Below are 144,179 nucleotides of genomic sequence, written 5' to 3'. Positions count from 1 at the left end.
CTCCCAACTTCACCTACTTTTACCCCCTTACCATGAATGGGGTACTCAGGCAAAAAACTTTGTCCTTCAAATCAAAAGAAAGTCATATAAATTTGTACATTACTTCTATTTAAAGATCTCCAGTCTTCCACTACTTATCAGCTGCTGTATGTCCTGCAGGAAGTGGTGTATTCTCTCCAGTCTGACACAGTGCTCTCTGCTGCCACCTCTGTCCATGTCAGGAACTGTCCAGAGCAGGAGAGGTTTTCTATGGGGATTTGCTGCTGCTCTGCACAGTTCCTGACATGGACAGAGGTGGCAGCAGAGAGCACTGTGTCAGACTGGGAAGAATACACCACTTCCTGCAGGGCATACAGCAGCTGAGTATGGGAAGACTGGAGACTTTTAAATAGAAGTCATTTACAAATCTATATAACGGCATGAAACCAGTTGGTTTGAAAGAAACAGAGTAACCCCTTTAAGGAAATAATAAGAAAAGCGTCTCTGCCCCTATGAAGGAGTCTATGTATGATTGTCAGATGATGGATAGAGGACAGATGGATAGGTCACAGTGCCATCTCTAATGGTTGTTTCTCAGCTTTATAAAGAACAGAAGGAATTAAGAACCAGCTGAACCAGGGTCCTGTTACACGGACGATTATCAGCCAGCAATGTCACTAGAAACCCTCCTGCATCCGATGAGTGGCCTGTGTTAGGGTGCGTTTACACAGAAAGATTTATCTGTCAGATTTTGGAAGCAAAGGCCAGGAATGGATTTAAAAAGAGCTTAGATCCCAGACCTGTTCTCTGTTTATAGTCTGCTCCGGGTTTTGGCTTCAAAGATCTGTCAGAAAAATCGTTCATTTTGATCTTTTAACATGTTCATAAATCGTCGTTCGCCAATCGCAAAAAATTCGCAGATCGTTGAGTGTAAACAGTCGTTGTGCGATAGTCCGGCCACCCGCAGCCCCGCCCGCTGCCCAGCCACCTGCGCCGGCTCGATCGCCACCCCGGCCGCCGCCACCGCTCTGATCAACACCCCCGCGGCCCCGATCACCTCCCCCGCCCCGCTCCGATCGCCACCCCCGCTGCCACTCCGACCGCCACCCCCGCTGCTTCAATCACCACCCCCACCTGCCGCCACTCCGATCTCCACCCCCACCTGCCGCCGCTCCGATCGCCCCCACCGCCGCGGCCAAGAACATACGTTACCTGCTCCGCGAAGCAGGTCTTCGGACATCCCCGGCTCCCCTCTTCAGCGCACTGATTGGCTGAAGAGATGAGCCGGGAATTTCAAACGGCTCCTCTTCAGCCAATCAGTGCTCCTCTTCAGCACTGGTAAATGAGCTGCACTACCTGGATGAGCTGCACTACCTGAGCCACCTGTGTGGGGTGTAGAGTCAGTCTCATGCTACCACGAGTGTGAAAGCATCAGCAACATTCAAAAGTGACCAAAACATCAGCCAGAAAGCCTAGGGACTGAGAAATGGTGTGCGGTCCCCACCTGCAGAAGCCTCCGTTATTGAGGGGGTCTTGCTAGTTGCAGGTGACAGTGATTGTCAGTCAGTGCTGCTTCCTGAGTGGATTTCACAGAAGTTTGATTAACTTGGAGTTGTATTGTGTTCTATAGGTGTTCCCTTAATTTTTTTGAACAGTGTGTATGTGCTGTAAGTTTCCACAGTCTATACTTACCATCCACGACTTGGTACTTGCGTCGGCTGTATCTTCAGGCCTCGCCTCTGTCTGCTGTCAATCATTCCGGAGGCAGCGTCCCGAAGTCCGCAGCACTCTTTATGGTAAATGAATAGCGGGTGCCAGCTGTCCCACCTGGGTCCACCGGTGTAATGTAGATAATCCACAAAAAGGATATGACTGCAGCACTCCAAAAATAATGAAAAACTGTGATTTATTGGCTCATGGATACACACAGCAACGTTTCAGATCCATCCATTGGATCCTTTCTCAAGCAAGTGAGACTTTGTTCTGTACAGAGCTAAATGTGCTGACACCAACATCCCATACACATCATCACTGGGAATCCCATGTATTACCCAATGGCGGCCTGGAGGTGGCGTCACACACAGAATTACAGTGGCAACCCCCTCCAGGCTGATCCAACTTTGCTGTAATGTTTATACACATATATATTATATATGTAATGTGTGTATGACACATCATCAGGAGCATGCCCGGGCCTTGTAGAGAGGTCATACAGACACCTCATCAGGAGCATGCCCGGGCCTTGTAGAGAGGTCATACAGACACCTCATCAGGAGCATGCCCGGGCCTTGTAGGGAGGTCATACAGACACCTCATCAGGAGCATGCTCGGGCCTTATAGAGAGATCATACACCTCATCAGGAGCATGCCCGGGCCTTGTAGGGAGGTCATACAGACACCTCATCAGGAGCATGCCCGGGCCTTGTAGAGAGGTCATACAGACACCTCATCAGGAGCATGCCCGGGCCTTGTAGGGAGGTCATACAGACACCTCATCAGGAGCATGCCCGGGCCTTGTAGGGAGGTCATACAGACACCTCATCAGGAGCCTGCCCGGGCCTTGTAGGGAGGTCATACAGACACCTCATCAGGAGCCTGCCCGGGCCTTGTAGGGAGGTCATACAGCCACCTCATCAGGAGCATGCCCAGGCGGTGTAGGGAGGTCATACAGACACCTCATCAGGAGCATGCCCGGGCCTTGTAGGGAGGTCATACAGACACCTCATCAGGAGCATGCCCAGGCGGTGTAGGGAGGTCATACAGCCACCTCATCAGGAGCATGCCCGGGCCTTGTAGGGAGGTCATACAGCCACCTCATCAGGAGCATGCCCGGGCCTTGTAGGGAGGTTATACAGACACCTCATCAGGAGCATGCCCGGCCTTGTAGGGAGGTCATACAGCCACCTCATCAGGAGCATGCCCAGGCGGTGTAGGGAGGTCATACAGCCACCTCATCAGGAGCATGCCTGGGCCTTGTAGGGAGGTCATACAGACACCTCATCAGGAGAATGCCCAGGCGGTGTAGGGAGGTCATACAGCCACCTCATCAGGAGCATGCCCGGGCCTTGTAGGGAGGTCATACAGCCACCTCATCAGGAGCATGCCCGGGCCTTGTAGGGAGGTCATACAGACACCTCATCAGGAGCATGTCCGGGCCTTGTAGGGAGGTCATATAGACACCTCATCAGGAGCATGCCCGGGCCTTGTAGGGAGGTCATACAGACACCTCATCAGGAGCATGCTCGGGCCTTCTAGGGAGGTCATACAGACACCTCATCAGGAGCATGCCCGGGGCTTGTAGGGAGGTCATACAGACACCTCATCAGGAGCATGCTCGGGCCTTCTAGGGAGGTCATACAGCCACCTAATCAGGAGCATGCCCGGGCCTTGTAGGGAGGTCATACACCTCATCAGGAGCATGCCCGGGCCTAGTAGGGAGGTCATACAGACACCTCCTCAGGAGCATGCCCGGGCCTTGTAGGGAGGTCATACAGACACCTCATCAGGAGCATGCTCGGGCCTTCTAGGGAGGTCATACAGACACCTCATCAGGAGCATGCTCGGGCCTTCTAGGGAGGTCATACAGACACCTCATCAGGAGCATGCCCGGGGCTTGTAGGGAGGTCATACAGACACCTCATCAGGAGCATGCTCGGGCCTTCTAGGGAGGTCATACAGCCACCTAATCAGGAGCATGCCCGGGCCTTGTAGGGAGGTCATACACCTCATCAGGAGCATGCCCGGGCCTAGTAGGGAGGTCATACAGACACCTCCTCAGGAGCATGCCCGGGCCTTGTAGGGAGGTCATACACCTCATCAGGAGCATGCCCGGGCCTTGTAGGGAGGTCATACAGCCACCTCATCAGGAGCATGCCCGGGCCTTGTAGGGAGGTTATACAGACACCTCATCAGGAGCATGCCCGGGCCTTGTAGGGAGGTCATACAGCCACCTCATCAGGAGCATGCCTGGGCCTTGTAGGGAGGTCATACAGCCATATGGAGGCCACACACATTAAATATATAATATATATATATGTGTATAAACATTACAGCAAAGTTGGATCAGCCTGGAGGGGGTTGCCACTGTAATTCTGTGTGTATCACTTGCTTAAGAAAGGATCCAATGGATGGATCTGAAACGTTGCTGTGTGTATCCATGAGCCAATAAATCACAGTTTTTCTGTATTTTTGGAGTGCTGCAGTCATATCCTTTTTGTGGATTATCTACATTACATCGGTGGACCCAGGTGGGACAGCTGGCACCCGCTATTCATTTACCATAAAGAGTGCTGCGGACTATATATATATATATATATATATATATATATATATATATATATATATATATATATATATAAAATGTGTGCTGTTAGTTTCCAGCGTTGCATGAGTAACACATGGATCGTTCGTGCAGCCCATCAGCACTTGTTTGTGGCCCCCAAGGCTGAGAAATCTGTGTATCTAAAAGGACCCCAAAGTGCCCATCCCTGGGGTCCATCATTAAGGGTCTCCTGATCTCCTGAGGACATATTCTCTATATACAGTATAGGTATACACCATGAACACAGGCGACTACAGAGCTAACTGTGCTTGCTGTTCTGCACATGTCCTGAAGGTGGCAGCACATCCTCAGCGTACAATCACCTCTGCACTGAGCCCGGGATCTGCTGCAGAAGAATCACCAGAGTCAGATCCTGAGAGCAAACACAAAGAGGTAAACTAGCCAAAGTAACATCAAAACTGAAGCCTTGATACCAATATACTAGAAGGGACCCAAATACCGATCACCCGAGGGGACCCAAATACCGATCACCAGAGGGGACCCCAAATACCGATCACCAGAGGGGACCCCAAATACCGATCACCCGAGGGGACCCAAATACCGATCACCAGAGGGGACCCAAATACTGATCACCAAAGGGGACCCAAATATTGATCACCAGAGGAGACCCAAATACTGATCACCAGAGGGGACCCAAATACCGATCACCAGAGGGGACCCCAAATACTGATCACCAGAGGGGACCCAAATACCGATCACCAGAGGGGACCCCAAATACTGATCACCAGAGGGGACCCAAATACTGATCACCAGAGGGGACCCAAATACTGATCACCAGAGGGGACCCAAATACTGATCACCAGAGGGGACCCAAATATTGATCACCAGAGGAGACCCAAATACTGATCACCAGAGGGGACCCAAATACCGATCACCAGAGGGGACCCCAAATACTGATCACCAGAGGGGACCCAAATACCGATCACCAGAGGGGACCCCAAATACTGATCACCAGAGGGGACCCAAATACTGATCACCAGAGGGGACCCAAATACTGATCACCAGAGGGGACCCAAATACTGATCACCAGAGGGGACCCAAATACCGATCACCAGAGGGGACCCAAATACCGATCACCAGAGGGGACCCCAAATACCGATCACCAGAGGGGACCCAAATACTGATTACCAGAGGGGACCCAAATACCGATCAACAGAGGGGACCCAAATACCGATCACCAGAGGGGACCCCAAATACCGATCACCAGAGGAGACCCCAATACCGATCACCAGAGGGGACCCAAATACTGATCACCAGAGGGGACCCAAATACTGATCACCAGAGGGGACCCAAATACTGATCACCAGAGGGGACCCAAATACTGATCACAAGAAAGGAACTAAAATACTGATCACCAGAGGGGACCCAAATACTGATCACTGGAGAGGACCCAAATACCGATCACCAGAGGGGACCCAAATACCGATCACCAGAGGGGACCCAAATACTGATCACCAGAGGGGACCCAAATACTGATCACCAGAGGGGACCCAAAAAACCGATCACCAGAGGGGACCCAAATACTGATCACCGGAGGGGACCCAAATACTGATCACCGGAGGGGACCCAAACACTGATAACTGGAGAGGACCCAAACACTGATAACTGGAGAGGACCCAAACACTGATAACTGGAGAGGACCCGAATACCGATCACTGGAGAGGACCCGAATACCGATCACTAGGGGAGACCCGAATACCGATCACTAGGGGAAACCATTAGAGGTGACTCTAACCTTACAGCGTTGGTTATAGTCCGGAAGCTGATTGGTTGTCTCCACAGTAACGTTCTGCTCTCTTCCAGTTTTATCCATAACTAGGAAAGCCGAGTACTGACCAGTTTGTCTCCCATGTCTGCTTCACCAGTGGTTGTTACTTAGCTTTCCCGAACCCCTGAATGGTATTCTGCCTATTTACCCCCACCATCCTCTACTATATATTATTAGACAGATCTGCCTCCTTAGTAGTCAGGTGTGTAGTGTGTGCTATAAAGAGCTGTAATGGCGGCCATGCTTGTAGCCAGCTCTCTGATATCGGACACCTTCACAGAGGACGCCCCCGGGTTCTGTATACTGGAGGAAGAGACTAGCGGCCATTGTATGAGAGCCCTGTTATGGGGGATGTTCACTCCGCAACCTCCGTGCAGTGATTGGGGTCAGGTGTGTACAGATTGATCTCCGCAAACAAACAATCCAGATAAAGGTCTGAGGTCACGGGGTCAAGGCCGGCGAGAGCCCATTGTGTCCTGTACAAACAGACAGGACAAGTGGAGGCCGCAGAGGCCAAGGGGCCCATGTGTCCATCCTATTGTGTATCCACAATCACAATGAACGTTCAGCCTGCGAGGCCCTGAGAATATACAACGGCGGTATATATAGTCACATCACTGTATATACACAATGAAGGTTACAGTATATAGTCTCATCACTGTATATACACAATGGCGGATACATTATATAGTCACAGCACTGTATATACACAATGGAGGATACATTATATAGTCACATCACTGTATATACACAATGGCGGATACAGTATATAGTCACATCACTGTATATACACAATGGCGGATACATTATATAGTCACATCACTGTATATACACAATGGCGGATACATTATATAGTCACATCACTGTATATACACAATGGCCGATACAGTATATAGGCTCATCACTGTATATACACAATGGAGGATACAGTATATAGTCACATCACTGTATATACACAATGAAGGTTACAGTATATAGTCACATCACTGTATATACACAATGAAGGATACAGTATATAGTCTCATCACTGTATATACACAATGGCGGATACATTATATAGTCACAGCACTGTATATACACAATGGAGGATACATTATATAGTCACATCACTGTATATACACAATGGCGGATACAGTATATAGTCACATCACTGTATATACACAATGGCGGATACATTATATAGTCACATCACTGTATATACACAATGGCGGATACATTATATAGTCACATCACTGTATATACACAATGGAGGATACAGTATATAGTCACATCACTGTATATACACAATGGAGGATACAGTATATAGTCACATCACTGTATATACACAATGGAGGATATAGTATATAGTAACATCACTGTATATACACAATGGAGGATACAGTAGTCACATTACTGTATATACACAATGGAGGATACAGTATATAGTCACATCACTGTATATACACAATGGAGGATACATTATATAATCTCATCACTATATATGCACAATGGAGGATACAGTATATAGTCACATCACTGTATATACACAATGGAGGATACAGTATATAGTCACATCACTGTATATACACAATGGAGGATACATTATATAGTCTCATCACTGTATATGCACAATGGAGGATACAGTATATAGTCACATCACTGTATATACACAATGGAGGATACAGTATATAGTCACATCACTGTATATACACAATAGAGGATACAGTATATAGTCTCATCACTGTATATACACAATGGCCAATACAGTATATAGTCACATCACTGTATATACACAATGGAGGATACATTATACAAACACATCACTGTATATACACAATAGAGGATACATTATATAGTCACATCACTGTATATACACAATGGAGGATACAGTATATAGTCTCATCACTGTATATACACAATGGAGGATACAGTATATATTGTCACATCACTGTATATACACAATGGCGGATACAGTATATAGTCTCATCACTGTATATACACAATGGCGGATACAGTATATAGTCTCATCACTGTATATACACAATGGCGGATACATTATATAGTCACATCACTGTATATACACAATGGCGGATACATTATATAGTCACATCACTGTATATACACAATGGCGGATACAGTATATAGTCTCATCACTGTATATACACAATGGAGGATACATTATATAGGCTCATCACTGTATATACACAATGGCCAATACAGTATATAGTCACATCACTGTATATACACAATGGCGGATACAGTATATAGTCTCATCACTGTATATACACAATGGCGGATACAGTATATAGTCTCATCACTGTATATACACAATGGAGGATACAGTATATAGTCATATCACTGTATATACACAATGGAGGATACATTATATAGTTTCATCACTGTATATGCACAATGGAAGATACATTATATACTCATCACTGTATATACACAATGGCGGATACAGTATATAGTCACATCACTGTATATACACAATGGAGGATACATTATATAATCTCATCACTATATATGCACAATGGAGGATACAGTATATAGTCACATCACTGTATATACACAATAGAGGATACAGTATATAGTCTCATCACTGTATATACACAATAGAGGATACAGTATATAGTCACAGCACTGTATATACACAATGGCCAATACAGTATATAGTCACATCACTGTATATACACAATGGCGGATACATTATATAGTCTCATCACTGTATATGCACAATGGCCGATACAGTATATATTGTCACATCACTGTATATACACAATGGAGGATACATTATATAGTCTCATCACTGTATATACACAATGGAGGATACATTATATAGTCACATCACTGTATATACACAATGGCGGATACAGTATATAGTCTCATCACTGTATATACACAATGGCGGATACAGTATATAGTCTCATCACTGTATATACACAATGGAGGATACATTATATAGTCTCATCACTGTATATGCACAATGGCCGATACAGTATATATTGTCACATCACTGTATATACACAATGGAGGATACATTATATAGTCTCATCACTGTATATTCACAATGGAAGATACATTATATAGTCTCATCACTGTATATACACAATGGCGGATACAGTATATAGTCACATCACTGTATATACACAATGGAGGATACATTATATAGTCACATCACTGTATATACACAATGGCCGATACAGTATATAGTCACATCACTGTGTATACACAATGGCGGATACAGTATATAGTCTCATCACTGTATATACACAATGGCGGATACAGTATATAGTCTCATCACTGTATATACACAATAGAGGATACATTATATAGTCTCATCACTGTATATACACAATGGAGGATACATTATATAGTCTCATCACTGTATATACACAATGGAGGATACATTATATAGTCACATCACTGTATATACACAATGGCGGATACAGTATATAGTCTCATCACTGTATATACACAATGGAGGATACATTATATACTCATCACTGTATATACACAATGGCCAATACAGTATATAGTCACATCACTGTATATACACAATGGCGGATACAGTATATAGTCACATCACTGTATATACACAATGGCGGATACAGTATATAGTCACATCACTGTATATACACAATGGAGGATACATTATATAAACACATCACTGTATATGCACAATGGAAGATACATTATATACTCATCACTGTATATACACAATGGCGGATACAGTATATAGTCTCATCACTGTATATACACAATGGTGGATACATTATATAGTCTCATCACTGTATATGCACAATGGCCAATACAGTATATAGTCACATCACTGTATATACACAATGGAAGATACATTATATACTCATCACTGTATATACAAAATGGCGGATACATTATATAATCTCATCACTGTATATACACAATGGCGGATACAGTATATAGTCTCATCACTGTGTATACACAATGGTGGATACAGTATATAGTCTCATCACTGTATATACACAATGGAGGATACATTATATAGTCTCATCACTGTATATACACAATGGAGGATACATTATATAGTCACATCACTGTATATACACAATGGAGGATACAGTATATAGTCACATCACTGTATACACAATGGCGGATACAGTATATAGTCTCATCACTGTATATGCACAATGGCGGATACATTATAAAGTCTCATCACTGTATATGCACAATAGAAGATACATTATATACTCATCACTGTATATACACAATGGAGGATACAGTATATAGTCTCATCACTGTATATGCACAATGGCGGATACATTATAAAGTCTCATCACTGTATATACACAATGGCGGATACAGTATATAGTCTCATCACTGTATATCCAAAATGGCGGATACATTATAAAGTCTCATCACTGTGGTACTCAACCAGTGACGTGCTATGATTTTACTCGTGATGCCTCTCCTGTGGTAGTCGGCTGTGCACTACTTGGCCAGTTTTGGTAACTGTCGTGATGCCAGTGCTTGTCCAGCACACAGGTGTTAGTACCTTCTTTTTAGTGTCGCCGGTCTGTAGTGTTCCCCAAATGGTCGGTGACCTGCTGGGCTGTGATTGGTCCCTTGGGTCTTGTCATGGTAGTCCTGAGTGTCAACTGACCCACCCGGAGTATAGGTACCGCCACCCACAGAAACGGGAAAAATAACCCAAAGTGTGCGGTTAGTGTGTATGGGTGCTGGTGCGTATGACAGAGTCCCAGTGATGTAAAAATATAACAGCTTTACTGTAAAGTCTTTCAGTAGTACAATTTACTTTCACCAATAGATAAATCTTTGCCAAAGACTTTAGTACTGGAACTTGCTTATGCTTAAGGAGGTGCTTAGAGAAATAGAGAAGGAGAGAGAGAGTGAGAGCGGTGCTTGGAGAGTTGAGTAGAGTAGAGAAGAAGAGTTTGTCGAAGGACCCCCAACCCAGCGTAGTACTGTACTCTGCCGGAACCTTGGATAAATACTTTTGAGTGAAAAGTTTATTTACTTGTACCTGTGTTTAGACTATGTCTGTCCACCTTGTGCCCTACAGTGTCAAGCTACCCGTCCTAATAGAGTGATACAAGCCCTAGTCCTGGTTATCTGGGTGTAGCTAAGCTTCCGAGTAGGGATGGTCCGAACCTGCCGAACGCTCGGCATCAGATTCCCGCTGTCTGCACGCTCCGTGGAGCAGGAGGAACGCCTGGAAAACTGGGATACAGCCTATGGCTGTGGCTGTATCCCAGTTTTCCAGGCGGTCCTCTCGCTGGATCCGCCCGCTGCACGGAGCGGGCAGACAGCAGGAATCATTAACGAGGGTTCGTACGAACCCGAACCGAACTCGGTTCGGACCATCCCTACTTCCGAGCCTTCCCAGTTACCTGCATTGTAGACCTCCTTTGGTAGCTTTGTCCTATTAAGGCTAGTTCCTCTGGTTCTTAGGATACTGCCCTGCACTTTTTAGACTGGTTCGCAGCGTGGGTATCTGTGTATATGGTGCTTGTACCTGATATATCTGTGTATATAAAGTCTGTACGTGATATATCTGTGTATATAAAGTCTGTACCTGATATATCTGTGTATATAAAGTCTGTACCTGATATATCTGTGTATATGGAGTCTATACCTCATAAATCAGTGTATATTGAGTCTGTATCCTGTATATCTGGGTATATGGTGTCTATACCTCATATATCTGTGTATATGGAGCCTGTACCTCATATCTGTGTATATAGAGTCTGTATCCTGTATCTCTGTGCATATGGAGTCTGTACCTCATATATCTGTGCATATGGAGTCTGTATCCTGTATATCTGTGTATATGGAGTCTGTACCTCATATATCTGTGTATATGGAGTCTGTTCCCCATATATCTGTGTATATGGCGTCTGTACCTGTATATGGAGTCTGTACCTGATAGATCTGTGTATATGGAGTCTGTACCTCTTATATATGACTATATGGAGTCTGTATCTCTTATATCTGTGTTTATGGAGTCTGTACCTCTTATATATGACTATATGGAGTCTGTATCTCTTATATCTGTGTTTATGGAGTCTGTACCTGATATATCTGGGTATATGGAGTCTGTACCATATATATGTGTGTATATGGAGTCTATAGCTCATAAATAAGTGTATATGGAGTCTGTATCCTGTATGGAGTACGTATCCTGTATATATGGAGTCTGTATGCTGTATATATGGAATCTGTTATATATGGATTCTATACCTCATATATGTGTATATGGAGTCTGTATCCTGTATATAAGGAGTCTGTACTTTAGATATCTGTGTTTAAGGAGTCTGTACCGCATATATCCGTGTATAAGGAGTCTGTATCCTGTATATCTACGTATAAGGAGTCTGTACTTTATATATCTGTGTATATGGAGTCTGTATCCTGTATATCAATGTATAAGGAGTCTGTACTTTATATATCTGTGTGTATGGAGTCTGTGTTTTATATCTATTCCTGTGTGATAGGAGTATACAGATGATTTCCTGGTGTCATGGCTGCCTGTCCCCCCAGTAACGGATCAGGACGAGTTCTTACAGTTCAGTGTGTATAATAATGAGCGCTCATTGAGGCGCACACAGTGTACATCCGTGTCCCGCTCGCTCGGCTTATCCTTCCTATACATCCAGAGGGAGAGCGCTGACCCCCTCCAAAACCTCAGAAAAATGCAGGATAATTCCCTGTGACCTGGGCAGGACGGGCCGGAGATGGAGGCCGGAGAGATCCCAAAGAGCTCAGAACCGGAGAATTCCTATTGAGACAACACCTGGACGGCTGACAAAACATGACCGGCCCAACCCCGTATGTGCGGCCCATTCACCCTGTCACTTCCCGGCTTGTCACAAGTGACACAAGAGCCCTAATTAGGCAAGAACGGCCCTTGTGTAACTGACCTGCCGGGACCTTTGGCAAAGCATTTAACATCATTAGTTAAAACATTTTTCTTTTTCTTTCTAAGTGTGAATAGACGTGAAGAGCCCAGCAATGTGTGTGTGGCCCCTCCTAGCCATGAATGGCGCACTTGTCCCCCCCCCTCCCTAGGAGAACTGAACGCTCTCTCTACAAGACAAGGCTCCTTTATGTGTGCGCTCAAGAACTGCCGAGAAACGTGTGAACAATATGTTGTGTTCAGTGCAAGTAGCCGGCCAGCACACAGCGACCAAAGCCTCCCGCTCGCCTCCACAGCTCGCAGCAATTAAGTGTTCAAGAAGAGAGAGAGATCGGCAACGGCCTGAAGACGTCCAGAAAATTGGAAGAAATCCTGCACAGAACCCCAGTAACAGAAGAGGCAGATATCACCGCGAGGACAGAAAAATCATCTCAAATACAAAGACGCAAAATATAAAAAAAATTCACTCATAATAGTGAAAGTATAAAATAAGAAAATATAAAGAAAATAAAGTCTATCAACGTAAAATGATTAAAAAAAATGCATAAGTATGTAAAATGATAATAAAATCTTTAAACGTAAAATGAATACAAAAATAAAAAATAAAATTGATAAACGTAAAATGATAAAATAAAATGATGCGAAATAATACAAAAAATTGAGAAAAAAAGGAGAAACCAATAATACATAAAATAATTAAAGAAATTAAGAAATAACAAAATGGTATAATAAGAAAAAGAATAAAATATATATGGAGTATGTGATATAACAAAAACACTTTAATGAAAGAAAACTTCTAAAAAACAATAAATAGGGAAAACGAAGCTTAGAATTTATAAAATTATTATATAATACAAATGTATAAAATAAGTAGAAGAATGAACAGAAAAAGTATAAATAAATCCAGTCACAGAATGCCCGCTGGGAGATTTACAGGGAGAAGAAGGAGGAGACGGACATCATGACTGAGACGTCACCGCAACAGTAATGATAAGGAAAGAAGAAAATGTCACGAGAAAAATGAAACTCGTGGAGCGAAAAAAGGCAGCAAGCAGTGACCTGGGGGGTGCAACCGCTTGAATGATCCCCCAAAATGGGAATAAATCCCAGTACAGAATTACAGGGAGGATTCATAACAAAGATAATCATAAAAAATTGGAATATGAGTAAAATAGTAAAAAAACTAACAAAAAAAACCTGGAAAAATAGAAATATTTTTTTTTATTACAAATGAGAATAAATCCTGTGAATGTAACGCTGGTGTGCAACTACAAGGAGAAGCTGGACGTCACAGCAACCACAGAGGAAGATTGTGGATCATAAAACCGTGGTTATATCAATCACAAATACGGCCGGGTTCACACTAACTTTTTGCAATCTGTTTAACGGATCAGGTTTTTAATGGTTACTTTTAATGTAACAAAACCGCAGTCAACCACTTTTTTATGTCCGCTAAAAAAAAATAAGACAATGGTTTTGATCCCTTTTTTTATAATGGAAGTCAATAGAAAAATAGATCCAAATTGATTGCACACAGTTGCATCCATTTTTTTTTTATCTCATAAAGCGTTAATAATACGTTAAACGGACTGTAAAAACGCAGTGTGAACCCGGCCTAATAATAAGGAATCAAAAATACCTCAACTATCAAAACCTGTAAAATAATAAAAAGTTACAAAAACAATAAAAAAATATATAAATAAGAATAGAATTTTTCTAGTAGAATAATAGTTAAAATAAGGAAAAAATTCAAAAATTGGAAATAGAAAAAAAACATAAAACATGAATTGTAAGGGGAATTAAAGACGAGTTATCGGGTGTGAGAATATTGTACATTTGGATGGGAGAAGAAACGTCACTGATAACCAATAATCTGTATCTGATTTATAATAAAGGTTTAGAATGTTTAGATGTGAATGATGGATTTAGGTTTATGCCATGATGTCACTTTTTGTTCCTTTTTTTTTTAACGTATCAGCCGAGATCACGCTCCCGTAGGACAGGCCGGATGTGATCCCTGAGGGACAAGAAGATCAGATTTTTGTTTTTGTTTGTGGTGTTTGGAGTGTGAACAGCACATCGTTCACATCTGACAGGGGACGCCATTGTCTTTTCTAGAACTCAATGCTTTAATTGAAAATCGCTGCTATTATAGATTCTATTATAATCCAAATGCCTTTCCTCACACCATAGACTTCTATGTGCCTCTCCTCACACCATAGACTTCTATGTACCTCTCCTCACACCATAGACTTCTATGTGCCTCTCCTCACACCATAGACTTCTATGTGCCTCTCCTCACACCATAGACTTCTATGTGCCTCTCCTCACACCAGACTTCTGTGTGCTTCTCCTCACACCATAGACTTCTATGTGCCTCTCGTCACACCATAGACTTCTATGTACCTCTCCTCACACCATAGACTTCTATGTGCCTCTCCTCACACTATAGACTTCTATGTGCCTCTCCTCACACTATAGACTTCTATGTGCCTCTCCTCACGCCATAGACTTCTGTGTGCCTCTCCTCACCACAGACTTGTATTTGCCTCTCCTCAACACAGACTTGTATTTGCCTCTCCTCACACCATAGACGTCTATATGTCTCTCTTCACACCATAGACTTCAATGTGCCTCTCCTCACACTATAGACTTCTATGTGCCTCTCCTCACACCATAGACTTCTATGTGCCTCTCCTCACGCCATAGACTTTTTTGTGCCCCTCCTCACACCATAGACTTCTTTGTGTCTTTATGAGCTGCCATTGGGCAGCTCTATTTCACCAGTGGGATTTTCGCACACTCCTCAAGGCAACCTGCCCCAGCTTCAGGTTCAATTTTAGTCTCATCTGACCAGAGCTCCTTCCTTCATATTTCTGGCCACTCTTCTATAAAGCCCAGCTCTATGGAGTATACAAGTTATTGTGGTATATACAGATCCTCCAGTCTATGGAGTATACAGGTTATTGTGGTGGTATATACAGATCCCCCAGTCTATGGAGTATACAGGTTATTGTGGTGGAATATACAGATCCGCCAGTCTATGGAGTGTACGGTTATTGTGGTGGAATATACAGATCCCCCAGTCTATGGAGTATACTGGTTATTGTGGAGGTATATACAGATCCTCCAGTATCTGCTCTATGGAGTATACAGGTTATTGTGGTGGTATATACAGATCCTCCAGTCTACGGAGTGTACAGGTTATTGTGGTGATATATACAGATCCTCCAGCCTATGGATTATACGGTTATTGTGGTATATATAGATCCTCCAGTATCTCCTCTATGGAGTGTACAGGTTATTGTGGTATATACAGATCCTCCAGTCTATGGAGTATACAGGTTATTGTGGTGGTATATACAGATCCTCCAGTCTATGGAGTGTATGGGTATTGTGGTGGTATATATAGATCCTCCAGTCTATGGAGTGTACGGTTATTGTGGTGGTATATACAGATCCTCCAGTCTATGGAGTGTACGGTTATTGTGGTGGTATATACAGATCCTCCAGTCTATGGAGTGTACAGGTTATTGTGGTGGTATCTGCAGATCCTCCCGTCTATGGAGTGTACAGGTTATTGTGGTGGTATATACAGATCCTCCAGTCTATGGAGTATACAGTATACAGGTATACAGTCTCTGCTTTATGGAGTATACAGTTATACCCTCCTTGCCCAGTCTAAGAGTTTTGGTGGCGCCCTCTCTTGGCATGGTTGTTGTAGCACTATAAGTTCTTTCCATTTGATGATAATGGATATAATGGTGCTTCGGGGATCATCTGAGGTTTGGTTATTTTTTTTTTATAACCAACCACTGACTTCTCAACCAATTTGTCCCTGACTTGTTTGGAAGTCTCCTTCGGTTTTCATGGTGTTTGGAGGTCTCCTTCGTCTTCATGGTGTTTGGAGATCTCCTTCGTCTTCATGGTGTTTGGAGATCTCCTTCGTCTTCGTGGTGTTTGGAGATCTCCTTCGTCTTTGTGGTGTTTGGAGATCTCCTTCGTCTTCATGGTGTTTGGAGATCTCCTTCGTCTTCATGGTGTTTGGAGATCTCCTTCGTCTTCATGGTGTTTGGAGATCTCCTTCGTCTTCATGGTGTTTGGAGATCTCCTTCTGTCTTCACTGTGTTTGGAGATCTCCTCGGTCTTCATGGTGTTTAGAGGTCTCCTCGTTTTTCCATGGTGTTTAGAGGTCTCCTCAGTCCTAATGGTGTTTGGAGGTCTCCTCAGACTTCATGGTGTTTGGAGGTCTCCTCGGTCTTTGGTTAGTGGTGCCTCTTGCTTAATGTTTTTGCAGTCTCTGAGGCCTTTCAGAAAAAGTATATAGTATATACTCACAGACCATGATACACATAGGGGGACATCAGATCACTAAGCATGGGACTTATTGTAATGAAATAGGTAAAAAGCCAGAAGGGGGTGAATATTTATGGCTATTGGTTGTAAGTAGTTGACTGTGAATAGAAGTGGATCATCTGCTATCTACAGGATAAGGTGATCGGTGGGGGTCTGACTACTAGGACCACCGTGACCCATCAGAGCAGACGCCTACTTCCATTGCTCCAGTTCCGATGCTCATTGTAGACACTATTGGTGGTGGACGGGTCACATGGGCTCTGACTGCTCTGCGGGCCCCATACACACCATAACTCATACTGTTCCTGAATCCAGATTACTACAATGTAGCACTTGCCAGAAGCTCACCCTTTGAGGGTAAGACCACTAATGTGCCCAATGAGCTAATCACATCGGCACTAATCAGAGCACACCTTCCAATAACCATCAAGGATTCTGGAACTTGGAGGAGTCTGATCTCCTGTGTTCTCCTCACTTCCTGACCACTCTTTCTTCTACAATCTTGCAGGACTATTCCATCATTTCTAGTCGAGTGGCGGCGTATTCCCTATCCGGAAGCGTTCTTTTCCCTTAGACATTAATAACAATATTTGTAAATCGCTGGCGGCTGATGACTGAGGATGTGAGGGAATAAATGGCACCTCCGCAGCCGTCCATATAATTTCTCCATATAATGCGGCAGTAATAGCAGGATGCAGTGCTCACTGTGTTGGTTACAATAATGGCCAAGTGGGATTTGAGTCCGGATCCCGGGGAATCTGTAAATAAAACATCTGGAGCTTTTAAGTTAAATGCCCCTCAGAAAATTAGCCAGAAAGCAGAAGGCCGGGGCGGTAAATGGGCGATAATTCCCCATACAGCGGCTGACCCTGCCTCAATCACATGGCAATTGTAAGCGCAGTGTCATCCCGGCTCTGGGCTCCAGCTGCTAGCCGCTTTGTAAAGCTCTATCTCCCTGCCTGGACCTGGCACTATTCGTGCAGGAGCTCCCACTGTGGCCACAATGGCTACCAGGGAGGTTTGACTTGTCAGCAGCTTCTAAGAGAGAAGCGTCTTTGTCTTAAAGTGGCAGACCATTGTCAGCAGGCACACAGAGCTCCTCAAACATCCCCTAATGAGGAAGAGACTCTCCGAGTTAATGCCCCCCCCCCCCTTCTCCTCCTCCTCACACTCTTCGCAGGTCCATCTTCAGGACATGGCTGCCTCCACCACCTTGCTCCAATGATAAGATAGTAATTGTCTGCCGAGATCTCGCTCTGCAGCTATTTCCCTGCCTGAAAATGTCACAGCAATTCAAAAGCTCTTAATAATTTCTCGGAAAGAGTAAAAAAAACCCCAGAAGGCTGAAAAGCCGCGCGGCCCCTCACTCGTAATCTGTGGTCATTACCGGCCGCACAGGATCCCAGGAACGAGACCCTTCATAAATGTAACTTCTCCTGGTGTCACAACTTCTAGAAGTGCTCTCCACTACTTCAGAAGAGGTAGGGAGATAGAGAGACGGATAAGAGGACTGCGTGACCTCACTGCCCTCATCCTGTGATGTCATCATCCTAACAGACTGACCTGCTAGACTGTGACCTCACTGCCCTCACCCTGTGATGTCATCATCCTAACACAGGCTGACGTGCTACATAAACTGCGTGACCTCACCCTGTGATGTCATCATACTAACAGACTGACCTGCTAGACTGTGACCTCACTCCCCTCCCTGTGATGTCATTATCCTAACACAGGCTAACCTGCTTTTTAGACTGTGACCTCGTTGTCCTCACCCTGTGATGTCATCATCCTAACACAGACTGACCTGATATATAGACTGCATGACCTCACTGTGATGTCATCATCCTGTCACAGGCTGTCATGCTACATAAACTGTGTGACCTCACTGCCCTCCCCCTGTGATGTCATCAGCCTAACAGACTGACCTGCTAGACTGTGACCTCACTCCCCTCCCTGTGATGTAATTATCCTAACACAGGCTAACCTGCTTTTTGGACTGTGACCTCATTTTCCTCACCCTGTGATGTCATCATCCTAACACAAGCTGACCTGCTACATTCACTGTGACCTCTTGAGACGTCACCATCCAATCACGCGCTGTCCATCACCTCACCCTGTGATGTCATCATGCGGTTACAGACTGACTGATCACATACATACTGTGACACTGCCGGCTTTACACCATGACATCAGTTGTGCTCAGTGACCTACCTATTAAACCGTATGACATCACTGCATTCACCTGTGACATTATCATCTGGTTACCGACCGACTGTGATATCACACTGAACATCACTGCCTTCACCTGATGACATCACTTCTAATCAGTGACTAACCTGTTTGACTGTGACATAACTGCATCACTATCCAATCACAGTCTGACCTTTGACATAGACCATGTGACATTATTTCCCTCCCCGTGAGATCAATTGTAATCAGAGGCGGATGAGATTCATTAACTGTGACATCACTAACTACACCTGTGACATCATCATCCATATATCTTATATACTGTGTGACATCATCACCTTCACCCTGTTACATCACTGCAGCTATGGGGGATATTGATCATTGATTGGATTTTTCTGGGAAGTTGTACTGTGCGTGCGGTGAGGCCTCTGCTGGACCTGGATGGACGACAATTACAGCCGGATTCTTACAGATTAATAGTTTTAAAAACATTTCTAATCCCATAAAAAACCAATCGGCAGATCCTGACCGGATCCTCTCGAGCGGCGTCCGTCACTATGAGGAGACACTAGGGGGCAGCAGCAGCCCAGCTGCCTGTGAGGCTCCCGAGACATCTGGACTCCACGTTCTGGGATGTTCAGTCACTTCTCAGAGGTGGGAATATCCAGATGTCTCCTCCGCCATATACACCTCCATTAGAGTGTAAGCTCCTCGGGCCAGGAACCTGTCACCATCTTTTATTGCTTATTGAATGTCTTGAATTGTTCCCTGAAAGGAGGTAATAGTAAGAAGGATGATAGAGGCCGTTATATTAGCGTATATACGGGGGGCAGGTGCGCTAGGAAGGCTTATCCCTCATCCCTCTCATGTCTGGATCCTATGGAGATTTACATTAGAGTGCACTGAGCGGTCAGCGGTAACATGAGGACAGCGGCCACGGCGGGTGCCGCTCTCCAATCCCCGGGTCACACTGACCTGTATGTGGCCTCCGGCAGCTGTAAGTGAGTAAGCGTAGATTATAGGATATCCCCATTACCAGGATAACCATGTTAACAGGATAACGCCGGAAAGAAGATAAAGCTATTTTACCTAGCACGCACACGCCGTGGCCGGCAGCGGAGAGATACCGGCACAAAAGATGGCAGATACCGGGGCAGGAGCCGTCACAACCAAAAGCGATTATTATAATGTTACCGGAACGATGAAATATAAGACATATGGATTAACGGGTTACATGGGAATGGACGATGGTAGATCAGCGACAATGGGGATCAATAGGGAACAAGAATTGCTGAAGGACTACGCAGCAAGAGGAGTATTTACACACAGTGACTGGAGTCAGGTGTATAGCTATATATATAGAGAGAGCACCTGTAGCCGTCCCTAACCCCCTAAAAGAAAGAGACTTGGCCCGGTGACCCCTGAGAGGTCTGACTGTGTAATCCGGGAGTAATCTGCTAAACTTCCTATTGATTCCCGGGATAATGTGTTTGTGGCCCGGCAGCCGCAGGCTGAGCAAATAAGATACCAGATGTTTCATGCATTGGCAGATAAATTAATTAGACACGGCGGATTGTGTGTCGCAGTCTGCTGCCGCTCGCCACACAAATCTCCGGCTTTTCCTTTCAATAGGACAAGATAGGGGCAGATCCTGTTTTCTCCTGACATGAATAGAGGAAATGCTTTTAAGGTCGCTAATTGTGCTTTAGAATAATTATGACAATATTGCTGATTATTATTAACAATTAACACGCTCTATTATGACCTTTCTATTTACCTCTCCAGGATAAATGCCTCCGTCTATCCCCGGGGGGGCTCAGCGGGGGCTCTGCCTTCCTCTATAGCCACATATATAGCACCCCCCTCCACCTTTGTTAAGTGAATATCTTTAAGGCTCTCTCTATGGATTTCCAGCTGGGACGTGTGGGACAACAACCCCCCTACCCCCCATCTTGGGTTTCAAACGTGAAAACAGTTTGCAGACAAATACTTGGTAAGAGCGACAAGTGGGGCGTCCTGTTATCCTGTCACATTATTTATACCCCCCATAATAATCTGCATTGTGAACGGGACGCCGGAAATTACAGCTCTGCAAATATCTGCAATCATACATCTTACCATTGTGCAGACGCAGGTACCACCCAGAATAGCCAATCAGGCCTCATCAGCGCTCATCAGGCAACCGACGCCGCTGCCGCTTATCTGCGCTGCTATTAAACAAGCCGCCATATTAACATATATCAGTAGTGGGGAGGGGGACACTCAAGAAATCAATATGTGCAGAAACTAAAGGTAAAAAAAATAAATATATATATCACACCATACACCAAATACTAAATAGCCATAGAATAAACTTCAAGACTAAATATAAAATAATACGGAAAAGTACAAAATGAGACAATAAATACTGTATGACACAAAATAAAAACTATAAAACAATGAGAAACAAAATAAATCATACGCTTAAAAATAAATCATATTAAATGAAAAAGAAGAATAACACATTAAATAAACGTAGACACCAAAAAATATAAAACAATGCTAAAACATAAAATATACTCAAACACAAAATACAAAGTATAGATATAAAAAATAAAATAAAATAAGACACTTAATATACTAAATAATAAGTATAAAATAATGAAATAAAAAATACAAAATCAATTATGAAACAAAACTCAAAGACACTAAATACTGAATACCAAAATAACCGTGATGAAATATAAAATAATAATAATTATAAAATGTAAAAATTATAGTCATAAAAATATTAAATGAGAAAAAAACAATATAAGATAAACACAGCTGAAATTTACATTTTATAAGTAAAAGGCTACAGAAACCATAGGAAAACCAAAATTATAAATAACTCAAAAAACATTTAAAGAATACTGAGGATTTATGAAATTAATAAAACATATATACTCCTTTGTATATATACTCCTCATACAATTCTTATATATTCCTTTTATATATATATACTCCCTATATACTACTTTATATGTACTCCTCATATACTCCTTTAATAGATACTCTTTGTATATATACTCCTCATATACTTCTTTATTTATACTCCTTATATGCACGCCTTATATACTCCTAAAAATATATACTCCTCATATACTTTTATATATATACTCCTCATATATATATACTCCTTATATGCTCTTTTATATATACTCCTCATATACTCCTTTATATATACTCCTCATATACTCATATATATATATATACTGCTTATATACTCCTTTATATATACTCCTCATATACTCTTATATATATATATATATATACTGCTTATATACTCCTTTATATATACTCCTCATATACTCCTTATATATATACTCCTCATATACTCTTTTATATATACTCCTCATATACTACTTATATATATACTACTCATATACTCTTTTTTTATATACTCATTATATATTTATCTTATATATACTACTCATACACTCATATATAGTCCTCATATACTCCTTATATATATATACTCCTTACATACTCTTTTATATATACTCCTTATATATACTCCTCATATACTCTTTTATATATACTGCTTATATACTCCTTTATATATACTCCTTGTATACACGCCTTTTATACTCCTTTATATATACTCCTCATATACACTTTTTTATATACTCCTTATATATTTATCTTATATATATATACTCCTCATATACTCTTTTATATATATTTCTCAAATACTCTTTTATTTATACTCCTTATATATATACTCCTCATATACTCGTTTATATATACTCCTCATATACTCTTTTATTTATACTCCTCATATACTCTTTTATATATATTGCTTATATTCTCCTTTATATATACTTCTTATATGCACACCTTATATATTCCTTTATATATACTCCTCATATACTATTTTATATATACTAATTTCCCCCCCTTTATATGGCTGTTTTTGCCTGCAGTATTATTTTATGGCTGTTTTTGCCTGCAGTATTATTTTATGGCTGTTTTTGCCTGCAGTATTATTTTATGGCTGTTTTTGCCAGCAGTATTATTTTATGGCTGTTTTTGCCTGCAGTATTATTTTATGGCTGTTTTTGCCTGCAGTATTATTTTATGGCTGTTTTTGCCTGCAGTATTATTTTATGGCTGTTTTTGCCTGCAGTATTATTTTATGGCTGTTTTTGCCTGCAGTATTATTTTAGTATTGGAGACAGTTTTTACTGCATTTATATCTTAAACAGTTAAACAAATAAAAATGAACCTGACTGTGAGTATAATGCAGCGAGACCATCAGAGAGAGAGGAGACACAGCACAGATCTGCTCACTATGAGCTCCCCCTCTAAGAAGCCGCAAGGATTACACAGAAGGAAATCCGCACATGAAGCCGGTGACATATACCCAGGGATTCTTTTCAGAAATAAAAAGGGGGGGGGGGGAATAAAACTAAATGACAATAAATATAAATATCAGCTACATTATCTCACCCTGTGTAATAACGCAGAAAACTAAGAGAGTGACGGAGACCTGGAGATTGCGGTTTATTATTAGTTAACTCTGACCCCGGAATGATTTCCTAGGTTTTGTTTTGTGTTTTAAGCCGCAGCGTTTTTAGGATTGGAGGATACAAAGCTGGAAATAGCCTGAAGAGATCTGCAGCCACTGAGCGTCCCTCCGCCTGAGGCCTCCCCGACAACACAGACAAAATAACAAGATGAAATAATTCTAAAGAAATAATATAAAATGTATAGATGTCACTATTACTATATCATAGTCATATAATACATTCTATCTATATCCTAATATATATATATATATATATATATATATATATATATATATTATGTCTTCTATCACTAACACAGTATCTATTATCTATCACCTATCTATCTATCTATCTCCTATCTATCTCCTATCTATCTCCTACCTATCTATCTATCTATCTCCTATCTATCTCCTACCTATCTATCTATCTATCTCCTATCTATCTATCTCCTATCTATCTATCTCCTATCTATCTATCTCCTATCTATCTCCTATCTATCCATCTCCTATCTATCTATCTATCTATCTCCTATCTATCTCCTATCTATTATCTATCTATCTATCTATCTATCTATCTATCTATCTATCTATCTATCTATCTCCTGTCTATCTATCTATCTATCTATCTATCTACTATCTATCCATCTCCTATCTATCTATCTCCTATCTATCTATCTCCTATCTATCTCCTATCTATCTATCTCCTATCTATCTATCTATCTATCTCCTATCTATCTATCTATCTATCTATCTCCTATCTATCCATCTCCTATCTATCTATCTATCTATCTATCTATCTATCATTGATCTATTATAAATATTATGTTATATACGATTATTATTGTAAGTATAATATAAATTGTTGGATTTTAGAAACAATGGGAAATGGCTCTGACAAGTATATGAGTTTGTATCTTTCTCCTCTCCCGGCTGGTCGGGTCTCGGTGCAGTACCCGGCTCTTCTTCCCTTCTTCCTTCGCTCTCCTGTGTCACTTTGGCGTTGATCAGACATTTACACACTTTCTTCTATCACACGTATGTGAGGAGGCGCCGTGTCTCTCGGGGTCCCCTCCTCCTCGCTGGAAATTTTTTGTTTGCACAATAAGAGATTTAGCTCATGAAAGATTTCTCCGGTCCGGATAGAAAGGTTTTCACAGGAGAGATTTTTAGCGTCCTTGGAGTGCGATCGTCTTGTGTTGTCACACAATGACAGTAAATGAATTATACCGCCTAATCATCAGGCAATTAATCGCCTCCACAAAGCTGAACGAGACGCCAATTAACCGCACATTCACCGCATTCCTCATGCTTTTTGTTGTTTACTTATTTTTCACCATTTTTCAGATCTTGTGAGAATAATTATTGGGGTGGGGGTGGGGTGACCTAAACCTGATGGAGAGAGCAGAGCGACAAACCTGGGGACACAAAGCCAGCGCCCCGGGGGACAACTGCAGAAAACTAGCACTGCTCACTGACCAAACTACACACAGACCAATCACTAACAGTCTATATTATACTAATACTGGAGCAGCCCCCCAGGGTCCCCGGAGCAGACGCAGGAATGTATTACTAATAATAATATAATAATAATATTTATTTGTATAGTGCCCACAGATTCCACTACTTCTAATAATAATAATACTGCCGGGGGGCCCAGAGGCAGTCGAGAAACATGAAGTAGATAAACAAAGGAGATGAATAATGATGAGAATATATAGATATATATCAGGTTTGCTCTGATGCGGCCCTAGTTGATGATCACGATCTGTCGGGCGCAGGTGTAAGTTTTACTGTCAAGGAAATTATTGGAAAAAACATAGGAAACACTTTTACTTTCAGGGATATTTCCGCAGACAATGTGCGTCTAGCTGTAGAGTGCTCTTCACTTCAATCACTGGCTTGTCACTTTCACAGACTGACGGATAAGTCTATCAGTTGCTCCTTTCGAGGCCTCCTCTTCCCATCTGTCCTTGCCATAGATTACAAACAAGCCATTGTCCTTCCTCCGATCTGCGGCGTCTCCAGCCTGTGAAGATCTCGGCTTCTGACAGAAACGCAGAAAAAAAAAATTCTATATAAAAGTTACACATCAGCTGCTAACCCCTTCAGGGTCATCACAGCTTACGAGGAGGGTCTTTCTACTCAGGCTTATTATCATTCCCAGCTGATAACTATCCCACCTGAAACGGCCAGCGATCAGCTAACGGATGGGAAATGACTTGCTGATCTAATCTTTTGTGCAGGCATTTAAATCATTGCTAGTCGGCTGCACATCACCCTGTGCAAACAGGAACGTGCAGCTCTGATGATGTTAATAGGCCGCAGATTGGAGCATGTGGTCAAGCGGCCAACAGTTCTCTCTTCCATCTTCCCCATAGACAACAAGGCCAAACGTTCATGCCTTCTCTGTGGGGAAAGGAAAGGTAAGCCGCCACCACAGTGCTCCGGTACCAGCTTATCTCTCCCTAAACAAAAAGGTCGGGCATTGAAATTCCATCATGCCTGGACCCTATCTGTCATCATCTGTTGGTAGAGATTCAGGTGACCTTCATACACCTTATAATGCTGGCTTACCCTGCCATCAGTGACTTTGGTCTACAAGTCACCTTTATGGTGCGTTCACACCTACAGGATCTGCAGCTGATTTTCTGCAGCAGATTTCATTTAAATAACTGAACACAGCATCAAATCTGCTGCAGATCTGCTGCAGATCCTGTAGGTGTGAACGCACCCTTAGGGTATAAACCCACACACCGTATATGCAGCAGATATGCAACAAATACGCAGCAGATTTGTTGGTACAGATTTGATGCTGTGTTCAGTTATTTAGATCTAATCTGCTGCGATTTTGCTGCGAGTTTGCTGCGAGTTTGCTGCGTATCGCAGCAGTAAATACGCTGCATATACGGTGTGTGGGTTTATACCCTTAGTCTGTTTTTCTTGTCAGTTTGGTGCAATTCTGGCACCAAAATTTAGACACGATTTCTGAGTTTACAGTCCGATTTGCAATTCTAAAAGTATGGCCTACATTGTTTCTCCTTTGGCTGGTCTTCTACAATATCTGATGTCATAGCAAGAAAAAAACCAAAGCCTTCTTCAGGCCATGACCCTCCAAGAAGTAGACTCTACTTTACCTATGAGAAACGAGATGTCAGCCAGGAAGACTCTGGAGTGTGGGGTTATCCAGAAATCTTCTGTCTTCTCTATGGATCTTGCATGGATGGTTACTATGAATATCCAAGCATGCTGTTTGGTTTCTGTATCACTCATGTCAACAACTTTGTACAGGATATCATTAGGGATATTCTATACTTGTACATCTTGGTCTACCTCAATGAAATCTTCATCCACTTCAACATTTGAAAACCCATGGACTGCATTTCTGCTTTTTGTTGCTTTGGTTACATGGAAACTCCTTGTAGCCAAACTAGGCAAGTGCTATCCTTTCTAGGTTTCTTCTGGCCTTCAGGGGGTCCCACTAAAATTTCAGCAGCTCGCATTGGCTATAACCTGTGGTTCTTTAGAAATTCCTTGATTTCTTAATTAATTATAAACAGTTTTAACTTTTCTTGGTGGCCAGGTTAAAAAAAGTGACCTTTAGGTACCTTGAAATTGTATCCAGCCTTGGGTTCTTATTACACTAAGCGATTTTTCGCTTTATGTGATTAACGATTGCAAATGAGCGCTTTTGCAAGTAACCTGAAATCATTCACCATAATACACAGAACAATAGTCCTTAGCTGTGATCGCAATTACAATTGTTTGTACACTTCATTTTATGAACTATTGTAGTTACGAACAATGTGTACTTACACTGAACGATTTGAGAACAATTATTGAATGATTAATAATGACTCTATAGTCAGCTGAAAAGATGCGATCAACGACACATATATGAATTTTTTGCTAGTCGTTTGATCGTTGCCTGCATACACAGAGAAAAATTATCGATTCAATTTTAACAATATAATAATTTTTTGCATCTGGATTGCTATACGGGTTTGTCTCCTGCACTGGCTTTCATCACCATCTGGGCGGTGGTTGGCTGTTCCTTGAAAATGGGCCGGTGTTTGAATGGTTAAGTTACCCTCTGCTCCTCAGCTGGTTCAAAGCTTCTTTAAGGAGATCTTTTGTCACTATTGTTTCTTGATCGCGCTATTTCATATTCGGAAGAGCGGATGTAGTTTGTTTCCAAGTTCTGGAAGGTACTATGTAAAGCCTAAATGTTTGTCTTGTATTATTTCATCTGGCTACTGTCCAGAGTAATGGTAATAAATCAATCAGGTTCTCGAGCAGTACGTATGGAAATGGTTTGAGCTGTTACCTCGGTCAGAGTTTCCAACAACGTCACTGAACCTGCTGCTGTGAGAATATTCAGGGCCACAAGTTCACAAGAATTAGGAGGGCATTGTAACTAAGGCCAAGACAAGTCTAGTTGTTTACCAGGACCACACTTTTAAAGGTCCCATCTTTCAAGTTTGTTCCACTCTTCCAGGTATTCCGGGTGAAGAGGCCACCTTCTCTCCCCTTAAACATAAATAGATATTTCACCAAGATCAAGAATTTGTCTGACGCTGCTTTAGAATCCTAAACTGATCTTAAAAATTGGCACATTCTGTATTTCAAGGCCAAAAAATCCCTTAAACTCTGGTCAATTGGAAAGAATGAAAGGAAAACTGTGAAGGAAAACTCATTTCTGAACGTAAAGGGGATGTTTGAAGTTCCACTTGAGCCTTAAAAAATCCTTCGAGGTATAGGACCTGAAGGCAGGGGGGCACGATTCTTAAGGCCCTATTCCACTGAACTTTTTCGAACGATTATCGTTCATAAAATCGTTCAAACGGCCGCTCGTTAACAATATTCGTTCTGTGGAATAGCTGTAAACGAGCGAACGACAACAGCGAAATCGTCGTTGAGTTGTTCACTATTTTTTTTTCAACATGTCGAAAAAAAATCGTTGGTCTTTCAACAATAATTCGCTAATCTTTTCGTTGAATAAAAAAATCTTTCAGTCGTTCTTGAAATGTCTACCTACATTTCCCCACGTTTTAAACGACCATGTAATGATGTAACGACCACAAAAAAATCGTTACACTACAGATATCGTTCATGTTCCCACACGTATTATGTGTTATCGTTCGCTTAAAAAATTCATTAAGTGCTCGTTAACGAGCGGTCGTTGGAGCGAGTCTATGAACGATAATCGTTCCGTGAAATAGGGCTATTACTCGTCCTGCCCTGCTCTTGGGTAGCCACAGATCTTCCCCGCATACACTTATGATTGCCTCAGGTGCTTATGCTCTTGTTTTGGCTTCCATGCTTATGCTCTTGTTTTGGCTTCCATGCCAGTCCTGCCAGCCCATGCTGTACTGCTCCTGATTGTGCCGCTTTGGAAAATGTGATCGTCCATTAATTTGAAGGGGCCTCTTTATACCATGCTTTGCCTGATTGTTAAAGTACCTTCACTCCCTGGCACATGTTCCTGTGCACTGCTAATCACTACTGCTTGTTTCTGATCCTGACCTAAGCCTTGTTCATGAACTCGCTCCTGCTCTTGTCTTTGCCAGCCTGTTACCTGCCACCTGCCACCACCTGGCTCCTTTGTCTATGTCCCCTCACCATGCTTTCATATTGTTCTGCGCCCTGTTGTGTATTGTCTGTAATCATAGTGAAAACTTTATCCCTCCCAACATAGCACACCCCAAACTGAAATGGTCATAAACATACTAAAGTGTGCGCTCTATCAATATAGCAGGCATGCTTGTGCTATTCTCAGCTCACTTCCTGTAATGTAGAGTGTTTTGTTGTGCACTGGGCATGTCTGGGGTATGTGTGCTCATCATCCGGGACTCACCATAGTGTTCTTGTCTTGTGTTCATTCTCAGCTGGTGCAAGTCACATGACTGTGGAAGGAACTTGTTCAGTGTGTGCTGCCGTCTCAGCGGGGCAGCCTTGTAATTTGCTGGATGCGGTTACTTAGCAGCTACAGACATCACTTTCCTGGGGATGCGACATTTGTTTATTAAACATTGACAAAGCCTCCGAATAGCACGCTGCGCCGGCACGTGAAAAGAACAGCAGGCCAGCGCTTAACCCTTCCCTGATCAACACAGTCACATAATGAGCACATCACAGGCTGCAGAGGAAACCTATGTCTCTGACCTCAGAGTACTGATAAGTGGAAGTCGCAAATTATCTCGGAGCAACCATCAAGACATTAAGACGTTACAGGAAGATCAGCCATATAAAAAATGATTAAGTTCAGTTCATCTTCATATATCAGGCTGGGGAGCACTGGGTACCCAGAACAATCACGCAACGATCTGTCCAGAGAAAAAGGATCAGTCCAGCAAGGGTGAAGGTCCGCTCTGAGGAAGAATGTCATTATGCTCGAAACACGTCAAGAGTCTCACACAATGCAGCTTTTTGATTGACTCACTTTTGGACTAAATAAACAGAATTCTTTTTGCTTGATCTCCATTGTTGCCGCCTGGCGGTCAGGAAGTACAAAGATGATACATTCACCCGACTACAATCATTACACGTATGAGGCTATTTTTGAATGAATGTATTGTCATGGCAAATGCTGGATAATTGACTTGGTAATACTGCTAAAAATGAGATTTATGATCAATGATAAACAATGTTTTGCTTTGTCGCTTATCTACAGGCTAATATAAGGAAGACTGATGATGTTGTCGAAGAATTTCCCATTCGCTATTTTGCCAGCCATCTCCCCAAACTCCTTGCCGTCTGACCCTTGTCTCCCAAATCTCTGCTTTCCTAGCCACCTCTCTAAACCCTTTATTATACAACCTCTTGTCTCACAATTCCCTGCCCTGTAACCACGTCTCCCTGACACCACACCTTTCCATCCACATTTACCAAGCTGCTATCCAAGCCTTCTTTCTGAGCCCCCCTGCTCTCCAAGTCACGTCTCCCAACTCTGCGCTGTTCCACCATCATCTCCGATGTACTCTGCTCTCCTGGCCATATCTACCAAACTTCTGCCTTTCCCAACCCTGTCCTTCCAGCAACATCTCTCCATCCCATGCTTTCATGGCCACATTTACACAACCCCCAGAGCTTTCACCATCCACCACTCCACAGCCTACTCTCTCAAGCCTCTATTCCTTCAGCTATGACTTCCAACACCAAGCCCTCCTAACAGCCATTTCGCTTGCAACTCTGCTTTTCCAATGTCTTAGCTGCCCTCACCACAGATTCCCAGCAAGATGAGTTCCTGGCCTCCACTGCAGCATGGGCAGCACCTGCCGGATGGCGTCACTGAGGGGCGGAAACTATGGCGCCCATGTAGGTGGGAAGACAGGGGGCACAACGGCCTAAGACTCCACCCAGATGACACTGCCCACCAATGATGAAATGCAATTTTGAGCAGAAAAGCATGTTTTATAAAGGTATATATGAAATGTAAACTTTTGATTAGTGCTGAGAACTACATATACCAAAAGGGGGTGACAATATCACTATAACTACTCTTCCATTGAAGTCATTAACACCCCTCTTTGTCCTGACCAATCTTACTCTAGGAGGCCCAGAAATGTATGATGGCGACCATGTCCATAATGAAAAATTCAGCTTTAATTATCTAAGCTGCACTTGAAGAATATACTTAAATGTGTCTGAAGACAGGTCAATATTCACAATACTGCATAGCACCTAAATAACAAGACACATGCAGACCATCATCTCCACCGTAATCAGTGAATACACACATCTGATCACTCTGCAGGGACTATAAAACCTCATCTCTGACATAAAACAACCACAGAATGAAGAATCGACCTTCAAGCGGCAAGAATGCAATTCATTATGACGGAAACATTTGTACTTTTCCATGTTGTTATTGAACATATTGATTCGACATTTTCTGTTTGCTGGAGATGATAGAAGAACACGAAGGATATTCGGCTGCTTCCTGTAATTTCTCTATGTCTTGCACAGATGCCGGCAGCTTTCTTGAGAGTCTGGCAATACCAATGTCCAACTGGGTTTCAGATTTTCATGGAAAAAGGGATCAAATTTACATATGTAATGTTTTTTTAGCACAGGGAGAGACCTTCAGCTCATCCATCTAGGGTCTTTCTGTTACAATCTGCCATATAAATCGCTCTGGATCACTCCATAGATTGGTCTGGATCTTAGTTGCTGGCTATTTGAATGCTGCTGTCAGAATAAACAAGGATGCCTGTCAGTAGTGATTCAGTGGCCGGATTAGCCTTCTGCCATGCGATCTGTTGTAAAGACAGCCCGAGGCCTCTGCTAGCCCTAGGCAGGCTATATCAATCGAGTGCCGGGATAAAGAATACATACAGTGAGGGGAATAAGTATCTGATCCGCTAGAGAGGTGTAATATTTTTGGTCTGTAACTTCACCTTTGAGAGACATATGTATGTATATATGTGTGTGTATATCCCCCCAGTATGCCCGGTATATACAGATCCATCACTGATCCTTTGCATAATGCTCCATAGGCCACTCCAGGCCACTAAGGTTTCCTCCTTAGTTGTCCCAGCTGTGGGTCTCCTCCTTAGTTGTCCCGGCCGGGGATCTCCTCCTTAGTTGTCCCGGCTGGGGGTCTCCTCCTTAGTTGTCCCGGCTGGGGGTCTCCTCCTTAGTTGTCCCGGCTGGGGGTCTCCTCCTTAGTTGTCCCGGCTGTGGGTCTCCTCCTTAGTTGTCCCAGCTGTGGGTCTCCTCCTTAGTTGTCCCAGCTGTGGGTTTCCTCCTTATTTGTCCCGGCTGTGGGTTTCTTCCTTAGTTGTCCCAGCTGTGTGTCTCCTCCTTAGTTGTCCCGGATGTGGTTTTCCTCCTTAGTTGTCCCGGCTGTGTGTTTCCTCCTTAGTTGTCCCGGCTGTGTCTCCTCCTTAGTTGTCCCGGCTGTGGGTCTCCTCCTTAGTTGTCCCGGCTGTAGGTCTCCTCCTTAGTTGTCCCGGCTGTGGGTCTCCTCCTTAGTTGTCCTGTGTGTCTCCTCCTTAGTTGTCCCGGCTGGGGGTTTCCTCCTTAGTTGTCCCGGCTGTGTGTTTCCTCCTTAGTTGTCCCGGCTGTGGGTCTCCTCCTTAGTTGTCCCGGCTGTGTTTCCTCCTTAGTTGTCCCGGCTGTAGGTTTCCTCCTTAGTTGTCCAGGCTGTGGTTCTCCTTCTTAGTTGTCCCGGCTGGGGGTTTCCTTCTTAGTTGTTCCGGCTGTGTGTTTCCTCCTTAGTTGTCCCGGCTGGGGGTTTCCTTCTTAGTTGTTCCGGCTGTGGGTCTCCTCCTTAGTTGTCCAGGCTGTGTGTTTCCTCCTTAGTTGTCCCGGCTGTGGGTTTCCTCCTTTGTTGTCCTGGCTGGGGGTTTCCTCCTTAGTTGTCCCGGCTGTGGGTTTCCTGTGGGTTTCGGCCCGATTCGGCCTATTATCGCTCGGTGGAATAGAGAAAACAATCAGCCGATGATCGAGTCGTTGGCTGACCATTTATTTAGGGACAGACCTAAAATCATCGGTCCCGATGATTTGAGAAACACCATACATTACCTAGCAGGTCTTCTCCTCCGCTCCGTCTTCCTCCCCGGGTCCCGCAGCACAGCATCAGCAGCTCCGGAGAGGCCTGACTGAGCTGTCAGACCACTCAGCCAATCACAGGCCAGGACCGCCAGGGCCAGTGATTGGCTGAGCGGTCTAACAGCTCAGTCAGGCCGCACCGGAGTTGATGCTGCGCCGTGGGACCCGGCGAGGAAGACGGGGCAGAGGAGAAGTCCTGCCGGGTAATGTATGCTGCAAGAGCTGCAAGAACATCGGTATTAATGTCCCTGCAGCCCTCGCTCAAAGATCATTGGGCCGTGGAATACGCCCAGTAAACGAGCGCCAATCTAGCAGATCAGCGCTCGCTTACATCCTTGATCGGGCCCTGCTCGGCCCGTGGAATAGGACCCTTAGTTGTCCTGGCTGTGTGTTTCCTCCTTAGTTGTCCCGGGTGGGGGTTTCCTCCTTAGTAGTTCCGGCTGTGTGTCTCCTCCTTAGTTGTTCCGTCTGGGGGTTTCCTCCTTAGTTGTCCCGGCTGGGGGTTTCCTTCTTAGTTGTCCCGGCTGGGGGTTTCCTCCTTAGTTGTCCCGGCTGGGGGTTTCCTTCTTAGTTGTCCCGGCTGTGGTTTTCCTCCTTAATTGTCCCGGCTCTGGGTTTCCCCCTTAGATGTCCTGTGCGTTTACTCCTGAGTTGTCTCGGCTGTGTCTTTGGGGTCATTTTCAGCTGGAAGACCCAGCCACCACCCATCTTTATTGCACTTACTGAGGGGAGGAGGTTGTTGGCCAAAAACTCATGATACATGGCCCCATCCATCCTCCCTTCTGTATGGTGCAGTCGTTCTGTCCTCTTTGTAGAGAAGCTTACAAAGTATGAGGTTTCCCCTCCATGCTTCATGGTTGGGACTGTGTTCTTTGGGTTGTCCTCATCCTTCTTCTTCCTCCAAACACAGCAAGTGGAGTTGATACCAAAAAGTTCTAGATGGCCATCTGACCACATGACCTTCTCCCATGTCTCCTCTGGATAATCCAGATGGTCATTGGTGACATCACCTGGACCTGGACATGTGCTGGTGTGAGCAGGAGGACCTTGTTTGCCCTGAAGGATTATAATTAGAGATGAGCGAACCTTGAGCATGCTCGAGTCCATCTGAACCCGAACTTTCGGCATTTGATTAGCGGTGGCTGCTGAAGTTAGATAAAGCCCTAAGGCTATGTGGAAAACATGAATAAAGTCATTGGCTGTATCCATGTTTTCTAGACGTTAGAGCTTTATCCAACTTCAGCAGCCTCCGCTAATCAAATGCCGATCGTTCGGGTTCGGATGGACTCGAAACCGAACCAGGTTCGCTCATCTCTAATTATAATCCATGGGGGTGTAGTGTGTTACTAACAGTAATCTATGAGACTGTGGTCGTAGCTCCCTTCAGGCCAGTGAACAGGTCCTCCCGTGTAGTTCTGGGCTGATTCCTGACTTTTTCCAGAATCAACCATACGCCATACAAGTCAGTGACCAAAACCTTCTATCATGTAATAAAATGGTGAATAATGATGTATAAATCCTACAATGTGATTATCTGTCATGTTCTATAGATTCTGTCTTTCACAGGTGAAGTTACCGACCAGAAATATAACACACCTGCATTGATCTCTATGAGCAATCCTATAACTTACAGAAGACCCCTTGAGGAACTATAAAAGTGCACAAAAAATTTAGAGTCTCATTACAAAGTACAACTGGTGGTTCAAAAAATAAAAAAATATGGGTTTGTAGATGTAAAAATAAAGAGCTATGGCATTATATACACAGGGAGGAAAAAACGTAAGTGCAAAAATGAAAATTAGTTGCAGCTTGAAGGGGTTAATCTTGAGTACGGTAAGAAACCAACATAAGATATAAACCAATCTGCCTTTAACTATTTCCTATCATCCTGAGCAAGAATTCTATGCTTTTCTGTTACTTTGTATTTTTCTAAATGTGGTCAGGACACCCAAGGTTGACCCCTTGGTGCACCAGTACATCATGGAACGCAGGTAGTTCCTGCATTATGACATGGAATCTCGCAAGGGCAGGGAAGTCTAACAGGTAAGTATATATTACTGACATGTCCCCTCCATCCCCGGCAGCATGGCTAAATATGAATTTTCTACCGTTATCAGCACCATTAACCCCTTCACGTCAGCAATACGTAGATATACGTTCCTACTGCACATACCCCGTGCAGTAGGAATATATATACGTTCCTGACGTGAGAGGGGTTTGATGTGTGCGGGACTGCTGCAGTGAGAGCGGCCCCGCACACATCAGTGTCACAGCAGCTGCTTGTCATTAACCCCTTAAAAGGGGTCCCGATCACTCAGTGACAGGAGCTCCTTTGATACCTGTGTAAGGTGTAATGGTGGTGGTGGGGTCACCCCGGCTCCGCTGATACCTGCGTAAGGTGTGATCATCCTGGCTTCTCTGATACCTGTGTAAGGTGTAATGGTGGTGGTGTCACCCCTGCTCCTCTGATACCTGTGTAAGGTGTGATCATCCCGGCTCCTCTTATACCAGTGTACGGTGTAATGGTGGTGGGGTCACCCAGACTCCTCTGATACCAGTGTACGGTGTAATGGTGGTGGTGGTGGGGTCACCCTGGCTCCTCTGATACCAGTGTATGGTGTAATGGTGGTGGTGGGGTCACCCTGGCTCCTTTAATACCGGTGTATGGTGTAATGGTGGTGGGGTCACCCTGGCTCCTTTGATAACGGTGTACGGTGTAATGGTGGTGGGGTCACCCTGGCACCCCTGATACCTGTATAAGGTGTAGTGGTGATGGTGTCACCCCAGCTCCTCTGATACCTGTGTAAGGTGTAATGGTGGTGGGGTCACCCCGGCTCCCCTGATATCTGTGTAAGGTGTGTTGGTGGTGGGGTCACCCCGGCTCCCCTGATACCTGTGTAATGATGGTGGTGGGGTCATCCCGGCTCCTCTGATACCTATGCACGATGCTTGGACAGTAGGGATTATCTAAGCATTGTGGTGACTGAGTTCATCCCTCCATGGCGGCTGTTTCCACTATGGAAGGAGACAGTCAGCAGGACATGTCAGTCAGTTCTCTACCTTTCCTGGTCTTCTATGGGATCAGGTAGAGCCGGCAGTTCCCAGCATGTCAGGACCTCCATGTACTGTCATCCTAGAATGCTACGTCACCTATCTGCACCACCATAACTTGCTTCGCTTATATATGATACAATGGGTGGGGACTCAGCAACCAATCAGATTCCAGCTCTCATTTTTCAAAACTGAGTAAAAATGAAAGCAGCAGTCTGATTGGTTGTTGTAGGCAAGTCTTCCATGCCCCGCGTGATGTCACCGTTCCGCACCTTCAGTGTTCGGTATCCTGGTTACACAGCCGGCGCCATTTTCCTGTAGCCCGGCCCCGGGGACAGCCGCTCTCTAGTGTTCGGCAGCGCCGTGTCCATGGTAACCGTGCAGCTGGACGCCGCGTTACCTGACAACCAGCGTAGGGCCTGTTATACACCGGAGCCGCCATGAGCTGCGGGGCCACAGCCGTGTCCCGGGGCCGCATACAGAGGGCCTCCGCCGCCGCCGACTACTACCGATCCCGCCGCGTCCCCGAGAGACTGGAGGAGGCGCTGAACCGCATCTACCACCGGGGGCAGGACGACGTGTACGGGCACCTGGTAATGACGTCACCAGCAGACTGATATCACCTTATACTCCTGGGGACCTCCTGTCATAGTAGTGACTATAATCTACACCCGCTTATTATAGGGCAGGAATGACGTCATCACCAGACTGATGTCACCCTATAAATAGCGTCTGACCTGAGCTTGTGGGCGGGGCTCTGATGTGGGTGGAGCTCTGATACTGTGGGTGGGGCTCTGAGGTTGTGGGCAGGACTATGATTATGTGGGCGGGGCTCTAAGGTTGTGGGCAGGATTATGATTATGTGGGTGGAGCTTTGAGGTTGTGGGCAGGACTATGATTATGTGGGTGGGGCTCTGAGGTTGTGGGCAGAACTCTGAGGTTGTGGGCAGGACTATGATTATGTGGGCAGGACTATGATTATGTGGGCAGGACTATGATTATGTGGGCGGGGCTCTGTGGTTGTAAACAGGACTATGATTATGTGGGTGGGGCTCTAAGGTTGTGGGCAGGATTATGATTATGTGGGCAGGGCTCTGAGGTTGTGGGCAGGACTATGATTATGTGGGTGGGGCTATGAGGTCGTGAACAGCACTATGATAATGTGGGTGGAGCTCTGAGGTTGTGAACAGCACTATGATAATGTGGGTGGAGCTCTGAGGTTGTGAACAGGACTATGATTATGTGGGTGGAGCTCTGAGGTTGTGGGCAGGACTATGATTATGTGGGCAGGACTATGATTATGTGGGCAGGACTATGATTATGTGGGTGGAGCTCTGAGATTGTGAACAGGACTATGATTATGTGGGTGGGGCTCTGAGGTTGTGGGCAGGGCTCTGAGGTTGTGAACAGGACTATGATTATGTGGGTGGGGCACTGAGATTGTGAACAGGACTATGATTATGTGGGTGGGGCTCTGAGATTGTGAACAGGACTATGATTATGTGGGTGGAGCTCTGAGGTTGTGGGCAGGATTATTATGTGGGCGGGGCTCTGAGGTTGTGGGCAGGGCTCTGAGGTTGTGGGTGGGGCACTGAGGTTGTGGGCAGGACTATGATTATGTGGGTGGGGCTCTGAGGTTGTGAACAGGACTATGATTATGTGGACAGGATTATGATTATGTGGGTGGAGCTCTGAGGTCGTGGGCAGGGCTCTGAGGTTGTGGGCAGGACTATGATTATGTGGGTGGGGCTCTGAGGTTGTGGGCAGGGCTCTGAGGTTGTGAATAGGACTATGATTATGTGGGTGGGGCTCTGAGGTTTCGGGCAGGGCTCTGAGGTTGTGGGCAGGACTATGATTATGTGGGTGGGGCACTGAGGTTGTGAACAGGACTATGATTATGTGGGTGGGGCTCTGAGGTTGTGGGCAGGACTATGATTATGTGGGTGGAGCTCTGAGGTTGTGGGCAGGACTATGATTATGTTGGTGGGGCACTGAGGTTGTGGGCGGGACTCTGAGGTTTCGCGCAGCAGTTCCCCCGCATTAATCTTTGTATCTTCCTCCTTCCAGTCCAATTACTTCTCTGAATTCTCGGACCCTCCGGTCATCAGTGACGTCCGTGGAAGGAAAGTTCTGGATGGAGAAGGAAAGGCGACACTGGAAGCTGAAGTCGTGTGTACAGTGCGAACCATTGACAAGGTGCGGCCTCAGCGTAATACAGGAGGGGGCGGAGTCCTGGGCAACCAATCACATCTCAGCCATCAAAAACAAACAATCTGATTGGCTGCTGTGGGTGACTCTGTATTATGATGAGCTCATGTTTCAGTTTTTCACCGTCAGTGTCGGACTGGGTTACATGGGGTGCGGGAACATAATAAAGTATACTTACCCATCCCCGTGCCCCTGTAGTGCTTATCGATATCTGACAGCAGCCAACCTCCTGCAGCTATACTGCTACGGACCAGCCAATCAGGGAGTGGGACACTGCTGCAGTGGGTGATCCATCACCCGGTCTGTGACATTGCACCTGGAGGAGTCAGGGCCGTGATGTACACAGAACCTGGCAGCTGTGGAAGAGACCCAGGAGCGGTGCTATGGGGGCACGGGGACTGGTGAGTATAGTTTCTTTATTATCCGCTAGGTATGGGAGGAGGAGTTACACATGAGTGCACATAACCTGTCCATACATATTACATGCAGATATGCACATTACATACACGCATCTGGTACAGGTCACATGCTGTGAGAGCTGCAGCTTCAGGAGCTGCTCCAAGGCCGCACCGTGCAGCTGCAGCCCCTCTCCCTCCACAACTGCGCTCATTCTGTACACTACATGCTGCTGCCTGTCAGGGAGTGACCAGGTGACAGGCGTGTAAGGCAGTGCTGGAGGATTATATGTCTAAACAGGGAGGCCCACCAAGGGGTAGGGCCCACCGGGGGGATTCCTCTGCTCCCCTGTGGGCCAGTCCAAGCCTGGGCACCATTATAAAGGTGCGTTCCTTCCATGTAAAGTAACGTCTGCCACACGGGGACATCGGTACCTGGGCCCTTTGGGCGTCGTTCAGGTGAATGGAGTCCTGCTGACAGGTTTGGCTCCGGCATCTTGTGAACAGGGTCTTAGGGCCCTATTATACGGGATAATTATCGTGAAAATTATCGTTATATCGTTAGAATTTAAACGATAATCGTTTTGTGTAAATGCAGCAACGATCGAACAACCAATGAAATATTGTTCATCGTTCATTTGGTCCCAACACCAAAATCATCGTTAATCGTTCAGTGATCGTAAACCAATGACTATCTGCAGGTGTGGGCGGGTTAGGCTCCAGCACGGTCTTAGGAAGCGCAGTAGCTGTAGGTGTGGGCAGGTTTGGTTCCGGTACTGTGTGAACAGCGTCTTATTAAGCGCAGTAGCTGTAGGTGTGGGCAGGTTTGGTTCCGGTACCTTGTGAACAGCGTCTTAGGAAGCGCAGTAGCTGTAGGTGTGGGCAGGTTTGATTCCGGCACCTTGTGAACAGCGTCTTAGGAAGCGCAGTAGCTGTAGGTGTGGGCAGGTTTGGTTCCGGTACCTTGTGAACAGCGTCTTAGGAAGCGCAGGTGTAGACGGTTCCTGCAGTGTTACTCCCTGGAGCGCTATAGATGACACTGCAGTCAGGGACATTGTCTGTCTCCCCCGGGAGCAGAGACCTGAGCGCACCTTTCATGACATTACAGTGACATTGAAGCGGTGCCGCCGTCCCCCCCAGTAAACAATCCCCCCCTCGCCTGTCACTCGAAGCGCCACTTCACCACTCAATGGAGATGAAAGCACAAGGTCGTTCTCTGTAATGGTGAATAATAAGCAGACGCCGGCCGCCATTATAGATGGCGCTCACATTGAAGAGCTCCCCGCACCTGGAATCAAGGAGAAAACTAAGGAAGAAAACAAAGCGGAGCAGTGATCCGACCAGAAATAAGAGCGGCAATGACATCAGACCAGTGATCCAACCACAATGACATCAGACCAGCGATCCAACCACAATGACATCAGACCAGCGATCCAACCACAATGACATCAGACCAGTGATCCAACCACAATGACATCAGACCAGCGATCCAACCACAATGACATCAGACCAGCGATCCAACCACAATGACATCAGACCAGCGATCCAACCACAATGACATCAGACCAGCGATCCGACCAGAAGTAAGAGCGGCGATGACATCAGACCAGCGATCCAAACAGAAATAAGAGTGGAGATGACATCAGACCAGCGATCCGACCGGAAGCAAGAGCGGTGATGACATCAGACCATTGATGTAACCGGAAGTAAGAGCAGCAATGACATCAGACCAGCAATCTGTTCGGAAGTAAAAGTGGCGATGACATCACACCAGCGATCTGACCGGAAGTAAGAGTGGAGATGACATCAGACCAGCGATCCGACCGGAAGGAAGAGCGGTGATGACATCAGACCAGCGATCCGACCGGAAGGAAGAGCGGCGATGACATCAGACCAGCGATCTGACCAGAAGTAAGAGCGGCGATGACATCACACCAGCTATCTGACCAGAAGTAAGAGCGTTGATGACATCAGACCAGCGATCTGACCGGAAGTAAGAGCGTTGATGACAGCAGACCAGCGATCTGACCAGAAGTAAGAGCGGCGATGACATCATCAGAGGGAAGAGAGGAATAAAATGATAATCTCGGCCATGCTCTGTAGATGACCTGTGATTGGCCGATCAGGACACAGAAACATGATAAAGTAGATTCCATCATCAGGCGGAGGTTGACGTCTGGAGTCAGCAGTGATCAGTAGTGTGGTCAGCAGTGATCAGTAGTGTGGTCAGCAGTGATCAGTAGTGTGGTCAGCAGTGATCAATAGAGTGGTCAGCAGTGATCAGTAGTGTGGTCAGCAGTGATCAGTAGTGTGGTCAGCAGTGATCAGTAGTGTGGTCAGCAGTGATCAGTAGAGTGGTCAGCAGTGATCAGTAGTGTGGTCAGCAGTGATCAATAGAGTGGTCAGCAGTGATCAGTAGTGTGGTCAGCAGTGATCAGTAGTGTGGTCAGCAGTGATCAATAGAGTGGTCAGCAGTGATCAGTAGTGTGGTCAGCAGTTATCAGTAGTGTGGTCAGCAGTGATCAGTAGAGTGGTCAGCAGTGATCAGTAGTGTGGTCAGCAGTGATCAGTAGTGTGGTCAGCAGTGATCAGTAGAGTGGTCAGCAGTGATCAGTAGAGTGGTCAGCAGTGATCAGTAGTGTGGTCAGCAGTGATCAGTAGTGTGGTCAGCAGTGATCAGTAGAGTGGTCAGCAGTGATCAGTAGAGTGGTCAGCAGTGATCAGTAGTGTGGTCAGCAGTGATCAGTAGTGTGGTCAGCAGTGATCAGTAGTGTGGTCAGCAGTGATCAGTAGTGTGGTCAGCAGTGATCAGTAGTGGCGTCAGCAGTGATCAGTAGAGTGGTCAGCAGTGATCAGTAGTGTGGTCAGCAGTGATCAGTAGTGTGGTCAGCAGTGATCAGTAGTGTGGTCAGCAGTGATCAGTAGTGTGGTCAGCAGTGATCAGTAGTGTGGTCAGCAGTGATCAGTAGTGTGGTCAGCAGTGATCAGTAGTGTGGTCAGCAGTGATCAGTAGTGTGGTCAGCAGTGATCAGTAGAGTGGTCAGCAGTGATCAGTAGTGTGGTCAGCAGTGATCAGTGCTGGTATAGCAGACAGTGATCAGTAATGTGTATTGCGCCATTTCTGGTTACGGCAGTTTTGCTATATGGCTGTGACATCACTGCGGCATTCCGTGTTACCGCGGCTCCTGCTAATGTTTCGCCTTTTTTTGGCCCTCCAGAGAATATGTCAAGCCGCTGTCTCCGTAGACTCCACCCCCGTGGTGACGCCCACCTGCGAGACGGCCGAAGAAGCTGAGAGGCTGGAGGCGGTGCAGGCGGCCATCAGATGGATACAAGACGATATAGGACCATCACTGAGGGGCATGGCGCCCAGCCAGCAGACCACCATCGACCAGCTACTGAGGTGGGGACGGGTATACACAGATAGTAATGGACTGTGTACAGTATATACATAGCGGAGATGCTGGGAGTTGTAGTCCCTCACCACCTTGTCTGCTTCTTCTCTCAGTGATTATTTTAGGGTGAAGAAGCAAAAAGAGAAAGAAAGCCGAGAGGTGGAGAGTGTGAGCGCGGCGTCCCCTACAGAGTCCATCCCCTCCCCCGCACCATCACCCCCATCCAGCAAGAAGAAGTCCAGCGCTAAAGGTGAGAGTCATGTGATTATCCGAGGGGAACCTGCGTAACGTGAGAGTGGACTGTTATCTAGAGCCTCCATCTCCCATGATGCTCAGCGCTGATCACTCTCCTCTAATTCTTTCTATAGGTAAAAAGGCAGCAACATCAGAGAAGCCAATCCCCCCAGCCGAGTCTCAGGAACCCCCCATGGGGGGCGCCCTCGCACTGGCCGCAGTCTCATTGGCTGTAGCTAAGAGCAGTGCGGCCCTCCTGGACATCCCGCTGCACTCCCACATAGCGGCATTAAAGCAGCAGGTACCGTCATTTCCATCTCACAGACTCATTTACATAATCACCCCAATCCCCGCCCCTTCATTTACATAATTACAGCCAATGCCTCATTTCCATAACTTTAATAAACTTTCCTCACCAGGTACGGGGCCTTTGTCTGCCGCTAATAACACCAAACAATAGCGAGCGGCAGAACCATCGACCCCCAGGGGGATACAAAACCCGACTCTGACATTTCTCTTGTGTAATTCTGTGTTTAACGCAGCCGGAGCAGGCGATCCCCGCGCCTCTGATCTCACTGCTGAGCTGCGGAAAATCCTCCCCAGGAAAACTCAACCTAATGAAAGAGATCATGGTGATCCCGAAGCCGGGAACGACGGCCGCTCAGGTGGGACATTACACGGACAGAGACGGGGGTCAGGTGACACGCTGCACACACATTACACAGACAGGGACGGGGGTCAGGTGACACGCTGCACACACATTGCACAGACAGGGATGGGGGTCAGGTGACACACTGCACACACATTACACAGACAGGGACGGGGGTCAGGTGACACACTGCACACACATTACACAGACTGGCGTCAGGTGACACGCTGCACACATTACACAGACAGGGATGGGGGTCAGGTGACACGCTGCACACATTACACAGACAGAAATGGGGGTCAGGTGACACGCTGCACACACATTACACAGACTGGGGTCAGGTGACACACTGCACACACATTACACAGACAGGGACGGGGGTCAGGTGACACACTGCACACACATTACACAGACAGGGACGGGGGTCAGGTGACACACTGCACACACATTACACAGACAGGGACGGGGGTCAGGTGACACGCTGCACACACATTACACAGACAGGGACGGGGGTCAGGTGACACACTGCACACACATTACACAGACAGGGACGGGGGTCAGGTGACACGCTGCATACACATTACACAGACAGGGATGGGGGTCAGGTGACACACTGCACACACATTACACAGACAGGGATGGGGGTCAGGTGACACACTGCACACACATTACACAGACAGGGACGGGGGGTCAGGTGACACGCTGCACACATTACACAGACAGGGGCGGGGGTCAGGAGACACACTGCACACACATTACACAGACAGGGGCGGGGGTCAGGTGACACGCTGTACACACATTACACAGACAGGGGCGGGGGTCAGGTGACACGCTGTACACACATTACACAGACTGGGACGGGGGTTAGGTGACACGCTGCACACACATTACACAGACAGGGACGGGGGTCAGGAGACACACTGCACACACATTACACAGACAGGGATGGGGGTCAGGTGACACACTGCACACACATTACACAGACAGGGACGGGGGTCAGGTGACACGCTGTACACACATTACACAGACAGGGACGGGGGTCAGGTGACACGCTGCACACACATTACACAGACAGGGACGGGGGTCAGGTGACACGCTGCACACACATTACACAGACAGAAACGGGGGTCAGGTGACACACTGCACACACATTACACAGATAGGGACGGGGGGTCAGGTGACACACTGCACACACATTACACAGACTGGGACGGGGGTCAGGTGACACGCTGCACACACATTACACAGACTGGGACGGGGGTCAGGTGACACACTGCACACACATTACACAGATAGGGACGGGGGTCAGGTGACACGCTGCACACACATTACACAGACAGGGGTCAGGTGACACGCTGCACACATTACACAGACAGGGACGGGGGTCAGGTGACACGCTGCACACATTACACAGACAGGGACGGGGGGGTCAGGTGACACGCTGCACACACATTACACAGACAGGGACGGGGGTCAGGTGACACACTGCACACATTACACAGACAGGGACGGGGGGGTCAGGTGACACGCTGCACACACATTACACAGACAGGGGTCAGGTGACACGCTGCACACATTACACAGACAGGGACGGGGGTCAGGTGACACACTGCACACATTACACAGATAGGTGACAGACTGGAGAGTCTCTCTGAAGGAGAAGGTAATATACAGGCGGCCAATTGATTTCAGTAGTAGCTGTAATGCCCTATGCCTCCTGTTGTGGCGCTGCAGGGGATTGCATCAGTGTGCTGGGTTTTCCTACTTGCCCTTCTGTGAATAATCCTAATATGAAGGGACGACCCCCTGTGAAGAATTGTAGAATTCACTAGTAATAAATCTACTGGGGGGCAAGATATGATTATGTGTGTGTGTATATATATATATACTGTATATACAGAAGAGAAGTAAATATATAAATATGTACTGCAGATGTGTGGTTATATATATATGTATCCTGCCCCTGTTTCCCCCCTCCAGAGTCTGGACCTGGCCTCTTCCCTGCAGACACAGATCCTGAAGCTGCTAGAGACACAGAGCAAGAGCGGAGTAAGTGCAACCTGTATACTGACTCTCTCTCTCTGTATATATATCTCCTGTATACTGACTGTATGTATATATATATGTGTGTATATCCCTCCTGTATGCCCGGTATAGACAGATCCATCACTGATTCTTGCAGAACGCTCTCTAGGCCGCTCCAGGACCATGAAATGCTTCTTATGGAGCCACTCCTTAGTTGTCCCGGCTGTGGGTCTCCTCCTTAGTTGTCCCGGCTGTGGGTCTCCTCCTTAGTTGTCCCGGCTGTGGGTTTCCTCCTTAGTTGTCCCGGCTGTGTGTCTCCTCCTTAGTTGTCCCGGCTGTGTGTCTCCTCCTTAGTTGTCCCGGCTGGGGGTCTCCTCCTTAGTTGTCCCGGCTGGGGGTCTCCTCCTTAGTTGTCCCGGCTGTGTGTCTCCTCCTTAGTTGTCCCGGCTGTGTGTCTCCTCCTTAGTTGTCCCGGCTGTGTGTCTCCTCCTTAGTTGTCCCGGCTGTGTGTCTCCTCCTTAGTTGTCCCGGCTGTGTGTCTCCTCCTTAGTTGTCCCGGCTGGGGGTCTCCTCCTTAGTTGTCCCGGCTGTAGGTCTCCTCCTTAGTTGTCCCGGCTGTAGGTCTCCTCCTTAGTTGTCCCGGCTGTGTGTCTCCTCCTTAGTTGTCCCGGCTGTGGGTCTCCTCCTTAGTTGTCCCGGCTGGGGGTCTCCTCCTTAGTTGTCCCGGCTGTGTGTCTCCTCCTTAGTTGTCCCGGCTGTGTGTTTCCTCCTTAGTTGTCCCGGCTGTGTGTTTCCTCCTTAGTTGTCCCGGCTGGGGGTTTCCTCCTTAGTTGTCCCGGCTGTGGGTCTCCTCCTTAGTTGTCCCGGCTATGGGTCTCCTCCTTAGTTGTCTCGGCTGGGGGTCTCCTCCTTAGTTGTCCCGGCTGTGGGTCTCCTCCTTAGTTGTCCCGGCTGTGTGTCTCCTCCTTAGTTGTCCCGGCTGTGTGTCTCCTCCTTAGTTGTCCCGGCTGTGGGTTTCCTCCTTAGTTGTCCCGGCTGGGGGTTTCCTCCTTAGTTGTCCCGGCTGGGGGTCTCCTCCTTAGTTGTCCCGGCTGTGGGTTTCTTCCTTAGTTGTCCCGGCTGGGGGTCTCCTCCTTAGTTGTTCCGGCTGTGTGTTTCCCCCTTAGTTGTCCAGGCTGTGGATCTCCTCCTTAGTTGTCCCGGCTGTGGGTCTCCTCCTTAGTTGTCCCGGCTGTGGGTCTCTCCCTTAGTTGTCCCGGCTGGGGGTTTCCTCCTTAGTTGTCCTGTGTGTCTCCTCCTTAGTTGTCCCGGCTGTGGGTCTCTCCCTTAGTTGTCCCGGCTGGGGGTTTCCTCCTTAGTTGTCCTGTGTGTCTCCTCCTTAGTTGTCCCGGCTGGGGGTCTCCTCCTTAGTTGTCCCGGCTGTGGGTTTCTTCCTTAGTTGTCCCGGCTGGGGGTCTCCTCCTTAGTTGTTCCGGCTGTGTGTTTCCCCCTTAGTTGTCCAGGCTGTGGATCTCCTCCTTAGTTGTCCCGGCTGTGGGTCTCCTCCTTAGTTGTCCCGGCTGGGGGTCTCCTCCTTAGTTGTCCCGGCTGGGGGTTTCCTCCTTAGTTGTCCCGGCTGTGGGTTTCCTCCTTAGTTGTCCCGGCTGGGGGTTTCCTCCTTAGTTGTCCCGGCTGTGGGTCTCCTCCTTAGTTGTCCCGGCTGTGGGTCTCCTCCTTAGTTGTCCCGGCTGTGAGTTTCCTCCTTAATTGTCCCGGCTGGAAGTCTCCTCCTTAGTTGTCCCGGCTGTGGGTTTCCTCCTTAGTTGTCCCGGCTGGGGGTTTCCTCATTAGTTGTCCAGGCTGTGGGTTTCGGTTACCCCCCATCTTCTCTGATCTTACTGAGGGGAGGAGGTTGTTGTATCTGCCCTGTGCCACTATTACATTACACATGTATCACACACAGATCACTATTACATTACACATGCGTCACACACAGATCACTATTACATCACACATGCGTCACACACAGATCACTATTACATCACACATGTATCACACACAGATCACTATTACATCATGTAATAGTGATCTGTAACACATGTGATGTAATAGTGATCTGTGTATGACGTGTGATGTAATAGTGATCTGTGTGTGACACGTATGATGTAATAGTGATCTGTGTGTGATACATGTGTGATGTAATAGTGATCTGTAACACATCACACGTATCACACACAGATCACTATTACATCAAACATGTTACAGATCACTATTACATCACACATGTTACAGATCACTATTACATCACACATGTATTAAACACAGATCACTTTACATCACACACAGATCACTATTACATCACACATGTATCACACACAGATCACTTTACATCACACGTGTCACACACAGATCACTATTACATCACATGTGTCACACACAGATCACTATTACATCACACATGTGTCACACACAGATCACTATTACATCACACATGTATCACACACAGATCACTATTACATCACACATGTGTCACACACAGATCACTATTACATCACACATGTGTCACACACAGATCACTATTACATCACACATGTATCACACACAGATCACTTTACATCACACGTGTCACACACAGATCACTATTACATCACATGTGTCACACACAGATCACTATTACATCACACATGTGTCACACACAGATCACTATTACATCACATGTGTCACACACAGATCACTATTACATCACACATGTGTCACACACAGATCACTATTACATCACATGTGTCACACACAGATCACTATTACATCACATGTATCACACACAGATCACTATTACATCACACGTGTCACACACAGATCACTATTACATCACACATGTGTCACACACAGATCACTATTACATCACACATGTATCACACACAGATCACTATTACATCACACATGTATCACACACAGATCACTATTACATCACACATGTGTCACACACAGATCACTATTACATCACACATGTGTCACACACAGATCACTATTACATCACATGTGTCACACACAGATCACTATTACATCACAGTAAGATAATGACACCACACATGACCATTGCATTATTTATAAATCATCATTACATCACACATAGATCACTGTTACACACATATCACTACACATTACAAACATAAAAACTCACATCCTACAATGTGATTATCTGGAATGTTGTATAGATTCTGTCTCACACGTGAAGTTACCCCCCCCCCCCCCCCCCCCCCCGCTCCATTCTGTGTAGGTGGTCGGCAGCGGATCAGACGCTTATTCTCCCTACTGTACTTCATAGGGCAGTGTGTGTATAGGTAGATCCCAGATGCTACCACAGGAGATAGAATTATCTGGAGGGGATAGGGAATTCTGGAGTGATCTAGAGGGGACAGAGGAGTCTGGAGCTAGGCCACTAATCCCCCCCAATCACCAAGGTGTGACATATATGAGATATGGCGTGGTAAGGCCGCAGCACATTGCACCATTCATCTGTGATGGGTTTTGGTGGCGGCTTGTGATGGCGGTGGCTGCTGTCGCTGTCTGTTATTTTCTCTGCTTCTCTCCCACAGTCGGTAATGAGGAGCGTGTCTTCTCTGGGCTGCCTCGTCCTCGCCTTCGAGCGCCCGGATCAACCTCTGGAGTTAATTCAAGACGCTTGTGAACAGCTCGGCCTAGAACTGGGAACAAATATGTATTTAGCCATAAATTGCGCGGCCCATGAATTAATGGACTATGTAAGTAGCGAATCGCTCAGATTAATTGAAAGTGTTTTTTTTTTTCTTCCTCCAAGTTCAGTTTAATTTGCCGCTTGTGACCTTTGACCTCATTACTTTTCCTGCTAAGTGTCTGCAATAAAACACATCTACCCCCTCCCCTCCCCCGCAGAACAAAGGGAGATATGAAGTCGCCAGTGGAACCTGGAAGAGTCCTGATGAGATGGTGGATCTGTACGTGGATATAATAGGCAGGCACTCCGCCATCATTGCGTTACTGGACCCCTTCAGGAGAGAGGTGATGTCGCTGTTAACCCTTTATAAGTCACTATAAGATGGGTGTAGATATCTGGTGAGTCGTGAGGTCATTGCTCCACACAGGTCATGTGACCTTTGATATCCTGTAATTACAGTAGGCGCCTGGCCTGTCCATACCTGAAGGTTGGGGGGGGGGGAGCTATTGGATCAGTGATCTGCAGAAAGAGGTTCTGCAGCAGCCAAGTGTTATCAGCGCTTTAGTTCTTTAGCTCTGGATTATATAGAAAATAATAATTGTCTGATTGTGATATGAAGGTGAAATATCTGAGCAGTGTCCACACGCCAGGACAGAGGTGGCCATTATGTGACCTCTGACCCCATTTACATTAGGTGCGGCCACTGTGGTTCCTGACCTCACAGGACTCTGCTTATAATAAATTCACAGAACCAGAAGCCGATTTCTCCCCCACAATCCTCAGTGATGACGTCACTCTCGTATTTCTGTGTCCGTACAGGACAGGCAGCAGTGGGAGGCGCTGGGAAAAGCCGTCGGCTCCAGGTGTTACCTGATGGCGGATGTAGCGTCCAGATCAGTGAGCGATCTCCTGTGGGGCAGTAACGCTCCGGTCTGCAGCGGCCCCATCCTCAGACTGACTAATGAGACGACAGTGTCCGACCTGCTGGCGGCCGTGCGGATGATGGAAGGTACAACCTGCACTTTACTGTAGCGAACTGTCTGCCCAACAAACAGGACAGATACTGGGGTCCACCAATCCGAGACTGATGTGATGTTAGGGCCCGAATTACACAGCCACAATCAGCCGAATCTGACTAATTATCGCTCCATGTCATAGAGACTGATCGGCTGATCGTGTCTTTAGGTCTGGTCCTAAAATCATCGTCCGCTGACTAATATCGCTACTAGATGATACAACAGCACGTCTCATCCTTGTCTCACATGACTTGTATTGAGGTCTGTGGAAGTAAAGACGCATGCAACCATATATCCATCCAGGATCCCAATGCAACATCATTCACTAACGTTAGGTGTGGTGTCACTGGGTAACAAGGGGTTAATGCGATGAGCTACCATTACAAAGGGTTAATGTGTACAAAAGTCACACAAGGGGTTAATATGGACTCTAGCTTATGTACGGCTATACCACACAGGGGCATTGGGAGGGTCTGGCGTATTAAGGATTCATCCATTTCCAGGGTGTCTGTAAGGGTACGTTCACACAGTGATGTGGGTAATCCTGGCAGCGGCACAGCATCATACACACCATCAGGATAAGCTCAATACTATTAGCGGTAGCCATGTTCATACAAAAGATACATAGAGACGTCTTCAGATTGCATCTGTACCTTCTCCTTCTTCTTCCAGGAGAGAAGCGGTTGACGGTTTTGGGGTGCTCGCCTGAGGAGTGTATGGAGGACGCCATTGTGGATCTGGTAATGATTGGTCATTACAATATGACTCTAGCTTCCTGCCCTGACCCTGAACACATAGGCTCCTCCTCCTACGTGTTCAAAGTGGAGACTCTGGCCACTCCTCCTAAGCCCCCACCCTGAACACATAGGAGGAGCCAGAGTCCCCACCCTGAACACAGGAGGAGGAGCCAGAGTCCCCACCCTGAACACAGGCAGAGGAGCCAGAGTCCCCACCCTGAACACATAGGAGGAGAAGCCCGACTCCCTGCCCTAAACACAGGGGGAGGAGCCTGAATCCCCACCCTGATGTGTGAGTGAGCTGTAAAACCCCACACCCTGAGGACAAGAGGGGCGCTGTTTCTAGAAGAAAGCATCCATGTTTTTCTCCCCTTTTACCCCCTTAGGCTATGTTCACACCATGTATAACAACAACCGCTATTTTTCATGTTCATCCAGCCAACACTGAATTTTGATTTTAAAATCATAACCTGGCCGCTGTATGGGTGTGCCTGGAAATCAATTAACCATTGATTTCCAGGAACACTACGGCCGACATGACAGCCACACAGTGTGTGAACTGTCAATTATTTACGGCCAGTGTTTCCGAACAACGGCTGCAAATAATTTGACAGTGTCAATTATTTGTGTGGCCGTTGTTCAATAAACTGTGAACAACGATTGCTGTTTGCATTGATTTTAATGCTGTTCATTATTTTATGAGAAGTTGAAAAATTTTGCTTACAAATTACGTAGTGTGAACATAGCCTTAAAGGACACCTGTCACCCCCCGTGCCGGGGTGACAGGCTCCCAACCCCCTGTTAGATCCCCCTATACTTATGTGATCCCGCCGGGTCCCGCTTCCTGAGCCGGCCGGGTCCTGGAGATATCTCTTAGCGCACGCGCCGGGCTTCGGGTCCTGATGAGTCCGATGCCCATAGAGAATGACGGAGCATCGGACTCCCCATTCATTCTCTATGGGCGTCTGACTCTGCTGTCTGCGTGCGCACCGGGCTTCGGGCGCTGATATCTCTGGGACCCCGCCGGCTCAGGAAGCGGGACCCGGCGGGATCACGTAAGTATAGGGGGATCTAACAGGGGGTCGGGAGCCTGTCACCCCGGCACGGGGGGGTGACAGGTCCTCTTTAACGTACAGAAGATTTCCTTTTAAAGGGATTATCAAGTTCTACAAAAACAGGCTACTTTCTTCCACAGACAGCACCACTCTCCAGTTTGGATATGCAGGTTTTGTAACTCCGTTCCTTTGATGTGAATGGAGCTTAATTGCAAACCGCACCTGACCTGGAGACAGTGGTGCTCTCAAAGAAAGTGGCCATGTTTTTGTAGCTCTGGATAACCCCTTTAATTGCAAACTGCACCTGAGCTGGAGACAAGAGTGGTGCTGTCTCTTGAAGAAAGTGGCCATGTTTTTATAGAGCTGGATAATCCCTTTAGGGTACAAACCCACACACCGTATACGCAGCAGATTTGATGCTGTGTTCAGTTATTTAGATCTAATCTGCTGCGTATTTGTTGCGTATTTGCTGCGTATCGCAGCAGTAAATACGCTGCATATTACGGTGTGTGGGTTTATACCCTAAGGGTATAAACCCACACAGCGTATTTACTGCTGCGATACGCAGCAAATACGCAACAAATACGCAGCAGATTAGATCTAAATAACTGAACACAGCATCAAATCTTCACCATCAAACTGCTGCATATATGGTGTGTGGGTTTGTACCCTAAGGGTATATTCACACGGGCGGGCTCGCGAGATTCTCGCTGCGAGCCCGGCAGGTCCTGGCAGTTCCCATACACTACATACTTGCTGCGGTCTAAACGACCACAGCGAGTATGTAATTATACCGCCCTTAACCCCTTCTGCTCCCGCCCGGCTCCCCCGCTGTAAGCATACATTACCTGTCCTTGCTGCACGGGTGCGGCGTCCTGCTCTCCCGCCCGGCCAATCAGTGGCTGCAGCTGGGCAACACACTAATTGGCCGGACCCGTGCAGCAAGGACAGGTAAAGTATGCTTCGTTTAGACCGCAGCAAGTATGTAGTGTATGGGAACTGCCAGGACCTGCCGGGCTCGCAGCGAGAATCTCGCGAGCCCGCCCGTGTGAATATACCCTTAAAGTAAAGCTGAGCCTGTAGTGAGAGCAGAGCAGACGTGTAGGGCAGGGACAGTGTATAGGTTGTGGTATCTTATAAGCCACTGTCTTTATCACCGCTCAGCCCTCCCCTCCTCTGCCACCAAGTGCAGAAACATATAACGTCCACCAGTGAGCACCATAATCCACAGAACAAGTCCACCATGCTTTACTGCAGGGATGGGGAACCTTTGGCCCTCCAGCTGTTGCAACACTAGTTCCCATCGTGCCTGGACAGCCAACGCTTCACTTCACTTTAATGGAGCAGAGTTGGAAAACCTGCACCCAAACTGGTGTTGTCACTGGAAAAAAGTGGCCATGTTTTTTACACTGGGTAACCTCTTTGAATGAGTTATCTGGGGAGGAGGGTTTTTTTCAGAAACTTGCTAAGGCAGGTGGTAACAGTTAAAAATAAATCCTGTACTTACCATCCTCCGGGGACCTCCGCCAGTCCTACCCCATAGCATTTCTGGGAGCAGGGTCAAGAGTTTAGCTACAGGTTTATTTCCTCGTACCACATGTCTAACCAGAATTCATAAAAAATATATTGATAGTTTGCTCCCTATTAACATGTTTATGGGAGGAGCTGTCAGTGTATAATAACTCAGTAAGTTCATGAGCTCCCCCTAGTGGTGGCTGCAGGATGTCAGTGCGCACTAATAACTTACCTCTCTGTCCACTCTACAGGCCGTGGGTCTTGGTGTGAGGTTCATCAAGCTGGGAGGTCTGCTGCGTGGTGAGAGGACGGCCAAATATAACCGGCTGCTGGCAGTAGAGGAGGATCTGACCCGCAGTGGCACCCTGGGTAATAGCTGCTCAAAGGGGTGTGGGGTAATGACATCTGAGCAACACAAACCAGTTCAAAGCAGAAAAGCCAACACCAAGAGTAAAGTTTAAGGCTGCATTCACACTTTCCGTGTTCCACACACGTCATTTAGACTTCAGTGAGAGCTGATAAGACATCTGAAGGACATAATAAGAAACTAGGGCCTGTAATGGCGCATATACATACTGTTCCCCCGCACCCAGCAGCATATCCGAGATGCTCCCCCAGGCAGGGGTCCGTTACAGGCATTCCACATCCGTGTACCGTGCGGAACGTGTGAATGCGGCCTAAATTACGGTGCCCTAGTTTATCAGTATGTCCTTCAGATGTCTCATCAGCTCTCACTGAAGTTTAAATGACCTGAAAAGCTTTAATCACTTGGAGTCTGAGGGTGGTATTACACGGAACGATTATCGTTCGAAAAATCGTTAAATCGTTCGGATTTGAACGATAATCATTTCGTGTAATAGCAGGCAACGATTAAATGACCAACAAGAAATCGTTGATCGTTTAATAGGATCTGGACCTATTTTTATCGTTTGATCGTTCGCATATCGTTCGGTGGAATAAGAATTCACAGCTGAAACGTACGCAATAGCGACGACTAAACGACCGCAATAACGATCATCGTTTCATGTACTTGGGCGAACGATTTCGGGTCGTTTGCTTTAGCGGTCGTTTAAGATCGTTTATCGTTGGAAAGTTGCTTGGTGTAATAGTACCCTGAGTGTTAAGACCCCGTCCAATTAGGAGATGCCACATTTTACCCCTCCAGCTGTTAGCTCCATCCTGTAACTTATAAGTTTATGGGGCTGCAGGATGGAGAAGATTGACAGTGGGGACCACTTCTTCTCCTGAGCGGTGGGGGTCTTTGCATTGACACCATGACCTATCAGAGCTTTCAATGTGACCATAAAGTGACTCAGTACCCACAGACTGACCCTCCCAAACCCCTTGTACGTTCTTATAGCTGCTGTTAATCCAAGATCTGTCCTGGGGTCCGTTCAGCAGATAATGCAGTTATTGTCCTAAAAAACAACTTTTAAACTTGCAGCAACTCAAATTGGCGTGGCCTCAAGTGTCTGTGCCCTAGGCTTGCACCACTCCCTCCATCCTTTCTCACCACCCTCCTCATCATTAGGAATGCCCCTGGGCAGTTTTTTTTTTTTTTTTACTAGTCATTACCTGTCTGAACACTGCACGGGTACCTTAATGATCCAACACATGTGCAGTGTTCACACAGTTGATGAATAGGAGAAAATGTTCTAGGAGAAATCCTAATGATGAGGAGGGCGGGGAGGAGGAGGAGTGCAAGTCTAATCCACAGACACTCTAGGCCATGGCCGTTTGACACAGTGCTGCAAGTTTAGTTGTTTTTTAAGGACAATAACTGCATCACCGGCTGAGTGGACCCCAGGACAGATCTTGGATGAAAAGCAGCTATCCGAAGGTACAAGTGGTTGGGGGGGGGGGGGGGGGCAGATTGCTTTAATATCCAGGGAAGCCACAACATTCACCCCCAGTACACAGAACAGCACCCAGAGGTGTAAACACTTATTTACCTCCTCATCCAGGTCAACAGGAGGAGTTTGTATTTCCCACCTTCTGGAATGACCCGGAAACCTTGAGCAGTCAGGAAGAATCTATCTAAAAATGGAAGATGATTGGGTTCGTGCTTGAGCGGCTGTCATACAATGACTGGTCCTGTATGAAGATGATCAGCGACGTTGTGTCTTACAATGACTGGTCCTGTATGAAGATGATCAGCGACGTTGTGTCTTACAATGACTGGTCCTGTATGAAGATGATCAGCGACGTTGTGTCTTACAATGACTGGTCCTGTATGAAGATGATCAGCGACGTTGTGTCTTACAATGACTGGTCCTGTATGAAGATGATCAGCGACGTTGTGTCTTACAATGACTGGTCCTGTATGAAGATGATCAGTGACATTGTGTCTTACAATGACTGGTCCTGTATGAAGATGATCAGCGACGTTGTGTCTTACAATGACTGGTCCTGTATGAAGATGATCAGCAACGTTGTGTCTTACAATGACTGGTCCTGTATGAAGATGATCAGCGACGTTGTGCCATACAATGACTGGTCCTGTATGAAGATGATCAGCGATGTTGTGCCTTACAATGACTGGTCCTGTATGAGGGTGATCAGCGACGTTGTGCCATACAATGACTGGTCGTGTATCGGGATGATCAGCAATGGTTACTTAACCCTCCACACCTGTCTATGATTATCTGGCCAGGCAGGATAACGCTATTGATGTGGATGGTGACAACTCTGCAGCTGTGTTGTAACTCTTGAAAGGCTTCTTATTTCCTCATGTTATTGGCTGTGAACTGCGTCCACTGAGATCCTTATGGAGTCGGAGGAGAGAAGACAGGAGGCCGGACTCATCGTTCACACTCATTATAATTAAATATTCACACTCATTATAAAGAATCAGACATGTGGTTATGAATCGCCGCTGTTCCCGGGTACCCTGGCACGGTGCCTACGGGGGTGACCTGCAACAAGCCCCCTAACCACCAGTGCAAGATATAGCAAAGCAATGCAAAACTATAGCGACACCCTGAGCTGTAGAGCAGCACAGCCCCATAGTGCAATGTATTATAAAGCTAGGTATAGTGGAGCTGGGCAGTACAGTGCAGCGCGATCATCCAGAGCAAAAGAAGAGAAGCGCAGAACGCAACACATTACAGAGCTAGACACCGCAAACTAAACTATCACAGAGCCACGCTGGAGAACACCATCACCTCACCCATAGTCTCGTGCCTGGCCCCGAAAACAGCAAGAAATGTAGAGAAAACCCACTTGTGTGATTAAAGGCAGAAAAATCCGGGGAGGCTTTTACACAGCTTCCTGTTAGCCCTCAGTCAGCTGACTATAGCCATCACACCAGACTGTGAAGTAAAGTGACCCCTGAGACTCTCAGAGCCCCCCCGGCTACCACAGCTGATGCAGAGGTCGTGTACAGGAGACAACGTAGTCATCCCCATACATATCATCCGTGAGACAGGAACAGGCGTAGTCATCCCCAAACATATCGTGTGAATGGCTGCAGGTACAGGAGACAGTGTAGTCCCAGGGACTGCAGCCATCACCATACATATCTATGAGTAGCGGCACGTCCCAGGGACTGCAGCCATCACCATACATATCTATGAGTAGCAGCATGTCCCAGGGACTGCAGCCATCACCATACATATCTATGAGTAGCAGCATGTCCCAGGGACTGCAGCCATCACCATACATAATCTATGAGTAGCGGCACGTCCCAGGGACTGCGGCCATCACCATACATATCTATGAGTAGCAGCATGTCCCAGGGACGGCAGCCATCACCATACATATCTATGAGTAGCAGCATGTCCCAGGGACTGCGGCCATCACCATACATATCTATGAGTAGCGGCACGTCCCAGGGACTGCAGCCATCACCATACATATCTATGAGTAGCGGCATGTCCCAGGGACTGCAGCCATCACCATACATATCTATGAGTAGCAGCATGTCCCAGGGACTGCAGCCATCACCATACATATCTATGAGTAGCAGCATGTCCCAGGGACTGCAGCCATCACCATACATATCTATGAGTAGCAGCATGTCCCAGGGACTGCAGCCATCACCATACATATCTATGAGTAGCAGCATGTCCCAGGGACTGCAGCCATCACCATACATAATCTATGAGTAGCGGCACGTCCCAGGGACTGCAGCCATCACCATACATATCTATGAGTAGCAGCATGTCCCAGGGACTGCAGCCATCACCATACATATCTATGAGTAGCAGCACGTCCCAGGGACTGCAGCCATCACCATACATATCTATGAGTAGCAGCATGTCCCAGGGACTGCAGCCATCACCATACATATCTATGAGTAGCGCCACGTCCCAGGGACTGCAGCCATCACCATACATATCTATGAGTAGCGCCATGTTCCAGGGACCATCACGATACCTATCATCTTTGGGCAGCCGCCACCTACACCCAGGGGGCACAGAACATGGATGTTACTGGAAATGAGGTGACATCAGCCCTTGGAAAGATCATGGTGAAACATCAGGAGTCTCATTCACAAAACCAGAGCCCATGAATAACATTAGTGAGAACAGACAGAAACCTATCGATAGGAGAAAAATACCATGGTGGCTCAGTGCTAATAGCGGTGCTGTCCATCTGTGCGGAGGTTGTAGGGGGTTTGCATAGGAATCCTCCCACAACATACTGATAGGCTGACTTGGAACTTAAGGTGACATACACCTTCAATAGCTGACGGCCAAACATTATCTCTCCTGCACTCCCCGTACACAGGAAGGTTCAGCACAGCCGAGCGCTCCCGTGTTCTCTATGGGGAGGGAGTAACAGACCACTCTGGTGGCAGCTTATTCCTCCCAGGACAAAGGGGTCAGGCAGTGATTCTCTATCACCTCTGACTCCACCAACCTCATCTGTCAAGAGAGCCGCATACACCAAAAGTATAAAGTGTACTGGACCCAAGCGATGACTGTCTCTGTACAGTGCTTCAGGATATGTTGGCGCCATATAAACAAATTATTACCATCATTTACTTTTCTGAATACTTAAAGAGGATATGGTAATGGCCAAAGATTTAATATGATGAGTCCGCAGGGGCACCAAGCTATCGGCCATTTACAGGGGTTACCTAAGCATTATAACTATCCAGTCTAGGATACAGCTAGGAGACTTCCCCATCATCACTTATTAGGGTTTACATAGAAAAGTATGTAAGAAATGTGACCACAAGCCCCTCTTATTGACTGAACTGATTCTTCACCTTGCTGAAATCTTGTGGCATTCTCACTACAGGACAGTTCCTGATAATACAGCGGCTGATACTGATTCCATGGCGCCTCTGTCCTCTGAGGCTTTGCTCTATATAGTGTTATTAGCCCCCAATTTACTTGTTGTGTCAAACTCAGGGACCTGCAGCTGTTGTAAAACTACAATTCTCATCATACCTGGACAGCCACAGGTTTGACACCTGTGCTTTAAAAGCTGCAGGCCGACAGCTCCAGGTGGCGGTCTGGGCCATTGGATCTCGCAGGGTTTGGGGTATTTGTCAGGTTAATAAAACTCCCCACATTTGGCTCCTGCGGGGAGGATGACTGGGGAGAGTCCCAATCTAAAAATTCCTTTAATATGGGTTCAGCATAAAATATTTGCAATTGATCCTCATTACTGCCGGTTTTGTGAACTTGACGCTGATATGGAGGAGAATGGAAAATCTAAGAACTACACTAACATAAGTGAGAAGTGGCGGCCACACACTCCTAACACACAGCCCCTAGGAATCCCAGCGCCCGTCCACCGGGGACCGGCCGCATACAGTGGGGGTGCAGCATGGGGTGGCCGCACCGTGTATTGTGCTTGTGAGGTCATCACTGGTTGCAGAAAAGGAAGAGGCTCAAGACGGTGACGTCATAGTGGAGGCCACAGGGGCAGAGGCCACGTTTGTTCTTATTAGCAGTGAGAACTATCCGCGTCCTTCCCGCTCTTGTTGGCGCTGTCCACGTTCTTGATAGAGTCGCCTTCTTCTAGAGGCTGAAGATTTAAGGAACTTTGTGTCTCTTCCTTCTTTCCATCTGAATATCCCAGAGTTTCTGCAGAGCTGAGGAGAGAGACCACAAGAGGTGACAAGGGAGTCCCGTGACAAGTATGACATCAGGCATCCAACCTCAGACACAATGGTATATAGTCCTGACCTGTCTGTATGGCATCTTAGCCTGAATCATGGGATATATCCCTCTTACTATAATCCACTACTCCAGCACTGAGATATACACCGGAAAATACAGTACATAAAGCTTCTAAGACAACCCCTGACTTTTAAGAAGATTGTCAGGGGTTCGCCTTATATGCAGGAAAATGTTGCAGCTCAATTAAAAAAAAAAACAAAAAAACAACTCACCTGGGGTCCGTTCCCGGTCTCCGCGCATCTTCTGTCCTGTTCCTGGCGCACGCAGTATCACGTACACTGACCGCGCCAGGATCCCCGAAGCTCTCCCGACCAACCAAAATTCGGGGATCATTGGCACAGTCAGTGTATGTCATACTGCCTGCGCCATGAATGGGACAGAAGATGCACGGAGGCCGGGAACGAGCCCCAGGTTAGTTAACTTTTTTTTTTTTTTTTTTTTTATAGTGGTCGCCCAATACAGTAGGGAAGCGACCATTTTTGAGCCCCCCCACCACTGTATGAGGCGACCATACCTGGTGTATAAGATGACCCCCGACTTCTAAGAAGAATTTTCGGGGTTAAAAAGTCGCCGTATACGCCGGAAAATACGGTACATCTGTAGATAAGGCTCACAGGCATTCCCTTGGGCTTATTATAGCCCAGCGCCGGAGTAACAGATTAAGCGCACTGAGGAATAGGTGAGCAATTGAAGAAAAGTTTTCTGCTTAAAATTTCCTCCTCTTCAGCTCTGGCAGAATTTGGGTGGAAACTTAATGCACCAATGACTTCTACGAGATTTCTTTGGGCGGATTCAGATACAGAATTGACACGTCAGAGATCTGCAGCTAAACATTCCACGCTTAAATTCTGCTGTGTGAACAACAGAGCGGAAATCCCACAGAAAACGATGCCACATTGGTCTGTACATATTTTACAGGCATAAAATTAAGCAGAGTTTCAACCTAAAATTCCTCACCTATTCCTCAGTGTGAACATAGCCTTATATTCTCATGGTAAGGTAAGAAGCCCTGGTGGACACTGCATTTACATCAGTCAGTAAAAAAGCTCCTGCCGGGTCCCCATTACCTCTCATCAGGTTTTATCTGTACGGCTCCAATAGTCACAGACTACAAACCAACCCTAAGCCTAAAACCAACACACAAGCCGATAATCGTTGGCTGATCATTGCTCTATGGAATCCACACAGATAAATTCCGGGGGATTCCGTTGCTCGTACCCGCATGCCTCTCGAAATGCGGAATCCGCCCAGCCATAGAATGGTGTCTATGGCACTGGCATTGACGCGCACGGCCATGAGCAGCTACGAGCGTCAGAATTTATCTATGCAGATTCCGTAGTGTGAACCCAGCCTTACATGGAGCGAGAATTGGCCCAATTCAGCCAATCATCACTCCGTGTAATAGGGCCCTCAGGCCCCTGCTATTATACATATCTCCTATCCCCAAGAAAGGGGATACAAGTCTTAATGGCGAGGCAACATCCCTTTAATGGGGTTATCCAAGATTAGATTAACAAAAGTTGCTTTCTAACAAAAACAGCGCCACCACTGTCTGCAGGCTGAGTGTGGCATTACATTTCAGCTCCATTCACTTCATTAGAAGTGGGTGGTAATACCGCAGACAAACTGACAAGACTTTTCTAGCTGTTTTTCTAATCCTCGATAACCCCTTTAAGGCAGACAAGCAAATGACTAAGGCTGAGGATGGGTGGGAAACAGGCTGGGAACGGGGGGCAGTCACACCTGATTCCAGACAAATCTTAATTCTTACAATGTAGGGAAATGGTGAGAACAAAAGAGACTTTTTTTTCCCTTCTCCTTTTTGGAGGTGACGATCATTGAAACCTCAGCAGCTGGACTCCTTTGCGGCAGCGTCTTGTGAATGTGTCTAATTCTATGGTGGGAGCTCAGCGGGGCGCTGCATTAGTGTGTGGCACGGCTCCAGAAACACGCGCACTGGCAAAACAATTTGAACTCTGTTTCATTTGCAATAAAAATGGACAAAAACTACAAATCGTCGTCACCTCCTTCAAGGAGAAGGTGAAGAAATTTACATCCATCAGCAGAAAGTCTCAGAATGAGGAGCAGGGGGGTATGGCGGGGGAAGTCGGGGGCTTTCATAGTGCGGCTTTGTGTGAGCAGACGCTTCCGGACTTCTCTCCTTCTGCCGCTCTTATCAGTGAGGATTCTGCCCACAACGACGAGATCTATAGACCACAGAGGATGATACTGCCCCATACTCTGCACAAAGCTGGGCTATAGAGGAAATCCTCTGCTTTAGGTCTCGGGAAATCCAGATAAATGTACCGGCCGTGCGCGTGTCGGGAAATCCAGATAAATGTACCGGCCGTGCGCGTGTCGGAAAATCCAGATAAATGTACCGGCCGTGCGCGTGTCGGGAAATCCAGATAAATGTACCGGCCGTGCGCGTGTCGGGAAATCCAGATAAATGTACCGGCCGTGCGCGTGTCGGAAAATCCAGATAAATGTACCGGCCGTGCGCGTGTCGGGAAATCCAGATAAATGTACCGGCCGTGCGCGTGTCGGGAAATCCAGATAAATGTACCGGCCGTGCGCGTGTCGGAAAATCCAGATAAATGTACCGGCCGTGTGTATCAGGAAATTCAGATAAATGTACCGGCCGTGTGCGTGTCGGGAAATCCAGATAAATGTACCGGCCGTGAGCGTGTCGGGAAATCCAGATAAATGTACCGGCCGTGAGCGTGTCGGGAAATCCAGATAAATGTACCGGCCGTGAGCGTGTCGGGAAATCCAGATAAATGTACCGGCCGTGTGTATCAGGAAATCCAGATGAATGTACCGGCCGTGTGTATCAGGAAATCCAGATGAATGTACCAGATAAATGAAAGGTGTAGAGCAGAGGTGGGGAACTTCAGGCCCACCAACTGTTGCAAAACTACTACTCCCATCATGCCTGGAAAGCCTAGGGCTGTCCAAGCATGATAAGAATTGTAGTTTTGCAACAGCTGGAGGGCCAGAGATTCCCTAGCCCTGGTGTAGAGCATGAGGCCAACGTACTGCTAAATTGGTGCAAGTTCTAAGCAGTGATGGACACTCTTCATGAGACTGTGTAATCCCATCCCAGACTTCAGCTCCATTAAAGAGGATGTACCACCCGGTACATCCTCTTTAACCTGAACCCACGGATTGATCGGCGCCGGCACGGGGAAGCCCCCAGTGGGAGGGAATTCCCTCCCCTGTATGACGCGGCTCCATTCTAAGCAAGCCGCGTCATACAGGGGAGGGAATTCCCCCCCACTGGGGGTGGCCCGGCCGACCTCCAGTGATTAAGCACCGGCCAGTACCACTGGTTCGAACGGCGCCGTGCACCGGAACCGGGCCTCAGTCCGAAAAACGGACCGGGCACCGGCTTCCCCGTGCCGGCGCCAATCGATCCATGGGTTCAGGGTAAAGAGGATATATCGGGTGGTACATCCTCTTCAAGGAGGAAGAGAAATTGCCCATCCTGCTGGGGGAGGAGGAGAAATCGCCCATCCTGGTGGTGGAGGGAGATGACACAGAGGGCCTTTGACTTCTAGAAGTCTTCTATACCCCGACCTTTGGATGTATCACCACCCTCCTTTCCATTATTATGAAATACCATGGACTTCTATGCACTTCCCACCCTTCATCATCTTATTTCGCACTGGCACATACAGATAGCTCATGCACAGGGGGGTGGAGGTATTTTCGTCTTTGGTGTCTCTTCTGTGTTTCAGGTTATTTCTGGAGGATTACACAGGAGAAGCCGCTCACCTTCCATCAGGTGTGACTAATTCTGTTAATTCTCTTGTCGGAGGCTCATTGTGCGGCTGCCGAGGACACATGAACCTTCTCTTACTGAGCCGCTTCCTGCCCGGACACCAGACAATGCTCCACCGCTAAGATTACAGCCGCAGGAAGAGACCAAATCCCTTAATTGTACAAGATCATCAGATTAGGCTGTGCCCTCCACGCAGATCGTTGTATCAAAAGACGGCTCGACTGTCCCCTGACAAGTGTTCACACACAGCAGCCCAATATCTGCCAGCGCTGTAGAATCTGCTGTATATACATGAAACTGGAAAGGTACCATATAAACAGCCCACTGGACACCCCATAAACCACAGCTTCCAGCCTCCAGTCCCCAAGGACCACCATAGCCCACAGCCTCCAGTCCCCAGGACCACCATAGCCCACAGCCTCCAGTCCCCAGGACCACCATAGCCCACAGCCTCCAGTCCCCAGGACCACCATAAACCACAGCCTCCAGTCCCCAGGACCACCATAAACCACAGCCTCCAGTCCCCAGGACCACCATAGCCCACAGCCTCCAGTCCCCAGGACCACCATAGCCCACAGCCTCCAGTCCCCAGGACCACCATAAACCACAGCCTCCAGTCCCCAGGACCACCATAAACCACAGCCTCCAGGACCACCATAAACCACAGCCTCCAGTCCCCAGGACCACCATAAACCACAGCCTCCAGTCCCAAGGACCACCATAAACCACAGCCTCCAGTCCCCAGGACCACCATAGCCCACAGCCTCCAGTCCCAAGGACCACCATAAACCACAGCCTCCAGTCCCCAGGTTCACCATAAACCACAGCCTCCAGTCTCCAGGACCACCATAAACCACAGCCTCCAGTCCCCAGGACCACCATAAACCACAGCCTCCAGGACCACCATAAACCACAGCCTCCAGTCCCCAGGACCACCATAAACCACAGCCTCCAGTCCCCAGGACCACCATAAACCACAGCCTCCAGGACCACCATAAACCACAGCCTCCAGTCCCCAGGACCACCATAAACCACAGCCTCCAGGACCACCATAAACCACAGCCTCCAGTCCCCAGGACCACCATAAACCACAGCCTCCAGGACCACCATAAACCACAGCCTCCAGTCCCCAGGACCACCATAGCCCGCAGCCTCCAGTCCCCAGGACCACCATAAACCACAGCCTCCAGTCCCCAGGACCACCATAAACCACAGCCTCCAGTCCCCAGGATCACCATAGTAGGTGGGTGTATGTGGTAATATCTGGAGGGGAGGTAGGTGTATGTGGTAATATCCGGAGGGGAGGTGGGTGTATGGACAGTTGTGTTAAAAAGTTTACATACCCCCGCAGAATGTTGCTTTTTTGTAATTTTTTAAGAGAATATGAATGGTAACACAAAAAATCCCCTGCCCCACCATGGTTAGTGGTCGGGTGAAACCATTTACTGTCAGACTATTGTGTTTTCTCTTTTTAAATCATTATGACAACCAAAAACCTCTAAATTACCCTGATCAAAAGTTCCCATCCCCCAGTTCTTACTACTGTGTACTGCCTCCTCTAACATCAATGACAGCTTGGAGTCTCTTGTGGTAGTTGTGGATGAGGCTTTTTATGTTCTCGGATGGTAAAGCCGCCCATTCTTCTAGCTTCCTGTAAATGTCTGGGTTGTCCTGCATGATCTGCGCACTGGAGATCTCCCCAGAGTGGCTCAATGATACTGAGAACAGGAGACTGAGATGGCCGCTCCAGAACCTTCACTTTGTTCTGCTCTAGCCAATGACAGGTCGACTTGGCCTTGTGTTTTGGATAGTTGTCATGTTGCAACGTCCAAGTACGTCCCATGCGCAGCTTCCCAGCTGAGTGCACATTTGTCTCCAGTATTTGCTGATAACCGGCTGCATTCATTTTTCCTTCAACTCTGACCAAGTTTCCTGCGCCTTTGTAGCTCACACATCCCCAACACATCAGCGCTCCACCCGTGTGCTTTACAGTAGGAATGGTGTTCCTTCCATCATAGGCCTTGGTGACACTTCTCCAAATGTAACGTTTATGGTTGTGGCCAAAAAGTTTGATTTTGGTTTCATCACTCCACACGACCTGGTTCCAGAAGTTTGAGGCTTCCGTCTGTGCTGTTTGGTGTATTATAGATTCTTTGTGGAATTTGCTCAGTAATGGCTTCTTCTGGCCACTAGACCATGGAGCCCATTCTTCTTCAGGTGCCTCCTTATTGTGCATATTCAGACAGCCACTTTGACAGTGCTGGATTTCTGCTGATTTTAGTTGTAGTTTTTCTTTTTGCATCCCAAACTTTTTCCTGGCAGTTGTGGCTGATATTAGTTGTGCCAACTTCTGTGCATGTTATCAGGCCAAAATAACCAGGGTATGTAGGTAGGTCCCTTGGATGTTTTTGGTTGTCTTGCTGTAGCCAATGACAGGTCGATCATGACACAGTGAAGGTTCTGGAGCGGCCATCTCAGTCTCCTGACTTCAGTATCATTGAGCCACTCTGGGGAGATCTCCAGTGCACAGTTCATGCCGGAAAGACCAGGAATATACAAGAACTGAAGGCTTTTTGCCAAGAAGAGCTTTACCATCTGAGAACATAAAGAGCCTCATCCACAACTACCACTGATGTTAGAGGGGACAACACATGGGATTAACTGGGGGATGGGAACTTCTGATTGTGAGTCATTTGGATGTTTTTGGTTATCATTATGATTTAAAAAGAAAAATCACAGTAGATTGCCAATAAATGGCTTCACCCAACCACTGACCATAAGGGGGGGGGGGGGTGTAATCATTCATATTCTCCTAAAAAAGGACAAGAAAGCAAAAATTCTGCTGGGGTATGTAAACTTTTGGGCACAACAGTAGTAGTATCTGGAGGTGAAGTGCAGGAAGAGGGGATGAGGTTAGTGATCATGCTGGAGGTGATGTGCAGGTAGGTAGAGGGGGATAAGGTTAGTGATCATGCTGGATGTGATGTGCAGGTAGGTAGAGGGGATGAGGTTAGTGATCATGCTGGAGGTGATGTGCAGGTAGAGGGGATGAGGTTAGTGATCATGCTGGAGGTGATGTGCAGGTAGGTAGAGGGGATGAGGTTAGTGATCATGCTGGAGGTGATGTGCAGGTAGGTAGAGGGGATGAGGTTAGTGATCATGCTGGAGGTGATGTGCAGGTAGGTAGAGGGGATGAGGTTAGTGATCATGCTGGAGGTGATGTGCAGGTAGAGGGGATGAGGTTAGTGATCATGCTGGAGGTGATGTGCAGGTAGAGGGGATGAGGTTAGTGATCATGCTGGAGGTGATGTGCAGGTAGAGGGGATGAGGTTAGTGATCATGCTGGAGGTGATGTGCAGGTAGAGGGGATGAGGTTAGTGATCATGCTGGAGGTGATGTGCAGGTAGAGGGGATGAGGTTAGTGATCATGCTGGAGGTGATGTGCAGGTAGGTAGAGGGGATGAGGTTAGTGATCATGCTGGAGGTGATGTGCAGGTAGGTAGAGGGGATGAGGTTAGTGATCATGCTGGAGGTGATGTGCAGGTAGAGGGGATGAGGTTAGTGATCATGCTAGAGGTGATGTGCAGGTAGGTAGAGGGGATGAGGTTAGTGATCATGCTGGAGGTGATGTGCAGGTAGAGGGGATGAGGTTACTGATCATGCTGGAGGTGATGTGCAGGTAGGTAGAGGGGATGAGGTTAGTGATCATGCTGGAGGTGATGTGCAGGTAGAGGGGATGAGGTTACTGATCATGCTGGAGGTGATGTGCAGGTAGGTAGAGGGAATGAGGTTAGTGATCATGCTGGAGGTGATGTGCAGGTAGGTAGAGGGGATGAGGTTAGAGATCATGCTGGAGGTGATGTGCAGGTAGGTAGAGGGGATGAGGTTAGTGATCATGCTGGAGGTGATGTGCAGGTAGAGGGGATGAGGTTAGTGATCATGCTGGAGGTGATGTGCAGGTAGGTAGAGGGGATGAGGTTAGTGATCATGCTGGAGGTGATGTGCAGGTAGGTAGAGGGGATGAGGTTAGTGATCATGCTGGAGGTGATGTGCAGGTAGAGGGGATGAGGTTAGTGATCATGCTGGAGGTGATGTGCAGGTAGAGGGGATGAGGTTAGTGATCATGCTGGAGGTGATGTGCAGGTAGAGGGGATGAGGTTAGTGATCATGCTGGAGGTGATGTGTAGGTAGAGGGGATGAGGTTAGTGATCATGCTGGAGGTGAGGCAGATGCAACTAGTAGTATCTGGAAGTGAGGTGGGTTTAGTGGAGGTCAGGTGTGACGTTGAGGCAGAGATGTGTAAAGTGAGGGTCCTTTTACGCCTACAGATAAATCACTTAAATTCTCGTTTAGCAAACAAGCAGCAATGATTTCTTTTCACAACCAATCCTTGCATCTTTTGTGCAGCCATGGAAACTGACAGCACAGATACGTACATAGGCTATGTATATATCTGTGCTGTCAGTTTCCAGATTACAAGCATTGCATTGATACCATCAGCGCTGCTTGTGATCCGGCATCCCCCTATAGTGACAAACCGGTCCTGTCTCTTCAGACCCCGCCTGAACATACAGCAGCATCTGTAGGACAGGAGTGCGGAATGGTGGATCACAAGCAGCGCTGATGGTAAGTATACACTGCTTGTGCTCTGGAAACTGACAGCATGGATATGCATAAACCACACCTGACCTGGAGACAAGAGTGGTAATGTCCCTAGAAGAAAATGACCATGTTTTTGCAGCGCTGAATAACCCCTTTAAGATAAATTCTGCAAAAATACCAACCAAAATGTGCAGGGAAATTCTTGTATAAATAATGTGGCAAACAACTGAGCATAAAAAGAATCAAGCCAACCCTTCCCCATCCCTCCCCTGCCCCCTCGCTGGTCTCATACAGCCTGTGTGTACAGTGACCATGGAGGCATTGGCACCACAGCACCCACACATGCTGCTTTTATTGTAATTTTACTCTGCACTTGTGGGTGTTGCTGTGGAGGGAGCTGCCTGCCGAGTTCCACCACCCTAGTGACGCTCGCATCTGTGCACTTTTCACAATGGGAACTGACATATTACAGATTTTATAGGGTTAGTCTGCCCCACAAGGATTACGTTATTGAGATCCCATCCACATGTACTGTACCCTGCTGCAGGACTATTGGGGTGTGTGTGTGTATATATATATATATATATATATATATATATATATATATATATATATATATATATATATTCCTTTCTTACTGCTTTCCTCCATCATAGTCTCCTATGAGAGGGTGTAATGAAGCATGCTCCCCCTCCTGTGTGTCTCGGCTGCTTCCTTTCCTTTACCTGACATTCCAGGATGAAGCTGTAAGCCGGGATCAGAGTGACAATAGTGATGAGGATTCATGCTGATCCCGGGCGGAGGTGAGTGAAATGTACACTTGCTCGTGCTCTCCCCCCTCCCCTGGTAGAGGAGCCATGGTGAGTGCACACTCGCTCACCCTCCTCCCTGTAACCTGCACTGGTAAAAGACAACAAATCATCTTTAGGAGAAACCGCAAACCATCTACTTACTGAGATGAGACCTTTGTGTGGAGCCGCTTGTCTGAGAGCAGCGGCTGTCCCCCTCCCCCGCTGCCTGCGGCCACACTCTCCGTCCTGGACTCATGAGGCTTCTGGTTGAGAGCTGGACTGGTTGCGGATCCTAGAACAGGCATGGATTTGGATTCTAGGGCACTTAGGGTCCCCGCTGCACCCGGGAAAAGGAGAAGAAGAATCGTTAAACACAATGTAATGGTTGAGAGACAGAGGTGGGTGCAGCCTACAGCTAATCCGTATACAAGACCATCACATACAGGACGACAACATTTCAGTCATATATCCTCTGCCAGCACCCGAACCAGCAGAGCTTACACTCTAATCACTCAGCATCCTGACTTTGTAGGGCCTTTTACATGGGCCAGTTATTTGCAGGGGGTGTGGCTAAAAACGTTCCTATGGCTGACAATCAGCTGTGTAAAGTGACAGCGATCAGCTTAGGACGGGGGAAACGCCTGATCCATCGTCTGTTTAGAAAATGCGTCAAAATTTATCATTGTCATCCGCAGACCTTCCTGTGTAAATAGGGTTATGTAAGGCCGATAACGATAAAAGGTACTGTAAGGGATATGTATATAGGATATACTGTACACATAGGATATACATATATCCAGGCTGTCAGTTTCCAGATCAGACAGCAGTACGTACTTACCTAGCGCGCTGCTGCTGTGATCCAGCATCCTGTTTCTCTGGTTCTCCCATCCAGCTGCTGCATCTTCAGGCCCCACCTTCTCCAGAATGATTGACAGTCGGAGGAGGCGGGGTCTGAAGACATTTGAGAGAGCCTGAGAACAGGATGCCGAATCACAGCAGCAGCGCACTAGGTAAGTATGTTCCACTGTGTGATCTGAAAACAGACAACACAGATATATACATATTCTATATCTACAGTATATCCTATACAGATATCAGTGCTGTCAGTTTCCATGGCTTCATGAATAATACATGGAATGTTCGTGCAGCCTGGCTGCTTGATTTCTGGTGCTGTGTAAAGGAACTGCAATTGAGCGCAGATCTCGCTGATCAGTGCTCTTTTGCAGCGGCCATGGTTGTAAAAGGCCCTTAGACTTACCAGATGCATCTTGCTCAGTTGTCACTTTACGGCGTCGTAAAATTCTTTCCAGTTCACTTTCTGTGGACGCTGCTGTCAAAGCCCCGAGTCTCTTCCTGCTGTGGGTGGAGCCCATAGAATCCTAAGGATGATGGAAGGGATGGTGAGAGGAAAAGACAACGAGCCCCCCAGGATCCCCCTCAAAATGAGGTGACTCACCAGAATCCCCCGCAGCTCCTGGACTGCGCTGTTAGATTTATCCGCCTGTAACACAACCTGGAGGATTAGAGGAAATAGAAGACAATTACTTCATGATAGCATCAGACACGCCGAGATACTACTCTCTGGTATCAGCCATGTCAGGCTGGGGGGGGGGGGGGGGGGGGGGGGGGGGGGGGGGGAGGTGACTGTATATACCTGTCCTACACCTCCCCCCCCTCAGCCTGACATGGCTGATACCAGAGTAATAGATTGTATATACCTGGCCTACAGTCACCTCCCCCCCCCAGCCTGACATGGCTGATACCAGAGAGTAATAGACTGTATATACCTGTCCTACAATCACCTCTCTCTCCCCCCCCCCCAGCCTGACATGGCTGATACCAGAGAGTAATAGTGTATATACCTGTCCTACAATCTATTAGTCTCTGGTATCAGCCATGTCAGGCTAGGGGGGGGGGGTGACTGTAGGACAGGTATATACAATCTATTACTCTCTGGTATCAGCCATGTCAGGCTGGGGGGGGGGGGGGGGGGGTGACTGTAGGACAGGTATATACAATCTATTACTCTCTGGTATCAGCCATGTCAGGCTGGGGGGGGGGGGGTGACTGTAGGACAGGTATATACAATCTATTACTTTCTGGTATCAGCCATGTCAGGCTGGGGGGGGGGGGGGGGGGGTGACTGTAGGACAGGTATATACAATCTATTACTCTCTGGTATCAGCCATGTCAGGCTGGGGGGGGGGGGGTGTAGGACAGGTATATACAATCTTACTTTCTGGTATCAGCCATGTTAGGCTGGGGGGGGGGAGGTGACTGTAGGACAGGTATATACAATCTATTACTCTCTGGTATCAGCCATGTCAGGCTGGGGGGAGGTGACTGTAGGACAGGTATATACAATCTATTACTCTCTGGTATCAGCCATGTCAGGCTGGGGGGGGGGGGGGGGTGACTGTAGGACAGGTATATACAATCTATTACTCTGTGGTATCAGCCATGTCAGGCTGGGGGGGGGGGGGGGGGGGGGTGACTGTAGGACAGGTATATGCAATTTATTACTCTGTGGTATCAGCCATGTCAGGCTGGGGGAGGGGGGGAGAGGTGACTGTAGGACCGGTATATACAATCTATTGCTCTCAGGTATCAGCCATGTTAGGCTGGGGGGGAGGTGACTGTAGGACAGGTATATAAAGTCTATTACTCTCTGGTATCAGCCATGCCAGGCTGGGGGGGGGGAGGTGACTGTAGGACAGGTATATAAAGCCTATTACTCTCTGGTATCAGCTGGTATCAGCTATGTCAGGCCGGGGGGGGGGGGGGGGGGGGAGATGACTGTAGGACAGGTATATAAAGTCTATTACTCTCTGGTATCAGCCATGTCAGGCTGGGGGGGGGGGGGGAGGGGGGAGAGGTGACTGTAGGACAGGTATATAAAGTCTATTACTTTCTGGTATCAGCCATGTCAGGCTGGCGGGGGGGGGGGGGGGGGGGGGGGTGTAGGACAGGTATATACAATCTTACTTTCTGGTATCAGCCATGTCAGGCTGGGGGGAGGTGACTGTAGGACAGGTATATACAATCTTACTCTCTGGTATCAGCCATGGATGTCGCAGTTATCACCAACAATCAATTATCCATGTGGCTGGGGGTCACATTCTGCGGAGAGTTTCGGCCACAGCTGCGGATCGGTAATATTTTGTGGCTGAACCCTGTAATGTGCAGAGCGGAGTACTGGGGGCTCTACAGGTGGAGGAGGGGCTGCGGTAATGGCGGAGAGCAGACATGTATACATCAGCTCAGCAGCATAAAGAGCTTCTCATGAGAGAACCTGGGAAGTCACAAAATGGTTGACACCTTGAGATATAAAGGCGGCCGGCGTGTATTGTGCGCACACAAAGGCGGCACTCCACGGCTGAGAGCCCCTCTACGCCCCCCACCCCCCCCCGGCAAGCGTCTGCCTTCACCTCACCCACTTGAAGCCATTTATAGTAAATTACATCTTTGTTAACGACTCAAGGACGTGTTTTCCCATTCAGCCGACAATCGCGCAAGTGGTCATCGCTCGTCACAAAGCGCGACCGAGCCGGGTAAATTCTCACAACGCCCAATTACTCACCTTGAAAGGAGGGAAAGAGGGGGGGGGTGGGGGGGGGGGCGGGGGGGGTGGAACAGGACCGTGAGGGGCTCACAACGCTACGGGCTAAGGGAACTAATCTGGGGTGTCTGTGACGTCACCAGTAAACTCACTACTCAAAGACGCAAAGAGCAATGGAGCCGCGACCGACAGCAAAAGAAAGAAAACAATATGGACGACACACACAGCATGCAGAACTATGAGAGGACAACGCAGGACAACCTCCGTACCCTCAACGCGTGCAACACCGAGCACAGACACTACACAGGGCATGCTGGGCACAGACACTACACAAGAGATGCCGGGCACAGACACTACACAAGGCATGCCGGGCACAATGCTTACTTTGGCTTCCTCCACATGTGCATGAGCGGGGGGCGCTGGTGCGGGTGCTGGCTGCCCCTGCTCTGGCGGAGTCACCTGGGCGTACAAAGTGGTCTGAGTTTATTAAGCAGAGTATGAGTGACATCACATGCAGAGCTGCGGCTTACACACCGGCACAAGTACAAGAAAAACCCGGTTGGGAATAAAGGATCAGCTGCAAATACTGTATGTCACAGTATATATGGATGTCCCGAGACTCAATAGTGAGTACAGCTCTGGTGTATAAGACATGATGTAACAGCAGAATAGTGAGTGCAGCTCTGGAGGTGACTGGGGTATAAGACATGATGTAAAAGCAGAATAGTGAGTGCAGCTCTGGAGGTGACTGGGGTATAAGACATGATGTAACAGCAGAATAGTGAGTGCAGCTCTGGAGGATATGACATGATGTAACAGCAGAATAGTGAGTGCAGCTCTGGAGGTGACTGGGGTATAAGACATGATGTAAAAGCAGAATAGTGAGTGCAGCTCTGGAGGTGACTGGGGTATAAGACATGATGTAACAGCAGAATAGTGAGTGCAGCTCTGGAGGTGACTGGGGTATAAGACATGATGTAAAAGCAGAATAGTGAGTGCAGCTCTGGAGGTGACTGGGGTATAAGACATGATGTAACAGCAGAATAGTGAGTGCAGCTCTGGAGGTGACCGTGGTGTAAGACATGATGTAACAGCAGAATAGTGAGTGCAGCTCTGGAGGTGACTGTGGTATAAGACATGATGTAACAGCAGAGCTCTGTGTGTGGGGGGATACCATCCACTGTACAGTGCGTATATTACATCAGTGTGTCACCAGTGTAGACTTTGTGTCTCTCACCTGAGGCTTCACCCGGACTGTCTGCTGTACTGGTCGCAGATGGACGCCCTTCTTGATCCTGTCCATCATCTCCTCCACAGCCTGCCTCTTCAGGTCATTCCCTGCGGGAGAGGCCCAAGAGGAGATGGTTGATGCCAGCAATGACTGAGCACAGACCCCTCTGCCACCCATAAACCCCACACAGGAAGCTAAGGATTAGAAGCTCTGGAATCCATCTTGCTGCCTTTCTTTGACCCCCTGTATATCCCCCCAGACACAGAGGCAGCAGTGTTACAGGGGTGACTACAGATCACAGGCTTAGCGATGCTCATCCTGGGACTGCTGCTTCATGAATAATGTCTGAACTACAATGAAGACTGAACACAGACAGATGATGACTGCAGGACACCATACAGTTGTATATAGATACTAGAAGACGCTGGCTGGAGGTGCACCGCACTCAGGAACCCAACAGACATCTATGGAACAAGCACCATGCAGAGCCTGACATGTCTCATCATCTGATCACAGGGGGGGTCCCAACAGCACAGCCCCCCTCCAGTGATACATAATATGTGCAACAGCCGCCCCCCCCCCCCTTCAGTGATATATAATGTGCTGAACCGCCCCCCCCCCCACTGATACATAATATGTGCAACAGCCGCCCCCCCCCCCCCCCTTCAGTGATATATAATGTGCTTGAACCGCCCCCCCCCCCCCCCACTGATACATAATATGTGGCACAATCCCCCCTGGGATATATAATATGTGGCCTCCCCCCCCATTGAAACATAATATGCAGCACAGCACCCCCCCCCCCCCCCCCCGCAGTGATATATAATACGCGGCACAGACCCCCCCCCCCCCCCGCCCAGTGCTATATAATATAACGCGGCACAGACCGCCTCCCCCCCGCCCAGTGATATATAATATGCGGCACAGCCCCCCCCCCAGTGATATATAATATGCAGCACAGCCCCCCCCAGTGATATATAATATGCAGCACAGCCCCCCCCCCTAGTGATATATAATATGCAGCACAGCCCCCCCCCCCCCCGTGATATATAATATGCAGCACAGCCCCCCCCCCCCCAGTGATATATAATATGCAGCACAGCCCCCCCCCCAGTGATATATAATACGCGGCACAGCTCCCCCCCCCCCCCCCAGTGATATATTATACGCGGCACAGAACCCCCCACCCCCCACTGATATATAATATGCGGCACCCTCCCCTCCCGCCCAGTGATATATAATATGCGGCACAGACCCCCTCCCCTCCCGCCCAGTGATATATAATACGCGGCACAGCTTCCCCCCCCCCCAGTGATATATAATATGCAGCACAGCACCCCCAGTGATATATAATATGCGGCACAGACCCCCTCCCCTCCCGCCCAGTGATATATAATATGCGGCACAGACCCCCTCCCCTCCCGCCCAGTGATATATAATATGCGGCACAGACCCCTCCCCTCCCGCCCAGTGAAATATAATATGCGGCACAGACCCCCTCCCGCCCAGTGATATATAATATGCGGCACAGACCCCCTCCCGCCCAGTGATATATAATATGCGGCACAGACCCCCTCCCCTCCCGCCCAGTGATATATAATACGCGGCACAGCTCCCCCCCCACCCCTCAGTGATATATAATATGCGGCACAGCCCCCCCCCCCCCAGTGATATATAATATGCAGCACAGCCCCCCCAGTGATATATAATATGCGGCACAGACCCCCTCCCCTCCCGCCCAGTGATATATAATATGCGGCACAGACCCCCTCCCCTCCCGCCCAGTGATATATAATATGCGGCACAGACCCCCTCCCGCCCAGTGATATATAATATGCGGCACAGACCCCCTCCCCTCCCGCCCAGTGATATATAATATGCGGCACAGACCCCCTCCCGCCCAGTGATATATAATATGCGGCACAGACCCCCTCCCGCCCAGTGATGTATAATACGCGGCACAGCTCCCCCCCCCCCCCCCCCCAGTGATATATTATATGTGGCACAGAACCCCCCACCCCCCAGTGATATATAATATGCGGCACAGCCCCCCCCCAGTGATATATAATATGCAGCACAGCCCCCCCCCCCCCCCAGTGATATATAATACCCGGCAAAGCTTCCCCCCCCCCAGTGATATATTATATGCGGCACAGAACCCCCCCACCCCCCAAGTTATATATAATATGTGGCACAGCTCCTCCCCCAGTGATATTTATAAAATGCGGCACAGCTTCTCCCCCCCCCCCCCCAGTGATATATAATATGCAGCACAGCCCCCCCCCCCCAGTGATATATAATACGCGGCAAAGCTTCCCCCCCCCCCCCCAGTGATATATTATATGCGGCACAGAACCCCCCACCCCCCAAGTTATATATAATATGCGGCACAGCCCCCCCCCCCCCAGTGATATATTATATGCGGCACAGAACCCCCCACCCCCCAAGTTATATATAATATGCGGCACAGACCCCCCCCCCCCACCCAGTGATATATAATATGCGGCACAGCCCCCCCCCCCCCCCCCCCCAGTGATATATAATATGCGGCACAGCCCTTCTTTTGATACATAATACGCAGCCCAGCCCCTTCCCCCATCAGGCAGCATACCATGTACATATTTCCCCGTCTGTGGTCTCCTTTAAGAGCGGCGTTCTCCAGCAGGAAGAAATAAAGGCGCCGTCAGCGCGTTTCATGGTCCATTATCTTATTAATACAATGGGAAATTCAGTTTCAGATTTAATGCTTTTCTATTGTCGGAAGTGAATGACTTAAAAGCCGCCATCGACTTGCAGAACCTGTCAGATCCGCGGCACGCGGCCGGCAGGGGGGCACTTAATTCCCCACTTTACATACTTACATTTTACAGAACCTCACAAGATGTTTGTTATAGTATAAGAAAAAATAGAAGCAAAGATTGGGGAGAAAACACCTATTACTTGTCGTGTTAACACAATCGACCCCTTCACTGCCGCCGCTGCGTCTGGTGGGGTCAGAAAGGCCGGTCAACAATGAGGGAGCGGGCAAATACTAAGAACAACTACCCCCATTATTGCTGGATGTGGAGGGGTCCCGGCTCCCTGCCCGGGGGGGACATGAGCCGATCTCTAGAGCAGTCTCTGATGTTCTTACCATTTTCCTCCTTTGGCGCACTCTCCTGCTTCACTGCGGCGGCCGTCACCGATGGCTTCTTACGGATGATAGACATGAGGGACCTGTAATGAAGCACCGGCCTGGTCACACACTACTCAGTAGCCGTATATCCTATGTCTATATATGTCTCTATATAATGTATATCACTTATATCTAATACACAGGCCTGGTCACACACTACTCAGCAGCCGTATATCCTATGTCTATATATGCCTCTATATAATGTATATCACTTATATCTAATACACAGGCCTGGTCACACACTACTCAGCAGCCGTATATCCTATGTCTATATATGTCTCTATATAATGTATATCACTTATATCTAATACACAGGCCTGGTCACACACTACTCAGCAGCCGTATATCCTATGTCTATATATGCCTCTATATAATGTATATCACTTATATCTAATACACAGGCCTGGTCACACACTACTCAGCAGCCGTATATCCTATGTCTATATATGTCTCTATATAATGTATAGCACTTATATCTAATACACAGGCCTAGTCACACACTGCTCAGCAGCCGTATATCCTATGTCTATATATGTCTCTATATAATGTATATCACTTATATCTAATACACAGGCCTGGTCACACACTACTCAGCAGCGGTACAGCCCATGTCTATGCATACAGTATATATGCCTATCTATATACCTTATATCTAATACAGGACAATGGAGGTACAAGCCTACTCAGCAGCCGTATATCCTACGTCTATATACAGTATATATGGCTCTATATAATTAATATAACTTATAACTAATACACAGGCCTAGTCACACACACCACTCAGAAGCCATATATCCTATATTTATGTATTGTATCTATCGCTCAGTATATGTAAGGTGGGGCAGGGGGGGTGATTGAGGTTGAGAAAGCTGTAGTCTGAACACTTGTTCTTCAGTGTATGGAGCGCTCCGGTGGGTACTCTGGTGACTAAAAATCTTTCTGATCAACTGGTGTCAGAAAGTTATACAGATTTGTAAATTACTTCAGTTTGCAGTACTTATCATCTGCTGTATGTCCTGCAGGAAGTGGTGTATTCTCTCCAGTCTGACACAGTGCTCTCTGCTGCCACCTCTGTCCATGTCAGGAACTGTCCAGAGCAGCAGCAAATCCCCATAGAATGACGGGTTCACACTACGGAATTCTCGCGGACAATGTCCGCGGAATTCCGTCAGCTGTCCGCCCGCACATCTGGGCACCTTTCCGCCGGACCCATAGACTCCATTCTATGGGCCGGCGTATTCTGCTATACGCTGAAAGAAGTGTGCCCGTGCGGGTGGACAGCTGACGGAATTCCGCGGACATTGTCCGCTAGAATTCCGTAGTGTGAACCCGCCCGAAAACCTCTCCTACTCTGGACAGTTCCTGACATGGACAGAGGTGGCAGCAGAGAGCACTGTGTCAGACTGGAAAGAATACAACACTTCCCGCAGGACATACAGCAGCTGATAAGTACTGGAAGACTAGAATTCTTTCTAGTAGTATCTTACAAACCTGTACAACTTCCTGACACCAGTAGATTTGAAATAAAAATATTTTCACCAGAGTACTTCTAACAAAAGCAGCATGTGTGAACAAGACGGTCTGGATGCATCTTAGCCAATAGCTGTAAATAATGGCCTTCCCATATAGTGACACAGCAGAGATCTGTATAAGTGGAAGGAAGAGAGAGTCTATGTAAGGAAGGAAGGCAGAGAGAGTCTATGTAAGGAAGGAAGGCAGAGAGTCTATGTAAGGAAGGAAGGCAGAGAGAGTCTATGTAAGGAAGGAGGGCAGAGAGAGTCTATGTAAGGAAGGAAGGCAGAGAGAGTCTATGTAAGGAAGGAAGAGAGAGTCTATGTAAGGAAGGAAGAGAGAGTCTATGTAAGGAAGGAAGAGAGAGTCTATGTAAGGAAGGAAGAGAGAGTCTATAAGAGAACTGCTGAGCAATGCTGTGATCAGGACTTAGAGGATGAGACGGTATCTTCAGCGGTAACTGCTGTATATACAGTATCTTACCGGATAGGGTTTGGCGGTGGTGGTGGTGGCGGTGGTAGAGGAGGCGGTGGTGGCGGTGGAGGGGGGAGAGCCGCCTTCTCTGCCTTATGTACTCGCTTCTGAAGTTCATCCACTGGAGGAAAAAAAAAAAAAAAAAAAAAAAGATTCAGAGGGGAAATAAGATTCAGGGAAGAGACAGAAACACAAGATAACGCAACAAAGATGGAGACAGCGAAGAGGAAGAGGAGGGAAAGAGGGAGACGCCAAAGAGGAAGAGGAGGGAAAGAGGGAGACGCCAAAGAGGAGGCAAAGAGGGAGACGCTGAAAAGGAGGCAAAGAGGGAGACGCCAAAGAAGAAGAAGAGGCAAAGAGGGAGACGCCAAAAAGAAAGAGGAGGGAAAGAGGGAGATGCCAAAGAAGAAGAAGAGGAGGGAAAGAGGGAGACGCCGAAAAGGAGGCAAAGAGGGAGATGCCAAAGAAGAAGAGGAGGCAAAGAGGGAGACGCCGAAAAGAAAGAGGAGGGAAAGATGGAGATGCCAAAGAGGAAGAAGAGGAGGGAAAGAGGGAGACGCCAAAAAGGAGGCAAAGAGGGAGACACCAAAGAGGGAGAGGAGGCAAAGAGGGAGACGCCAAAGAGGAAGAGGAGGCAAAGAGGGAGACGCCAAAGAGGAAGAGGAGGCAAAGAGGGAGACACCAGAGAAAAAGAGGAGGGAAAGAGGGAGACCCCAAAGAGGAAGAGGAGGCAAAGAGGGAGACACCAGAGAAAAAGAGGAGGGAAAGAGGGAGACGCCAAAGAGGGAGAGGAGGCAAAGAGGGAGACGCCAAAGAGGGAGAGGAGGCAAAGAGGGAGACGCCAAAGAGGAAGAGGAGGCAAAGAGGGAGACACCAGAGAAAAAGAGGAGGGAAAGAGGGAGACCCCAAAGAGGAGGCAAAGAGGGAGACGCCAAAGAGGGAGAGGAGGCAAAGAGGGAGACGCCAAAGAGGAAGAGGAGGCAAAGAGGGAGACACCAGAGAAAAAGAGGAGGGAAAGAGGGAGACCCCAAAGAGGAAGAGGAGGCAAAGAGGGAGACACCAGAGAAAAAGAGGAGGGAAAGAGGGAGACACCAAAGAGGAAGAGGAGGGAAAGAGGGAGACACCAAAGAGGAAGAGGAGGGAAAGAGACAAAAAAAAAAAAGAAGATTCAGATGGGAAATAAGATTTAAGGACGAGACAGAAACAGAATATAACGCAGGAAAGATGGAGCCGGCGAAGAGGAGGGAAAGAGGGAGACGCCAAAGAGGAGGAAGAGGATGAAGAGCGAGACACCATAGAGGAAGAGGGAGACAACAAAGAGGGGGAAGAGAAAGACATGACAAAGAGGGTAAGAGGGAGAAGATGGAGAAAACGAAAAGCGGAGGGAGATTATGAAAAGGAGGGGAAGAGGAAGAAGCCGAAGAGAGACAAAAAAGGAGGAGAGAAATGATAAAAAAGGAGGGGGAAGCGGGAGACGATGAGAAGGAGGAGAGAAGACCGACCATGACAAGGAAGGAGGAGACGATAAAAAGGAGGGGAGGAGAAAGACCATGGAAAGAAGAGAAACAGAGATATTAAAGATGGGGGGGGGGGGGGGGGGGGAAGACATCAGGAAGGGGAGAAAGAGTTTGGAAGGAGTGGGGAAGCAGATCAGATTTATCATTTTCCTGAAAATTGTCTGTTTTGGCCCATAGCAACCAATCCCAGCTCAGCTTACATTTTATCAGAGCCCTTTAAAAGTAATAAAGTGACACTGCCCCACCCCCTTTCTGTAGGAGGACGACTCTACACGGCTGTAAAGCCTAAATTCTGCAATTTTCATTCCTTATTTTATAACAGATTTGTTGGTGCTTGGTCTGGAGAAAAATGCTTTTTATCCTAGGCGGATTGTGCCACCTGGGTGGGGCTTCATGACAGCTGTGCCACTTCGCCCCGCCCCTATCGGCACCGTAGGCTCTGTGCCTCCGTGATGTCATTGTTATCTAGGCCCCACCCAGTGTGGGCATATACACTGTGTTCCAAATTATTATGCAAATAATATTTTCACGTATTTTCCAAACTTACCTATATGGATTGCAGTGATTGTCATTTTCCTGTCATTTTCCAGTCAATAACTATTCAAGTATAATTGAAAGGTTTTTGAACAAACTGCCTATGATAACAGTATATTTAAAAAAAAATAATAATAATTACACTCAAAATGCATGTTCTAAATTATTATGCACAGCAGAGTTTTCAACCTTTTTATTTTTATTAAGAACAAAAAAATGGTCATTTGTGACATTATAAGAATAAGCAGATTATAACAAACTAAAATCAAACAGTTTTCAAGTAAAAAATATATTCTAGGTGATGTTACATTTGCACATACGACCCCTTGTTCAAAAGGAGCTTCTGAACTCTCTCGTCCATTGAATTTGTCAGTTTTTGGATGGTTTCTTCTTCAATTGTTTTGCATGAGGGCAGAGTACCCTCCCAGAGCTGTTGCTTAGATGTCAACTGCCTCCCTCCATCACAGACTGCCTCCCTCCCTCCATCACAGACTGCCTCCCTCCCTCCATCCATCACAGACTGCCTCCCTCCATCCATCACAGACTGCCTCCCTCCATCCATCACAGACTGACTCCCTTCCTCCCTCCATCACAGACTGCCTCCCTCCCTTCCTCCATCACAGACTGCCTCCCTCTCTCCCTCCATCACAGACTGCCTCCCTCTCTCCCTCCATCACAGACTGCCTCCCTCCCTCCATCACAGAATGCCTCCCTCCCTCCCTCCATCACAGACTGCCTCCCTCCATCACAGACTGCCTCCCTCCCTCCCTCCCATCACAGACTGCCTCCCTCCCTCCCATCACAGACTGCCTCCCTCCCTCCCTCTCTCCATCACAGACTGCCTCCCTCCATCACAGACTGCCTCCCTCCCCCCATCACATACTGCCTCCCTCGCTCCCTACATCACAGACTGCCTCCCTCCCTCCATCCATCACAGACTGCCTCCCTCCCTCCATCCATCACAGACTGCCTCCCTCCCTCCATCCATCACAGACTGCCTCCCTCCCTCCATCCATCAGACTGCCTCCCTCCCTCCATCCATCACAGACTGCCTCCCTCCCTCCATCCATCACAGACTGCCTCCCTCCCTCCCTCCATCACAGACTGCCTCCCTCCCATCACAGACTGCCTCCCTCCCTCCCTCTCTCCATCACAGACTGCCTCCCTCCATCACAGACTGCCTCCCTCGCTCCCTACATCACAGACTGCCTCCCTCCCTCCATCCATCACAGACTGCCTCCCTCCCTCCATCCATCACAGACTGCCTCCCTCCCTCCATCCATCACAGACTGCCTCCCTCCCTCCATCCATCACAGACTGCCTCCCTCCCTCCATCCATCACAGACTGCCTCCCTCCCTCCATCCATCACAGACTGCCTCCCTCCCTCCATCACAGACTGCCTCCCTCCCTCCATCCATCACAGACTGCCTCCCTCCCTCCATCCATCACAGACTGCCTCCCTCCCTCCATCCATCACAGACTGCCTCCCTCCCTCCATCCATCACAGACTGCCTCCCTCCCTCCATCCATCACAGACTGCCTCCCTCCCTCCATCCATCACAGACTGCCTCCCTCCATCACAGACTGCCTCCCTCCATCACAGACTGCCTCCCTCCATCACAGACTGCCTCCCTCCATCACAGACTGCCTCCCTCCCTCCATCACAGACTGCCTCCCTCCATCACAGACTGCCTCCCTCCATCACAGACTGCCTCCCTCCCTCCATCACAGACTGCCTCCCTCCCTCCATCACAGACTGCCTGCCTCCCTCCATCACAGACTGCCTGCCTCCCTCCATCCATCACAGACTGCCTGCCTCCCTCCATCACAGACTGCCTGCCTCCCTCCATCACAGACTGCCTCCCTCCATCCATCACAGACTGCCTGCCTCCCTCCATCCATCACAGACTGCCTGCCTCCCTCCCTCCATCACAGACTGCCTCCCTCCCTCCATCACAGACTGCCTCCCTCCCTCCATCACAGACTGCCTCCCTCCCTCCATCACAGACTGCCTGCCTCCCTCCCTCCATCACAGACTGCCTGCCTCCCTCCCTCCATCACAGACTGCCTGCCTCCCTCCCTCCATCACAGACTGCCTGCCTCCCTCCCTCCATCACAGACTGCCTGCCTCCATCCATCACAGACTGCCTGCCTCCCTCCATCCATCACAGACTGCCTGCCTCCCTCCATCACAGACTGCCTCCCTCCATCCATCACAGACTGCCTCCCTCCATCCATCACAGACTGCCTCCCTCCATCCATCACAGACTGCCTCCCTCCATCCATCACAGACTGCCTCCCTCCATCCATCACAGACTGCCTCCCTCCCTCCATCACAGACTGCCTCCCTCCATCCATCACAGACTGCCTCCCTCCATCCATCACAGACTGCCTCCCTCCATCCATCACAGACTGCCTCCCTCCATCCATCACAGACTGCCTCCCTCCATCCATCACAGACTGCCTCCCTCCATCATAGACACTTCTTTTCATGATGCTCCAGAGGTTCTCAATGGGTTTGAGGTCAGGGGAGCATGGGGGCCACACAATAAGTTTATGCCCATAGCAGCCAGAGATGCAGATGTGTTATTTGCAGCATGAGACATTGGTGCATTGTCATGCAGGAAAATGATCTTGCTGCGTAATGCACGGTTCTTCTTCTAGAACCATGGCAGGAAGTGCTGGCAGCATCTTGTTGTTTGGGGGACACTGGAGGCACCAGCAGCTTCAAAAACTTGTCTGCTGCTATTACAAGGAATTTTTTCAGTTGCTCTTTTACCCTGACGTAATTGCCTGTTGGAAAGAGTCCGCCATTGTCCCTTATTAGTGTGCACACGTGTGTGCTGGGAATCAGCTACATACTTCTTCATTGTGCAATGATCACGATGAAGTGTCTTGGCCATGGTGATTGTAGTCATGCCTTGACCTAAACACTCCACAATTTGTTGCTTCTCAGCAGCCGACAGATCCTTTTTCTTTCCCATTTTGGATAAAAATGTAGGCTGCTTAATAATGTGGGACATCCTTTTTAAGTATTTTTGCCTTTAATTGGACACACTTGCCAAACTAATTAGCACAGGTGTCTGCAATTGCTCTCAGTGATATAAAGAGCCCTGACACATCACCATCAATGAGTTTAACTGGAGAACAAAAAAATTCTAAAATCAAACACTATTTGTTTAATAATTTGGAACACAGTGTATGGCGCCAATGAGGGTGGGGCAAAGTAGCATAGCAGTTGTGAAGCCCCACCCAGGTGGCACAATCCATTGATAGAATGGATTTTTCACCGGACCAAACACCAACAAAATTATTATAAAGTAAGGCATGAAAACTGCAGAATTTAGGCTTTACAGCCGTGTAGGGACGTCCACATACAGAAAGGAGGGGAACAGCGTCACTTTAAAGCTAAGTGCGGAGAGACGACAAAAGTGTGTGTGGGGGGGGGGGGGGCGAAGAGAGAACTTCAAAGAGGAAGAAGTGAGGTAAAAAAAAAAATACATAAAAAATAAAAGCGCAAGATATGTAATAGTACAATGCAACAAAGGACATGGCCAGTTACTACAGACAGTGGATTATTTGGGGAGCATTACTGGAACATGCCAATTCCTCTTTTGTTACTGTTACTAGTACTTCTGCATTCTGCAATACTACTATAATACAATGTATGAGGACACTATACTACTACTATATACTGTACGAGGACACTATACTACTACTATATACTGTACGAGGACACTATACTACTACTATATACTGTACGAGGACACTATACTACTACTATATACTGTACGAGGACACTACTATATACTGTACGAGGACACTACTACAATACAATGTATGAGGACACTATACTACTATATACTGTATGTGGACACTATTACTATACATCTGGAGAGGATCAGAGGATACAGAGCTGGTTCACATGTCGGGAGCACAGGCAATAATCCCCCTCATCGGGTTTGTTGTCTCCTCTGTGAATACATTGTATATTTGTATTGAGAGCAGTGCCTCATTATCCATCACCCCCCTCTCCTCAGATGCGGCAGCTAATGAGACGCGTGTTACTGTTAAATGGAACAAGATATTGATTGTCAAAAATCAGAGTGTAAATAAAGAGAGAAGGAAGGCGGAGTCTGCGCTGAGAGCGAACCTTTATGCCCTGCGCATTGTCACGGACAACTGAAGAACATTCTCAGAAACCTTTCATCATAAAGCTTTTATTATAGCATCAAGGCCGTCGCCACGTGCAGCTGTCGCAGCACTCCGGTCGTGACCCGCACACAGGAATGGCTGCCATGGTCACAGGTTATGGGGTTACTACACACCATCAGGGGCATCGTCATGTCTAACAGATGGAAAGACGTCCATAACGTGCAAAAACATAATGTAAGATATGTGGAAGGAAAGTGCATGCTGGGACATAGAGCACAGAGCAGATCCCGCTCACCTGTGTGTCTATAGTGAACCCACTTTCTGCAGCAACAGGTGAGAGAGGCGTCTTATGAAACAAAGAGAAGAAAGTCCGACATCCGTTCATGTCGCAACCTGAACTTTAGGGTCATCAGAAAATAACTTATTGTATAATGTTTTTATTATAAACTGATTTTTTAAAGAATTTTTTGTGAAATTTTTTCTAATTTTCCATTTTTCTATCTATATTATAAAATAATCCTGATATCTTGCAGTTCTCATTCTCACCACTGGGGCTAACACTAAGCTGAGACTTCCTGTTGTGTCTGTGGTGATAAGAGGAGCTGCTGTAAAGTGATCTGTACAGCATTGCAGCGTCCTGTTGACACCAGTACATAGAGGGGACAATAGCAGCTCCCTGTGGAATGACCTCTTCATAGGTCACAGAGCGCGCTCAGTAATGTCTCATTTTCATCTCAAGGGGACAAAGTCTGTCTATTGTCATCTATGTCCATGAGGCTAAACTAAACGCTGTTAAGACAGTCCATGCAAGATGGCCGCCCCCATAATAATGTACATAAAGTGAAATAGAAAAAAAAAGTCAGAATATAGAAACAGATTAGAATAAAACAAGTCAGATAAGTCCCAAATGTGTTATGTGGCCTGGGATTTTATTGCTCAGGTGCTGATGGTATGGATGTTGGACTTTCTTCCCATGCTAGGACACATCATGTTAAATCAGGAGCATTAGGTTGCCAATACACCCCCAATACCCGTCGGCTAAACATTATGTTTCCCGTCCTCCCCATACACAGGAAAGAGAGAAAAGCTGCAGTCAGCGCTGTGGTGGCAGCCTCTCTCTCTAAGAACAAAGGGCGAGTGGGGAGTGAGGGGATGGAGGAGTGGTATGGTACCTGTCTATGTGGGTATGGTACAGGCTGCCTCCATGCAGTGGGTTACAGGTCCCATACCTGTGTGTTTCAAGTCCTTCACCATAGACTCGGAGCTCTGTAACCGGCTCTCTAGATCCTTCTTCTCTTCTTCTAAGATTTCAAGTTGTTTCTTCAGGCTTTGAACCTCTTTCCGAAGCTTGGCCTCTTGTAGCTGATCTTCCAGTTCTTTCACCTGGATGTAAGAAGATCTGACCTGTTAGTAAATCTCCCCAGAGTGTTTCAGGAGTTAACTATCACTGCGCCTCTGGTGTACGGGAGGTGCGACTCTCTCACTGATATGCCAGTCATATCCCTGGCAAGGCGGAGAGGTGGTGTGGCCTCCTCCCGTGCCTGATTTATTAAGGTTTACGCCCGGAAACAGGTAAAAAGCAGGCAAAAATCTACAGGGCTGGCCGGCTGTACTAAGAGGAGTGCGCCTTTTAGTAAATCCAGGCAGGGGGAAAAAAAAGGGAGCGGAGACTGGGAAACACCACTCCTTGCATCATCTGTCAGTGTAGAACCTCTAAGGAGACTGCAGGGGTCCCAGCAGACACGTTATTGGGTGCTGGAATACCCCTTTAACCAAGTGTGTCAGGATACATGGAGATTGCCATGTTCCCCCTATCCACGTCATCACATTTGCATTATACGACGTCCCCGGTGACATCACCTTCAGCTGGTGCTGGATCTCCGCCTCCTCCAATAAGTGCGTTAACCTCGCGTTCTCATCTAAGGCCTTTAACAATTGCTCGTCAGGCGAGATGCTCTGCAGCAGGAGGCAGCTTTGTCTCTTCAGTTTATTCTGCTCGATATACATCTGGGAAGACAGGACAGAGAACGGTGGAGTGTAAAACGTAGAGACGGATCCAACCACCTCTATAGGACATAACGTCAACTAAACCAGGAGGGTGAAAAGCCCAAGGCCTGAGTGTGACACCTGGGAACCAAACCAATCACATCTATGAAAGCTGGAGATGTTTAGCGCCTGGCAGCTTGTTATAGATGGCACTAATGGAGGTGACTGCACTGTACGCACCTCCTGGGCCAGGGACTCCGCTTTCGCCCGCAGATCTTTCTCCATCTCTAGGTCGGTCTGCAGCTCCTCATATTCCTCCACAGCCAGAACAGAGACTGCAAATACAGAATCCAACAATGATCAGCAGGATCCAAACCCGCCTCTACAGACTGGATCCACTCACCTCACGGCCTCACATTCTACAGACTGGATCCACTCACCGCACGGCCTCACAATCTACAGACTGGATCCACTCACCGCACGGCCTCACATTCTACAGACTGGATCCACTCACCGCACGGCCTCACATTCTACAGACTGGATCCACTCACCGCACGACCTCACATTCTACAGACTGGATCCACTCACCGCACGGCCTCACATTCTACAGACTGGATCCACTCACCGCACGGCCTCACATTCTACAGACTGGATCCACTCACCGCACGGCCTCACATTCTACAGACTGGATCCACTCACCGCACGGCCTCACATTCTACAGACTGGATCCACTCACCACACAGCCTCACATTTTACAGACTGGATCCACTCACCGCACGGCCTCACCTTCTACAGACTGAGGCTGTGCGGTGAGTGGATCCAGTCTGTAGATTGTGAGGATCTGCGGTGAGTGGATTCAATCTACAGACTGGATCCACTCACCGCACAGCCTCACATTCTACAGACTGGATCCACTCACTGCACGGCCTCACATTCTACAGACTGGATCCACTCACTGCACAGCCTCACAATCTACAGACTGGATCCACTCACCGCACAGCCTCACATTCTACAGACTTGATCCACTCATCGCAGAGCCTCACATTCTACAGACTGGATCCACTCACCGCACAGCCTCACATTCTACAGACTGGATCCACTCACCGCACAGCCTCACATTCTACAGACTGTACCCACTCACCGCACAGCCTCACATTCTACAGACTGTACCCACTCACCGCACAGCCTCACATTCTACAGACTGGATCCACTCACCGCACAGCCTCACATTCTACAGACTGGATCCACTCACCGCACAGCCTCACATTCTACAGACTGGATCCACTCACCGCACGGCCTCACATTCTACAGACTGGATCCACTCACCGCACGACCTCACATTCTACAGACTGGATCCACTCACCGCACGGCCTCACATTCTACAGACTGGATCCACTCACCGCACGGCCTCACATTCTACAGACTGGATCCACTCACCGCACGGCCTCACATTCTACAGACTGGATCCACTCACCGCACGGCCTCACATTCTACAGACTGGATCCACTCACCACACAGCCTCACATTTTACAGACTGGATCCACTCACCGCACGGCCTCACCTTCTACAGACTGAGGCTGTGCGGTGAGTGGATCCAGTCTGTAGATTGTGAGGATCTGCGGTGAGTGGATTCAATCTACAGACTGGATCCACTCACCGCATAGCCTCACATTCTACAGACTGGATCCACTCACTGCACGGCCTCACATTCTACAGACTGGATCCACTCACTGCACAGCCTCACATTCTACAGACTTGATCCACTCACCGCAGAGCCTCACATTCTACAGACTGTACCGACTCACCGCACAGCCTCACATTCTACAGACTGTACCCACTCACCGCACAGCCTCACATTCTACAGACTGGATCCACTCACCGCACAGCCTCACATTCTACAGACTGGATCCACTCACCGCACGGCCTCACATTCTACAGACTGGATCCACTCACCGCACAGCCTCACATTCTACAGACTGTACCCACTCACCGCACAGCCTCATATTCTACAGACTGGATCCACTCACCGCACGGCCTCACATTCTACAGACTGGATCCATATCCCTACACACCTGACCCACATTCCTCAGGCTAAATCCACTCGGCCATTTTCCTGGAGACTTTAAGATCACGTCTCTTTATATGCATGAAAATCTCAGCCGACGTGATCCGATGTGAGACCCCCAACAATGTAAAGCTGCTACATGGAGAGCGGCAGCTGCGCCACTAGACCGAGACTTTTACAAGATTGCAATATGAGTCAATACTTTTCCTCACCCATATAACATGCTCATTGCAAGAGCTTTACAGGAACATGCTGGAGTGTATAGGAAGAACCCCCCCCCCCCCCCCCCCATTTACTGTTCTTATATATTATATAGGGGGCCGGTGAAGTCAGCAGTGTAATAAGGAATCCATAACCAGAACAACCAGCTCCTAACACAAGGGGTCAAGACGGAGGCAGAGAAAGTGTCTGCCTCCGGTAATGAGAGGCGGTGGCACCGCTTGTCCCGCACATTCAGGTGCTTGTTAGTGTAAACGCCACAATTAGCCTAAGTTTCTAATCCCATTAACCGATGAACTACTTTAACGTCCTGCTGCAAACAGACCCTCCTCCGCCCACCCACCCCCGGCCACCAACACAGTGATTATAATCAGGAGCGTCGCTCGCTGCCAGCGACACATTAATATTCATGCCTCCTTTGTCAATGGACCTTAATTACTAATCAAAAGAGAAGCAATTAAGTATGGCGACAATTCACAGATCTGGAGAGTCGTGTCAGCAAACAAGTCGGAGGTGATGCAGTCTATGCCGTGCCAGGGGAGGGAGGGAAACACGCTGACAGGTGGACGGGGCCTGGCCCTGTGACAGCAGACACTGAACGCCAGCCAAGAGGCTCAACCAGTGACGTACAGCCCACAGATCCAGAACATTCCCTGAACAGTCCGAGGAAAATAACACCGCACAATGGAAAGTTCTGCAGCTTTCTATATATCTGCTGTGTGAACGTTCTTAGTTACATCCAGGTGGCAAACAATCACACGGCTGAGGGTTTACTACAATTACATCAATTCTCGGTAAATTAAGGGTATAAACCCACACACCGTATAAGCAGCGTATTTACTGCTGCGATACGCAGCAAACACGCAGCAAATACGCAGCAGATTAGATCTAAATAACTGAACACAGCATCAAATCTGTACCAACAAATCTGCTGAGTATTTGTTGCGTATCTGCTGCGTATACGGTGTGTGGGTTTGTACCCTTAAAGAGATTATTCAGGATTAAAGAAAACACAGCAACTTTCTTGCACACAAACAGCACCACCCCAGCCCTTAGGTTGTGTGAGGTATTACAATTCAGCACCACTTCAATTAAAGTGAGTTATGAAACCTTCACACCTAACCTTTGATTCGGCCCTGTCTTTTAAACCGCATATTCAGGCCCTGACCACTTCCTGCCGCCTTCACCTAAAAAACATTTCCAGAATCCGCTCTTTTCTCACTCCTGACTGCACAAAACTGCTGGTACATGCTCTCACTATCTCCTGCTTGGACTACTGTAACATCCTCCTCTCTGGCCTTCCATCCCTTGCTCCCCTCCAGTCTATCCTTAACTCTGCTGCATGACTAATCCACCTTTCCCCTCTGACAATCCCTCCACTGGCTTCCATTGCCCAACGTATTCACTTTAAATTGTTGACCATGACTTACACGGCCGTCCACATCCTGTCCCCTCCGTACATCTCTGACCTGATATCCCGCTACCGTCCCTCACACAACCTTCGATCCTCCAGTGACCTCTTTCTGCGCTCCCCCCTTGTTCGTACCTCACACAACCGCCTCCAAGACTCTGCCCGAGCCTCCCCCATACTCCGGCTCTCGCTGCCCCCGACACATCCGGCTCTCATCCACCATCAAGTCCTTCAAAAGTAACCTGAAAACTAGGCTACAACCTACAATAATTCTGCATCACACTGTGACTGGCTGCACTCGCCCTCGCGGGCAGGGTCCTCTTCCCCCATGTACCAGTCTGCCATCTGCCTTCATGTAATGTGTTTGATCTTGTATTGTTCCTGTTTGTTACCCTTATAGCTTGTAAAGCGCTCTGGAATTAAGGGTGCTTTATAAATATTATTATTATTATTATTATTATTCTGACGACAGAAAAGGTGCGGCTTGTGGAAGAAAGTGGCCATGTTTTTCTAAGCCTGGAACCCTATTAAATACATCAGCAGCACAAATTTTATTAGAAAGTTGCAGACCTTTAAATGGTCACTAACTCCCACCATGGCTACAAAACCCGTTCCCAAACTTGTACTTTCACATTATATGGAAAGCCACAACTCTCATCAAGCCCTAGCAAACATCCCATCTCTAGCTGCTAGAGAACTAAAGCTCCTATCATACCTTGCAGCAATACCACAGTCTGTGGTCTTCCAAATGAACAAGTACCATCATCCATGTGGCTTTCCAGCTGCTGTAAAACTACAACTCTCATTATGCTTAAGCAGCATTGACTTATAGGAGTAGTTGACCAAATGTTTTTTTCTTTAAAATCAACTGGTCCCGGCAAGTGCCAGAGATTTGTAAATTACCTATTTAAAAAAAAATCTTAAATCTTGCAGTACTTATCAGCTGCTGTATGTCCTGCAGGAAGTTGTATTCTTTTCCGTTTAGAGAGTAGGAGGTTTCCTATGGGGATTTGATGCTGCTCTGGACAGTTCCTGACATGGACAGAGGTGGCAGCAGAGAGTACTGTGTCAGACTGGAGAGAATTCACCACTTCCTGCAGGACATACGGCAGCTGATAAGTACAAGAAGACTGTCTCAGTAACCGGTTGGTTGAAAAAGTTGTCACTGCTGAGTCCATCTCGGAAGTGGTGGGGCTGCAGTCAGTGGGGGACCCTGTAGACTCCACTGGGGACCGCAGGGGGTAAGGACTCTAATAGGGCAGTAACATATAAAACATTTTCTAGTGCTGGAGTGCAAGGGGTACTCCAGCGCTAGAAAACTTTTTATATGTTACTGGGTTAAAGGGTTAAACAATGCACCCATCATATCCAGATCCATGACTGCCACAATTCTGCAGTTTTGTATTTGGAATCTATCCACACATGCCTGAGACAATGGACAGCACCCCACTGCGCTGCACAGCGGGAGACGTAGGGATTATTAAAAGCAAAATACTAAACGGCACCTAGTGGTCTAATGGCGGGAAACCTTAACAGACGGCTTGGGGATCTGTTGCTTTAGCTGACAATTACATGTGCTCATTCATCCAGCCAAGCATTTCCAGCCACATATCCTAAATCACAAGAAAGAGGCTGGATGTTAAGCCCCCCCGCTCGGCCCCAGGGGAGGTCATCCGCGATTATCATGCAATAAATAGTTTGAATTTAAGCGATAAAACCACAAACAAAAATGAGTTTTTTATGTCACTGGTCGCATCTTTTGATCTGACCTCAAAACAATCGTCAATTGTTAGAAAGTCTTTCAGTGTAAACACTCGTTTGCTGGGATCGGTACTATATTACAATTATATTAACAACTTTTTGTAGCTATTTATCTTTGCGTCAACGCCTGTCTATTATGAGAAGAAATCACGGCTTGTCCTTGACTAAACAAGCGATCTGTAGGTGTAAACAGGCCCTTAGTCTGTAGCCCTGGATGTGACGGAGGAGGCAGCTCACCTCGGTTGTACTTTTCTAGGAGTTTTCGCTGGTCAAAAACTTCCTTATTCAGAGAGACGTTTTCCTTCTTTGTTGCATTTACCTAAAAAGAGAACAAACACAACGAGAAAATCAGCGGAGGAGAGAAGACAGGCCGAAGATTTACTACAGGATCATTCCCTGAAAGCCGAGAGCGGTGCAGTATGACATCACCAAAGATGTGTATAGGATGTATACCACCTGACAGCGGGGTCTGTGTATAGTATATATACCACCTGACAGCGGGGTCTGTGTATAGTATATATACCACCTGACAGCGGGGTCTGTGTATAGTATATATACCACCTGACAGCGGGGTCTGTGTATAGTATATATACCACCTGACAGCGGGGTCTGTGTATAGTATATATACCACCTGACAGCGGGGTCTGTGTATAGTATATATACCACCTGACAGCGGGGTCTGTGTATAGAATATATACACACACACCACCTGACAGCAGGGTCTGTGTATAGTATATATACACCACCTGACAGCAGGGTCTGTGTATAGTATATATACACCACAGGACAGTGGGGTCTGTGTATAGTGTATATACCACCTGACAGCGGGGTCTGTGTATAGTATATATACACCACAGGACAGTGGGGTCTGTGTATAGTGTATATACCACCTGACAGCGGGGTCTGTGTATAATATATATATATATATATATATATATACACACACACAAACACATATACATACACACCAGCAGGGTCTGTGCATATTGTATATATATCAATGGACAGTGAGGTGTAATATGTATGTATGTATATATATATATATATATATATATATATATATATATATATATATATATATATACACACATACATACACACACACACATATGCATACTGTATATATATACACACACACACACATAAAATCAACTCTTCCGTGCACTTTTTTTCAGGGAGGGTATACACCACTTGAAGTCTGGGGTCCCATCTCCATACATACTGTTCTGCATAGGGGTACATGCTCTGCTCCCCAATATAACGCACCTCTTCTATGAGGTCCACCAGCTTGGAGCGCAGCTCCTCCAGTTCTATGGCTATTGTCTTCTTCTCCTCCTGAACTGAAAGGACTCGATCCTGAAGTTCTGTTGGATGAGAAGAAGATACAGAATATCAGACATAGAAGCCAATTCCCCGGGTTTCTGTGGAATAGATCCTGTATCTGCACATCTGGAGATATGGACACAAGGAGAAGTGGTCCAAGGGTGTACCCCAATTGTTTGTTGGCCCCTTATGCAGAACGCACTGTCCTACCATTCACCTGCTATGATAGTCCCTGGATGTTGTATCCCCATTATTCTCTGACGTCCCCCCATCTGGTCCTATCTTCTAGGTATTTTATTGCCCCCAATTGCCGACCCCTTTCCTGCCCGCACTTCTGTCCAACTTTGTAGTAACCGCTAACAGTCGCTGGACCCTATACTTCTACCCCCTTCCCTCCTTTTCCCAATGTCTGGCACCTGTTCTTACCTCCTAGTTTCTGCTGACAGTCCCTGGACACGGTATTCTCACTGTTACCTATAGACCCCCTCCCCCCATGTCCAGCGGCCTCACCTACCGTTTAGTTTCTGCCGACAGTCCCTTGAACCCCCCCCCCCATTCCCGCCACCCCGTCCGACATGGTAGCATGGACCACCCATGGCCAGCACGCTCTCCTATCGCTTAGTTTCTGCTGACAGTTCTTGGACCCCCCCAAATGCCTGGCGCACCCGTGCCTACTTTTTAGTTTCTGTTGACAGTCCCTGGACCCTATACACCTTCCCCAATGCCCTGTGCCCTCTCCTGCCTTTAAAGTGTCACTGTCGTTTTTTTTTTGTTTTTTTTTTGCAGAAATCAATAGTACAGGCGATTTTAAGAAACTTTGTAATTATGTTTATATCAGAAAAATAAATTTTTATCATGAAAAAGCTGTTTTTCTTTGTTCTCTGCTGGTGACTAATCTCCCCTCTCCCCTCTCCATAGGTTACACAGGGCCCGACTGATGTAAAAGAGTCGAAATTTCCTGATAATGAGCAGTGAATGAGAGAGGGGGAGGGGGACCTGGGGAAAGGCTTTTTGAATGCACATAATGGCATATTTGCCTAATAAACCCATTTACAAAGTTTCCTAAAATCGCCTATTGATTTCTGCAAAAAAAATAAATAAATTAACCGACAGTGACATTTTAAGCTTCTGCTGACAGCCCCTGGATATGGTATCCTGATTGTTCCCTACCCCCCACCCCAATGGTCAGCCCCCTCTCCTACCTTTAAGCATCTGCTGACAGCCCCTGGATATGGTATCCTGATTGTTCCCTACCCCCCACCCAATGTTCAGCCCCCTCTCCTACCTTTAGGCTTCTGCTGACAGCCCCTGGATATGGTATCCTGATTGTTCCCTACCCCCCACCCAATGGTCAGCCCCCTCTCTTACCTCTAAGCGTCTGCTGACAGCCCCTGGATATGGTATCCTGATTGCTCCCTACCCCTCACCCCAATGCTTAGACCCCTCTCCTACCTTTAAGCTTCTGCTGACAGTCCAGCGAGGTGCAGCCACCCCCTTCAGACACGGGGTCTTCTTCGTCCAGGTTGATCTCCTCAGTGATGACGTCCGGTCCCAGCTTGGCCATGTACAGCATGCTAATCCTCTTCAGGTTCTTGTTCTCCTTGTTCAACTATGATAGAAGGAATCACAGAACGAGCCATAAGACGAAACTGTGATCGGCAGCGGTGACGGCCGCCAGACCCTCCATATGTAATGAGCCGAAAGGTCAACGACAACAAAGAGCTGCTTATCTGCAAAGTGTGTGGGTCACCCAGCACTGGGGGGCTCTGGAATAAGGGGTCTCTAATCACCCCAATAAAGGTCCCAGATCCTCTATATGTGAGAGGAATGGGCCCTATAATCACCCTGTAACTCCCGCTGCTCCATGAACCCCTCACCCCTCCTGAGTGGGAGACGGTGACATTCTCAGGACCCCCCCTCCTCGGCCAGAACAATCCCAGCCATTAAGCTCCCGTCTACCCACGGCCTGTGAGGACGACATTGATCGGCCCTGTTCTGCAGGAAGCGCCTTGGATCCTTTTCATTAGAGCTGAAGCTTAACCCGCCGCAGGGACGGAAACAAGAGAACAGGATATTGGGGGTATTATCTCTATTGGGGTGAAAATTGCTGCAAGTAATGAAGTGCGCTCAGTACATGGGGATTAAGCTCAGGGCTCGACCTCTGTGACTTACAGCTCCAGAAACCAGACACATGGAACAGGTATACAGAAGAACGGGGCCCTGTATAACCTCTGTACCTGTCTGTATACCCTTACCTGTCTGTGTATGCAGTCCATATCTGTATACAGACAGGTACAGGGTATACAGACAGGTACAGGGTATACAGACATGGACTGCATATACAGACAGGTACAGGGTATACAGACATGGACTGCATATACAGACAGGTACAGGGTATACAGATATGGACTGCATATACAGACAGGTACAGGGTATACAGATATGGACTGCATATACAGACAGGTACAGGGTATACAGACATGGACTGCATATACAGACAGGTACAGGGTATACAGATATGGACTGCATATACAGACAGGTACAGGGTATACAGATATGGACTGCATATACAGACAGGTACAGGGTATACAGACATGGACTTCATACAGACATGGACTGCACATACAGACAGGTAAAAGGTAAACAGACATGGACTGCATATACAGACAGGTACAGGGTATACAGACATGGACTGCATATACAGACAGGTACAGGGTATACAGACATGGACTGCATATACAGACAGGTACAGGGTATACAGACATGGACTGCATATACAGACAGGTACAGGGTATACAGACATGGACTGCATATACAGACAGGTACAGGGTATACAGACATGGACTGCATATACAGACAGGTACAGGGTATACAGACATGGACTGCATATACAGACAGGTACAGGGTATACAGACATGGACTGCATATACAGACAGGTACAGGGTATACAGACATGGACTGCATATACAGACAGGTACAGGGTATACAGACATGGACTGCATATACAGACAGGTACAGGGTATACAGACATGGACTGCATATACAGACAGGTACAGGGTATACAGACATGGACTGCATATACAGACAGGTACAGGGTATACAGACATGGACTGCATATACAGACAGGTACAGGGTATACAGACATGGACTGCATATACAGACAGGTACAGGGTATACAGACAACAGGGACAGCATATACAGACAGGTACAGGGTATACAGACAACAGGGACAGCATATACAGACAGGTAGAGGGGTATAAAGACATGGTATACAGACAGGTACAGGGTATACAGACAGGTAGAGGGGTATAAAGACATGGTATACAGACAGAGCACATATACCAGGGATGGGGAACCTTTAGCCCTCCAGCTGTTGGAAAACTACAATTACCATCATGCCTTTGCCTGTCCTGGCATGATGGGAATTGTATTTTTCCAAAAGCTGGAGGGCTGAAGGTTCCCCATCCCTGGTGTATACAGACAGGTACCGGGTATACAGACTGAGAATATCAATGTATGACGGGGTGCAACACCCACACAAAACGTTTCTTCTCCCTGGATGACAGCCGTAAGTCCTGCAAATTTAAGTGTGTGTTCCATGCCTGCTGTGGGTAGTAGTGCTGTCCGACAGACCCCCCTCCCCCAATGTTTTCCATTATATAAGTTCTAGGGATGTGAAAGTGAAGCGCACAGCTCACGAGAGATAGATAAATAAATAGATAGATATCGATCCATCTAGGCTCATACACATATTATATATATATATATATATATATATATATATATATATATATATATATTAATTTACATACATACACAGCATATATAACCCACCAAACTCAGCAGGAGTGGCCAATGGGAGGCCCTCCATACACATTAGGGGTCTGACATTTATTGCTGGCGTCCTGCTGGGAGATTGATGTGTGATAAACATTTAGGGTCCCCAGTACCCCCACATGTAGTTATGGCTCTGCAGCAATTTACTCCTATAATGGCGCAGCCTTGCTTTACTTTGTTACTTTTCAGTCCTCTGAGAAAGCTGGGTGACCCGTTTGATGTTAATTCAAATCCTGGCAGATGTAGATGAAGCTGCTGGACGTATGGTCAATGACGGCCTCTCCCTATTCTCCCCCATGCTCCATATTTAGGCTACATGCACACATGACCACACTGAGTGCGCATGTGTATGGGGGAGAATCGAGAGAGGCGGTGGTTGACCGTACGTTCAGCAGCTTCAGCTACATCTGTCTGTATTAGGATGCACATCGAGAGGGTCACTCAGCTTTCCCAGACCCCTAAAAAGTAACAATGCAAAACTAGGAAGGCCGCCCATAACCAGACATAGCTGGACCATAGGACTATATGTGGGGGTAGTGGGGACCCTAAATATGCATCGCACATCTATCTCCCAGCAGGATGCCAGCAATAAATGTCACCAGACTCCTAGAGTCCGATGTGAAGCTGACCAGTTCCTCCTCCCACCCGGGTGCGATCGGCAGAGACTGAGCCGCATCTATAGGAATTCTGCCTCCTCAGGGTGAACAAAGGGCGGTAGGAAGCGCAGAGAGCCCCATTAACTGACCGGAGGGAAGAAAAGGGTTTTGGCGCCGCGGTGATTTCAGTCGGTGCGAATGGAATGTTTAATGAAATTTGGCAGAAGATTGCTGTAATCTGTTTCCCTATGAAGTGGCCCCGACGCGTTTCACACCAGCAAAAAATACATAACAGCGATAAAAACATTCTTCAATAATGATAATGATAATAATACCAGGCTGATGAGAGCGAGGGGAGAAAATGACATCCTTGGTCAATTCATCAGCCGCCGGTAATCAGCCGAGCGGCGAGGGGAGGTCAGCGCTGCCCCCTCCCCCGCCCCCTTGTTTGCTTCCATAGACAATCACAGTCAAAATGCGAAAACGTCCGCCGCTCCTCGCATCAACTGATAAACAGTGAATTGGCGATTTCGTTCTGTGAACGACGGCCGCGTCGGGGGGCTTTGTCCCTGGGCAGATTGCAGCCATTTGCTCCGGACGATCTGGGGGTATTAAGTGGCGCAAGACAATGACTGGAATCGCACAAAATGACAGCGATTCTGTATAAACAATCGTTTTGGTGAAATGTTCCCTCCGCGCAGAATAGCGAACGAGGGAGGTGGGCGCTGCTCCAACAACAAGAAAACCCACCGCTGCTCTGATTTACCATTAACCCCTGCATGACCGCTGAGTCTCCAGACCAGGTGATCTTTGCAGTGTTCACTCTTTTCAGTGTATGGAGATTATATATAATAAATATATAAATATATATATATATTACATATACACACACATACACACACACTGCTGGCTGACACCCGATAGCACCTGATTCAGATACGAGGCTTCACCTGAACTTCAGTCAAATATATGGGTTTGTTCCCATCACTGCGATCAATATGGGAAGATCAGCTGATTACACTGACTGCCCACTGATCAATAGCGGAGAGGGGAGGAGTGGCGCAATATATTCATCTAAATACAGTATGTGCAGACCAGAGGAGGAGGGGGGATACACAACTGCAGGGGGGGGGGGCTAAACCTCTGACCCTTGTTGCCCCAGACATACAGTTATCCTTCTACACATCAGGTATAGGAGGCCTCATTCTGCTCTTCTGATTGGCTACAAGTTGCTGGAGACAAGAGAATGTCAACATTAGTCTTAGATTAATCTTCCCCCTCCCTGATACTACTGATGCCGCCACCTCGAGCTGAGCGCCCACCAGGATATCCCAGCACAGGATAACCAGCATTACACCATCTTACCTTTGATGCCAGGGCCTCCGCGCTCTCCCTGCACGTCTTCTCGATCTCCAGGCTGTTCTGCATGTCATTGACCTCCTCAATAACCATGTGAGAGACTGAGGGGAGACAAGATACAGGAACCATCAGTACCCATCATATACATCAATATACATAGCAGCCATATAGCAGGATCACACACCACATGTAACATATATACCACATGTGCCCTATATAGGGGCTAGCTCCTCCTACACAAGGGGCCCTATATAGGGGCTAGCTCCTCCTACACAAGTGGTCCTATATAGGGGCTAGCTCCTCCTACACAAGGGGCCCTATATAGGGGCTAGCTCCTCCTACACAAGGGCTCCTATATAGGGGCTAGCTCCTCCTACACAAGGGGCCCTATATAGGGGCTAGCTCCTCCTACACAAGGGGCCCTATATAGGGGCTAGCTCCTCCTACACAAGGGGCCCTATATAGGGGCTAGCTCCTACTATACAAGGGGCCCTATATAGGGGCTAGCTCCTCCTATACAAGGGGCCCAATTTAGGTGCTAGCTCCTCCTACACAAGGGGTCCTATATAGGGGCTAGCTCCTCCTATACAAGGAGCCCAATTTAGGGGCTTGCGCCTCCTATGCAAGGGGCCATTATATGGCAGGGGTTAGTATTATAGCAGTTATGACTGCAGCACTGTCCTGTCTTGGTCAGTGAGTGGCTGAGCCAGGTTGTCACTGCAGGTGAGGTGTTGGCAGCGGCTGTGGTCAGAAAGGACCCAGAGACACTGCAGGAGGACATGGGGGGAGTGTGGAGATGTAAGTACAGCTGCTTTATTATGTTCTATATACAGTACCGACGCTGGAGCACCCCTTCTATGACAGGTGATCAGGAAATCACCCATTACATCCAGCAATGTGCAGACAGCGGCCCATGACTTCTAAACTCCAACCAGCAAATGACTGCTAGCTCCTCGGCCGGTCCTTGTCCTTATTACAAGGGGAGGTATCCGCCAAAAACAGATGCTGCTTTATGACTTACAACAGCATTCGGTTATTATAAAGAAAATGAATTATGGATTGCACAGTCCATGTGTATATAGAATACAGTTTTTGTTCTTGCTCAATTTTTTTTTTTTTTTTTTTAAAGGATGACACAACACGCACAGCGCCACCCCTGTCCCCAGGCTGTGTGTGGAACAGAGCTGCAAATCCGCAGCCAAACTGAGGACAAGAGTGCTGCTGGTCTGGGAAGTGGACGTGTTTTTGTAAACCCTGGATAACCCTTTTATATGGCCGCTGTTATGACAGCCAATGTCATCGCTAACATATTTGTAAATCGCTTGAATTCACCAAAAAAGGAAGTCCTTAACCTAGAAAAACTACCCTGAAGTCTTGCTTCCCTGTAAAGTGCCGTTCACAGCCATTAGCTACGGGAAGACTGTCTCTAGTAACTACTGGACCAGCAAAACACAGTAATCACTGAACTCAAGGAGAACAGCGAAAAAATTTCCAATGAAGTACTCAATCAAGAGTCTCCACTGATGCCCCCAAAAATTTAAATATGCAAAACAAGAGTCCGTGGAGCCTCAGTTACGAGTCTCAAAACACGGGATATCCAGATATCTCTAGCCTGTTGCCAACGGGGTGCCTCCATGATGGGGAGAGCACCACACCACCCTGATAAATAACCCCTTAAGTCCCACTCGGTTGCGAGTATTGGAACATAGACAGGGAAACAACAGGGTGGCCCCTTTTGTCAATGTCTAACTCAAGGTGCAAGTATTGCGATCATGACAAGGGTTGTTTCCCTGTCTATGTTCCAATACTCGCAACCGAGTGGGACTTAAGGGGTTATTTATCAGGGTGGTGTGGTGCTCTCCCCATCATGGAGGCACCCCGTTGGCAACAGGCTAGAGATATCTGGATATCCCGTGTTTTGAGACTCGTAACTGAGGCTCCACGGACTCTTGTTTTGCAACTACTGGACCAGGACAGAACACTGGAAGTGGGGGCGGGGCTTAGCTGCCTGTAAGTGTGGGGGAGGGGGAGAGCAAGCCCAGGCTGTGAGCACTCAAGCCAAGTAGTGATGAAACAGATTTTAATATCAATTCTCGGGGCACAATATCGGTTGGATACCAGGGTTCCCTGGTAGGCGATACTTTCACTTAAGCTGCGCAATAGCTTAACATACAGTATACGGCTGAGGGCCTGCCATGTTCTCTACCGGGCGCCCTCTCTCTCACCTGCCCCCTAATATTACCTCCTCGGGGACGTTAGGGGGAGTAGCGCTAGGGCTGGGTGATTACGCGAATTAATTCGCCAAGAATTTGAGAATCGATTTGATTTTCTTTGAAAATCGCGAATTCGATTTTCAAAGAAGAAAAAAAGCAGGGCAAGCAGCGGAGCTCAGGGCCCAAACGGTGCAGTTACCCGGCGGCAGGGGCGTCGCCTAGCCCTGAAAGTTGATTTGATCCGGCGGCCCGCCCATCGTCGAGCCCGGACGCAGCTCCAGTGATGTCATGCGGCACTTGTTCATAGGACGGACAGCCACACACTCCTGCTCCACCTCTCTCCTGCCTCCGCACACTGCTCCTAACGGGGCAGGGGTCAGAGCCGGGTCATCGTTCACCCTGCTCTGCCTCACCTGCAACTCCCTGCCAGTGGGACACCACCACCACCCTGCCAATCAGCCCCCACCATTCAAAAACCCGCCGCTTCTGCTATTCTTCCCACCAACAGGGACACTGCTGCCGGGGTACAACTCTCCATGCAGCCGGCACCCCTATCAGCAGCTGCGAGCCTGCAGGGTACTCAAGGTATCCCTTTGCATATACTCACACAGGTCTATATACAGCACCAGGTCCGGCACAGTGTACATGAAGGAGACTGTTTGTATACTGGGGCAGTCTGTGGTAGTGCAGTGTCTGTATACACTGTGCCAGGCCTGGTGCTGTGTATAGCCCTGTTGCACTGCTACAGTATATACAGAATCTTTATATACTGTGGCATCTCCTTTATGTACACTGTGCCAGTCCTGGTGCTGTATATAGCCCTGCTGCACTGCCACAGTATGTACAGAGTCTGTATATACTGCGGCAGTCTCCTCCATGTATACTGACCGCTCTGATAATGTGTATACAGACATTATACTGCCACAGTATACAGTCACAGGCAGCTCTCCTCTCTTTTATCTGTATGGCATGGGGAGGGGTTACTGCAAGAAAGAGTAAGGATAGGTAGAGGTAGATTTTAGCAAAAATAAAAATTAAAAAAATAAAATCGAGATTTGCCCAAAATAATAATAAAAAAAATTATAAATAACAACAACAACAACAATCATGATTTTATTTCTGGACCAAATAGCTGATACAGAGCGATCGCTCATGCTGGCCATACTGACAGCAGCATTTAATTCCTCCTGAGCCCACTCCTTACTCAGCAGGGGTATGCAACTATGTGTTACAGACCCCCACAGCTAATGACTGCCACCAGTGATGCAGCTAATGAGCCATGTAAACTTTATAAAGCCAAAACGTAACTTGATTGCAGCATCAAAATGGAAGATTGACAGGTGCCAGACCTTTCAAGTGTCTGATCATCACCTCTGCAATGTGACTATGAGGTGCCTATGGGTCACTTCACAGCCGGATGTCTACGCTCGTCCTCGGTCACTGCCGGTGTCTCTCTGCTGATAGAGCCTGGTTCAGGCAGAGTAGCAGAGCACTGATCCCGCTGATGTATGCCCTGCTGTAGCAATACTAGAACATCACATAGGTCTGACTTAATTAAAAAACCGATTGGGCATCATCACTCTAACTATAAAATCTCTCACAATAAATAGTGAAAGTGGGGAAAAAAATGCAAATAAAGTCCAAATTAACAGATTTTTGGTCACATCCCAGAAAAGAAAAACGAATTAAATTGGTTAAAAGGGTCACACATATAAAGACGTGGTTCAGATCACAACGATAGATTACAGGCTGAAAGAGTTATAGGAGTCGGGATGGAGCCATATTCAGCAGATTTATTGTAAGAAAATGTCAATTTTATTTTTATATTTTTATATCTGCGATGGGGGGGGGGTCATTATATTTGAATTTTTATTGAATTGGTAGAGAGTATCAAAACTTTAGGACAGGTCATACTGCAGATTGCGGCACGGATACTTCCCCCGTCACACGCTCCCATCTCTCCCCGCTCCCGTCACACGCTCCCATCTCTCCCGTCACACGCTCCCATCTCTCCCCGCTCCCGTCACACGCTCCCATCTCTCCCCGCCTCTTAATGCTCCCATGACCACTCCTGTTACCTGCTCCCATCTCCCACCTCATCCTTCCCTGCTTCCATCTCTCCCCGCTCCCATCTCTCCCCTCCTCTTAATGCTCCCATCACCACTCCTCTCAGTGATCCCATCTCCCCCTATCCCGTCTCTCAGTGATCCTATCTACCCCGTACCAGTCACTGCTCCAGTCTCTCCCTGCTCCTCTCGCCTGCTCCCATCAGCCCCCCACTCCGCCCCCGGACAACACCAGCGCCTCCCAACACAGCCCATGCAAACGTATGCAATCAACAGATGTCCAGTGTTTTTTACAGAGCGGATAAAATCACGCTCCTTGAAAAACACTGGACATGTGAATGAGGCCTAAAGCTGTGTGTGTACTGATAGCAGACATCCCAGCTGTTGCTATACACCCCTGAAATGGATAAATGAGATATAGCTGAGGACTAGGGATTAATGAATTTGCAGCACTAGGGAAGCTCTTCGCTAGGCTCGGCCGTCGGCTTCTCAGCCAGCTGCCTTTGAACTCTGTGCCGCGCCTGTAAAAGCTGGATCCATTGCTGGTAAAATGGAAGAAGTTTCCCAGGACTGGATCCCATCAGTTCAAAGGCAGCGGGCAGACAAGCCAATGGCCGAGCCTGGCAAAGAACTTCCGTAGTACTGGTGGTGGTGGCTCTCTCGGGGGCAGTGATGGCATTACCACCACCTGTCCTTACTCTGAAGGATTAAAGTGAATGGAACACCAGGTACATCACTTTGGGCTTTTTACATTATTTGACCAGCTCTGGCGCGGGGTTGTTGGTGGCTCTGTCCTTTGTTTTTAACTGCTGCCCAGGTTCCCGTACACAGCGCCAGCTTGTGCTGGGCCTGGCTCGCGAATAGAGCGGCAACATGCACGGGAACAGGCTGGCGGTTCAAAAAAATGCGTCTAACAGAATGTAAAGATTTTTAAGAAACTGAAGTGTAAAATGGACTCATCTTTGAGTTGTATGCGCAGGTTAGGAAAACTGCTTGAAAATTCTAAGGTTTATGTGCATAAGAGATAAGATTCAGTGGCCCCTGCTGTAAGGCGAACCTAAATTTGCAGCATGGATCGCTTTGCTAATGAAGTGGCAATGTAAAGTTCTGTGAAGCACGGAGCACTACAGATCAACATTCATAGGGAGGTCTGTGGCTGCAGGCTGCACTACGGACGTGTAAAGTAGCCGTAGGCCTCCTTCTCATGCTCCATATATACGGATGATGAGCTACAGGCCACACTTGGTCATTATGATACTGGGAGCTCCAAATCCTGTGCTGATACAGTGTGTCAGTAGAGTGGCGCAAAGATTTAAACAATTTGTCGCCATACTGACCAAACCAGTGCAGTAGCGCACCGTCCCTACTCAGTGTGAGAACGTAGCCGCAGTCATTTCAGGAAACTTTTCTTGTCGTCCCCCCAGCAATTGAAATGCAGATGGCAGTGATGAAAAACCGCGCTGCGCTGTAACCTTGACACTTTTAATATTTTTTTTCCCCTTTTTCCCAGCAAACACTAATCTGCCGAGCGCAGGGCCAAGCAAAAACCACTTAACTAATTAGCAGTTACGCCGAGGGAGAAAACCGCCAACCAACACTGTTATTACAAGAAGTGTCACCTCCGAGGGGCGGCTAATTATACGCTGATGAGAGCAATACTCGCATTACCAACATTATCGCTGCATCCGCCGTCACGGGCGGCCAGATAGCGCCCACTGTGCGAAACTCCCACTCCATGGCTGCAGCACCCCCCGCCCAGTGCTCGCCAGCCCCCCCACCCTCCATAAATAACACGTTAAGTGTAATTACTGGTAGACATTGTAAATAAACAGCGATGGAAGAGTGAAAATCGGGGCGAGTGGCTGAGACGCAATCTGACACGTCGGGAAGTGGCAGCCGTAATTGAGAGTTCCTTTCACTCGTCAAGATCGTTTCGACTGCATTTCTCAAAGGAGTCATTACGAGTGTGGGGACAGGCGGCATAATGGTATCAGCGCCGCAAACAGAGCACTGAATTAAAGCCGATCGGCAGCAGCGGCGGCGGCTTGATGAGGGCTGCAGATGCCTCTGTCGTTTCATCATTATAACAAAATGGCCATGTTTTCATCAACCTTGTCGGCTTCAATTGAAAAGAAATGATTGTCTAGTTGAAAGCCCCCCCCCCCCAATAAACACCCCCCCCCCCTATCTTGTGCATTGAATAGAAGCAATTTTCAAAAAGCTATGAAATCAACCAATAGGCCTTAAAATGCAGCTGCTTGGCGTACAGAACGCGGCCCCCATTAAGGCAGAATCCCGCACAAAACATGGCTATATCCACGGGAAAAACAGAAGCAGAAGAGACCCGGCGAGGTTCATTCACACAGACAAAGGCCGGGCGCCTCTTTATCCCCCATAATAGCCTTTTTGCATTGTCAGACTGCAAATAGGGACTAATATTTCCTTAAACGTATCTGTGCCGTCGGGACAAGATACCTAGAAAATAAGAAGCGTCGCTGACAAAAGGATGAAGAGACGCTGAGCGCCGTCACCTCTTCAGGTAGTCGCTGCAAGGATTATTGTGCTACACAATGCGCCAGGTGGAGTGGACGACATGATTCCCATAAAGCTGGAGGAGAGTACGTCGCTCGCCATTGTCACCGCGTACAATGTGACCGACAATGAGCGGCCATTAGGTAATCTACAGTCATAAACTGCATTACTAATTATACCGAAACCAGCCTCCAATATTCGATAAAACACAGGGAGGGGGCGGGGCCAGGAAAGACCCAAACAAAGGCTCATTAATTATTACTATCACATGTGTGTTGTCTATGTGACTACTGCACAGTACCACTTCTCATAAGGGGTATGAAGGCATAGGTGACTACCAGGGCTGTGGAGTCAGTAAGCCGCAGCTACGATTCGGACTCCTGAATTTTATCAGGACCGACTCCGACTCCAGCTCCTTCTTAAGTGGCCGGTCATATACCAGGGGAGATATCTATCACACTGGCTCAGCAGCTTCTCCCTAATGTCCTACATGATCCTCGGGCGACTTCTGAGGGAATATATACTGTATATAAAGCAGCTTCTCCTGTGTGTGCAGTGGATGCAGCCAGTCTCCAGCCTCCATGTCCTGAACCACTCACAACTAGACTAGATGGAGCAGGTGGGCTTTTCCTGCTGACTATCTTCTATGTTCATAACTAAATATTCACCAGACACACAGAAACACTGCTAACAATGCCAGATACCTGTAATATAGGTGTCACACAGAGTGATCTAGAGAGGGGTGTCACACAGAGTGATCTAGAGAGGGGTGTCACACAGAGTGATCTAGAGAGGGGTGTCACACAGAGTGATCTAGAGAGGGGTGTCACACAGAGTGATCTAGAGAGGGGTGTCACACAGAGTGATCTAGAGAGGGGTGTCACACAGAGTGATCTAGAGAGGGGTGTCACACAGAGTGATCTAGAGAGGGGTGTCACACAGAGTGATCTAGAGAGGGGTGTCACACAGAGTGATCTAGAGAGGGGTGTCACACAGAGTGATCTAGAGAGGGGTCACACAGTGATATAGAGAGGGGTCACTGTGGGTGTGGGGGGAACGCCATAGCACACACACACACACACAGCCTGCTGCAGCCATAGCGCACATACACACACACAGCCTGCTGCAGCCATAGCGCACACACACACACACACAGCCTGCTGCAGCCATAGCACACACACACACACACACACAGCCTGCTGCAGCCATAGCGCACACACACACACACACACAGCCTGCTGCAGCCATAGCGCACACACACAGACAGCCTGCTGCAGCCATAGCGCACACACACACACAGCCTGCTGCAGCCATAGCACACACACACAGCCTGCTGCAGCCATAGCGCGCACACACACACACACACACACACACAGCCTGCTGCAGCCATAGCACACACACAGCCTGCTGCAGCCATAGCACACACACAGCCTGCTGCAGCCATACCGCACACACACACACAGCCTGCTGCAGCCATACCGCGCACACACACACAGCCTGCTGCAGCCATAGCACACAGGCACACACAGACACACAGCCTGCTGCAGCCATAGCACGCATGCACACACACACCCTGCTGTAGCCATAGAACACTGAAGAAAACCACATTGAGGACAGAGGTTACTGCTACACTACGTATGTCTCTCCTCCTCCTCTATATTACACAGGATATCTTCATATTACACTGCTGCTCATATACAGTCATCCAGCATCCAGGAAGAGAACAGCACAGATCTCCCCCCACACAATGGACTCTTCCAGCTCAGAAACAAACTGCCAAATAGTGACCGACAACTTTTCCCCGACCACCCTTATGTAATAGGGCCAGTGTCCTCTTACTGATATATCCCCCAATCACCCTTATGTAATAGGGCCAGTGTCCTCTTACTGATATATCCCCCAATCACCCTTATGTAATAGGGCCAGTGTCCTATTACTGATATATTCCCCGACCACCCTTATGTAATAGGGCCAGTGTCCTATTACTGATATATTCCCCGACCACCCTTATCTAATAGGGCCAGTGTCCTATTACTGATATATTCCCTGACCCTCCTATTCTAATAGGGCCAGTGTCCTATTACTGATATATTCCCTGACCCTCCTATTCTAATAGGGCCAGTGTCCTATTACTGATATATCCCCCGACCACCCTTATGTAATAGGGCCAGTGTCCTATTACTGATATATTCCCCCGACCACCCTTATCTAATAGGGCCAGTGTCCCATGTTTTATGTTGCTCATAATATATATTGATGAGCAAAACTTATAAAATTGATATCAAAACACAATTTTAAATTGTTTAAAATAAGATTTTTATTTAAAGCTGGAGTCTGTTCCTTTTTTCGGACTTCAGCCCAAACTAGCTCTGACTCAAACTCCGACTCCACAGCCCTGGTAACTACTGCACAGTACAACTTCTCATGCAGTGTATGAAGGCATAGGTGACTACTGCACAGTACAACCTTTTCATTTTACCATGTGCAGGGATAGGTGACTACTGCACAGTACCACTTCTCATTCACCATATAAAAGGAATAGGGGACAGCTACACAGGATTACTTCTTATGCAATGTAGGCCTGGATAAGTGGCATCTGAATGGGTTTATTCAGACTTAAAATGGCTGAGCAATGTCCGTGCAGGCCTTGCCCTACTGTTATACATTATTATTTGCTCTAAGCTGTCAGGCTGCTCAGCCAATCGCTGGCCCAGTCAAGAGAAGATCGGGAGTATGGACAGAAAATGTATTAACAGTTTTTTCAATGGCCATCGGCCACACATCACTATTACATGTAGCAATGCACAACTTGTGGCCGATGGTTTTACATCCGATGATTGTTGTCATTGGCTGATCATTGTCTCTAAGCAGTTATCGGTTTTATTCAACCGATTACCACTCTAATAGGACGCTTATACTCTGTGTAGGAACAGATGACAGCTGCACAGTATTACTTCTCACATGTTTTATGACATTTTAGAAAAGCAAGTAGCACTTCTTTTGCCCCATATGCAGCAACACGACAGCTGTATAGAGCCATTTCCTATGCTTTGTATGTTGGGACAGAAGAGATCTACAATCATGGCCAAAAGTTTTGAGAATGATACAAATATTAATTTTTACAAAGTCTACTGCTTCAGTTTTTAAAATGGCAATTTGCATATACTCCAGAATGTTATACAGAGGGATCAGCTTAACAGCAATTACTTGCAAAGTCAATATTTGCCCAGAAAATTAACTTTATCCCCCAAAACAGATTTCATCATCATTGCAGCCCGGCCTTACAAGGAGCAGCTAACATTGTTTCAGTGATTGCTCCAGTAACACAGGTGTGGGTGTGGATGAGGACAGGGCTGGAGATCAATCTGTCATGATTAAGTAAGAATGACACCACTGGACACTTTAAAAAGGAGGCTGGTGCTTGGCATCATTGTTTCTCTTCTGTTATCCATGGTTATCTCTAAAGAAACACGTGCAGTCATTATTGCACTGCACAAAAATGACCTAACAGGGAAGAGTATCGCAGCTAGAAAGATTGCACCTCAGTCACCAATCTATCGCATCATCAAGAACTTCAAGGAGAGAGGTTCCATTGTTGCCAAAAAGGCTCCAGGGCGCCCAAGAAAGACCAGCAAGCGCCAGGACCATCTCTCAAAAGTGTTTCAGCTGCGGGATGGGGCTACCAGCAGTGCAGAGCTTGCTCAGGAATGGCAGCAGGCAGGTGTGAGGGCATCTGCACTGTGCACTGTGAGACTGCGGAGACTCTTGGAGCAAGGCCTGGTCTCCAGGAGGGCAGCAAAGAAGCCACTTCTCTCCAGAAAAAACATCAGGGACAGACTGATATTCTGCAAAAGGTCCAGGGAGTGGACTGCTGAGGACTGGGGGAAAGGTCCAGGGAGTGGACTGCTGAGGACTGGGGGAAAGTCATTTTCCCTGATGAATCCCCTTTCCGATTGTTTGGGACATCTGGAAAACAGCTTATTGGGAGAAGACGAGGTGAGCGCTACCACCAGTCTTGTCTCATGCCAACTGTAACCGGCATCCTGAAACCATCCATGTGTGGGGTTGCTTCTCAGCCAAGGGAATCGGCTCTCTCACAGTCTTGCCTAAAAACACATTAATGAATAAAGAATGGGACCAGAATGTCCTCCAAGAGCAACTTCTCCCAAATGTCCAAGAGCAGTTTGGCCATCAACAATGCCTTTTCCAGCATGATGGAGCACCTTTCCATAAAGCAAAGGTGATAACTAAATGGCTCAGGGAACAAAACAGAGATGTTGGGTCCGTGGCCTGGAAACTCCCCAGATCTTAATCCCATTGAGAACTTGTGGTCAATCATGAAGAGACGGGTGGCCGAACCAAAACCAACACATTCTTACAAAATGCAAGCATTGATTGTGCAAGAATGGACGGCTATCAGTCAGGATTTGGTCCAGAAGTTGTATGAGAGCAGCCGGGGAGAATTGCAGAGGTCCTGAAGAAGAAGGCGAAACACTGCAAATATTATAGACTTGCTGCAGTAACTCAGTCTAGCTGTCAGTATAAGCTTCTGTTACTCATAATATGATTACAATTATATTTCTGTATGTGATAAAAACATCTGACAAACACACAGAAAATCCAGAGGGCAGCAGATCAGGGGAAAATATAAGATTTGTGTCATTCTCAAAACTTTTGGTCATGACTGTACACAGTATCACCTCTCTAGTATCCACACTGGGTGGTGACAGATGCTCAGTATCTTCTCACATTTTGTATGATGGGATAGGGGTTGCTGCACAGTACTACTTCTCTAGTATCCATACTGTGTGGTGACAGAAGCTCAGTATCTTCTCCCGATTTGTATGATGGGATAGGGGTTGCTGCACAGTACTACTTCTCTAGGCCGTGACAGCTGTATATAACCAGATAATAGTAAACCATTCACTGAGGATTCACTTACTTTTATTGAATTCCTCCAACTTTTTGAGGGCCTCATCTCGCTCCTGTTTAACCTTGTCAAACTAGGGGAGACAAAGAGAAAACAAATAAGATGGTATCAGCAGAGAATGAGAAAAGGAGACACAGCGGGATCAGATGTTTCACAGCAGCCAATCAGACACAAAGAAGACAGCACGAAAGCGGAGTACTGATTGGCTGCGGTTTGCCTGACATATCACTATGAATGACCTCTGACCTCACCATATACAGTGCTGTACCAGTTCTACCTGCCTCCAATCCTTAGCATCCCCCCACCAGGTATATTACACATCTGTCCCTGGAAATGATGCTGCCATCCACCGCCGGATACACAAATAATGTTCTGTTTGGGGCCACCAGGAGGAACAGAACATGACACGTCTTATCCACACAGGTCACCATTCCTTACTACCATCATGACCTCAAGAAAATCCTGTCCCGTCCTACCTCCCCTACCTCGACCTGTCCTTCCTCCTCCCCAGGTGTCGGCCTGTCACCGTCCTGTCCTTCCTCCTGCCCAGGTGTCATCCCATCACCGTCCTGTCCTTCCTCCTGCCCAGGTGTCATCCTGTCATTGTCCTGTCCTTCCTCCTTCCTAGTTGTCGACCTGTACTTTGTCCTCCCCAAGTGTCATCCCATCACCTTCCTGTCAGTCACTGTCCTTCCTCCTCCCTAAGTAACATCCCCTCACCACCCTGTCCTTCCTCCTCCCCAAGTGTCATCCCGTCACCTTCCTGTCCTTCCTCCTCTCCAAGTGTCATCCCATCACCTTCCTGTCCTTCCTCCTCCCCAAGTGTCATCCTGTCACTGTCCTGTCCTTCCTCCTCCCCAGGTGTCATCCCGTAATCATCCTGTCCTTCCTCCTCCCTAGTTGTCGGCCTGTCCTCCCCAAGTGTCATCGCATCACCTTTCTGTCACTGTCCTTCCTCCTCCCCAGGTATCAGCCCCTCACCGCCCTGTCCTTCTTCCCTCTCAGGTGTCGGCCTGTTAATCCATCACTGTCCTGTCCTTCCTCCCCCCCAAGTGTCAACTCATTACCATCATGTCCTCCTTCCTCCCCAGGTGTCATCCTGTCAACGTCCTGTCCTTCTTCCTCCTTAGGTGTTGGCCTGTCACCGTCCTGTCCTTCCTCCTCCCCAGTTGTCTAATTATTACACCATGAGCATGCACTTGGTTCAGCTGATCATACATGTGTTTTTGGTTGGAGATTGGAGTAAACAGAATAATCTACTAGTTTTTAGTATACTTCTTTCCCCGATCTCTGCAAGTCCAGCCTGCGCAGATGTGATGCGTGAAGCTGGCACGTATATCCTTCAGCTGAAGCTTGTATATTCATGTTAGGGCTTTATTACATGGGGCAATTATGGGTTGCTCATTCAGTTGACAAAAGAGCAAATGCTCATTCATTGGATGATCGGGTAATTTAGACCCATAAACAAATAAATGACAATAGTCTGCAGTGAATGTGCGGCTGACCAGTGATTTCAGTATAGGCCACAAGATTAGCGAGCTGTGTAACAGGCCCTGATCTAGAAGAGGAGTGCTTGTTTACAGCCCGGTAATATGGCTGAAATTTAGTTTTTTGCAGCCACCGTACTGTGTGCGGAGGCCGGAGAAAATAATCAGGGAGTGGCTGCAGTTCTATGGCGTACGATAAGCCTCTCCCTGCTGCGCTACTCTCCAGATAAGAGGAGATTTCAGCCAGCGCCCAACCCCAAACTTATGCGGGGATTATGGTCACATGACACATGATTCACAGTTTAGTCTCTACAATCTCTGTCGCCACTGTCCTCATCTGTTGCACAATCTTCAACATATTTAACCTGCTGATAGGACCCCATCAACCAGCGAGTGAGCAAACACTTGTCCATCAGCTGACCGCTGGGCCTATTACACAAGGAAACATCTGTCTGTTCAATGAATAATCGCCCCATGTATCAGGGCTGCTATACTCAATGCTCTAGATAAGTTATATGGGGGCAGCTGCTGTGTCCTCCCTACACTGGGGTCACCATGGACAGAAGATTATCCCAGATGACAATATGGACACCTTTCTACTCATACGCCTTTCCCAAAAAGTGGAACGTAGGGCCGATGGGTCTCAAGTCAGCAGAGAAGAGCGTCCGTTCCCCCTTTAGCAAACAAGACACACACACGGCGCCAATGGGCGGGTGATTGTCTCCTCTGTCGGCCTTGTGTACGATTCTACACACGCCCAGTACCAGGACACAGACGTCGCTCACCTCATTTTTCGTTTGTTCATTTTCAGTTTTAAGTTCTTCAAATTTCTCAATGGCTGAAAAAAAAAGAGGAAGAAAATGTAGACAATGAATCTTTATCCACCACAAAACATCAACTCTATTCTATATACTGTGTGATATGAATGGGAATACAGCGCAGTGAAGAAGTATACACCCCATGAGATCATCTCTGTGACCAGCTTGCTGACTGCTTTCATTTACCTGTCCTGTATTCAGGCTCTGCCTAGACTGAAGTGGCTGATAACAGAGAGCAATAGATAATCATAGACAGCAGAGGAAGGGGTGGATAAATGGAGTAAAGCTGTGGCCTATCACAGAAACAATGCAGCGTTATCGCTTCTAATACTAAGGAGGCCGAGCACTGTCCATGGTCCTGGAAACCCACCAGGACTCCAGCCAGCCCCTCCCTGTGACTCCGCTCATCCTCCGCACCACAGGAAACATAGCATGAACTCCAGGAAGGACTGGACTGCAAACAATGGGGGCAGTGCCCAGTGTCAGCCTTAGCTCAATGCTTCCATATGAGAATTTTACAGCAACAGTAAAGTAGGATATTACTGCAAAAAACTGTTTAGAATCCAATTACACATAATTTATCTGGGCAGCCTACCAGCGTGTCTTGTGCAGGCTATAGTGGCACATGATCTGCAAGGAAAGAGGAGGCAGAGAGACAGGGTCATGTAAAAACTCAAAAAAATATATGAATTTATATTTATACCGGGACATAATGAAAACTAAAGCTGTGCTCACAGGGAAGGGACACGCTGCAAATATAGGTCAGAAAAACAAAAAATGAGGGCCTGGATATTATTTATGGCATATAGATACACTGTGTACATAGGAACAGCTTTATATCATCTGATGTGAACCCGGCCAAAGAGAACATTGCAGGGGGAAATGCCTTTAAAATCTTTAAAGGGGGTACTCCGGAGAGAATCGTTTTCTTTTAAATGAACTAGTTTCAGAAAGTTATATAGATTTGTAATTTACATCTATTACAAAATCTCCAGCCTTCCAGTACTTAGCAGCTGTATGTCCTGCAGGAAGTGGTGTATTCTCTCCAGTCTGTCACAGTGCTCTCTGCTGCCACCTCTGTCCATATCAGGAACTGTCCAGAGCAGGAAAGGTTTTCTGTTCAATCTTTTTATTGAAAATTTTTCAAAAGTATTTTAACAAATGCCCAATAAAACATGTATTTGTACAAAGCGCGGCATAGATACAGGAAAGGTTTTCTATGGGGATTTGCTGCTGCTCTGGACAGTTCCTGACAGGGACAGAGGTGGCAGCAGAGAGAACTGTGTCAGACTGGAGAGAATAAAGCACTTCCTGCAGGACATAAAGCAGCTGATAAGTACTGGAAGACCTGAGATTTACCGGAGTACCCCTTTAAGGGTGTTTTCCAACCACCCACACAGGACAGGTGCTCAATACCTGATTGTTGGTTGCCCCACTGACCATGTTAATGGAGGTTGCATGTCCCCCTTTCTACAGTGGTTTTGGTGGTTTCCATACAGGAGCCGCCCCTGGCTGGGTACTTCCCGGAGGGATATCTGGCTAGTCCTGTGTTTTGAGACTAATGATGCTCCAATGGCGTTTTTTTTTTTGCATATTCCCCTTTCTATAGGGCAGTGAAGATGAATGGACGCTGCGAGTTTACTCAGCTCTATAGAATTGGAGATAACAGTGTAAAGAGCAGGGCGACATTTTGGGGCCACTGCTCTGTATGGGGGAAGGTGTGAGGTACAGGGGTGTCACTGCTCTGTATGGTGGGAGGTACAGGGGTGTCACTGCTCTGTATGGTGGGAGGTACAGGGGTGTCACTGCTCTGTATGGTGGGAGGTACAGGGGTGTCACTGCTCTGTATGGTGGGAGGTACAGGGGTGTCACTGCTCTGTATGGTGGGAGGTACAGGGGTGTCACTGCTCTGTATGGTGGGAGGTACAGGGGTGTCACTGCTCTGTATGGTGGGAGGTAGAGGGGTGTCACTGCTCTGTATGGTGGGAGGTACAGGGGTGTCACTGCTCTGTATGGTGGGAGGTACAAGGGTGTCACTGCTCTGTTTGGTGGGAGGTACAGAGATGCCACTGACTGGAATAGAGGGGGGGTACGGGGCCATCAGCGCTCAGTATAAGGGGAGGTGTGATACATGGGGCAGTCAGTGCTCAGTATGAGGGGGGGGGGGGTGATGCACGTGGGCTGTCGGTGCTCAGTATAAGGGGAGGTGTGATGCACGTGGGCTGTCGGCGCTCAGTATGAGGTGAGGTGTGATGCACGTGGGCTGTCGGCGCTCAGTATGAGGGGGAGGTGTGATGCACGTGGGCTGTCGGCGCTCAGTATGAGGGGAGGTGTGATGCACGTGGGCTGTCGGTGCTCAGCATGATGCACAGGGACGGTGGCGATCAGTATAAGGGGAAGTGTGATGCACAGGGCCGTTGGTGCTCAGTATGAGTGGAGGTGTGATGCACGTGGACCGTTGGCGCTCAGTATGACGCACAGGGCCGTCGGCACTCGGTAAAAGGGGAGGTGTGACGTACGGGGCTGTCAATGCTCAGTATGAGGGGAGGTGTGATACACGGGCCATAGGCGCTCAGTATGAAGGGAGGTGTAACGTCAGCGCTCAATATGAGGTGAGTATAAGGAGATATACAGGGGTGTTGCAGTTTAGTACAAGGTGGAGGTACGAGGGTGTGGCAGCTCAGTATGAGTGTGGGTGTGACGTACGGGGCTGTTGGCGCTCGGTATGAGTGTGGGTGTGACGTACGGGGCTGTTGGTGCTCGGTATGAGTGTGGGTGTGACGTACAGGGCTGTTGGCGCTCGGTATGAGTGTGGGTGTGATGTACAGGGCTGTTGGCGCTCGGTATGAGTGTGGGTGTGACGTACAGGCCTGTTGGTGCTCGGTATGAGAGGGGGGTTTGATGCATTGGGCTATTGTCTCTCGGTATGAGGCGAGGTGTGACGTACAGGGCTGCTGGCGCTCGGTATGAGGGGACGTGTGACGTACAGGGCTGCTGGGGCTCGGTATGAGGGGAGGTGTGTGATGCATTGGGCTATTGTCTCTCGGTATGAGGCGAGGTGTGACGTACAGGGCTGTTGGCGCTCAGTATGAGGGGAGGTGTGACGTACAGGGCTGTTGGCGCTCGGTATGAGGGGAGGTGTGTGATGCATTGGGCTATTGTCTCTCGGTATGAGGCGAGGTGTGACGTACAGGGCTGTTGGTGCTCGGTATGAGGGGAGGTGTGACGTACAGGGCTGTTGGCGCTCAGTATGAGTGTGGGTGTGACGTACAGGGCTGTCAATGCTCAGTATGAGGGGAGGTGTGATACACGGGCCATAGGCGCTCAGTATGAAGGGAGGTGTAACGTCAGCGCTCAATATGAGGTGAGTATAAGGAGATATACAGGGGTGTTGCAGTTTAGTACAAGGTGGAGGTACGAGGGTGTGGCAGCTCAGTATGAGTGTGGGTGTGACGTACGGGGCTGTTGGCGCTCGGTATGAGTGTGGGTGTGACGTACGGGGCTGTTGGCGCTCGGTATGAGTGTGGGTGTGACGTACGGGGCTGTTGGCGCTCGGTATGAGTGTGGGTGTGATGTACGGGGCTGTTGGCGCTCGGTATGAGTGTGGGTGTGATGTACGGGGCTGTTGGCGCTCGGTATGAGTGTGGGTGTGATGTACGGGGCTGTTGGCGCTCGGTATGAGTGTGGGTGTGATGTACGGGGCTGTTGGCGCTCGGTATGAGTGTGGGTGTGATGTACGGGGCTGTTGGCGCTCGGTATGAGTGTGGGTGTGATGTACGGGGCTGTTGGCGCTCGGTATGAGTGTGGGTGTGATGTACGGGGCTGTTGGCGCTCGGTATGAGTGTGGGTGTGATGTACGGGGCTGTTGGCGCTCGGTATGAGTGTGGGTGTGATGTACGGGGCTGTTGGCGCTCGGTATGAGTGTGGGTGTGATGTACGGGGCTGTTGGCGCTCGGTATGAGTGTGGGTGTGATGTACGGGGCTGTTGGCGCTCGGTATGAGTGTGGGTGTGATGTACGGGGCTGTTGGCGCTCGGTATGAGGGGGGGTGTGACGTACAGGGCTGTTGGCGCTCGGTATGAGGGGGGGGTGTGATGCATTGGGCTATTGTCTCTCGGTATGAGGCGAGGTGTGACGTACAGGGCTGCTGGCGCTCGGTATGAGGGGATGTCTGACGTACAGGGCTGCTGGGGCTCGGTATGAGGGGAGGTGTGACGTACAGGGCTGTTGGCGCTCGGTATGAGGGGAGGTGTGTGATGCATTGGGCTATTGTCTCTCGGTATGAGGCGAGGTGTGACGTACAGGGCTGTTGGCGCTCGGTATGAGGGGAGGTGTGATGTACAGGGCTGTTGGCGCTCAGTATGAGGGGAGGTGTGACGTACAGGGCTGTTGGCGCTCGGTATGAGGGGAGGTGTGTGATGCATTGGGCTATTGGCGCTCGGTATGAGGGGAGGTGTGACGTACAGGGCTGTTGGCGCTCAGTATGAGGGGAGGTGTGATGTACAGGGCTGTTGGCGCTCAGTATGAGGGGAGGTGTGACGTACAGGGCTGTTGGCGCTCAGTATGAGGGGAGGTGTGATGTACAGGGCTGTTGGCGCTCAGTATGAGGGGAGGTGTGACGTACAGGGCTGTTGGCGCTCAGTATGAGGGGAGGTGTGTGATGCATTGGGCTATTGTCTCTCGGTATGAGGCGAGGTGTGACGTACAGGGCTGCTGGCGCTCGGTATGAGTGTGGGTGTGATGTACGGGGCTGTTGGCGCTCGGTATGAGTGTGGGTGTGATGTACGGGGCTGTTGGCGCTCGGTATGAGTGTGGGTGTGATGTACGGGGCTGTTGGCGCTCGGTATGAGTGTGGGTGTGATGTACGGGGCTGTTGGCGCTCGGTATGAGTGTGGGTGTGATGTACGGGGCTGTTGGCGCTCGGTATGAGTGTGGGTGTGATGTACGGGGCTGTTGGCGCTCGGTATGAGTGTGGGTGTGATGTACGGGGCTGTTGGCGCTCGGTATGAGTGTGGGTGTGATGTACGGGGCTGTTGGCGCTCGGTATGAGTGTGGGTGTGATGTACGGGGCTGTTGGCGCTCGGTATGAGTGTGGGTGTGATGTACGGGGCTGTTGGCGCTCGGTATGAGGGGGGGGTGTGATGCATTGGGCTATTGTCTCTCGGTATGAGGCGAGGTGTGACGTACAGGGCTGCTGGCGCTCGGTATGAGGGGACGTGTGACGTACAGGGCTGCTGGGGCTCGGTATGAGGGGAGGTGTGACATACAGGGCTGTTGGCGCTCGGTATGAGGGGAGGTGTGTGATGCATTGGGCTATTGTCTCTCGGTATGAGGCGAGGTGTGACGTACAGGGCTGTTGGCGCTCGGTATGAGGGGAGGTGTGATGTACAGGGCTGTTGGCGCTCAGTATGAGGGGAGGTGTGACGTACAGGGCTGTTGGCGCTCGGTATGAGGGGAGGTGTGTGATGCATTGGGCTATTGGCGCTCGGTATGAGGGGAGGTGTGACGTACAGGGCTGTTGGCGCTCAGTATGAGGGGAGGTGTGATGTACAGGGCTGTTGGCGCTCAGTATGAGGGGAGGTGTGACGTACAGGGCTGTTGGCGCTCGGTATGAGGGGAGGTGTGTGATGCATCGGGCTATTGTCTCTCGGTATGAGGCGAGGTGTCACGTACAGGGCTGTTGGCGCTCAGTATGAGGGGAGGTGTGACGTACAGGGCTGTTGGCGCTCAGTATGAGTGTGGGTGTGACGTACAGGGCTGTTGGAGCTCGGTATGAGGGGAGGTATGATGTACGGGGCTGTGGCGCTCGGCATGAGGGGAGGTGTAATGTACAGGACCGTTGGCGCTCGGTATGAGGGGAGGTATGATGTACGGGGCTGTGGCGCTCGGTATGAGGGGAGGTATGATGTACGGGGCTGTGGCGCTCGGTATGAGGGGAGGTATGATGTACGGGGCTGTTGGTGCTCGGTATGAGGGGAGGTGTAATGTACAGGGCTGTTGGTGCTCGGTATGAGGGGGGGGTGTAACGTACAGGGCTGTTGGCGCTCGGTATGAGTGTGGGTGTGACGTACAGGGCTGTTGGCGCTCGGTATGAGGGGAGGTGTAATGTACGGGGCTGTTGGTGCTCGGTATGAGGGGGGGTGTGACGTACAGGGCTGTTGGCGCTCGGTATGAGGGGAGGTGTAATGTACGGGGCTGTTGGCGCTCGGTATGAGGGGAGGTTTGATGTACGGGGCTGTTGGTGCTCGGTATGAGGGGAGGTGTGACGTACGGGGCTGTTGGCGCTCGGTATGAGGGGGGGGTGTGATGCATTGGGCTATTGTCTCTCGGTATGAGGCGAGGTGTGATGCATTGGGCTATTGTCTCTCTGTATGAGGCGAGGTGTGACATACAGGGCTGTTGGCGCTCGGTATGAGGGGAGGTGTGACGTACAGGGCTGTTGGCGCTCAGTATGAGGGGAGGTGTGACGTACAGGGCTGTTGGCGCTCAGTATGAGTGTGGGTGTGACGTACAGGGCTGTTGGCGCTCGGTATGAGGGGAGGTATGATGTACGGGGCTGTGGCGCTCGGTATGAGGGGAGGTGTAATGTACAGGACCGTTGGAGCTCGGTATGAGGGGAGGTATGATGTACGGGGCTGTGGCGCTCGGTATGAGGGGAGGTATGATGTACGGGGCTGTGGCGCTCGGTATGAGGGGAGGTGTAATGTACAGAACCGTTGGCGCTCGGTATAAGGGGAGGTATGAAGTATGGGGCTGTGGCGCTCGGTATGAGGGTGGGTGTAATGTACAGGGCTGTTGGTGCTCGGTATGAGGGGGGGTGTAATGTACAGGGCTGTTGGTGCTCGGTATGAGGGGGGGGAGTAATGTACAGGGCTGTTGGTGCTCGGTATGAGGGGAGGTGTGATGTACGGGGCTGTTGGCGCTCGGTATGAGTGTGGGTGTGACGTACAGGGCTGTTGGCGCTCGGTATGAGGGGAGGTGTAATGTACGGGGCTGTTGGTGCTCGGTATGAAGGGGGGTGTGATGTACGGGGCTGTTGGTGCTCGGTATGAGGGGGGGTGTGATGTACGGGGCTGTTGGCGCTCGGTATGAGGGGGGGGGTGTGATGTACGGGGCTGTTGGCGCTCGGTATGAGGGGAGGCAGGGTGGATAAAAATCAATGATTTTTTAAAAAAAATCAAAAAAATCGGATTTTTTTGATTTAAATCGGATTTTTTTTCAATAAACTGCTTTTTGAGGAAAATATTTTACCATCCAAAGGTTCTTCCATCATGAGATAAAGCTGAGTTGTTTAACTCAGTAGAATAAAGGCTGTATATGTTCTCAAATGTTACAACATGAACAGAGTTGAGAAAAAGACCTTAATCCTATTGTTCTACAAACCTATGAATACAGAATCATCCCCTTCAGTACCAAGTCCAAGAAGTTAGACAATATGTTTCTGATTGTTTGGACTATTTTTTTTTTTTTTTTTTTGTTTAGCCAAATTAGTTAACATGGATGTTTGTTTAAGCAAATAACGTATGCTGTAATGTTGTTATTGTTTCAGTTGAATAAATCCATTTAAATTGTTATTAAGTTCAGGATTATTTTTCTCCTTCCTAAGTACAACAGAACAGTGGTGTCCAAATATGAATGATTAACCCATTAAACTGGGGAGAAAAAAGTAATATAAAAAGTGATTCTAAAAATCTTCATCTACTTGCATGTTAAAGTAGCAAGAACTAGTTTAGGTAGAAACTTTGATTTAAATCACTGATTTAAATCAAGCCTTCCGGACTAGTGATTTAAATCGTGATTTAAATCAGTTTGATTTAAAACAAATCCACCCTGAGGGGAGGTATGATGTACGGGGCTGTTGGTGCTCGGTATGAAGGGGGGTGTGATGTACGGGGCTGTTGGTGCTCGGTATGAGGGGGGGTGTGATGTACAGGGCTGTTGGTGCTCGGTATGAGTGTGGGTGTGACGTACAGGGCTGTTGGCGCTCGGTATGAGTGTGGGTGTGACGTACAGGCCTGTTGGCGCTCGGTATGAGTGTGGGTGTGACGTACAGGCCTGTTGGCGCTCGGTATGAGTGTGGGTGTGATGCATTGGGCTATTGTCTCTCGGTATGAGGCGAGGTGTGACGTACAGGGCTGCTGGCGCTCGGTATGAGGGGATGTGTGACGTACAGGGCTGTTGGCGCTCGGTATGAGGGGAGGTGTGACGTACAGGGCTGTTGGCGCTCGGTATGAGTGTGGGTGTGATGCATTGGGCTATTGTCTCTCGGTATGAGGCGAGGTGTGACGTACAGGGCTGCTGGCGCTCGGTATGAGGGGATGTGTGACGTACAGGGCTGTTGGCGCTCGGTATGAGGGGAGGTGTGACGTACAGGGCTGTTGGCGCTCGGTATGAGGGGAGGTGTGACGTACAGGGCTGTTGGCGCTTGGTATGAGGGGGGTGTGTGATGCATTGGGCTATTGTCTCTCGGTATGAGGCGAGGTGTGACGTACGGGGCTGTTGGCGCTCGGTATGAGGGGGGGTGTGATGCATTGGGCTATTGTCTCTCGGTATGAGGCTAGGTGTGACGTACGGGGCTGTTGGCGCTCGGTATGAGTGTGGGTGTGACGTACAGGGCTGTTGGCGCTCGGTATGAGGGGGGGGGTGATGCATTAAGCTGTTGTCTCTCGGTATGAGGCGAGGTGTGATATACAGGGCTGCTGGCGCTCGGTATGAGGCGAGGTGTGACGTATGGGGCTGTTGGCGCTCAGTATGAGTGTGGGTGTGACGTACAGGGCTGTTGGCGCTCGGTATGAGGGGGGGTGTGATGCATAGGGCTATTGTCTCTCGGTATGAGGCGAGGTGTGACGTACAGGGCTGTTGGCGCTCGGTATGAGGGGAGGTGTGACGTACAGGGCTGTTGGCGCTTGGTATGAGGGGGGTGTGTGATGCATTGGGCTATTGTCTCTCGGTATGAGGCGAGGTGTGACGTACGGGGCTGTTGGCGCTCGGTATGAGGGGGGGTGTGATGCATTGGGCTATTGTCTCTCGGTATGAGGCGAGGTGTGACGTACGGGGCTGTTGGCGCTCGGTATGAGTGTGGGTGTGACGTACAGGGCTATTGTCTCTCGGTATGAGGCGAGGTGTGACGTACGGGGCTGTTGGCGCTCGGTATGAGTGTGAGTGTGACGTACAGGGCTGTTGGCGCTCGGTATGAGGGGGGGGGTGATGCATTAAGCTGTTGTCTCTCGGTATGAGGCGAGGTGTGATATACAGGGCTGCTGGCGCTCGGTATGAGGCGAGGTGTGACGTATGGGGCTGTTGGCGCTCAGTATGAGTGTGGGTGTGACGTACAGGGCTGTTGGCGCTCGGTATGAGGGGGGGTGTGATGCATTGGGCTATTGTCTCTCGGTATGAGGCGAGGTGTGATATACAGGGCTGCTGGCGCTCGGTATGAGGGGGGGGGGGGGGGTGTGATGCATTGGGCTATTGTCTCCGGTATGAGGCGAGGTGTGACGTACAGGGCTGTTGCTGCTTATTGTGAGGCGGAGGTATGGGGCTGTCAATGCTCTGTATGTGGATGAGGTGCTTGGTATGGCGGAAGGTACAGAAATGTAGCTGCTCGGTATCAGGGTGTAATCTGGATGCTCTGTATAAGGATGAAGTACTGTGCAGCTGCTTGTTATCTGGGGTGTCACTGCTTGTATGGGGTATCACTGCTCAGTTTTGGGGTGGGGGAGGTATGGGGTGTCACTGCTCATGTGGGTGGAGGTATGGGGGGTTCACTGCTCATATAGGGGTATGACACTATCAGTGCTCAGTATGAGGGTGAGGTAGATACCTGATGCGGGATATGAGGTACCGGGATGCAGTGCTTGCTATGGGGGTGTTACTGCTCGTACAGGGGGAGATATAAACACCCGGTACAGGGATGCGGCTGCTTGGTGTAATGTATGAAAAAGATATGGGGGCTCAGTGCGGGGGTGGGGGCAGGTATGAGGAGAGATATGGGGGGGGGCTCAGTGTGGGGAGAGGGGGCAGGTATGAGGAGAGGTATGGGGGGCAAGTATGAGGGGAGGTATGGGGGGCTTAGTGTGGGGGTGGGAGGAGGTATGAGGAGAGGTATGGGGGGCAAGTATGAGGGGAGGTGGTATGAGGAGAGGTATGGGGGGGCACAGTGTGGGGAGGTATGAGGAGAGGTATGGGGGGGGCTCAGTGTGGGGGTGGGAGGAGGTATGAGGAGAGGTATGGGGGGCAAGTATGAGGGGAGGTATGGGGGGCTCAGTGTGGGGATGGGAGGAGGTATGAGGAAAGGTATGGGGGGCACAGTGTGGGGAGGTATGAGGAGAGGCATGGGGGGGGCACAGTGTGAGGGTGGTAGGTGGTATCGGAGGCTCAGTGCGGGGTGGAGCTATGAAGAGAGTTATGGGGGCTCAGTGTGGGGGTGGGAGGAGGTATGAGGAGAAGTATGGGGGGGCACAGTGTGGGGAGGTATGAGGAGAGGTGTGCGGGGCTCAGTGTGGGGGTGGGAGGAGGAGAGGTATGGGGGGGCACAGTGTGGGGAGGTATGAGGAGAGGTGTGGGGGGGCTCAGTGTGGGGAGGTATGAGGAGAGGTATGGGGGGGCACAGTGTGGGGGTGGGAGGAGGAGAGGTATGGGGGGGCACAGTGTGGGGGTGGGAGGAGGAGAGGTATGGGGGGGCACAGTGTGGGGAGGTATGAGGAGAGGTGTGGGGGGGCTCAGTGTGGGGAGGTATGAGGAGAGGTATGGGGGGGCACAGTGTGGGGAGGTATGAGGAGAGGTGTGGGGGGGCTCAGTGTGGGGAGGTATGAGGAGAGGTGTGGGGGGGGCTCAGTGGGGAGGTATGAGGAGAGGTATGGGGGGGCTCAGTGTGGGGAGGTATGAGGAGAGGTATGGGGGGGCTCAGTGTGGGGAGGTATGAGGAGAGGTATGGGGGGCTCAGTGTGGGGAGGTATGAGGAGAGGTGTGGGGGGGCTCAGTGTGGGGAGGTATGAGGAGAGGTATGGGGGGCTCAGTGTGGGGAGGTATGAGGAGAGGTGTGGGGGGGGCTCAGTGTGGGGAGGTATGAGGAGAGGTATGGGGGGGCTCAGTGTGGGGAGGTATGAGGAGAGGTATGGGGGGGCTCAGTGTGGGGAGGTATGAGGAGAGGTATGGGGGGGCTCAGTGTGGGGAGGTATGAGGAGAGGTGTGGGGGGGGCTCAGTGGGGAGGTATGAGGAGAGGTATGGGGGGGCTCAGTGTGGGGAGGTATGAGGAGAGGTATGGGGGGGCTCAGTGTGGGGAGGTATGAGGAGAGGTATGGGGGGGCTCAGTGTGGGGAGGTATGAGGAGAGGTGTGGGGGGGCTCAGTGTGGGGAGGTATGAGGAGAGGTATGGGGGGCTCAGTGTGGGGAGGTATGAGGAGAGGTATGGGGGGGCTCAGTGTGGGGAGGTATGAGGAGAGGTATGGGGGGGGCTCAGTGTGGGGGTGGGAGGAGGTATGAGGAAAGGTATGGGGGGCACAGTGTGGGGGTGGTAGGTGGTATCGGAGGCTCAGGTTGGGGTGGAGCTATGAAGAGAGTTATGGGGGGCTCAGTGCGGGGGTGGGGGCAGGTATGAGGAGAGGTATGGGGGGCAAGTATGAAGGGAGGTATGGGGGGCTCAGTGTGGGGGTGGGAGGAGGTATGAGGAGAGGTATGGGGGGGCACAGTGTGGGGAGGTATGAGGAGAGGTGTGGGGGGGGGCTCAGTGTGGGGAGGTATGAGGAGAGGTATGGGGGGGCTCAGTGTGGGGAGGTATGAGGAGAGGTATGGGGGGGCACAGTGTGGGGAGGTATGAGGAGAGGTATGGGGGGGGGTCAGTGTGGGGAGAGGGCAGGTATGAGGAGAGGTGTGGGAGGAGGTATGAGGAGAGGTGTGGGGGTGGGAGGAGGTATGAGGAGAGGTATGGGGGGGGGGGTCAGTGTGGGGAGAGGGCAGGTATGAGGAGAGGTGTGGGGGTGGGAGGAGGTATGAGGAGAGGTGTGGGGGTGGGAGGAGGTATGAGGAGAGGTATGGGGGGCACAGTGTGGGGAGGTATGAGGAGAGGTATGGGGGGGCACAGTGTGGGGTGGGGGCAGGTATGAGGAGAGGTATGGGGGGCAAGTATGAAGGGAGGTATGGGGGGCTCAGTGTGGGGGTGGGAGGAGGTATGAGGAGAGGTATGGGGGGGCACAGTGTGGGGAGGTATGAGGAGAGGTGTGGGGGGGGCTCAGTGTGGGGAGGTATGAGGAGAGGTATGGGGGGCTCAGTGTGGGGAGGTATGAGGAGAGGTATGGGGGGCACAGTGTGGGGAGGTATGAGGAGAGGTATGGGGGGGGTCAGTGTGGGGAGAGGGCAGGTATGAGGAGAGGTGTGGGGGTGGGAGGAGGTATGAGGAGAGGTGTGGGAGGAGGTATGAGGAGAGGTATGGGGGGGGGTCAGTGTGGGGAGAGGGCAGGTATGAGGAGAGGTGTGGGGGTGGGAGGAGGTATGAGGAGAGGTGTGGGGGTGGGAGGAGGTATGAGGAGAGGTATGGGGGGCACAGTGTGGGGAGGTATGAGGAGAGGTGTGGGGAGGGGCACAGTGTGGGGAGGTATGAGGAGAGGTATGGGGGGGCACAGTGTGGGGAGAGGGCAGGTATGAGGAGAGGTGTGGGGGTGGGAGGAGGTATGAGGAGAGGTATGGGGGGCACAGTGTGGGGGTGGGAGGAGGTATGAGGAGAGGTATGGGGGGGCACAGTGTGGGAAGGTATGAGAGGTATGGGGGGCTCAGTGTGGGGAGGTATGAGGAGAGGTATAGGGGGGCACAGTGTGGGGAGGTATGAGGAGAGGTATGGGGGGGCTCAGTGTGGGGAGGTATGAGGAGAGGTATGGGGGGGGCTCAGTGTGGGGGTGGGAGGAGGTATGAGGAGAGGTATGGGGGGCACAGTGTGGGGGTGGGAGGAGGTATGAGGAGACGTGGGAAGGTATGAGGAGAGGTATGGGGGGGGCACAGTGTGGGAAGGTATGAGAGGTATGGGGGGCTCAGTGTGGGGAGGTATGAGGAGAGGTATAGGGGGGCACAGTGTGGGGAGGTATGAGGAGAGGTATGGGGGGGCACAGTGTGGGGAGGTATGAGGAGAGGTATGGGGGGGCACAGTGTGGGAAGGTATGAGAGGTATGGGGGGGCTCAGTGTGGGGAGGTATGAGGAGAGGTATAGGGGGGCACAGTGTGGGGAGGTAAGAGGAGAGGTATGGGGGGGGCACAGTGTGGGGAGGTATGAGGAGAGGTATGGGGGGCTCAGTGTGGGGAGGTATGAGGAGAGGTATGGGGGGGCTCAGTGTGGGGAGGTATGAGGAGAGGTATGGGGGGCTCAGTGTGGGGAGGTATGAGGAGAGGTATGGGGGGGCACAGTGTGGGGAGGTATGAGGAGAGGTATGGGGGGCTCAGTGTGGGGAGGTATGAGGAGAGGTATGGGGGGCTCAGTGTGGGGAGGTATGAGGAGAGGTATGGGGGGGGCACAGTGTGGGGAGGTATGAGGAGAGGTATGGGGGGGGGCACAGTGTGGGGAGGTATGAGGAGAGGTATGGGGGGGCTCAGTCTGGGGAGAGGTATGAGGAGAGGTATGGGGGGGCTCAGTGTGGGGGTGGGAGGAGGAGAGGTATGGGGGGGGCACAGTGTGGGGAGGTATGAGGAGATGTATGGGGGGGCACAGTGTGGGAAGGTATGAGGAGAGGTATGGGGGGGCTCAGTGTGGGGAGAGGGCAGGTAGGAGAAGTGTGGGGGTGGGAGGAGGTATGAGGAGAGGTGTGGGGGTGGGAGGAGGTATGAGGAGAGGTATGGGGGGCTCAGTGCGGGGGTGGGGGCAGGTATGAGGAGAGTTATGGGGGGCTCAGTGCGGGGGAGATGTGAATGGGCAGTATGGGGGGGGCCAAGGTGTGGGGGTGAGGTAGGAGGAGGGGGGGTACGGGGCTGCAGCTGCTCGGTATGAGGAGAAGTATAGGGGTGTAAGGTATGATGTACAGGGGTGCAGCTGGTCGGTGTGAGGGGCGGAGGCTCGGGGTGCGGGGTGTTAGGGGCGGAGGCCCGGGGTGCAGGCTCGGGGCGGGTCCGGTCTGCAGGTGTTGGGGAGGCGGCCGCCCCGGTAGCTCAGGTCGGGGATCCCCTCCCCGCTCTCACCCTGCTCCTTTAGGCCGGCGAGGATCCTCAGCTCCCGGTCCTCTTCCTCCTTCTCCGGGTGGTTCATGGTGACAGCGGGAAGATGCGGCTCCGGCAGCCCCGGAAGTGGGCGAGCGGGGGGCGGAGCCTGATGTCACCTATACGGCCGTCACCTATAGACACCGCGCCGCCGCAGGAGTCCGGGATACCGGGAGACCCACCAACCGAAATACCTCAGGGATTTACCGCCATCCATATACCTCATACACCTATAGATACCTCACTGACCCTGCCGCCATCCATATACCTCACAGACCTATAGATACCTCATACACCTATAGATACCTCACTGACCTATATATACCTCACAGACCCTCCCGCCATCCATATACCTCACAGACCTATAGATACCTCATAGACCTATAGATACCTCACTGACCTATATATACCTCACTGACCCTGCCGCCATCCATATACCTCATACACCTATAGATACCTCACTGACCCTCCCACCATCCATATACCTCATAGACCTATAGATACCTCACTGACCCTCCCGCCATCCATATACCTCATAGACCTATAGATACCTCATAGACCTATAGATACCTCACTGACCCTGCCGCCATCCATATACCTCATACACCTATAGATACCTCACTGACCCTCCCGCCATCCATATACCTCATAGACCTATATATACCTCACTGACCCTCCCGCCATCCATATACCTCATAGACCTATAGATACCTCATAGACCTATAGATACCTCATAGACCTATAGATACCTCACTGACCCTGCCGCCATCCATATACCTCATACACCTATAGATACCTCACTGACCCTCCCACCATCCATATACCTCATAGACCTATATATACCTCACTGACCCTCCCGCCATCCATATACCTCACAGACCTATATATACCTCACTGACCCTCCCGCCATCCATATACCTCATAGACCTATAGATACCTCATAGACCTATAGATACCTCACTGACCCTCCCGCCACCCATATACCTCATAGACCTATAGATACCTCATAGACCCTCCCGCCATCCATATACCTCATAGACCTATATATACCTCATAGACCCTCCCGCCATCCATATACCTCATAGACCTATAGATACCTCACTGACCCTCCCGCCATCCATATACCTCACAGACCTATAGATACCTCACTGACCCTCCCGCCATCCATATACCTCATAGACCTATAGATACCTCACAGACCCTCCCGCCATCCATATACCTCATACACCTATATACCTCACAGACCCTGCCGCCATCCATATACCTCATAGACCTATAGATACATCACTGACCATCCCGCCATCCATATACCTCATAGACCTATAGAAACCTCACAGACCCTCCCGCCATCCATATACCTCATAGACCTATAGATACCTCACTGACACCCATCTCCGACCAACCTAATCAAGACACCTTGGTGACCCCACAAACATTAGAGAGAGCCCCCTATCCTCCTCTCAGTGATCCTCACCCCCACTGACCCAGACACCTCTGTTATATTCCCGCCATTCAGACGCCTCAGACATTTCCCTGTCATCCAGGTGCCTTGTGATAACCTCAACCCCACTGACAAGACTGAGCCCCACAATGCAAACACCTCAGTGACCCCCCACCATCCAAACCCCTCAGAGACCCCCACTATCCAAACCCCTCAGAGACCCCCACCATCCAAACCCCTCAAAGACCCCCACTATCCAAACCCCTCAGAGACCCCCACCATCCAAACCGCTCAGAGACCCCCACTATCCAAACCCCTCAGAGACCCCCACCATCCAAACACCTCAGAGAGGAAACGCCTCAAAGTCCTTAATAAGATTTCTTAATATGCACCCCCTGTGTCCCCATCCTGATACAGTACTGGGTAGAAATCCCTCTCCTTTTAACCCACTGCTACCTGATCAACTCTGCTGGTAATTGGACACCTTCCGGCTCTCCTCCAGTGCCCGTCGGTGTCACCGCTGATTCCCTCTGACCCCTTCACTAATAGCTGCTCCTGGCAGCCGACACTGGTACCAGCAGGTTTTCAGCCACCTGGGGAGTTGTGTGTGGAGGGAGAGTTAACCAATAACCCCTTCTTTACTGTTACAGTCGTCTTTATACGGAACACACTACCTACCTTAATTTTGGATTGTGGAACAAATTGTCTGCATTTCACTTATTTCTTATGGGAAAAATTGCTTTGATATATCGCATGGGCCCGGAACAAATTATGTTCATAATCCACAGTTTTACTATATATATATATATATATATATATATATATATATATATATATATATATATATATACCCAGCAATATCTCACTGTCTCTATAACTTGTGCCCTTCAGTATCAGTTTCAGTTTGACAATGACACCTCCTGCTGGCACCCCACTCTTCTTGAAGGGCCCTCAGGTCATTGGTGTTCTGGGGTACAGAGTTACCAGCCTTTAAACATCCAATCAGCTTATCTCATAGGATATCTAAGGGATTCAGGTCTGGAGATATTGCAGCCATGTCAGGTCCCCCGGTCTCCAGCAGACGCTCCATGTGAGGTCCCCCAGTCTCCAGCAGACGCTCCATGTGAGGTCCCCCAGTCTCCAGCAGCTGCTCCATGTGAGGTCCCCCAGTCTCCAGCAGACGCTCCATGTGAGGTCCCCCAGTCTCCAGCAGACGCTCCATGTGAGGTCCCCCAGTCTCCAGCAGCCGCTCCATGTGAGGTCCCCCAGTCTCCAGCAGCCGCTCCATGTGAGGTCCCCCAGTCTCCAGCAGCAGCCGCTCCATGTGAGGTCCCCCAGTCTCCAGCAGCTGCTCCATGTGAGGTCCCCCAGTCTCCAGCAGCCGCTCCATGTGAGGTCCCCCGGTCTCCAGCAGACGCTCCATGTGAGGTCCCCCAGTCTCCAGCAGACGCTCCATGTGAGGTCCCCCAGTCTCCAGCAGCTACTCCATGTGAGGTCCCCCAGTCTCCAGCAGCCGCTCCATGTGAGGTCCCCCAGTCTCCAGCAGCTGCTCCATGTGAGGTCCCCCAGTCTCCAGCAGTTCCTCCATGTGAGGTCCCCTAGTCTCCAGCAGCAGCCGCTCCATGTGAGGTCCCCCAGTCTCCAGCAGTTCCTTCGTGTGAGGTCCCCCAGTCTCCAGCAGCCGCTCCATGTGAGGTCCCCCAGTCTCCAGCAGCCGCTCCATGTGAGGTCCCCCAGTCTCCAGCAGCCACTCCATGTGAGGTCCCCCAGTCTCCAGCAGCAGCCGCTCCATGTGAGGTCCCCCAGTCTCCAGCAGCTGCTCCATGTGAGGTCCCCCAGTCTCCAGCAGCTGCTCCATGTGAGGTCCCCCAGTCTCCAGCAGCTGCTCCATGTGAGGTCCCCCAGTCTCCAGCAGTTCCTCCGTGTGAGGTCCCCCAGTCTCCAGCAGCCGCTCCATGTGAGGTCCCCCAGTCTCCAGCAGCCGCTCCATGTGAGGTCCCCCAGTCTCTAGCAGCCGCTCCATGTGAGGTCCCCCAGTCTCCAGCAGCCGCTCCATGTGAGGTCCCCCAGTCTCTAGCAGCTGCTCCATGTGAGGTCCCCCAGTCTCCAGCAGCACCCTCTCCATGTGAGGCCCCCCAGTCTCCAGCAGCAGCCGCTCCATGTGAGGTCCCCCAGTCTCCAGCAGCAGCCGCTCCATGTGAGGTCCCCCAGTCTCTAGCAGCCGCCCCATGTGAGGTCCCCCAGTCTCCAGCAGCAGCCGCTCCATGTGAGGTCCCCCCAGTCTCCAGCAGCAGCCGCTCCATGTGAGGTCCCCCAGTCTCTAGCAGCCGCCCCATGTGAGGTCCCCCAGTCTCCAGCAGCAGCCGCTCCATGTGAGGTCCCCCAGTCTCCAGCAGCAGCCGCTCCATGTGAGGTCCCCCAGTCTCTAGCAGCTGCTCCATGTGAGGTCCCCCAGTCTCCAGCAGCACCCTCTCCATGTGAGGTCCCCCAGTCTCCAGCAGCAGCCGCTCCATGTGAGGTCCCCCAGTCTCCAGCAGCAGCCGCTCCATGTGAAGTCCCCCAGTCTCCAGCAGCAGCCGCTCCATGTGAGGTCCCCCAGTCTCCAGCAGCAGCCGCTCCATGTGAGGTCCCCCAGTCTCCAGCAGCAGCCGCTCCATGTGAGGTCCCCCAGTCTCCAGCAGCCGCTCCATGTGAAGTCCCCCAGTCTCCAGCAGCAGCCGCTCCATGTGAGGTCCCCCAGTCTCCAGCAGCAGCCGCTCCATGTGAGGTCCCCCAGTCTCTAGCAGCTGCTCCATGTGAGGTCCCCCAGTCTCCAGCAGCACCCTCTCCATGTGAGGTCCCCCAGTCTCCAGCAGCAGCCGCTCCATGTGAGGTCCCCCAGTCTCTAGCAGCCGCCCCATGTGAGGTCCCCCAGTCTCCAGCAGCAGCCGCTCCATGTGAAGTCCCCCAGTCTCCAGCAGCAGCCGCTCCATGTGAGGTCCCCCAGTCTCTAGCAGCCGCTCCATGTGAGGTCCCCCAGTCTCTAGCAGCCGCTCCATGTGAGGTCCCCCAGTCTCTAGCAGCCGCCCCATGTGAGGTCCCCCAGTCTTCAGCAGCAGCCGCTCCATGTGAGGTCCCCCAGTCTCCAGCAGCCGCTCTATGTGAGGTCCCCCAGTCTCTAGCAGCCACTCCATGTGAAGCCCCCCAGTCTCCAGCAGCAGCCGCTCCATGTGAGGTCCCCCAGTCTCCAGCAGCAGCCGCTCCATGTGAGGTCCCCCAGTCTCCAGCAGCAGCCGCTCCATGTGAGGTCCCCCAGTCTCTAGCAGCAGCCGCTCCATGTGAAGTCCCCCAGTCTCCAGCAGCAGCCGCTCCATGTGAGGTCCCCCAGTCTCTAGCAGCAGCCGCTCCATGTGAAGTCCCCCAGTCTCCAGCAGCCGCTCCATGTGAGGTCCCCCAGTCTCCAGTAGCTGCTCCATGTAAGGTCCCCCCATCTCAAGCTGCCTTTACCTAATGATGCTGTGACCTCGATGAGCTGGAGCATTGTCCTCCTTGAAGAGGACATTAGTCCTGTTGATCGTGCAAAATGACTGGATTAATTGTGTTATTCATGGAGTATGGGCTTGTCACTGTACCATTTACAAAGTGTAGGGCAGTCCTTTATAGACTAGACACATCTGCCCACACACTAACACCACCACCACCACCAAAGGCAACAGTGGCTGATGCATAGCAAACTCCTTGACCTCTCCAACTTTCATCATTTCTGCTCCACATGAATCAACTTTCATCAGTGAACAGCACTGAGGCCCATTGGTCCTTCATCTGTAGTGGACTGCTATGTATCAGCCACTGTTGCCTTTGGAGGTGGTGGTGTCACTGCCTCTTCTTTACTACAGATTTCAGGTAACTGGTCTGTAGTCATCGGCCTCTTCTTTACTACAGATGTCAGGTTACTGGTCTGTAGTCACCGGCCTCTTCTCTACTATAGATGTCAGGTTACTGGTCTGTAGTCACCGGCCTCTTCTCTAGTACAGATGTCAGGTTACTGGTCTGTAGTCACCGGCCTCTTCTCTACTATAGATGTCAGGTAACTGGTCTGTAGTCACCGGCCTCTTCTCTACTACAGATGTCAGGTTACTGGTCTGTAGTCACCGGCCTCTTCTCTACTACAGATGTCAGGTAACTGGTCTGTAGTCACCGGCCTCTTCTCTACTATAGATGTCAGGTAACTGGTCTGTAGTCACCGGCCTCTTCTCTACTACAGATGTCAGGTAACTGGTCTGTAGTCACTGGCCACCATTGCACATTTTTGGTTGCATCAAATCCAGAAAAATTGTAATAAAAAGCGATCAAAAAGTCGCATATGCGCAAACAAGGTACCGATAGAAAGAACACATCATGGCGCAAAAAATGACACCTGACACAGCCCCATAGACCAGAGGATAAAAGAGCTATAAGCATGGTGATAAAATGATTTTAAGGAACATATTTTTTAAAAAAGGTTTTAATTTTTTAAAAGCCATCAAATAAAATAAAAGTTATATATAAGTTACATATCATTGTAATTGTAACAACTTGAACATATAACAAGTCAGTTTTACCCTAGGGCAAACGGGGTAACCACAAAACCTCCCCAAATAAAAAAAAAATGCATTGCATTTATGCAAGAATTCAGCCTGTCATTGAAAACATACAATTAATGGTGCAAAATGGCACAAGGAGGAAAAAACGAAGGCGCCAAAATGGAAATTGGTCCAGTCTTTAAGGGGGTTAAAAAAATATCCAGTCTTCCAGTACTGATCAGCTGCTGTATGCCCTGCAGGAAGTGGTGTATTCTTTTCAGTCTGACACAGTACTCTCTTCTGACATCTCTGTCCAAGACAGGTCCTGTCCAGAGCAGCCGCAAATCCCCATAGAAAACCTCTCCTGCTCTGGACAGTTCCTGATATGGACAGAGGTGGCAGCAGAAACCACTGTGTCAGACTGGAAAGAATACACCACTTCTGCAGGGCATACAGCAGCTGATAACTATGGGAAAACAGGTACCCGGTGGGCTCCGTCCCCCAGTCAGGGGACACAGGGCTGGAGACTGCAGCAATGTGGTCTCCACTTAAGCCCAGCCGGGGCCCCGTGCTCCTGGGGGGCCCACTCGGGGCCCCGTGCTCCTGGGGGGCCCACTCGGTTCCTTTTTAACTGGAAGCGATCGCAACAATCACTTCCAGTTAAATGTAGTGTTCTGATTGATGGTGCGAGAAGCCATAGGCTTCCCGCACTGTCAATCACTCTTGTGACCGCAAGCAGCGTTTTGCTTGCGATCACAAGAGTGTACCCCGCCCTGCCCGACGAGCAGCTCTGTTGAGTCCCGACTATATGGGAAGGGAGGGCTGGACAACATAAGGGGGCTATATGGGAAGGGAGGGCTGGACAACATAAGGGGGCTATATGGGGAGGGGGGAGGCTGGACAACATAAGGGGGCTATATGGGGAGGGGGGGGAGGCTGGACATCATAAGGGGGCTATATGGGGAGGGGGGAGGCTGGACATCATAAGGGGGCTATATGGGAAGGGAGGGCTGGACAACATAAGGGGGCTATATGGGGAGGGGGAGGCTGGACAACATAAGGGGGCTATATGGGGAGGGGGGAGGCTGGACAACATAAGGGGGCTATATGGGAAGGGAGGGCTGGACATCATAAGGGGGCTATATTGGAAGGGAGGGCTGGACAACATAAGGGGGCTATATGGGGAGGGGGAGGCTGAACAACATAAGGGGGCTATATGGGGAGGGGGGGAGGCTGGACATCATAAGGGGGCTATATAGGAAGGGAGGGCTGGACAACATAAGAGGGCTATATGGGGAGGGGGGAGGCTGGACAACATAAGGGGGCTATATGGGGAGGGGGGAGGCTGGACAACATAAGGGGGCTATATGGGGAGGGGGGAGGCTGGACAACATAAGGGGGCTATATGGGGAGGGGGGAGGCTGGACAACATAAGGGGGCTATATGGGGAGGGGGAGGCTGGACAACATAAGGGGGCTATATGGGGAGGGGGGAGGCTGGACAACATAAGGGGGCTATATGGGGAGGGGGGGAGGCTGGACAACATAAGGGGGCTATATTGGAAGGGAGGGCTGGACAACATAAGGGGGCTATATGGGGAGGGGGAGGCTGAACAACATAAGGGGGCTATATGGGGAGGGGGGAGGCTGGACATCATAAGGGGGCTATATGGGAAGGGAGGGCTGGACAACATAAGAGGGCTATATGGGGAGGGGGGAGGCTGGACAACATAAGGGGGCTATATGGGGAGGGGGGGAGGCTGGACAACATAAGGGGGCTATATGGGGAGGGGGGAGGCTGGACAACATAAGGGGGCTATATGGGGAGGGGGGAGGCTGGACAACATAAGGGGGCTATATGGGAAGGGAGGGCTGGACATCATAAGGGGGCTATATTGGAAGGGAGGGCTGGACAACATAAGGGGGCTATATGGGGAGGGGGAGGCTGAACAACATAAGGGGGCTATATGGGGAGGGGGGGAGGCTGGACATCATAAGGGGGCTATATAGGAAGGGAGGGCTGGACAACATAAGAGGGCTATATGGGGAGGGGGTAGGCTGGACAACATAAGGGGGCTATATGGGGAGGGGGGGAGGCTGGACAACATAAGGGGGCTATATGGGGAGGGGGGAGGCTGGACAACATAAGGGGGCTATATGGGGAGGGGGGAGGCTGGACAACATAAGGGGGCTATATGGGGAGGGGGGAGGCTGGACAACATAAGGGGGCTATATGGGGAGGGGGGGAGGCTGGACAACATAAGGGGGCTATATGGGAAGGGAGGGCTGGACATCATAAGGGGGCTATATTGGAAGGGAGGGCTGGACAACATAAGGGGGCTATATGGGGAGGGGGAGGCTGAACAACATAAGGGGGCTATATGGGGAGGGGGGGAGGCTGGACAACATAAGGGGGCTATATGGGGAGGGGGGAGGCTGGACAACATAAGGGGGCTATATGGGGAGGGGGGAGGCTGGACAACATAAGGGGGCTATATGGGGAGGGGGGAGGCTGGACAACATAAGGGGGCTATATGAGGAGGGGGGAGGCTGGACAACATAAGGGGGCTATATGGGAAGGGAGGGCTGGACATCATAAGGGGGCTATATGGGGAGGGGGGAGGCTGGACAACATAAGGGGGCTATATGAGGAGCGGGGAGGCTGGACAACATAAGGGGGCTATATGGGGAGGGGGGAGGCTGAACAACATAAGGGGGCTATATGAGGAGCGGGGAGGGCTGGACAACATAAGGGGGCTATATGGGGAGGGGGGAGGCTGGACAACATAAGGGGGCTATATGAGGAGCGGGGAGGCTGAACAACATAAGGGGGCTATATGGGGAGGGGGGAGGCTGAACAACATAAGGGGGCTATATGGGGAGGGGGGAGCTAGGCTGGACAACATAAGGGGGCTATATGGGGAGGGGGGAGCTAGGCTGGACAACATAAGGGGGCTATATGGGGAGGGGGGAGCTTGGCTGGACAACATAAGGGGGCTATATGGGGAGGGGGGAGCTTGGCTGACAACACAAGGGGGCTATATGGGGAGGGGGTGGTGGACAACATAAGGGGGCTATATGGGGAGGGGGTGGTGGACAACATAAGGGGGCTATATGGGGAGGGGGGAGCTTGGCTGACAACATAAGGGGGCTATATGGGGAGGGGGTGGTGGACAACATAAGGGGGCTATATGGGGAGGGGGTGGTGGACAACATAAGGGGGCTATATGGGGAGGGGGAGGCTGGACAACATAAGGGGGCTATATGGGGAGGGGGTGGTGGACAACATAAGGGGGCTATATGGGGAGGGGGGAGCTAGGCTGGACAACATAAGGGGGCTATATGGGGAGGGGGGTGGACAATATAAGGGGGCTATATGGGGAGGGGGGTGGACAACATAAGGGGGCTATATGGGGAGGGGGGAGCTGGACAGCATAAGGGGGCTATATGGGGAGGGGGGAGCTGGACAACATAAGGGGGCTATATGGGGAGGGGGGAGCTTGGCTGACAACATAAGGGGGCTATATGGGGAGGCGGTGGTGGACAACATAAGGGGGCTATATGGGGAGGGGGTGGTGGACAACATAAGGGGGCTATATGGGGAGGGGGGGAGGCTGGACAACATAAGGGGGCTATATGGGGAGGGGGAGGCTGGACAACATAAGGGGGCTATATGGGGAGGGGGGTGGACAACATAAGGGGGCTATATGGGGAGGGGGGTGGACAACATAAGGGGGCTAAATGGGGAGGGGGGAGCTGGACAGCATAAGGGGGCTATATGGGGAGGGGGGAGCTGGACAACATAAGGGGGCTATATAGGGAGGGGGGTGGACAACATAAGGGGGCTATATGGGGGGGATCTGGACAACATAAGGGGGCTATATGGGGGGGGGGCTGGACAACATAAGGGGGCTTTATGGGGGGGCTGGACAACATAAGGGAGCTATATGGGTGGGATTGGACAACTAAAGGGGGCTATATGGGGGGGAGCCGGACAACATAAGGGGGCTATATGGTGAGGGGGGTGGACAACATAAGGGGGCTATATGGGGGGGATCTGGACAACATAAGGGGGCTATATGGGGGGGGGGGGCTGGACAACATAAGGGGGGCTATATGGGGGGGGGCTGGACAACATAAGGGGGCTATATGGGGGGGGCTGAACAACATAAGGGGGCTATATGGGGGGATCTGGACAACATAAGGGGGCTATATGGGGGGGCTGGACAACATAAGGGGGCTATATGGGGGGGGGGGCTGGACAACATAAGGGGGCTATATGGGGAGGGGGGAGGCTGGACAACATAAGGGGGCTATATGGGAAGGGAGGGCTGGACAACATAAGGGGGCTATATGGGGGGGCTGGACAACATAAGGGAGCTATATGGGTGGGATTGGACAACTAAAGGGGGCTATATGGGGAGGGGGGAGGCTGGACAACATAAGGGGGCTATATGGGGAGGGGGGAGGCTGGACAACATAAGAGGGCTATATGGGGAGAGGGGAGGCTGGACATCATAAGGGGTCTATATGGGAAGGTGGGTGGACAACATAAGGGGGCTATATGGGAAGGTGGGTGGACAACATAAGGGGGCTATATGGGGAGATTTGGACAACATAAGTGGGCTATATGGGGGTGCTGTACAACATAAGTGGGCTATATGGGGGGGAGCTGGACAATATAAGGGGGCTATATGGGGAGGAGCTGGACAATATAAGGGGGCTATATGGGGGGGAGCTGTACAACATAAGGGGGCTATATGGGGGGGAGCTGTACAACATAAGGGGGCTATATGGGGGGGAGGTGGACAACATAAGGAGGCTATATGGGGGGGGGGGAGCTGGACAACATAAGGGGGCTATTTAGGGGATGGACAACACCGAGGGTCATCTATAAGGGAGGCAGAGGGGTGCAATCTATAAGGTGTTTACACAGAGCAGGCATATACTATAAGGGATATATATATATATATATACACACACACACACATATACTACAAAAAGTCAAGGCTACCCACTGAAAGAGGGTGTAAAGGGGCTGAGGGGCACAGTGAATATTATTCAGTATCAGCGGTGGTGTTAGTCAGTATGTGGTGTGGTAGTCAGTATCAGCGATGGTGTTAGTCAGTATGTGGTGGTGTTATTCAGTAGCAGTGGTGGTTTTAATCAGAATGTGGTGGTATTAATCAGTAGTAGCGGTGGTGTTATTCATTTGCAGCGGTGTTGTTAGTTAGTATGTGGTGGTATTAGTCAGTAGCAGTGGTGGTGTTAGTATGTGGTGGTGTTATTCAGTAGCAACGGTGGTGTTAGTCAGTATGGTGTGGTGTTAGTCAGTATCAGCTGTGGTGTTAGTATGTGGTGGTGTTATTCATTAGCAGCAGTGGTGTTAGTCAGTATGTGGTGGTATTAGTCAGTAGCAGTGGTGGTGTTAGTCAATATGTGGTGGTGTTATTCAGTAGCAGCAGTGGTGTTAGTATGTGGTGGTGTTATTCATTAGCAGCAGTGGTGTTAGTCAGTATGTGGTGGTATTAGTCAGTAGCAGTGGTGGTGTTAGTCAATATGTGGTGGTGTTATTCAGTAGCAGCAGTGGTGTTAGTATGTGGTGGTGTTATTCATTAGCAGCAGTGGTGTTAGTCAGTATGTGGTGGTATTAGTCAGTAGCAGTGGTGGTGTTAGTCAATATGTGGTGGTGTTATTCAGTAGCAGCGGTGGTGTTAGTATGTGGTGGTGTTATTCAGTAGGAGTGGTGGATTTAGTCAGTATGTGGGGGTATTAGTCAGCAGCAGTGGTGGTGTTAGTATTTGGTGGTGTTATTCAGTAGCAGCGGGGGTGTTAGTCGGTATGGTGGGGTGTTATTCAGTAGCAGTGGTGGTGTTAGTCAGTATGGTGTGGTGTTAGCCAGTAGCAGTGGTGGTGTTAGTCAATATGTGGTGGTGTTATTCAGTAGCAGCGGTGGTGTTAGTCAGTATGGTGGGGTGTTATTCAGTAGCAGTGGTGGTGTTAGTCAGTATGGTGGGGTGTTATTATTTGTTACTTATCTGGTACTGTGTTTTATTGGATTTAGTAAACTGGATTTAGTCAGTAACAATATGGTGGTGATGGTTGTGGTGTGGCGGTAATAATTCCCCCCTTGTGTACTGGTCATAGTACATAGGATCTGGTTAGTAACAGTATGGCGGTAATATGTATGGTGATAATATTTCCCTCCTATATACTGGTATTATTGGTAATATCAGTCTTTGTATACTGTATTTGGTCAGTTACAGTATGCCAATAATATATGTGTGGGGATATTTGCTCTTTATATACTGGTGTTATTGGTGGCTGTAGGACCTATGTATCTAAGTATACAGTGTTATCATGCGGTGTAAAGCATTTATTCACTAAATAACACACTTTGTAATGCTTTACACCGCACTACCCCTTTAATGTTACCATAGATAAGTATGGTGGCTGAAGGGTGCGCCCCAAGAATGATTATCCCTGGTGGGCCCAAGGCACTCCAGTCCGACACTGCAGGTACCTGTTATAGAGACATGTCAAATGTTGATCGGTCGGGGTTTGCATATTCAGACCTGTACCGATCAGGAGTACGAGCAGGGAGAAGATGCTCTGCAGCATGTCGGATTTATAATGATCTCTGTGAAGTCCGACTCTTTTCTAACTGAGAGCGAGGAGAGCAGTGCATCTTCTTCCCACTCATTCTCCCGATCAGTACGGGTCTGAACGCTCAGACTCGGGCCGATCAAAACTTTTGACATGTCTTTATGACAAGTCAAAAGTTATTTGTAACGACAGTGACCCTTTAAAGTAAATTATGCAGGGAATGGGGTAACACAACATACCACAACCTTTACACACACACACACACATATATATTTATATTTACTCTCGGGGTCACAACCCATAGATATATTGCAGCCAAGTCCACTTCTCTTTAAAAAGCTGAAAACCAAGGGATCCCTTCATTCATATTTAGCCCTGCATCAGGTCCATTGGATCCCAGTGTATTCGCATCATCTGCCAGGTAAGCCTCCTGATAACTTTCATTTTCATTTTTAATATAAATTGTGCCATTATCCACTCTCCACAATTTGGATATTGTATATATTATACTTGAACAGTGAATTATGTTATTTTCCTCTCATGCTACTATATTAGTCACTAATGTTACGGGTTGTCCAAAAAAAAAATCCTAGGCAGATTACGTGACGTGCACATCAAGCGGTGGGGGTCACTTCTCGTCCAGCACTGGGCACCATGTGATACACTGACAATTTTGCAAATTTTCCCACCTTAATAGAATAGAGAGGGGGTAATATTTCTGGTCAGTAACTTCACCTGTGAAAGACAGAATCTATAGAACATTCCAGATTATTACATTGGAGGATTTTTAAATAATTATTTACCATTTTATTACATAAAAAAAAGGATTTGATCACTGACCGACCAGCAGGAATTCTGCTGTTAGATTCTCTATAAGAAGCTCCTCCTACTTTGCACTCATTACCTGGATTACCTGCACCTATTGCCCCACTCAGTCATACTCCAACCTCTCCACCATGGCCAAGACAAAACAGATGGAATACCAAGGATAAAACTGTAGACCTGCACAAGGCTGGGATGGGCTGTAGGACAATAGGCAAACAGCTTGGTGAGAACCCAACAACTATTCACAATTAGTCAAAAAACCCTTGGGCCAAAGCCCAGGGCACTAAACCCCCATTATTACACTAACCTCACCCCTAAAATATAACTTTTAATAAGTGACTAATAAAAGCAGTATAGAAATTTAGAAGCACGGTGTCACACGAGTAGTATCACAGGTCCCAAACTGTCCCTCAGAATACCCAGGCTGCAGCACTGGGAAATTTCTCACCCTGACAATCACTATGTAAAGACTATAAATGTGTCCCTGCAACATGTTTCATCACTGGGCATCACCATATCTTCCTGATGACGTCGCCTAGCGACAAAACATGTTGAAGGGGCACATTTACAGTTTTTAGATAGAGATTGTCAGGGTAAGAAATTTCCAAAAAGTGTACCGATAACTAATTCTAAAATTTTTAATGCAATTGATGTCTAAGCAGGCATCAGGGTGGAGATCGAGACTCCAAAAAAATGCCAGAAAAACTTTTCTTATCGTTTTTTTACTTTAGGTGTGATTAGCTTTCTTTTTGCTATTGGCGTTTTTGAACAGAACAGAAGAAATTCGATTGAACTCTATGGGATAGAAACGCCACAGTTTGCAGAAAAAAATGCGAAACCCTTGCAGTGCTACATTTTTAGAAAAACAGCCACTGAGCCAAAAAAAACACGAGAGGGAAAAAAAAAACTCAAGTAAATATAGCATTTAAAAAGATGTCACTGACTTACAGCTAACATCTTGAAGTGTTTCAATGGATCTTCAGTAAATATACCTTCTATGGGTAGTGCAGGATAACCGTCCTATATTAAATTAAAAACAAAAATATTTACTGTACATTATCATTAAACTTTTTTTTTTTGCTTGTGTGACATATCTGGACCTTGATAATGATAATGATAATAATAATTATTATTTCATTATGTAAACAAGAAAGTAAAAGAAAACCTGATAGCCTGGAGCCGAGCCATGAAATACGAGAATTTATTTCTCGTATTGTTCTCAGCTTACAGTCTGACCGGCTTTACTGCCTACCTGAGGGTTGGGGGCTGTGTCCTGCCTGGATTGTGCTCCATTTGTTAAAAATACAAAAAAAGTAGTTTTTTGTGGCACTAGAAAAAAAAAGTTTTTTGTGACACTAGATAAATTGTCAATTTCCCTTTCTGAGGTGGCCTTCATTCTTGGGGGCTGATCTACAAAAAAATGTGTTAAGACCCCACAGTAACAATCTAATGCCCTACTGTCTTCAGCCAAGTAACATTGCTACCTATAAAAAACTCATCATCCAGACTGGTGAGCAGGTGACATACCTCTGAAAGGGAACATGGCATTCTATTTTCTAATTGTATTTTTTATTTTAGTTTTAGCACATTATTATAAAGGGCAGCCATTTTGCTTTTGCTTTTAACAGCAGCGCACATAGGCACAATAGACAAGAGGAGATGCTATAGTCCCTTACTCCTGTAGTAGAGTTTTCTAGGCACGCTCTGTGACCTGTGCAGAGATCATTGTGTGGATTGGGGTAGGGATTCTGAGCGTCACCTTTACACTACCCCTAGTGGTGTTGCTCTTCACTGTGATGATAAGAAGGAGACTGCTGTAAAGTGACAGTAGGAGGTGATAGGACGATCTCCTGCAAAGCTGGAAGTGAACAGACTAAGTGCTTACCTCTCCCGGCTCGGTTGCCATCTGAACACTCAGACCGTGACTGATCAAAACTTTGGATACGTCTCTCTGACCAGTCAAGAGCGGTGACCATCTTACTTAAACTGTTTTTAACATCATTTAGTATTATGCTTTACAGCAGGTCCCATGGACATAGACACAATGAACATCTCCAGGCCCTATTCTTTGTGAGCATGCTCTGTGACCTGTGCAGAGGTCATTCTACAACGGAGAAAAAGGCTGAACTGCTATTGTCGATTTCTATACAGATCACTTTCCGGCAGCCTCCTCCTTATCATCACAGACAGAGCAGGAAGTCTCAGCTTGATTTTAGGCTTAGTGGCCAGCAGGGCCGGTTTTAGACTAAATGTGGCCCTGGGCAAAGTTAAAGGTGGGGCCCCAAATGCTGAAATATTTAAGCAACAATTTAAGGTCCCCATACATGTTACTCTTTTGTTGGTGGTACCTGTTGCTCGTGGTGGGTTCGGCCATCAGTGTAAGGTGTATGGGGCTCTCTGGACAGTCCTCTGACAGATGATATCAGTGGACATAGGGGGTCGAGCTTGATGGAAAATCATTGCCCAACCTCTTTGTTCTCAGAGAGATAAGCCGCCATCAGATCTGTATGGCTATGGCTTTCCCCTCTCATTGAGAACACAGGAACACTTAGATGTGGCAAATTTCTGTGTATGGGGAGGACGGGACCAGATGGGAGAGATAATTGTCAGCTGAAGGAATGTTCAGCCAGCAGTTATTGGAAGCATACGGCCACTTTTAAGGCCGTATTACACGGCCTGATATTCTGCAGAAGTGAGCGCCAATCTGGTAGAATGGAGCTCGCTTAGAGAGCAGACTACAGCAAAAGCTATGGAGGAGATTTATCAAACTGGTGTAAAGAAGAATTGGCTCAGTTGCCCCTAGCAACCAATCAGATTCAACCTACTTAGAATCTGAGTAATGAAAGGTGGAATTTGATTGGTTGCTAGGGGCAACGGAGCCAGTTTCACTTTACACCATGTTTGATAAATCTCCCCCTATGTGTATATACAGTATACAGTATATCATTAGTGATGTC

The 144,179-nt window shown here is 48.8% G+C and overlaps 2 protein-coding genes across 6 annotated transcripts; one reads left to right on the top strand and one right to left on the bottom strand.

Moving 5' to 3' along the window:
• The first annotated feature begins 36,941 nt into the window (after positions 1 to 36,941).
• On the top strand, positions 36,942 to 63,965 carry ENO4 (enolase 4). 3 transcript variants are annotated; one of them, XM_069979687.1, is made up of 13 exons: positions 36,942 to 37,254; positions 38,729 to 38,857; positions 42,483 to 42,667; positions 42,773 to 42,909; positions 43,028 to 43,194; positions 43,436 to 43,558; positions 45,523 to 45,591; positions 49,143 to 49,307; positions 49,459 to 49,584; positions 50,060 to 50,249; positions 50,929 to 50,996; positions 53,815 to 53,932; positions 63,521 to 63,965. In XM_069979687.1, the coding sequence occupies exons 1-13, from the start codon at positions 37,102 to 37,104 to the stop codon at positions 63,604 to 63,606; spliced, it is 1,716 nt and encodes a 571-aa protein (XP_069835788.1). In that variant the 5' UTR covers positions 36,942 to 37,101; the 3' UTR covers positions 63,607 to 63,965. The 3 variants fall into 3 exon arrangements, with proteins under 3 accessions (XP_069835788.1, XP_069835790.1, XP_069835789.1); XM_069979689.1 differs by lacking the exon at positions 63,521 to 63,965 and adding an exon at positions 63,441 to 63,519; XM_069979688.1 differs by lacking the exon at positions 63,521 to 63,965 and adding an exon at positions 55,528 to 56,771 and having other exon boundaries at positions 36,943 to 37,254.
• On the bottom strand, positions 56,365 to 127,923 carry SHTN1 (shootin 1). 3 transcript variants are annotated; one of them, XM_069979683.1, is made up of 18 exons: positions 127,793 to 127,923; positions 113,606 to 113,658; positions 111,346 to 111,406; positions 99,599 to 99,693; positions 95,253 to 95,409; positions 93,744 to 93,841; positions 92,715 to 92,796; positions 87,262 to 87,356; positions 86,896 to 87,042; positions 86,265 to 86,418; positions 78,838 to 78,949; positions 76,801 to 76,883; positions 73,674 to 73,774; positions 72,821 to 72,895; positions 70,334 to 70,390; positions 70,136 to 70,256; positions 69,040 to 69,214; positions 56,365 to 59,612 (listed from the first exon to the last, which is right to left on the bottom strand). In XM_069979683.1, exons 1-18 carry the CDS (start codon positions 127,857 to 127,859, stop codon positions 59,465 to 59,467), a joined length of 1,881 nt encoding a protein of 626 aa, XP_069835784.1. In that variant the 5' UTR covers positions 127,860 to 127,923; the 3' UTR covers positions 56,365 to 59,464. The 3 variants fall into 3 exon arrangements, with proteins under 3 accessions (XP_069835784.1, XP_069835785.1, XP_069835786.1); XM_069979684.1 differs by lacking the exon at positions 72,821 to 72,895 and having other exon boundaries at positions 127,793 to 127,922; XM_069979685.1 differs by lacking the exons at positions 111,346 to 111,406; positions 113,606 to 113,658; positions 127,793 to 127,923 and adding an exon at positions 103,673 to 103,679.
• Between the last annotated feature and the right edge of the window lie 16,256 nt (positions 127,924 to 144,179).

This window comes from Dendropsophus ebraccatus, chromosome 8 (genome assembly GCF_027789765.1).
Source record: "Dendropsophus ebraccatus isolate aDenEbr1 chromosome 8, aDenEbr1.pat, whole genome shotgun sequence".
Taxonomy (NCBI): domain Eukaryota; kingdom Metazoa; phylum Chordata; class Amphibia; order Anura; family Hylidae; genus Dendropsophus; species Dendropsophus ebraccatus.
Note: the sequence above shows the minus strand (reverse complement) of the source record. Positions and strands in the feature narration are given on the sequence as shown.

Coding starts and splice junctions, on each gene's coding strand:
- SHTN1 (XM_069979683.1), bottom strand. CDS start 127,859: ATGAACCACCCGGAGAAGGAGGAAGAGGACCGGGAGCTGAGGATCCTC. Junction 99,694..111,345: donor GTTGGAGGAATTCAATAAAA/GTAAGTGAATCC, acceptor GTCTCCCCTCAG/TCTCTCACATGGTTATTGAG. Junction 73,775..76,800: donor TGCGCCAAAGGAGGAAAATG/GTAAGAACATCA, acceptor CCTCTCCCGCAG/GGAATGACCTGAAGAGGCAG.
- ENO4 (XM_069979687.1), top strand. CDS start 37,102: ATGAGCTGCGGGGCCACAGCCGTGTCCCGGGGCCGCATACAGAGGGCC. Junction 38,858..42,482: donor CAGTGCGAACCATTGACAAG/GTGCGGCCTCAG, acceptor TTGGCCCTCCAG/AGAATATGTCAAGCCGCTGT. Junction 43,195..43,435: donor TAGCGGCATTAAAGCAGCAG/GTACCGTCATTT, acceptor TGTTTAACGCAG/CCGGAGCAGGCGATCCCCGC.